The 144,179-nt window shown below is 43.7% G+C and overlaps 4 protein-coding genes across 9 annotated transcripts in view; 2 read left to right on the top strand and 2 right to left on the bottom strand.

Annotated features, from left to right (window-relative positions):
- Nucleotides 1-15,700, bottom strand: part of MAIP1 (matrix AAA peptidase interacting protein 1) — a 22,214-nt gene extending 6,514 nt beyond the window's left edge. Inside the window, exons 1-4 of the mRNA XM_068245248.1 lie at nt 15,405-15,700; nt 7,253-7,324; nt 4,539-4,665; nt 1-102 (exon numbers count right to left, since the gene is read on the bottom strand). The exon at nt 1-102 is cut by the window's left edge and continues 49 nt beyond it. Of these exons, the coding sequence (XP_068101349.1) occupies nt 1-102; nt 4,539-4,665; nt 7,253-7,324; nt 15,405-15,680 (577 nt within the window). The 5' untranslated portion in view covers nt 15,681-15,700. The remainder of the gene's footprint in view (nt 103-4,538; nt 4,666-7,252; nt 7,325-15,404) is intronic.
- Nucleotides 15,375-43,589, top strand: TYW5 (tRNA-yW synthesizing protein 5). 4 transcript variants are annotated; one of them, XM_068245243.1, is made up of 9 exons: nt 15,375-15,889; nt 28,197-28,289; nt 31,093-31,247; nt 31,358-31,427; nt 33,545-33,589; nt 34,790-34,927; nt 36,929-37,016; nt 39,063-39,179; nt 43,316-43,589. In XM_068245243.1, exons 1-9 carry the CDS (start codon nt 15,845-15,847, stop codon nt 43,570-43,572), a joined length of 1,008 nt encoding a protein of 335 aa, XP_068101344.1. In that variant the 5' UTR covers nt 15,375-15,844; the 3' UTR covers nt 43,573-43,589. The 4 variants fall into 4 exon arrangements, with proteins under 4 accessions (XP_068101344.1, XP_068101347.1, XP_068101348.1 ...); XM_068245246.1 differs by having other exon boundaries at nt 15,377-15,852; XM_068245247.1 differs by having other exon boundaries at nt 15,377-15,872.
- Nucleotides 43,590-61,338: 17,749 nt separating this feature from the next.
- On the bottom strand, nt 61,339-118,677 carry LOC137524844 (thioredoxin domain-containing protein 6-like). 2 transcript variants are annotated; one of them, XM_068245239.1, is made up of 17 exons: nt 118,621-118,677; nt 113,195-113,252; nt 108,373-108,476; nt 103,796-103,867; nt 102,157-102,273; nt 88,342-88,417; nt 84,093-84,175; nt 83,891-83,983; nt 81,148-81,299; nt 80,251-80,447; nt 78,467-78,611; nt 77,150-77,257; nt 74,819-74,970; nt 73,564-73,708; nt 66,596-66,828; nt 65,319-65,405; nt 61,339-62,538 (listed from the first exon to the last, which is right to left on the bottom strand). In XM_068245239.1, exons 1-17 carry the CDS (start codon nt 118,660-118,662, stop codon nt 62,504-62,506), a joined length of 1,899 nt encoding a protein of 632 aa, XP_068101340.1. In that variant the 5' UTR covers nt 118,663-118,677; the 3' UTR covers nt 61,339-62,503. The 2 variants fall into 2 exon arrangements, with proteins under 2 accessions (XP_068101340.1, XP_068101341.1); XM_068245240.1 differs by lacking the exon at nt 118,621-118,677 and adding an exon at nt 117,825-117,972.
- LOC137524846 (uncharacterized) lies at nt 117,980-142,396 on the top strand. Of its 2 annotated transcripts, none has more exons than XM_068245241.1 (5): nt 117,980-118,196; nt 122,323-122,822; nt 126,595-126,685; nt 132,580-132,684; nt 141,745-142,396. In XM_068245241.1, exons 1-5 carry the CDS (start codon nt 118,135-118,137, stop codon nt 142,250-142,252), a joined length of 1,266 nt encoding a protein of 421 aa, XP_068101342.1. In that variant the 5' UTR covers nt 117,980-118,134; the 3' UTR covers nt 142,253-142,396. The 2 variants fall into 2 exon arrangements, with proteins under 2 accessions (XP_068101342.1, XP_068101343.1); XM_068245242.1 differs by having other exon boundaries at nt 117,981-118,892.
- The last annotated feature ends 1,783 nt before the right edge of the window (nt 142,397-144,179 follow it).

Below are 144,179 nucleotides of genomic sequence, written 5' to 3'. Positions count from 1 at the left end.
CAACTACCACACGGAATACTTTTGTTCCTTCTGTTTCCTCATTTGGCAGGTCTGTTTGCTTCAAGTACCAAAACCGCATCAGTATACTGACAAACTTCCTTCCTGTGAAGGTGAAATGCACACAAATCATAAACATCTTTAGTTTTAAAACTGTGGCACAACCATTTCAGATTTAGTGCAGGTTCCTGGGAACAGCTAATAAACCATCAGCCTATAGAAAAATAAATAAAGGGTTTCTTTAATTTTTTTTAATTTTTTTTTAAGTTTCACTTACCTGGGGCTTCTACCAGCCCCCTGCAGATGTCCTGTCCCACGCTGTTACCCAAGGACCCTCCGGTCCCCCTGCCACGGCTCACTTATCTTTTTTCATCTAACAAGATGAACACCACTGCGTGTCTGCGCACATTCTTGTTCCCGCTCACGTCGTCGAGAGCGTCCTGCGCAGGCACAGTACGAAGTTTTCTCGTACTGCACCTACGCAGGAAGCTCCCGGCAACGTGAGCAAGGACAGGGCGGTCACGGACGTGCAGTGGCGTAAACGATAAGCGATCCGGTGGACCAGAGGATCCTTAAGGAACTTTGCGTGACAGGACATCTGCAGGGGGCTGGTAGAAGCCCCAGGTAAGTGAAACTTTAAAAAAAATGTTAACCCCTTTAAGGCCCCATTCACACTTGAGCGTTTTGCCGGCGATTTTGGCAAACCACTCAAACGCTAGCGCTTTTGAAAGCGCTAGTGTAATAAAACCCTACGGGCCCGTTTTTACTTGGGCGATTTGCACTAAATCGCAAAACACAAATGTGTAGCCTGCACCATTTTCAGGCGATTTCCCGGCGTTCACATTTCAGTGCTATAGAAGCGCTAAATGCAATCGCAGAGAAATCGCTGCACTGTCCAGTAATTTTTCCGTGTGAAATCGCGGAAAAAAATCACTCCTGCAAAACTCCGGCAAAAATAGTCTGCATTTTGCGCTTCTAAGTGTGAATGGGGCCTAAGTAATAAGGAGGTTTCCAACCCCAACCATGTATTGTTGTTGAACTTAAAAGGTGGTGAAGAAAGTTCCTCACGCTGCTTGTGTAGTGACGCCTTAGGGCCCTTGTAAACTTACTGCATTGGCCTCTCCTACTGCACCTTGTTGCAATGGGCATTAAAACCAATGGAACATGCGATGCAACGGAAGTGCTCTAGCTGACGCAGAAGCTGCATTGCATTGCCGCAAGCAATGAAAGTCAATAGTAACGGGCACATTCTTACTCTTTGGTACTAAATATTTGCACATGCGCAGATATTTAGATTACATCTATTCTGTTCAGCATTATACACGACTGAAGGGTGCAACTTTTTGAAGGCAGGTTACCTCAATTCCCATTCAATGCAGCCTGCCGTTTACACTAAAGTGTGTAATGGTGCGATGCGTTGCTTTTTTTTTTTTTTTTGCTGCACACAAATAGCACTGCACCAATACAAAAGGACCCTCAGTATTGATCAAAATACTGAACACTTGTTCCACAGGAATTATCGAATATCATGGAATCTGTAACTTTCACAGAGGAACACAATTAATTTGTGGACTGGTAAATTAGTCCTTTAATTCTCTTATCAGTTCACTCAATGCCAGGGTTGTAGAGACGGTACAAAAATCATCCAACTCCTCAGTTTATAAAACCTCCAACTCCGACTCCAAGTACCCAAAATGGCTCCGACTCCACAGCCCTGCTCAATGCAGTCACATATCTGTCAAAGGAACTACAATTCTCATGGATTGGCAACTCTTCAGGCCATCCTGGTAGAAAAGAAACAGTGCCGGCCGACAGCAGTTTCTCGTCTGGCTGGACACTTGGTCACGCTGCGTTACACTACGGTAGTGGAACGCAGCGTGACCAAGCATCCAGCCGGACGCGAAACGGCCGTCGCCTGTTCCGATATTAACCGTGGCACTCACATCTTCCACCGCTTATGCTGCACATCAATATCGCGGTACACTCTGATGTTTTCTCAATACTGTATTGTACTTGGCCTTCACCATAATAAACACTGTTGAATACGGGCAGATGGTGCACGGCCCTGTTTCTTTTCTACCAGGATTGCCACATTGTTCTTTCTTCTCATATCCCGGAACACACATCCTTGACCATTTGGTACATACAGGAAATATAAGCGGGAGCGGTGAGTGTAATAGTTTTTGCCTCATAATCACCCTACACCATATACCAATCGGGGAGGGCCACACTTCTTCCCCTTGTGTTACGTAACTCTCTTCAGGCCACCTACTGGTTCAGAGACCATTATTCTTGTCTTTAGAGAAAACAAAAAAACACACTGGTGAGCTCTAAAGCCTGGTACACACATTCAATGTTGACCGGCCAATTTTACTACTTCAATGTAGTATAAGAGCTTACCTACACAATCTGTTCATACTATTCAAAATCTGTTGGCCCTCAAACTACATTGCGGTGATAAAATTAGTCAGTGATTGGCCAATCAAAAATTGAATGTGTGCATGCACCTTAAAGTGTACCTGAAGCAAGAGGGATGTAGTGGCTGACATTTATTTACTTTTAAACAATATAAGTTGCCTGGCAGGTCCGTTGATCTATCTGGCTGCAGTAGTGTCTGAGACACACCTGAAACAAGCATGCAGCTAATCCTGTCAGACTTCAGTCAAAAACACCTGATCTGCATGCTTGTTCAGGGTCTATGTTAAAGGCTAGTAGAAATGGAGGATCAGCAGGACAACCAGGCAATGTGCATTGTTTAAAAGGAAATAAATAGGTCAGCCTCCATATCCCTCTTGCTTCAGGTGTGTCCTCTAAGGGTTCTAGTGTGCTTTTTCCTTTTTAGCAAAGATCTTTCACTCATGTTGTCTCTGTGTCCCGAATTCCCTATGGCACACTGGCCTCAATTCACGGAGCTTTATCAAACGTTTATCAAACACTTTATCAAATGTTTGATAATTTACCTCATGGGTAAAATCTCACTAAGGTGTTATATATTTGTTGAACGTTTTATCGGTAAAACATTTGATAAATATATAACACCTTAGTGAATTCAAAATTAGATTTTACCCATGAGGTAATTTATCAAACGTTTGATAACGTGTTTGATAAAACTCCGTGAATTGAGGCCACTGACCACACTGATGCTCTTGGGCAGAGTTGGGCAAACTTTCCGCTGCTCGGGCCGCACGCTGCACACCAACAGGCTGCATTCCTTAAAGAGACACTGAAGCGAACAAAATTATGATATAATGAATTGGTTGTGTAGTACAGATAATTATTAGAACATTAGTACCAAAGAAAATATTCTCACATTTTTATTTTCAGTTATACAGCTTTTTTTTATAACATTGCATCATTCTCTAATATCTGCAGTTTACCCACTACTCAGCATTCTAAATGTTTTTAACAGAACAGGTAGTGAACTTTTGACCTGTCCTGAACTGTTCTCTGCAAAACAAAAAACAATACAGTTAAGAGGACAGCCTTCAGAACACATAGTCTCTGCGACTTTGAAAGTCGTGGAGCTTAATGGTAATTTGCATAGATAACTGGCGTTTCTTAGCTCTTCCTGTACTGGAAACAATATTAGACTTATGTCTCTGCTTCCAATGCTTTATTTCTTAGCTGTACTACACATACAAATCATATAATTTTTTTGTCGCTTCAGTGTCTCTTTAAATTCCTCCTCCCTCCCCTCACTCACACAGACCATTTATATTGCGCTTTGCTCCTGGCGGACTCAAAGCGCCAGAGCTACAGCCACTAGGACGTGCTCTATAGGCAGTAGCAGTGTTAGGGAGAGTCGCGAGTGGGCGGAAACAGGGGAACTTAAAACTCACCTGATTGCCGAATCCAGCGCCACGTCTTTATGGCAACAGGGTGTCACATGGAATGACGTCGGAATGTGCCAGCATCATGTAATGTGGCGCCCTGTTGCCATGGAGACACAACCCTGGATTTGGCGATCAGGTGAGTTTTAAGTTCCCCTGTTTCTGCCTGCTCCCGACTCTGCAGGGAGGGAGAAGAGGAATCCGGCCGCCTGACGGCAGGGCCAGAATGACAGCGCACTCGAACCGTACATAGTTTGCACGGCGCTGCTCTAGGGTAATCACAGAATAGAGCTAATTATGGAACCAGCAATGGACCAACAAACCACCGGTCTAGCAATTCTATTACCAACACTGTTAGCATTTCAGTGTCTCACGTCTAACAATTTCTTGCTGTCAATTCTCTTGAATCTGTAACAGGCTTCTTATGTTGAAAAAAGCGAAAGGATCACTTTAAAATGTGGATCCAGTTTACACTGGTCAGTCTTTGTGCGCGTGCAGATGTGGGCGCGCACGCTGGCGTTCAGTGGACGGGACCGTACCTGCGGGCGGATGCACTCACTGACGGACATTGTGTACTACATTCTAGGGCCCATTATTAGTTATTACTAAGCATTGAAGAGGCAGAGTTGTTATAGTTTTACAAACAATGCCTGTTGGGAATTCTGGTAATCTGGTCATATACAGGACACAGTAAAAGTAAATACTACTTACCATTATCTTCATAGCTTATACTAACATCTCCAGGAAGTGCATACATTACTTCCTCTGATTCAACTGCCAAAGCTTTCCTATATGCAGCAGACAGTTCAGAGCATTTGTCTTGTACATCCTTTAGGGTCTGCAGTAAATAAAAAAAAAAATTTGCTTTTTTTATCCAAACATAAGGGTTAGAAACTCATAGATTGCCTGGCAAGCTAATGGGGAACCAGGACTCCTAGGAGTGTGTAAAGGGCTGAAAAAAAAAAGCCTCCTTACTAAATTGCTATGCAAAACAGAAGTTTACCTTCTTAAAAACAGAATGTATTGGCGATTATTCAGGTTGGAGTGAGCTCTGAGGTGTCCCACAATGCATCACTGCTGAATATGGAAATCATCTCTTCGTTGTCCATGATAGCTAAACACACCTCCAGAACTGCTGGAATGCAATAATGTGTCAGCTTGTGCATATTACCGAGCCAAACTAATCCAACATGGATACAGTTTTGGATTGGTTGATCCTCAGCAGTACATAGCATGGATTAATATGGCTCTATGAGGACTTGAAACACCCAGAGTTACAGATTGCCCAGCAAGCTCACGGTGAGGCTAGGTCCACACTAGACACAGTTGCAGGACGGACCCTGCAGTCCGGATCAGGGGAAGTACCCACCGTACTGCAAACTGATGAAAGTGCATCAGTTTTGCATCAGTTGCCGTTCAGGTTTTTCCCTGACAGAAAACGTCTCCATCATTAGGAAGGAGTGGGAGGATTTTTTTGGGCCAATCATAAAGCTTAGGCTATCCGTTTTAACATCCGTTTTTTGCCAGTGGAGCTGGAGATGCGTTTTCTCATTGCTTTTTTTTACTACCCCCTGCGTGTATCCGTGGTCCTGATCCGTTGCGTGAAAATGCAGCAGATCTGGACCTTCCGTTCAGGTTTTGAAAACGGATCCCCGCAAACGCAGACGGATCCATTTTTTACTTGGGTGAGGCTGGCTGCTATTTTCAACATTAGTATCCGGGACTCAGTTTTTCATCAGGTTTGAAAAACGCAGCCACGGATACGTTTCCGGACCTAGTGTGGACCACCAGAAGTCCTAGGAGGGTGTAAGGGGCAGAGAGAGACCAACAAGCCTCCTTACTAAAATGCTATGCAAAACAGAAGTCATATCATTCCATGCCATGCACTTATGAGGATCAACCAATCCAAAGCAGTCTGTATGCATGCATGAGCTGTGACCTTCAAAAATTACTTGGTAAAAGATAGTTGCGTCTTCCAGGAACAAGTATGGCTCTTCCAAGTCCTATGCCAGGTACACACCATACAATTTTCTGGCAGATTTACCTGCCAGATCGATTATTTCCAACATGTCCGATCTGAATTTCAATGAATTTTTTGTTCAGTTCTATGAAAATTGATGAAAACAAACAAAAAAAAACAAAAACAAAAAAATTTAAAAAAGATTTAAACTCTTAAAGGAATACTGTAGGGAGGTCGGGGGAAAATGAGTTGAACTTACCCGGGGCTTCTAATGGTCCCCCGCAGACATCCTGTGCCGCGCAGTACGGTCTGTGCCTATGCAGTACGCTCCTGGTGACATCAGCGGGAGCGAAGACACGTCAACGCAGGCGCAGTGGTTTTCAGACTTTAAAGTCTGAAATTCCAGAAGTGAACTGGAGGCTGAGCCAGAGCATCAGTGAGTAGCTGCGCGGGCACAAGATGTCTGCAGGTGTGCTTTAAGGGTCCTCTAAGGGTTCTAGCGTGCTTTTTCCTTTTTAGCAAAGATCTTGCACTCATGATGTCTCTGTCTCCCAAATTACCTACGGCACACTGACCACAGGGGACCATTAGAAGCCCCCGGGAAAGTTCAGCTCATTTTCCCCCGACCCCCTACAGTAGTCCTTTTTAAAAATTATCTGAAAATCGATTGAAATTCAGGATTGCACATGTTGGAAATAATCGATCTAGCAAGTAAATCTGCCAGAAAATTGTATGGTGTGAGGATGCCCTCAGACATCACACATAACTGACTGTGCAGGCACAATGCAACTACATTTAGTTGATAATCATCATTCATACAGTCAATGGATAGTCATCAACAGAACTGCTCAGCTTGGCTGAACAGACATTTGTGTCTATAAAGAGATGAAGATGCCAGTGCTTCTTATCCCAGGAAGAACACTGCAGAGTTCCCAAACCCTCCAGCAGAGAGGGATCACCATAAACCGCTAATTAACAGACATCTGATGCACCCACTTGTAGGCTAGAACAGGGAGAGGTCCAGGGCGACAGACATTTAGGCCTGATTCACACCTAAAAATAAAAACGCGAATGCAAGCATTTTGCATTTTTGTACACTGTTTTTTCCCCCTCCCAGCGCTCCACTGCGCAGTGCATTTTTGGTAAAAGTGCTTTTCCAGAGCGGTTTTGTCATTCACTCTCTGACACAAGTCAGGAAGAAAACTCTTTGACCCGGAAAAGAAAAAAATGCAATGTATTTATTCTAAAAAACCTGAACGCAAACGTGTATAAAGCGGTTTTGTGAGCGTTTAACACTCTTCCTATACCTTCCATTATAGCAAAAACACCCCAAAAATGGTATAGACACCGCTTTGTGGGCGATTTTAAAAATCACCTGCACCTGAAAACACCCCTAGTGTGAACGAGCCCTCAGTGCACAAATATCATATAACAGATCTCATTTCAAGGCTGTAGACACACATACCTCATTGGCTACAAGATTTTCTAAGGCATCAAACTTGCACTGAGACAGCATTGTAGACACATATGAAAAGGCCTGCAAACAAAGCAAACGCAAACTGTATGTTAAACTGTAGTTGAATACAAACCTTTTAATTTAAGTAAAGTGGGGAAACAGCCCCCCCCCCCCCCATATAACTGGGAAAGAGAATCTCCATGGAGACACAAAGGCCTAGTGCACACCAGAGCGGTTCTGCTGCGGTTTGCGATCCGCTTGCGGCTGCGGGTACGCTTGGGTAATGTATTTCAATGGGCTGGTGCACACCAGAGCGGAAGGCGTTTTGCAGAAACGCATACTCCCGGGCTGCTGCAGATTTTGGATTGTGGATGCGTTTCTGCCTCAATGTTAAGTATAGGAAAAACGGCACTTCAGAGCGGTTTGCCAGGCGGTTTTTGTTACAGTAGCTGTTCAGTAACAGCTTTACTGTAAGAATATATGAAATCTACTACACCAAAAACGCTTCACAAAACCGCAAAATGCTAGCTGAAACGCTACAGAAAAAGAAAAAGCCTTTCAAAATCTGCTAGCATTTTGCGGATCTGCTAGCGGTTTTTGATGTGCACCGGGCCAAACAGTAGGAAGTCCAGCTGCTATAATCCAGAGCGATGGTCCTGTGGAATTGACCGCACACTAACTGAACGGGGAGGGTCACAGATAAAAAACTAACAGTTTTTCATCCATGCAGTGTGAACCCGGCCTATTTGTTATTTGTATGCTCGGCACTGTACATAAGCGTCTATCTCTTCATGTCACCTCAGGTACACTTTAAAGTAATGCAGACTATTGTTTAAATGCTGCTCAATAAATCTGTTCCCCAATTGGTAGGCTTCTTGAGGAGGTACAGCATTACCATGGCGACACATTGCTAGGTTACATGTCATCACATAAATTTGGCCCCAAATTGCTTTGTAGTTTGGGGAAGCTGCACACAGACTGAATCAGTAATCCTGTGTAAGGCCTCTTGCTCACTACATGCGAATTTAGATTTTTTTATACGATCTGAATTTTTGATTCCGATTAACCTCTTGCCGATCGGCGTAAACTGGTCGTCTGCGGGTTACCATGGAAACGGCCTTTATGGAGGGTGTCTCCGTGAACAGCCGGAGAGCCGCCGATCGCGGCTCGCCGGCAAAATGTAAACACGCGGGGAAGAAATCCCCGCTGTTTACATCATACGGCGCTGCTGCACAGCAGCGCCGTAGGGCAGATCGGCGATCCCCGGCCTCTGATTGGCCGGGGATCGCCGGCATCTGATAGGCGGAAGCCTATCCTTCAATGCGCATTACGGAGAGAGGGAGGTAAGGAGGCAGAGGGCGGAAATGGCTGCGGAGGGGGGCTTTGAGGAGCCCCCCCGCAAAACGCAGATGGCCGGCGGCGATCAGACCCCCCCGGCAGGACATCCCCCTAGTGGGGAAAAAAAGGGGGGGGGGGGGGGGGGGGAAGTCTGATCGCCCTGGCATAATACTGATCTGTGCTGCGGGCTGGAGAGCCCACGCAGCACAGATCAGGCAAATCACCCCTGGTCGGCAAGTGGTTAAAGTACTGCATGCCGCTTCGTTTTTTTTTTTATCGGAATCAAAAATCGGATTGTATAAAATCGGAATCACGTTGTACAAGAGGCCAAAGAAATGGTTAACCGCTTTGCATTTGGTCGCAGCAAGAGCAGGGCTTAAAGGACAACTGTAGTGAGAGGTATATGTAGGCTGCCATATTTACTTCCTTTTAAGCAATACCAGTTTCCTGGCTGCTCTACGGATCCTCTGCCTTTAATACTTTCAGCCATAGACACGGAACATGCAGCAGATAAGGTGTTTCTGACATTATTGTCAGCTCTGACAAGCTTGTTTCTGGTGTGATTCAGACACTACTGCAGCCAAATAGATCAGCAGGGCTGCCAGGCAACTGGTATTGCTTAAAGAGACACTGAAGCGAACTATTTTTGCTAATTTTACCTTATGATTCGCTTTAGTGCTCTCATAACAAGTAATGCGCCGTGTCCCCGCCGCTAAACAAGGGCTGCAGAGCCCCCAAACCCCTCTGCAAATCTCCACGACCAACTTGATATTCCTCAAAGGCACCACTGACGCCAATATACAGTGTGAAGCCAACCTTATAGTACTTATGCTACCCGATGCGGGGGGTTGGGCTAATTAGGTAGCTGCCATCCTCGCTCTTGGGTCACGACGCAGGAAAGAGAGAAACCTCTCTCAGCGGCACGGGGCGCAGCCAGGGAGAGACAGCTGCCCAATGGCAGCTCTGGAAAGCCCGCAGGAACGCCCCCAATGGGCGTTTTGAGCAGGGAATCCCTCTCCTCCCATTACCCTCCAGAATAGCAACAATTATTGTCGCAAATTTTTTTCGGGGGGGGGGGGGGGGCTAAAGAAAAACATTTCTTTGTTACAACTGATGCAATTCCTTCAATAAATCTGAAATGTTTCTTCTTCCTGCTTTCATGGAAGCAGACATATTGTTAACATTCTTTACCAATTAGCTCTCTGCCGCAGCAGTCAGTTGATCAAATTAAAACTTGTGATTAGACACAGATGAGGGGGAATTAGACACACTAAACTCTAAATATATACAGGGTGCATTTCTCAATGTTTTCTGTCCTATTCAAGAGTTCAGGTCCACTTTAATTGGTTCCGGACCGACGCAGTTGAAATCTATGTCCTGCATGTGGCTGCGTGGATCTGATAGGATATAGATTTCAACACTTGTCGCAGAGCAGTTCCGCCGCTCCCACCGATGTCTCCCCACCGCAGATCACTCGCCCTGCCATCTATATGATGGCAGAGCTGTATGAACCAGTCAGGAGCTAATTTCATTGGCTTCTGACCCTGTCATAACTGTAAGCCAATTCCATTGGCTTACATTGATTGACAGCATCAGCAGCCAATGAAAGCGGCTCCTAAATGGCGGACGGCAGAGAGAGCGGCCTGTGGCGGGGGAACGGCGTGACAACAGATGATTGCGGCAATTTGTCGGTAAGTGACGTTTTACTGTGCCAGCAGTCTCTGGTACGGAAGTAGTTAAGGAAGACAGGAAGAAAACAATTATGGTCTAAAGAGAATATTCTAAAGAGGACTGATTTCTTTTTAGCGTGATAAGTATTGTATGGACATTTGAGCAACACACTCTGAACCTTCTTTTGTATGTATGTTTTGGGTGTGTCACTATTGGTGGTACAGCAAGCCAGAATTACCGTTTGAGGGATAAATAGGAGCTAGGAGAGTGCACCTATAACAAGCAATTTTTTAAAATTATTATTATTGAGATCTCTGGATATGATAGAACAAGTGGCATAGTGCCTTCTTATCCACTTGATCTGTACTAGTGTGCAATCATGCTGGGGATGTGGTGCTAGTCTACTTTAGGAGACTGAGCAGGAATCCACATAGGAAGCAGTTCGTCAATCACAGTACCCTCTTACAGCACAAAGCATTGTGATTGGCCGAATAGCGCAGGCATAGTTTACTACAACTATTGGAAACCTCACAGTTTAGGAGAGTGCTGTCCACCCATTCACATTAGCTGAATTTCCCTATGGGGTTTCCTGCTGGGTCTCCTAAAGTAGACTAGCGCCGAGGATGTCCCTACTAGTCTACAGGCAAGCAGAATAGCCGAGGATGTCCCTACTAGAGATGTCGGCAAACGGTTCCCGAACCGTTCGCCGGCGAACATCTCATCATGTACTACTTTCGGGTCGCTAAAACCCGGAGTAGTACACCTGCACTGGCCCAGCGGTGCGCATCCTAGATCGCGCTCCTGTTGCCGGGCACTTTATGCGCACTGGAGAACTGTTCTGTGACTGGAGAACTGTTCCCTATGAGGTTTCCTGCTGCATCACCTCAAGTAGACTAGCGCCTGGACAACTGCTGAAACCGCAACCAACCGCGTTAGCAGAATTTACATATGAGGATTCCTGCTGTGTTGCCTAAACCAAACTAGCACCCAATTCTCCAATCACAGCACCCGCTACAGCTTAAAGCATTGTAATTTTCCAAATGGTGTGGGTATAGTTACCTATCTGAAACCTAAAAGATGTAGAGGGTGCTGTCAATAGAGAACTGTTGAAACGCCAACTAATAATTTTAGTGAAATTCCCCTACAAGGTTTTCTTCTGAGTCACATCAGACTAGCACCCTATTCTGCTTGCCTGTAGACTAGTAGGGACTAGAGATGGCCCGAACCGTTCGCGGGCGAATCTCTGTGGGGACTGTACTACTTCCGGGTCGCTATGACCCGAAATAGTACGCCTGCGCTGGCCCGGTGGTGCGCATCTTTGATCGTGCGCCTGTTGCCAGGCACTCTCTGCGCATGAGCGTGACGTCACTCATGAGTTAAAGAGAACCAGAGCTAACCTAAAAAAGAGATTCTATACATACCTGGGGCTTCCTCCAGCCCCATACGCACGGATCGCTCCCGCGCCGCCATCCACCGCTGCCCGCATCTAGGAGAACAGGGACCCCGCTCTGCCGCCAGTCTAGCGTAGCAGAGGTGCGCTCTTTGCGTATCTCTGCAGCAGTGTATGGAAAGATACATAGAGGGCGCACTCCTCCTGCGTAGCGCAGCTCCGATGACATCACTAACGGGAGCTGGTTCTCCTAGAAGCGGACAGCGGTGGATGGCGGCGTGGGATCGATCAGCGCGTATGGGGCTCGAGGAAGCCCCAGGTATGTATAGAATCTTTTCTTTAGGTTAGCTCTATTTTACTTATTTGGCCACAAGATGGCCATAGTGAGATTTTTTTTTTTAGTCCTGGAAGCAAAAGCACTAGGAGGATGGGAAACTTTTTTTCAGAAAGACCGCAGCCTCTGATAAGAAGCCATCATTTTTTCTGCCGGGGACTTAGATCAATGAATGGAAACTATATTCCCATTCATTGATCTCCGGGATAAGGGGGGTGGTACGGGAGAGTGCGGGAGCATGCAGAAGCCCAGCAGCTGCCACCTGGACATGACAATCACGTGTCCAGGCGGCAGGAATGGTTAAAGAGCGTGCTGTGATTGGACAACGGTGCTAGTCTACTTATGGGACCCAGCAGGAAATCTCCTAGGGAACAGTTCTCCAATCACAACCCTATCTACAGCACAAAGCATTGTGATTGGCCAAATAGTGTGGGCGTAGTTTATTATTATTATTTATTGTATTTATAAAGCGCCAACATATTACGCAGCGCTGCACAATAGATAAATGGGTTAACATACAGGTAGAACATACGGAAACTCACAACAAAACAAGATCATGCAAATGATTTGATAACAATACAGTGTCATAGGTCAAAATAGAGACTGTTCGAGTCTACAAGAGGGGTGGTTGTGAGTAAGATTGCATAATCAAGCTGGATACATTAGGGAGGAGGGCCCTGCCAGAGGCTTACAATCTAAAGGGTGGGGTGGAGACAATAGGTGCGTCTTATGAGAGGGGGTCTATCAGAACATATTATGGTGCTGGTGTAGGGGGGTATGCGAGCGTGAAGAGGTGAGTCTTGAGAGCTTGTTTGAAGGCATTAAAGGTGGGGGCGAGTCTGACGGCTGGTGGGAGAGAGTTCCAGAGAGTAGGGGCAGCCCTGGTGAAGTCCTGCAATCGTGCGTGTGACTGAGTTATGCGTGGTGCGTAGTTTACTACAACCTATTGGAAACCTAGCAGTTTGAGAGTGTTCAGTCTTCCCAATTACATTAGTGGAAGTTTCCTATGAGGTTTCCTGCTGGGTAGAGCTGCTCAAATCCGATCCGGATAAAATCCGGATAGTTGTGATCCGGATTTCATCCCGTTAAATTCAAGTCTCCTGTGCGGGGGTTTAATCTTACCTATCATGAAGTCTTCTTCGTCCGTCCCTCGGGGCCTCCCCTGATGCGCTCCAATCCGGCGTCACGTGACTATACAGTTCCTCCTTCGACCCGGAAGGAGGAAGTGTTTTTAGTCACGTGACGCCGGATTGGAGCGCATCGTGGGAGGCGCCGAGGGACGGACGAAGAAGACGTCATGATAGGTAAGATTAACCCCCCCCCCCCCCCCCGCACAGGTGACTTGAATTTAACAGGATGAAATCTGGATCACGACTATCCGGATTTCATCTGGATCGGATTTGAGCAGCTCTACTGCTGGGTCACCTAAAGTAGACTAGCACCAGCCTGCGCAGTACAGCCTGGAGGACGTCCGATGACGTCAGCGCGACCGCGTGAGATGCATGTTGGAGTGCACAAGAGCCCGACCTAGAAGCCGGCCTGGCCAGGTCGGGTGAGCCACCGGAGAAGACCGGGAGCCTCCGGAGCGGCGTCGAGGGCACATCCTGCCTGCCATGGGCTGGAGGAAGCCCCAGGTAAGTGGATTAGTATTTTTATTTTTTTAACTAACTCCGTGAACCCTCCCTTTAAGCACACTAGTACCAAGATCAAGACTCAATCCCTTGTGCGACAGTTTGGGGCCACTAAATGTATGCTATACTCTTGGCAGAAGCATGCTTAACAGATATAGTGGCTACCATATTAATTTTCTTTTAAATTATACCCGAGATGGGCAAGAGAAAAAAAGAAAATATACATACCTGGAGTCCGGCCGTGCACATGCCCCCGCTGCGCTCCCGTGGTGGGAGTGTTTTGTGCCTGGCAGTAGTACGCAGGCGCAGAACGCTCTAGGCCACAAGAGCATGATGTGGGAGCATGTTCGGCTGGACTTCGCCAACTGGCCCCGACTGAAGGACTTTCCTGGGTGAATTGCAGAAGATCCAGACAGCGGAGAACGGCAAGGTAGCAATCAGCCTGGACCTTCCTCCAGGCTGATCGCTTCCTCGCCGGTCTCCTCCGCTGTCTGGATCTTCTGCAATTCACCCAGGAAAGTCCTCCAGTTGGGGGCCAGTCGGCAAAGTCCAGCCAAGCATGCTTCCACATCGTGCTCCTGTGGTCTGGAGCGTTCTGCGCCTGCGCACTACTGCACAGGCACAAAACACTCCCACCACAGGAGCACAACGGGGCATGTGCACGTCCGCGCATGCCCCAGAGCGGAGGATTTTCCAGGGGGGAATTGCAAAGATCCGGATGGTGAAGGACGGTGGGAAAGCAATCAGCCACAGGTATGTATATTTTTATTCTCTCCTGCCCATCTCTGGTCCCATTTAGAGGGAATCTTAACTTAAGAGTGATATGGATGTTTCCTTTTAAAGAATACCAGTTTATTGTCCGTCCTGCTGATCTTTGGCTGCAGTAGTGGCTAAATCACACACCTGAAACAAGCATGCAGCTAATCCAGTCTGACTTCAGTCACAGCACCGGATCTACATGCTTATTGAGGGGCTGTGGATAAAAGCATTAGAGACACAGGATCAGCAGGAGAGTCAGGCAACTGGCATTATTTTGAAAGGAAAAGCAAGTGAGGTGTGGTCTGGTGTTAGTCGAGGAGCAGAAACGCAGACATCGAACCAAAAACGTTGATTCCAGTTATACCTGTAAAGTGGTCCAAAACTCTGACATAACATTCAAAAATCCCACTATTGTGCGGTTCTGATCCAGTTCTATATAATGCCTGAGGAAGAAACTTAATGTTTTGAAAGCTTGCAATAAACCATGTACAGTTAGTCATTAAAAGGTATCAACGGAATCAACGTTTGTTGGTTTGTGGTCTGCATTTAAAAGGAAAAGAAAAATCCATATCCTTTTCAGTTTAGGTTCCTTTTAAACAATACCAGTTGCCTGGCAGTTCTGCTGATCTCTGCCTAAATCACACAACTGAAACAAGCATGAGGCTTATCCAGTCAGGCACACCTAATCTACATGCTTGTTCAGGTTCTATGGCTAAAAGTACTAGAAGCAGAGGATCAGCAGGACAGGCAAGAAATCTAAATCTGCATTGTGTGTGTAAATAAAGGTCAGCCTCCGTATCCTTCTTAGTTCAGGTGTACTTTAATTAGGAGCAAATAATTCCAACCTGATGCACGTTTTGTTTTTGCAACGGAGCTCAATATGAAAAGGAGTGCTGCTATTTGTAGTATCATCTTGGGGGTCATTAGCTCCTCCTTGACCCTTCCTAGTGCTGCCAGCGGTCACTGTGTCGGAGTACATGTTGCCTGCCATGTTGGAGACCAGCTAGCCAGAGGCTATGGCGGAAGAACATGCCTCACCTGTTTGGCCCCCACAGTGAACTCCTCGATGGAGAAGTCCCGGTCCAGACTAGCCTGGATGTAGTAGAACGATAATTTGTTCCGCAGCCAGATATACGGATTAGGGATGCCAAAGAAAACGACCCGTCCCTGTGCGGGACCCTGGCTGCTGTACCCCCGGTACACACACTGCGTGGGCGGCAGCTGCCTCGGGGGTATAGGCGGAAGCCGTACATGCTGCTGACATATTGGCAGCTGGCAACCATGCCGTGATAACCGGAGAGCCGCCCGCCACATCCTGTGCACTGACAAAACCAGTCCCCGGAAACTCTGTACCCTGCTGCAGCGTTCCGCTCCCTCAATGGACTGTCGCTTCTCCTGACACAAGCACCGATATTAATAGACTTTTCCATTATTTTGCGTTATATGGGCCAGCCAAGTAAAAACTTTCAATACTGATCATGGAAAGGTACTGTGGAAAACCTATAGGTGCGACAAATATACAGGTACTTATGTAAACGACAGGGAGGGAATTAGCTCCTATCTCCAAAGCAAGAACGTGTGGGAGGGGCTACGGATGAGGTGTGTGAATGGCTGACTAGAAGTAGGGAGGTGAGGTACGAGGATGTGCACTCTCCTCTAGGCAATAGGCATAGGCTTGGCAGTTCAGGGGGGCTGGAGGCTGGGAGATGCGATAGTGTAGGAGGGTCTTTAGGCGTTCTTCTATTTTGCATAGGGTCTGTCTGTAGGCGTGACTGAGAAGAGGAGAGGTATAGGAGGGACAGTGGGCGTGGCCAGAAGGCTGTGAGACGCGATAGTGTGTAGGAGGGTCTGTAGGCATTCTTCTGTTTTGCATAGGGTCTGTCCGTAGTCGGGACTGAGAAGAGGAGGGGGCGTCGGAGGGACAGTGGGCATGACCGAGAAGGAGGGAAGTGGTCGATGTTGAACGTGCTCGGTAATCTGCAGTGTGAAGGTAATTGGTAAATTACTTGATCAGTGGTTGTGGCTGTGTATTGGCTCACCACAGATTAGACCGGAATAATCACATTCGAAAATGAACAGTAAGCTATAGCTGCCTGTAGTCATTATCATTGGATGATTATGTATTGCAGCTATTCAGCATGAGATGACATCTCATGCTGAATAGCTGCAATACATAATCATCCAATGAGATGTCGCAACATGACGTTAAAGAGGAGCTGTTTAGTATAGGGTCTCAGAGAAAAAAACACATATAAATATTGGCTGTACTTACATCACATATGCATTTCACTGTCCACGTTTCGATTTCAGAGAATTTTTATCTAGTATTTGCAGAGATTTATGCTCCTGACAGTTCCTGGCAGGTTCCATCTTTGAGTGTCTTGTCTGAAGCCAATCGTAATTTAATATCCTCCCTTACCCTGGTTCCTGATTTAGTATCCATTATCCCTCCCAGCCCTCAGACACTCCCACCAGTCATCCCAAACATCATAGTGCCCATTGGGACATCACGGCTCTGACAGCGGGCAGGGGGGCTGGGGGTGCTTGCAGACATCGATGGTGTCAGCGGGGGGGGAGGGGGTAGCGGGCGGATATCACGGGTGTCAGTGGGGGTACGGGCTGACATCAGGGGTAGCAGGGGGTGCTGCGGGCGGACATCATGTGTGTTGCCGGGGGGGGGGCGGGGTCTGCTGGCGCACATCACGGGTGTCGGGGGGGGGGGGGGGGATGGTGCGGGCGGACATCACGGGTGGGGTGGGGGTGGCGCGGACGCACATCACGGGTGTCGGGGGGGGGGGGGGGGGATCGTTGGGGTTCGGGCGCACATCATGGGTGTCGGGGGGTGGAGGGGCGCGGGCGGACATCACGGATGTCAGGGGGGGGGGGATGAGATTGGGTTGCGGGCGAACCCAAAAAATTGTTTCATCAGACAAAGGCAATATTGGAAAGGAAGAGACTGGCACTAGATTTGGGCGAAGAAATACTGGGTTCACCGGATTGTGTACTCCATGCTTCAGCGTGCTCTCAGAGACAGTCAATGCAGTTGTGGATAAAGGAGAGAAAGAGGCACTGTTGTTTCAAAAAGAGGTTCCTTTTAATCCACGGTGACACATCAGGGTGTACAGTGGGGGTGAGGGGGGGCCTGACAGCTGTTTCGCTTAAAACAAAAGCTTCTTCACAGGCCAATAGAAGGAACAACTTGACCCAAGTAATGTTTGGCAATAAATAGTTTCACTTACCGCCATTCCGGCAGTGTACAACACCCACACGCGGTGGCCCGACATATAGGCCCCACCCCCCGGAAGTGACGTACACGCTGCTCCAACCAATAGGCGAGCGGCAGGTCTCCCCGTTTCCTGCGTGTCATCATTCTCGGAGTCTGGCGTCACAGCCTGCCCGCCCACTGGCCGCGATTGGTGGCCTGTTGTCATAGTGATCATCAACTGAATGCCAAAACATACAAGGGGACACAACCATCTAGCATATAATAGACAATAGTTGAGTAATATAAACTTATGGACTAGAAAGAGAGACAGCTTAAATACAATAAGGATCAAAGAGGCATAGTGAATACATCAATATTTTGAAAGAAAACAATGGAGCTCATTTATTTCGTTCAGCCCAAGAGGGCCACAAGCTCCAGTTTCAGAAATGAGTCTAGCTTCTTGTTGAAGCAGTATTTGCTCATGATTACCAGGGGCAGAGATTTGCTTTAAGCCCATAAATTGCAAGGAATCTGCACTACCATTGTGGCATTCACGCATGTGCAGAATGAACCTTCCTTCACCCACACCTGTCACAATGGAATTAACGTGTTCCTGGAACCGGGTGCAGATCATGCGGGTGGTCTGTCCTATATAAAAACGATTACATGAGCAGATTATCGCATACACAGTTTTTTTTAGATCGGCAATACAAAAACTGTTTAAAATGGATAGTCTTTGCGCCAAAACGTGCACTTTTCCAGGTTTAAATTGTGCACAATGATTGCAATTTCCGCATCTATAATTCTTAATTGGAATGTGCTTCTGCAACCAATTCTGCGCATGCATCGTCCTGAATTCACTATTAGTGATAGTATCCCCAATAGTTTGTGCACTCCTGAAAGAGATAAGAGGTTTGTTGTTAGCAAAGACCAGTGAACCCACACTAGTCTGAAATTCACACCAATGTTTCTGAACTATGGCCTTGATCCTCTCTGCCATTGGGAAATAGTCAAAAACACATGTGAAAGGTTGTCCACTAGATCTTTGGCCTTGTCTTGCCCTCTTCCTATTAATCATCAACTCTTCTCGAAAAGCCTGATTCAGGTCATTCATGTTATATCCCCTAGAGGACAGTCTGGTTGCCAGCTCCTTACTTTGGAGGATAAAATCCTCACTCTTGAAGTTATTTCGTTTGAGCCTGACAAACTGTCCATAGGGGATAGCTTGGATAGTATGCGGAGGGTGGAAGCTAGACTGGATGAGCACGGAATTGGTGGCAGTGTCTTTTCTATGTCCTCTGCTGAGTACGCGATTGTCCTCAACATACAGTTCAAGGTCAAGAAAAAACAGGCTGGGGTTAGCCAGCACAGCTGTGAACTGCATGTTGAGGTCATTGCAATTGACATAAACGAGGAAATCCTCAAATTCACTTACCGTGCCCCTCCATGTCAGGACCACATCATCCACATAGCGATACCAATGACCAGTTTTCTCTTTGAATGGATCATCGGTCCCAAAAATGTATCTTTTCTCCCAACCCCATAAAAAAGGTTGGAAAACGTGGGTGCTACAGGCTATCCCATCGCTACTCCGGATTTTTGATGGTACCATCTGTCATCAAACAAAAAAACGTTATGTGACCATACAAAATTTAAGTATCGCATCAGATATTCTACCCAGAGTTCATTTTCACCACAATCTAGTAGTAGTTCTCCAATCACCTGGATCCCCTGGTATTGGGGAAAGCGGGTGTACAAATTGACTACATCAATTGATGCCAGAATCTCATTCTTCCCAAGTTCCACACCCCCAATCTGGGATGGCAGTAAGTGAAACTATTTATTGCCAAACATTACTTGGGTCAAGTTGTTCCTTCTATTGGCTTCTGAAGAAGCTTTTGTTTTAAGTGAAACAGCTGTCTCACTGTGGATTAAAAGGTACCTCTTTTTGCAACAACCGTGCCTCTTTCTCTCCTTTATCCACAACAGAATTACGAAGGCATATGACCGTCAATCTGACGATCGTTTCAGGGCCACATAGGGGTCCCCTTTGTCAAGGCAATATGACAGGCAGTAGTGCACCAATATGTGAATAAAACAGCGTATATATACACCTTCAACCATAATACTACACCTCAAAATTAGCATAAGGTACTCCCAGTATAGACTACGCCATTTGAAACAGCAGGTAATTGTTCGTGTCACTCAATAATTCCTACCTGTCGGTTGTCACAAGGTGTCATGGGGGAGGTCCTTAATGTGACTGGCAAACATGTCCAGCAATGAGTGAGTTGCCTGTTTTATTTAGACCGGCTAATATCCTCCTGCTCGTATATTTTGTGTATATGCTGTGTGTATAGCCTTATTCAGTATATATGCGGTGATACAGTATAGTAACCAGTACATATTCTGTATAACCACATAAATATTCAATAAAAAGCATTAGGTATTTATCCTGCAAATGTTAAGTCCTGGGGGGGGCGTGGCCTGCGATGAGCGCGTGAGGACGTCTTTCTCCTCGGCTCCTAGCACCCGCACAAATATCCTGGCCAAATCAGGCAAAAAGCGCCACCGCCGGTCTCACCGTTCAGCCGGGCGGGGAGGGGAGAAGCCAAGGGTCGCAGCCATGCCAAAATACGGGCCGTCCGCCCCCACAGCAGCAGTGGAGAAGCTGGCGAAGTTCGCCTGGGAGGCCCCACAAGATGGCGCCGGTATCGGGGAGGAGAGCGCGCGGCCTTCTCCTCCATCAGAAGCCACACACATGGAGGTCAGCCAGGCATCCAGATCCCCCAGTCCTACGCAGATGCCACAGGTATGCCAGCCATCGCAACCACTAGCATCCAGTCCCCAAGAGGAGGGGGGGAGAGGCACTGGAGGGGACGGGAGAGAGAGGGATGTAAGGCCCCAAAATGGAGTCGCAGCAGACAGTGAAGAGGAGGTGGAACCCACAAGAGCTGAGCTGATGGCAGCTATACAGACCCTCCAGCTCACACTGGCATCCAGGTTGGACACTATCCACACAGAACTGTCATTCTTAAAAGGGGATCTAGGGAAGGTTAAAGACAGAACGGCTGAAACAGAGAGAAGGGTGGGTGAGCTGGAGGACATAGTATACCCCCTGCAGCGTGCTCACAATAACACTGCTAAGACCTCTGAGACACAAGCAGCTAAACTTGATGATCTGGAGAATCGCTCCAGAAGATCAAACCTAAGATTCGTGGGCTTCCCGGAAAAATCGGAAGGCAATCAGCCGGAAATCTTCCTGGAAGATTGGCTAAAAGATAACCTACCTGAAATGTCCCCCTCACGGGCATTTGCAGTGGAAAGGGCCCATCGTATACCGGGGGGTCCCCCCAAACCAGGTACTCCTCCCAGACCACTAATAGCAAAGTTGCTGAACTATAGAGACAAACTGGAAATACTTCGTGCTGCACGCAAAACGCCTGACATTCAGTTTAATGGCTCCAGGATCTCTATATATCAGGACTTCTCCACTGAAATTCAGAAACAAAGAGCTACCTTTTACAACGTTAAGAAATGCTTGCGGGAGCAGCAAATAGCATACAGCATGCTATTCCCAGCAAAACTTCGGATACAACATGAAACTAAAACCCACTTCTTTACCTCTCCAGAAGATGCTATAGCCTGGATGGAGCAAAGGGGTATGAACGTAACCACAGCACGACAATCTGCATCCAGAAAGTGATATTATCAAGGGGATACATAGCTTTTTCTGTATATTACAAATACTCGTTCCCCACAGGCCACCTGGTTTATCTTTCACTAACCTCCCTGACCTTGGGGAAGGTTCACCTCAGGTACTGGACTACCTTGAACGGTTAAAGTTTACTGAACAAATCAGGAAGAAAAATGTGCCTTTTCGGTCTGGAGTGTTATATAAAAAACACCCAGAAGGTGGCAGCAGACACTAAGGAAAGACAAGCAAGCCAAGAAACCACTTATAATGCTTTAACAAAATGCCATAATTGCACTGTTTTCATCCTTTCCATTGCAGGACAGCAAGTTTGAACAATAAGACAGAAATGTCAGGGTCAATAGGAAAGGTATACTGTATGTTTAGCAATGCAATAACCTTTTTCATTCCTTATCTGCATGACTGAACAATAGGACAGAATTGTCCAGGTTAATTTGAAAGTTACTATATGCACTATGCAATTTAACACTTGAACGTTACTGTTTGTGGTAGAGTCAGTTTTGTTTACTGTGGTAGAAGACCAGATGGCCCCAACGATATATTGGTACCAATGCTGGCATGAGGTACAACTGTCGTGATAGAACTGAATCTTGGATATCTTCCGCTCATTTTCCTGTCTCCTGATACCCATGTTCCCTCCCCCCCCCCCCCTCCTCTCCTCCCCGATGTCGCTGATCCTCCCCTCCCCCTCCTATGGCACTATAAGATCTATTAGACCTAGGACTGGCGACTAATAGAATATGGCGGGTGTAGGGTAGCAGGTAATTCACAACCGGCTCCCTCAGTAGTTAGTTCAAAGGTAAGTTAGGGTTAAAGGCTTCCAGGAAAAGGTTACTCTTGGAAGCAGGGTGGGAAAGGGCGTTGGGTTAATGTTTTCAATGTGTGTGTTCTCCTCCAGAAGCTGTCACTCAAAATGTAAATTGTATATGTATGGATATGATAACGATAGAGACGGTTGTCTTCGGAGATATCTCCGACTATATATCTTCCTCAAAGCAATATGGTACAATTGAAAATACTATCGTGGAATGTTAGGGGTATGAATAATAATATAAAAAGAAAGCTGGTATTTGATCAAATACGTAAGCTGGCACCACATATACAGTGGAGGAAATAATTATTTGACCCCTCACTGATTTTGTAAGTTTGTCCAATGACAAAGAAATGAAAAGTCTCAGAACAGTATCATTTCCATGGTAGGATTATTTTAACAGTGGCAGATAGCACATCAAAAGGAAAATCAAAAAAATAACCTTAAATAAAAGATAGCAACTGATTTGCATTTCATTGAGTGAAATAAGTTTTTGAACCCTCTAACAATAAAAGACTTAATACTTAGTGGAAAAACCCTTGTTTGCAAGCACAGAGGTCAAATGTTTCTTGTAATTGATGACCAAGTTTGCACACATTTTAGGAGGAATGTTGGTCCACTCCTCTTTGCAGATCATCTCTAAATCCCTAAGGTTTCAAGGCTGTCTCTGTGCAACTCTGAGCTTGAGCTCCCTCCATAGGTTTTCTATTGGATTAAGGTCCGGAGAGTGACTAGGCCACTCCATGACCTTAATGTGCTTCTTCTTGAGCCACTCCTTTGTTGCCTTTGCTGTATGTTTTGGGTCATTGTCGTGCTGGAACACCCATCCACGACCCATTTTCAGTTTCCTGGCAGAGGGAAGGAGGTTGTCGTTCAGGATTTCACGATACATGGCTCCATCCATTTTCCCGTTAATGCGATTAAGTTGTCCTGTGCCCTTAGCAGAAAAACACCTCCAAAGCAAAATGTTTCCACCCCCATGCTTGACGGTGGGGACGGTGTTTTGGGGGTCATAGGCAGCATTTTTCTTCCTCCAAACACAGCGAGTTGAGTTAATGCCAAAGAGCTCTATTTTGGTCTCATCAGACCACAGCACCTTCTCCCAGTTACTCACAGAATCATTCAGGTGTTCATTGGCAAACTTCAGACGGGCCTGCACATGTGCCTTCTTGAGCAGGGGGACCTTGCGAGCCCTGCAGGATTTTAATCCATTGCGGTGTAATGTGTTTCCAATGGTTTTCTTGGTGACTGTGGTCCCTGCTAATTTGAGATCATTCACTAACTCCTCCCGTGTAGTTCTAGGATGCTTTTTCACCCTTCTCAGAACCATTGACACCCCACGAGGTGAGATCTTGTGTGGAGCCCCAGAGCGATGTCGATTGATGGTCATTTTGTGCTCCTTCCATTTTCGAACAATCGCACCAACAGTTGTCACCTTCTCTCCCAGCTTCTTGCTAATGGTTTTGTAGCCCATTCCAGCCTTGTGCAGGTCTACAATTTTGTCTCTGACATCCTTGGACAGCTCTTTGGTCTTTCCCATGTCGGAGAGTTTGGAGTATGCTTGATTAATTGATTCTGTGGACAGGTGTCTTTTATACAGGTGACTAGTTAAGACAGGTGTCCTTAATGAGGGTGACTAATTGCGTAGAAGTGTCTAACCACTCTGTGGGAGCCAGAACTCTTAATGGTTGGTAGGGGTTCAAAAACTTACTTTACTCAATGAAATGCAAATCAGTTGCTATCTTTTATTTAAGGTTATTTTTTTTCGATTTTCCTTTTGATGTGCTATCTGCTACTGTTAAAATAACCCTACCATTGATATGATACTGTTCTGAGACTTTTCATTTCTTTGTCATTGGTCAAACTTACAAAATCCGTGAGGGGTCAAATAATTATTTCCTCCACTGTAGTCTGCTTGCAGGAAACTCATTTGGTGGGAGCAAAAGCACTCACGCTAAAAAAGCCATGGATCTCAAGTTACTATCTGGCACACTTCTCCACATTCTCCAGGGGCACAGCGATCCTTATTTCTAAAACATTCACCAGCAAGGTACTAAACGCATATACAGATACTCAAGGCAATTATGTCATCATTAAATATAGTCTGGAAGGGAAAATCTTTACACTGGTGTCTATATACATTCCACCACCCTTTAGAGTACAAATTTTACAAAGCATGTCTGCTAGACTACATACATTCCTGGAAGGCCCATTACTACTGATCGGAGATTTCAACGCAATAATAAACCCAGATCTTGATAAACTTAGTAAAAGTAACAGATCATGTCCACCACTGTTGGATTGGATGAACACATATAACTTAACGGATATTTGGAGGTGGAAGCACCCTACACTTAGAGAATTTTCCTGTTTCTCAGACAGCTATAAAACAATGTCACGTATTGACTTAGCACTAGCATCTACGGATCTATTACCCTACGTGATAGAAATTAATCAATTATCACACGGTATATCTGACCATACACCACTATTATGTGTCCTTAACACTCCTGGATCCAACAGCCCAGGCCTCTGGAGAATGGGGCAGGTGTGGTTGGAGGATGAGACAATACTAACTGAATGTAAAAAAGGGATGCGCCACTACTGGGCGGAAAATGAAGGGTCAGTAGAGGCAAATGTATGCTGGGATGCCAGTAAGGCAGTCCTTAGAGACAAATTCAGAGCAGCAATGTCTGTATTGAGGAATAATGATAAGGCGTATCAAGAATTTAAAAAAAGGGAGTCTGAGGACTGCAGGGCACGTCTACTACTCAACCCATCCCCCGAAACGTATACTGCTTGGGAAGTAGCCCGGAAAAAATTAGAACTAGCTTTATTAACAAATATAAAAAGGAAAGATATAATACAATCACAACAACAGTTTGAACATGGTAATAAGTGCGGGAAGCTACTGGCCTACTTCCTTAAAAACCATGTAGATATGACGGCCATTCCCAGAATTGACTTACCAGACGGCCAATCAGTCACTCTATCGGCAGATATTGCTAGCGCCTTTAGAGAATTTTATGAAAAAGTATATTCCTCCCGAGTTAACCCACACACAGACACCACTTCAAAATTTCTAAAAAATCTAAACCTACCAACTCTAGAAACAAGTAATATTGAGCAAATGGACGCACCTATTAGCGCAGATGAGATTAGTTTAGCCATCTCATCAATAAACGTAGGCAAAGCACCAGGCCCAGACGGGATACCAGTAGAATGGTACATCAAAAATAAGGATGATCTGGTCCCTAGACTGACAGCACTTTTTGCAAACATACATAACGAAGGTATATTGACAGATTCAATGCGTGAAGCCCTCATCACAATAATACTAAAACCTGGGAAAAAACCCTTCGAATGCGATTCCTATCGGCCTATATCGCTGATAAATATTGATACAGAAATCCTAGCAAAAGTTCTGGCAATCAGAATTGAAAAAGTTATGCAAAAGTTAATACATCCAGATCAATGTGGCTTCATCACAGGAAGATCAACTAGGCTTAATATAAGAAGACTATTCTCCAACATACAATACCCACATGCATGCGCGGGTTCCAGAGTCATCCTCTCACTCGATGCTAATAAAGCATTTGACTCTGTTGAGTGGGCATACCTGCTACAGGTTCTGGAGAGGTTTGGATTTGGCCCCGGATTTCGTAAATGGATCACAATTCTCTATAATAAACCAATGGCAAAAGTTAAGGTACACCAGACAATATCTCAATCACTGAATATAACGAGGGGAACCAGACAAGGATGCCCCTTATCCCCACTATTGTTTGCGCTGGCAATAGAGCCTCTAGCCCAGGCGGTCCGCCAATCTGAACAAATACATGGCCTCTCTATTAATCATATAGAAGAGAAAATATCCTTATATGCAGATGATATGCTAATTTATCTGGCAGATCCTGGCCCTTCCTTGGCGGAGGTTCTAAAGCTATATGAGCAGTTTGGCCAAATGTCTGGACTCACAATTAATTGGAATAAATCGGTACTGTTCCCTCTAGATAGTATCGATCATTCCAATATATGCCCTGATTCCAAATTGCAAGTCGTAGACAAATTTAAATATCTTGGGATTTGGATACATAAAAATATAAATAGTTATGTAGATAATAACTTGACCCCCCTTATAAAGCACACTGAATTAAAACTTAAAAACTGGATGGCACTCCCCCTGAACTTGATAGGTAGAGTTTCCTCAATTAAAATGATCTTAGCTCCAAGAATACTTTATGTACTCCAAATGGCACCGTGCTGGGTACTACAAAAACATTTTAAGAAACTGGACTCTATGGTTTCCTCTTTCCTCTGGAATGGTAGTTCTCCTAGATTAGCACTTGCAGTCCTCAGACTCCCCACCCTACAGGGAGGTCTTGCACTACCTGACTTTTATGCATACTATTTGGCATCTCAGCTAGTCCCAATTGCTAACTGGTTAAGCCCATGTAGGACAGACTCAGCTATGAATACTGAAGCAGACATTGCATCATCTTATGAAGCACTATGTAATGCAATATATAGAGGATCAGTACCAACTGGGGATAGGGGTACATCCCTCATCAAAAATACGGTAAACATATACCAAAAAACGCAAAAATTATGTGACCCATTGCCAATGGCCATGTCGCCCAGTTCCCCACTATGGTTTAATAACAATCTCCCAGAGCTACTAACAATACCGGATGTATCATTCTGGTGCAGGCATAATATTAAATATGTTAACCAGTTGTACTCTGATGGCCTCTTTAAGGACTTTACAACACTTCGTCAAGAATATAACCTACCTCGACACTCATTATTTAGATATCTTCAATTGAGGCACGCCATTAGAGCACAACTGGGCCTACAACAAATACCCCTTATACCGTCTCTTTTAGAGACACTATTACTAGATAAAGACTCAACAAAGCAAATTTCAAAATACTACAACTTTATTATGACGTATAAATACACGACTAAACGGGGTTCATATCGGGATAAATGGCAACATGCAGATCCTGAACTAACAGAGTCAAACTGGGAGGAACTTCAAACAACATACTTTGGTACAGCTATAGCGGCCAAAGATAAAATTATACAAGTAAAATGGTTACATCAAGCATATTTATCGCCTAGCCGTTTGGCAAAAATGAATCCAGCCCAGAATGGTACATGCTTTAAATGTAGAGCCCCTAACGCAGACTTTTTGCACTCCGTATGGACCTGTCCACAAGTGCAGAAGTACTGGAAATCAGTGACCCACTTTCTATCTGTTAAAATAGGACTACCAGTGGTTTTATCACTTCAAAGCTGTATGCTGGGCATACTGGGTGACATGGCCTGTGGAAAATACAAAAAAATACTGATTAGAATCTTATTATATTATGCGAGGAAAGCTATAACATCACGGTGGAAACAACACAGCCCACCACTACTTAAAGAATGGATAAACTTGGTTAATGATGCGATACCACTGTATAAACTCACGTATCAGGCCAGAGCCCAGTTTAATAAATTCAATAAGGTATGGAGTATATGGGTAGACTCCTTTGAGACAACTACCCCTATCCCTAACTTAGATATCACAGCAACACTACAGGATATCCATTTATAATGTATGTAAATCTGTATCGATACTTAAATGCCAAACACTGTACCCCCTATGAATAAGTACATGATTGGGTGATCTGAAATTCAACTGTCTCTTGAAATCTAACCAGTATATGCATGTATATTGACATAGCTAATGGAGGAAAAATGTTAATGTCTTGTCGTTTGTTTGTTTGAAATCAATAAAAATTCTCTTTAAAAAAAAAAATGTTAAGTCCTGTGTGGAAGTATCACTATTGGATGACTATTGTGTGTGGAAGTATCACTATTGGATGACCATTGTGAGGTTTGATAGCCCTCTCACCTAACTAGGACTCCCCATAATATATTGTCACAACCCTGAGGCCAGCATACTGTTTATTGTACAAAGTTTACTGCTGAGTCCCCTAAAGTAGTCTAGCGCCCACTGGTTTCCACAATCATGCTGTTGTATTTTGCATGGCATCCCAATGTAGCAGTACTAATTAATCAATGCTGATCTGATCTTTTTCTGTCTTTCAGACAGCTGTTATGGATTTTAAACCAGAAAGAATTCCTGTACCTAAGTACACAGATGTGAATAAACAGCGATTTCTACAGGAAATCTACCCTTTGGTAAGTGTAAAAACTACTTTGTAGCGCAATGCTGAATGGGTAAAGCCAAAGAGCTGAACACATAATCTAAACATACTCTGTAACATATTGCACATCCAACCAACATGACCAACCACCCAACAAGTTGTTTACACAAAAAATACGTACACACTTGCCAACCAACTTGTCACAGGAGCCCTAGTGGCTGACCGCACTTAGCCTTCTAAACGGTGCCAGCGCACGGATCGTGCGAACTCTGGTCGCAGTCAATGCGCAGGAACCGTTAAGAATTAGCCGCAGACAACTCAGAAGGGAGCCTGTGAGACACGGGTAATTACAACGTACACACGATTCCACGGTATCTGCCACCACCACTGGTATGGGCCAGTGGACCAGATTTACTGACTGACTAGTCCTGCGAATAAAACGGTTAAACACACGGTATTCTGTCTAGCCAACAACAAACAAACAGTAGCGTATCTTCAGAGACCCGGGATCAGTTCTGTGTGTGCTGATAAGCAGGGTAGCGGACAGTGAATGACTTGGAGAAAGTTGTTTATTCACGCAATATAAATAATTAATATATACAGACAATTCTTAAAATTAACAATTATTAAAACAGTAATAGCCAGTATAAAAAATAAAAGAAGGGAGAAAAATACTTAGTTCCTGGAAAGATGTCCTTTTTGTGGGAAAAATCAGAGTTCTGGGTTTCAATTAAAGTTCAGAGTTCAGACCAGGTGGATGCCAGCATATCCTCAAGCTGGCACCGATGAGTTCAAGATGTTTTCAGGGTGGAGGACACTGTTGGCTCCTCTGCCATTCTTATGCCCCTGATTCAGTAGGAGGGAGTGAGGGCGGGCCCACACACCCCCTTAGAACATGAGATGAGTCCTCCCCTTGTCCTGGGGGACCAGAAATCATGCCTTAACCATATATGGGCTCTATCTCACAGAACCGTACAGGTCAGGGCAGATTTACTAATATTTTCAGGTCTGCCTCGATTTACCCAGCGCCCTGATACCAGACATGAGGGGTGGGACCCCTGTGGTATCATCAGGGCACTTTCAAACTGCCTAACTGGCAGTCTTTACCTCAGAATGTTCTGAAACTTCCTCAGAACCAGCACCGGGACTCATGCTACACTTCCCCCACGTTTGGCGAAGCTGCCATCTCAGGAACCCCAGAAATATGACAGATCTGGGAAGTTATGGATTATGCTATAAGACTCACGGTTATTCAGGATGTGTTCTAGCTGCTAACAGCTGACTTCCCTTTGATCTTTACCAGGGAGCAATTTGTCAAGACCTCCCGGGGATTCGTAGCCTGCCTGGCTGCACCTAGGCATCCTTATCACCCTTTGGTTAATTAACATCTACATGAGACCAGCTAGGTGTCACCTGGTTCCCAGAACAGAAAGGGGAATTGTGCCTTCCACAGGGAAGATGTCCAAGCTAATTAACACCTCCCCCCCAGGCTTCACTCAGCTAAGACAGATCCCCCAGCTGTTCCTAGGCAGAGGGATACTACACATCAAATCTTGGTTCTATTGATCTGAAGCGCAATCGATGCAGGGAATTGAGTGCGATCACTTTTTCTTCACGGGCGGTTCCAGAACGCGCCTGCGGCCCCGCAACCGTCCGTGACACAACAAAACAACCAACTCACTTAAATACTAAGCTAAACGACAAACTGCACAACATAATATGGGTGAAAGAGGCGCCCTGGTATGTCCGCATTAAAAAACAACAAAGTTGTCCAAAAGACTTGTTCACACATTTCAACCTGCATTATAGTTGGTCAGATTGATGCACAGGTTGCTTCTGGCAAACAAGCTGTTATCAGTTGGTGGTCTTGTTGTTTGTCATCCCTGCACACGCCCAACTATGTTCCAACAGACCAAGTCTAGACGATAGCTGGGCAGACTGTTTGGACGTGTGTACCAGCCGAAACTGCCGGCTAATCTTGAAAAAAAAAAAACATGTCAGTGCCAGCTTTGTTTGTACTGTATTGTGTTTATTAAATATCTTGCCCAAATCTATATGAACAAAGTCCACAAAAGTCAATAGGGATGACACTGAGGTGCAAATACGTTTGAGATGGTTGAGTGTTACTGTATGTTAATTATTATGAAAATCGTTTGTAAAATTGACTTATCAAATATTGTAGTGAAAGCATTTGATTAATCCATTTACAATCTGCATAGATTTGCAGTAACATTTGCATAATTGTAAATGAACGCAGAATTATTTGCATATTTTAAGTAAACTATCGAACATACATTAAGCCATCCAGCGGTATTCCCAAAGCATAGAGGCTCCGGGTGAAAAAACCATGCTGCTAGCGTCAATCCCGAGACTGGGTTAGGGTTACCGCCGGGCAGATTATTGCATAGAGCGCAGCAGAGCGGCATTCAATACTCCTCTCTCTGGGATCCAGACGGTCTCTTCCATGCTCTCTGAGGCTCTAAATCGCCGTCTTTCACATGACTCACCATAGAGATAGAGCGTCCCACAGAAGACAGGAGGAAGAAATGCAGTGCTGATCTGGAACCCGTGGAGGTGAGTTTCAGCATCTAAACGTTGCTAGACCCTAAAATCCCGCACTATTCAGAACGCCAAGGGGGTTAAAGGATATGGTGGACTTAGAGGTCCTAGCGCCATATTGGCATTTACCAGAGATAAAGGCATTGTTTGGGCAATCGCCATTTAAGAGAGCCACATTTGACAATGGCTGTTACTAGTTTAATAGCAGAATGAGACTAAAAACTACTTTTATAAAAACGCTTTAGCTGAAACTGAAATGTTTGGTGTTTGATTTCTAGAGGAAGCCAGTTGTGTTACAGGACTTGGATCTGGGAGTGTGTAGAACACAATGGACCCTGGATTATATGAGCAGGAAAGGTGGAGGAAAGGAGGTAAAGATCCATGTCTCCGAGGTACCACAGATGGACTTTATTAAGAAGAATTTCATATACAGGTAAGTTAAAATAAGACTACTTAAGCCCTTTTAAAATACAAGTAATGTTGCTTGCTGGTGGAATAATGGTTCCTCTTTTGTTCCACCTCCCTATTATTATTGAATTTCAGATCGCTGACATTTGATGTTTTTGTACGTAGAGCAGCAGAGGACAAGCACACAGACTTCTTTATTTCTCCGGTAATTCTCTTCTATAAGAGCGAGGTTTGAAGGTTTATTATGCGGATCATCAGCATAAGTAGCTATATACAAGCCTAAACGTTAATGAGGAAAGTTTAGACTTGAACTTTAGACCCCGACTTGTACCATGCATGAACTTATTTTGTAAACACTGAAAACAAAACTGTTTTGGGACATAATGGCACAAAATATTTCAATTGAGGCTTGTATATATGCCCTCTCCAGCCCATAGGTTATACTGTACAGAAGGTAGTGGACAACACCACCAGCATAACTATGGGGATGCAGACTACGTGGGGGGGGGGGGGGGAGGAGAGGCCCAGACTTCTTCTTTCCTCCACCAGGCCCTCCTCCTGCGCTCTCTACTCAGACCTACAGATCAGTGTAGCAGCAGTCACTGAGGTCAGCTTACCTATTCCCCCGGCTAATCTCTCTCTGGCACTGCCGCTGCTGCATCCACTAGATGTCTCTGTCTTTTCTGCCTAATTCTCGGTCTGACACACAATGCATGACGTGCAGAGAAATTCAGGCAAGGTTACATCCCTGGTGGACACCCTAGCCATTCATGGGAGGCCTCATTCCCACCAGTAGATGTGATTGCAGGTAAAGAAATTATGCTGTATTTGCATATTTTTTTTCCTAATCCTTAGTGACTGGAAATCCGTTTTTTGACTGACTTTTGGCCCAGGACATTTCCCTATGAGGCTGTGGAAGAAGCGTTGGATCATTCCAACATCTTCCACAGCTCTCAAGGAACCTAATCAGTCAACAGCACCCTGTACTGCTTAAGCACATCCAGGTCCCCCTTTCCCTAGCAAACTTACTTTAGCCGCAGATGGCTCTGTACAGTGCTCTACGGGAATGCGCACTGAACTATATATTTTCAGTAGTGCCACTTTAATAAATGCATTTAACATTTAAGGTAGGTATAGATCATAGATGGTTGTTGAGCAAGCAGAGAAGGATCAGACAGTGATCTTTAGAGATCAACATCTGAACATAGAGCTTGGCTTTGGTAATTGCGTATTTTTATTTCTATGGGTGGTGGAGGAGGCAAGAAACCACTCACTGCATAGGGCTTCTGTGATGATAGGTCTGGAAAATCCAACCCATTAGATGTCTAATCCCTCAAGTATAGTGGACCCCAGAGGACAGATGAGATTAACCACTTCAGCCTTCAGTCGTTTTTCTCCTTATGCATCCAAGCAATTTGCACCTCCCATTCATTCGCCAATAACTTTATCACTACTTATCACAAAGAATTGATCTATATCTTGTTTTTTCCTCCACCAATTAGGCTTTTTTTGGGTGGCACATTTTGCTAAGAATTATTTTTTTCTAAATGCATTTTTACAGGAATATTAAGAAAAAAAATTCATTATTTCACAGTTTTCGGCCATTATAGTTTTAAAATAATACATGCTACCATAATTAAAACCAACGTATTTTATTTGCCCATTTGTCCCGGTTATTACACCATTTAAATTATGTGCCTATCACAATGTATGGCGCCAATATTTTATTTGGAAATAAAGGTGCATTTTTTTTAGTTTTGCGTCCATCACTATTTACAAGCTTATAATTTAAAAAATATTAGTTTTATACCCTCTTCACATACATATTAAAAAAGTTCAGACCCTTAGGTAACTATTTATTTATGTTTTTTTTTTTAAATTGTAATTTTTTTTTTAATTAAAAATTTTATTTGGGTATTTTTCGGGTGTTACATAGTTACATAGTTATTTGGGTTGAAAAAAGACATATGTCTATCGAGTTCAACTAGAGAACAAAGTACAACACCAGCCTACTCCCTCACATATCTCTGTGACCAAGAGGAAGGCGAGGTGTCCCCTTGCAATCTGCAGTGTGTAATGCGACCATGATTGCATGAAATGCATGATTGTTGAAAATGTCCAGCTACCCTGACAGTCAAATGCACCAACCTTATTGTCATTGTTATTTATTTATTTTTTTAACTATGCCATTTAATTCATATCTCGTAGAAATGTATTTAGTGTCATGTTATGGCAAACATCTTAGAATATGTTGCATTGTCCAGCTGCATTGTCATATTCCTTCTCTGTACAGTAACTGCAAATATTATTGTTTTTCCCTAGGATGAGAAGTACTATCTCCGCTCTCTGGGTGAAGACCCTCGCAAGGTAAAAAGTAAGCACACATAATGGAAAGGGAATTGATCATCCTGTAACAAAAAATGTGGCTGCTTTTTCTATTTCTGTTTATGATACTAACAGTGAAAAAGGTAACCAGCTCCGATATCTGAAAATAGTGCAATACAGATAGCATTAGGTATAGCTGCCACGAAACCAGTATCACCATAGTTCTGCTCTAAACCTGACTATATAATGGGAGATAAGATATAAGTACTGTAATTTTTGTGCTGCTTTGCTGATCTTCCTGTAATTATATTCTGATCAGCTGCACACTTCCATTGCTCGGGCATTTCACATATTTTTGTAGTTGGAGTGAGTTTTCTCCTGGTTGATATTTTCACACCTTGTCAATAAAGTGCCACCAGCAAACCAGAAAACACTCAAAATAATTCTGACAGTACCACCTACTTTTTGGGTACTTTTTTCAATTGTAAAATGCTGGAAAGTTATTTTAAATGGAAGATGAAAAATGATCTTCTTCGTTGCACATGGGCTTCTGTTTCTTGCCAAAGCACACTGGTACATGTGACGTACATCGACCCTTTACTCCTTCACTGTTGTCCATCTCATGACTTTTGTTATATTGCCATCTGGTGCCTTGTTCTGCCAAATAATCTCTTTATGGGTTTTTTACACTTTACTGCTTGTCACATTGTGCTTAGATCTTCTCCATTCCAAATGTTGCATCTTTTGATTTTTATCTTAGCAGCACCTGTGGCAGGAGCGCATTTATTATTATTATTATTTAGTATTTATATAGCGCCAACATATTACACAGCGCTGTACAATGTGTATATATATATATATTGTCTTGTCACTAACTGACCCTTAAAGGAGCTCACAATTTAATCCCTACCATTGCCATATGTCTATATTATGTAGTGTAAGTACTGTAGTCTAGGGCCAATTTTAGGGGGAGCCAATTAACTTATCCATATGTTTTTGGAATGTGGGAGGAAACCGGAGTGCCCGGAGGAAACCCACGCAGACACGGAGAGAACATACAAACTCTTTGCAGATAGTGCCCTGGCTGGGACTCGAACCAGGGACCCAGCGCTGCAAGGCGAGAGAGCTAACCACTACGCCACCATGCTGCCCCTGGACTGTTGGGAACTAGAGAAGTGTGCACCGAGCTGATCTTCCTGATGTTTATTTTATTCTTGTTGTGTTCCTTTTCCCCATGTACAGGATATTGCCGACATAAGGAAGCAGTTTCCAGAGTTAGCAGCAGACATCAAGATCCCTGAATTTTTTGATGAAAATAACTTTTTCTCAAGCGTGTTTCGCATCAGCTCTCCAGGCCTGCAGCTGTGGACACACTATGATGTACGATCTGCCGCTAAAGATATAAGTATATGACATGATCCCAGTTTTAAGGGCACGTATAACAAGTGTTGTAAGGCATAAGTTAAACGTACGCGTCAAGAGAATATTACAGGAGGTACTTAAAGTGTACCTGAGTTGGACAAAAAAAATAAACATACCTGGGGCTTCCTCCAGCCCCTCCAGGCTGATCGCTCCCTCGCTGTTCTCCTCCGCCGTCTGGATCGTCTACAATTTGGCCCCGAAAGTTCTTCAGTCGGGGCCAATTGGTGCATTCTGCGCTTGCACAGTAGTACTGGCGACGAGAGCGCAACGGCGGTGGAGAACAGCGAGGGAGCGATGAGCCTGAAGGGGCCTGGATGAAGTCCCAGGTATGTATATTTTTTTATAAATCCCCCGTCTCAGGTTCTCTTTAAAGAGGAGCTTTACTGAGAATAACGTAAAGAATAAAATTGCTTATGTTTTACATTACTTTATAAATTATTTAATCTGCATTTTGTAAAATCTTTCCTCACCTTGATTTACATTCTTAAAGAGAATCTGTACTATAAAATTATTACAATAAAAAGCATACCATTCTATTCATTATGTTCTCCTGGGCCCCTCTGTGCTGTTTCTGCCACTCCCTGCTGCAATGCTAACTTGTAATTGCCAGTTTTAGGCAGTGTTTACAAACAAAAGACATGGCTGCTAACCAGAGTGTGATAGGATGAGAGGAGAGCTTGGAAAGGGCGTGTAAAGCTTCTGCCTATCACAAGCAGTGCTGCACATTCCACACATTCCAGCCTGAGCCCGACAGAGGAAAGAAGATAAGATTTATTACAGAGACAGTGCAACTAGAAAAGGCTGCAGTATGCCAGAGCACATTAGAACAGGTATAGGAACTTATAGGATAGAAGAAATAAGGCTCAACATTTTGTTACAGAGTCTCTTTATATTTATCATAAGTGGTGACCTCTTCAGTGCTGGCAGGTGCGTCACTGCTGAATGTTTGTTTACCGTGTGTTCCAAAGTTGAAATAACACCTGGGCCCTTATTCAATTCAGTTTTCTCCTAGGAGATAATTTTTTATCTTCTGTTTAAAATAACTTAACACTCTGCAATTAAAAAAGTACTAAAAAGCACGTGGAAAAGTACTGTCAAAATTATTATTGCCTGTTGGTGGCTTGAACGACATTTTATTGATAAGGTATGAAAATATCACCTAGGAGAAAAAGTGAATTGCACATGGCCCTAGGTCTCCCAGAGTGCAGTGGAAGAATTCTGAATAATAAACAGCCTGCTCTGTGACATCGATGGGAGGGCGGAATTACACACCAATATACAGATATAGAAATATTTTGCTGAATCCAAGATAATTAACATAAAAGTGGGTATCAAGAATAATTTACTCCATTCTACTACAGTTCTAAACAGTGGCTTTCATAAAGGGGAACTTGTTGTTTTAATGAAGCATTTTTCTTAGGAATCACTGTAGCCCTACTTGGAGTACAGCATCTTTGATCGCATCTACTAAGAAAAAGCAGAAAAGAAAAATGAAATGTAGTCACACATTGTAGATTTTCCAAAACATAGATGCATTTTTATGTAAAGGTTCATATATTGTAAACTAACAAATTCCAGAGCATTTTATATTTGTGTTTGGGTGGCAGCCCTCTCCCTTCATTAGCATGAGATATTGTGCCACCTACACAACCAGGGCAAAGAGAAAGAAAAGCAAACTGGTTAACTGACTTCTCCTGCAGCCAGGTCCATCACACAGTGGACAAACAGGACACAGGAGAGGAGGCAGAGATTGATTAGCAGACTCTGCGGGGGGGAAGTATGACGTGTATTTGTTTATTTCGACTTTTATTTTTCAGTTCAGGTTTGCTTGTAAAGAGCTGATGTTTTCATTGCCTTTCTATATTTTTATGCTGAAAACACAGAGAGATATTATTACATTCCTTTATGTTTTGTGCTGTTGTATTCTCTTCCATTTCAATCATTTTTTTTCTGTTCCAGGTAATGGATAATTTGCTCATACAGGTAACAGGAAGGAAGAGAGTTGTTTTGTACAGTCCTCGGGATGCACCGTATTTATATTTATCAGGTGAAGATTATAGGTCTTTCAAACTAATATCTTATTGTAGTATTGGCAGAAGTTCTTTACTGTGCATTGACCTATTTGGGGCGGATTTGTAAGTGATGGAGAGAGGTGTGGTGCTCAGTCCAGTACCAATGCATAACTATCACAGACCTGAATGGAGAAACAGGGTTTGACCACAGTTTGCAGCAATACAGACACTGGACCAAGGAATACGGTGCAAATAAGGTTTTATTATGATCAGATAGTGCATACAACTGATAAAGGCAAATATGCAAACCCATGCACAGTACACAATGGCCTCGATTCATAAACAGCAATGCGATAAGAAAAATCTTGTCGGGAAAATACCGCACTCGGTATTTTCCCGGTCTGTGTGCTAATTCATAAAGATTTCCCCAGCTGCCCTTGGAGGTCGGTAAATTACCGCAGCCCATTGAGCGGTAGAGTAGAGCAGTGTCTAGATTCTCTCTTTGCCCTGCAGAAATGCCTCACACAGACGGCTCTCTGGCTCTCTCCACTGATGACTCAGACAGATGAGTCACACAGTCTTTCCCTGCCTGCTCAAATGACTCACACAGACTGCTCTCTGGCTCTCTCCACAGATGACTCAAACAGACTTCGGCTCTCTACACTTTGCATTCATCAGAGCTGTCAGTAACTTGTTAAGACCTCACCAGAGGTGTCGGTAACTACCGCCAGGCTTACCGCTTGTTGCAGGCTTTAGGAATTGACATTTGCTGACAATTTACTGACATGTGTTGGCGGTAATTACAGCCAAGTCGGTAATTCATCTCCCTGGTCGGTAATGTCAGCTTTTCATGCGGTAACAGCCTTTATGAATTGACACATTTCTAAGTGGTCGGGAAAGTGCTGTCTTCAGCATTATCGCATGAGGTAATGCTTTATGAATCGAGGACAATATATACAAACAACACGGGAATATATATAATGCAAATATGATGCAAACCAAATGCACAGCACACTATATACAGACAACCCAGGAAAACAGTAATAAATATATACAATGCAAATATGATGCAACCACATACATACACACCATAACAGAGCAATCACCATACAGAGATAATCAATGTGCAATACAGGTTAATAAAAAAAGTGTTGAATTTGCAATAGATGAGAGCTATGAGGGGGTTTGAATTTTATATTTTGCATATAAAAGTTACTTTTTGAGAGCTGCGACCATTGTCGAACAAAGAAGGCAGAGTAGGGACGGCAATTCTCCACATGCCATTAATAGTGGTTGCCATACAAAGCAGCCTACGCTTACCCTGTGTTTATCCTTTATATTAATAACAACCTACTGCACCAGATAGAGACAATGGAAGCCCAGTGTTTTTTATTTGCTCTACGGCCAGTGCAGGGCTGAGTTCTTTGCAGATGTGTAGTGTCACATTCTGTTGTTATGGAGGGATGACAGCACGGCACAAGACAGAGTAGCATGGAACAGGAACGGTAAGAAACACAATGGCCTTGGCCTTAACTGAGATGAGATGATCCTGCAGACCTGATCTATTGCTGATGTTTCAGGGTCCCTGTACACATGCTACATTCACCTTGGCAGAGGCAGCCCTAACATGGTTGCCTCAGCCGAGAACCATCTTAACTGTATGAAAGGCTTTACTCTGTCAGATGCAATACTAAACCACAGCACCAGTCACCTCACTGGCTGGCTGGATCATTGTTTTAATTTTACCCTGAAATCATTTGCACAGTCAGTCATTTTCTTAGGAAGACACAATCAAAATAAATCCTGTTATCTTTTTAATCAAAATGATTAATTATTGAGTAATCAACTGCAGAGTGCGGACCAATGACCCAATGTAGATGCAGGGGATAACAAGTTCCAGAGGATACCTAATTACCAACATTCTATTCATTAGAGAAAAGTAAAATATTGAGGTTATGTGAGGTCAGATGATCAGAGAAACTGTTATTCAGCTTCTAATACAGTGTGCAATACAGACCTTGGATCCTCACATGTATTATTTATCATTCGAAGTCTGATCTGTTGAAAATGTTTGTCTCCAGGTGACAAATCTGAGGTGTTGGACGTTGATAACCCAGACTTGAGCAAATACCCGCTTTTCTCTCGAGCAAGACGTTATGAATGCATCTTGGAAGCTGGAGACGTTTTGTTTATCCCAGGTACGCCACAGACTTCACAATATTATCCTAAGCTCTTTGTCTTTACATCTTGCTTGTATATATTAATAGGACCTATGGGAGAAAAGCACTTAAAGTGAATGTTTACCGTTTAAAATACTCAGAATTATTAGCATTTTATTAACACCAACAACAAAACATTGTTAAAGCCAATGGGTACCGCTATAAAAATAAAAAAGTCAGATACTCACCTAAAGAGAGGGAAGGCTCGGTCCTAATGAGCCTTCCCTCTCCTCTCCCGGTGCCCGGTCCCGCGCAGGATCCCCCGTGGCAGTATTCGACCAGTTCGGTCAAATACTGCCACTTCCGCACCTGAAGGGATGTTTCGGAAGCCTTCGGGAGCACTCGGGCTCCCGAGGATGGGGCCGCTCCATAGTACGCATGCGCGAGCGCCCTCTATGACGCACTCGTGCGTACGTAGTATGGAGCAGCCCGTCTTCGGAAGCACGAGTGCTCCCGAAGACCTCCGAAGTCCCTGCGGCGGCGGACGCGAACGGGGGAGCCAGCGCAGCACCGAGGGCACCGGGAGAGGAGAGGGAAGGCTCATTAGGACCGAGCCTTCCCTCTCCTTAGGTGAGTATCTGACTTTTTTATTTTTATAGCGGTACCCATTGGCTTTAACAATGTTTTGTTGTTGGTGTTAATAAAATGCTAATAATTCTGAGTTGACAGGTAGTGCCCGGTTAACTAACAAGATAGGGACTGTAGGTACGTTCTTAACCTGAATCCATTCTTAACCACTTGAGGACCAGAGATTTACAACCGCCTAGTGACCAGGCCATTTTTTACAATTCAGCACTTCACAACTTTAACAGTTTGTTGCTTGGTCATACAACTTAGCACCCAAATGAATTTAACCTCCTTTTCTTCTCACAAATAGAGCTTTCATTTAGTGCTATTTGATTGCTGCTGCTATTTTTAGTTATTTTTTTAATTAATAAAAAACCCTACATTTTATTAAAAAATACATACAGATAAGTTAATCGGTTTCCCCCTTAATTGGCCCTTGACTAGGATGCATACACTACACTATACATACATAGGCATATGCCTATAGTAGGAATTAGATTGTGAGCCCCTCCGAGGGACAGTTAGTGACAAGCCTGTACTCAGTAAGATGGCAGCACTATATAAACATTTTTAATCATTTTCCTGAAAAAAACAGCCTGCCAGCGCTAATCAGCCACTGGCAGGCTAATCGCTGGGGTCAGCTGTTTGCAGTGGTGGGAGCTTGCGCTCGTGTGAGCTCTCGTCAAATCTCCCTCCTCGCTAGATGACACCATATGGCGGCGCTGAGGAACAACAGAGCCACTCTGCGACCGCCAATCGCCGTTAAGCAGTCGCAGAGAGGTTAAATCAGAACACTGGAGCAACTTTTACCTATACCTCCTCTGTACCTCCTCTGAGCCACCTCTGCCTCCCTGTTTCCCTCTGTATCACCTATCCCTCCATTGTACCACCTATGCCGCTTTTTGTGCCTCCTTCTGTCCTAGTGATAATTGTAATGTGCTAATTTCGCAGATCTCGAAACTCCCTATAATATTGTGTAACTTACCTAGAAATTAACCAGATTTGCCTCCTGTATTCACTTCAGTGCATTCCACTGCTCATCCATTTTTAGAAGTAGTGAAGTAACCCTCTCTATATATACAGGTAGTTACTGTATATCTAACCACTCGACATACAGGAATTACTAAATTGGGCTAAATTATCATAAACATGATTAAGGTAAATGTTAGTGTCAAATAAAATCACTATTTATTCCAACATAATAGCTGTCTAAAATATTCCCACACAATTGAAAAATCCGGGTCATGTGGAGCAAATGGATATGGTGTTGGTCGCAGAGCTCTGAAAAATGTGTATATATACAGAAGCTGCATCTAGCTGAGCCTATTTATTGTATTCCAGTGTACAGAAAATTGTGTGTCACATTCATCCAGCTTAAAGGACAGGGCCAAGGTTAAAAAAACCAAACAAACAAAAAAAAAACGATCTACTTACCTGGGTCTTCCTCCAGCCCCTGGCAGCCTATCTGTCCCTCGCCGCAAGCTTTGCTCCCAGCCAGTACCTTCTGGTCCGGACCTCGCCAGGTCGGCATCATCTTCGCCTGTGCAGGCACGTAGTCGTAGCGGACGCGCTCACATAGCCTGGAGATACGGGAGTGCGTCCGCGAATGGTGCGGCTGCACACTCGTGCAGGAGCAGAAGACATCTGCAGTGGAGGGGACCCCGAGACAATAGCTGGGAGAGAAGTTGCAGCGAGAGAAAGATAGGCTGCCAGGGGCTTGAGGAAGACCCAGGCAAGTAGATTTTTTAAACCACGCATGTGTCCTTTCATCTGTGAGAGAAAAAAACTGAGATATTTTAGTAGAGAGGAGCCTTTGGATCCTTTAGAGGCCTCTACGATCTTTCTTGAGCCCAAAACCAGTCGCTGTTCATCTTTGCGGCTATGCTCCTGTCCATGTACAAGAGCAGCTGGACTGCGCAGGCACACTGAGAACCCTAATCTTAACCACTTGCCGACCAAGTGATTTCCCATTGATCTGTGCTGGGTGGGCTCTTCAGCCCCCAGCACAGATCGTATTGCAGGCAGGGCGATCAGACTTCCCCCCCTTTTTTCCCCACTAGGGGGATGTCCTGCTGGGGGGGGGATCTGATCGCCGCCGCTCTGCTGTGCCTTGCGGGGGGGTGGCTCCTCAAAGCCCCCCTCTGCAGCGCTTTTCCCCCCCTCCCTCTCCTTCCCTCCCTCTCCCTGGCTCTGTGGGCGGTACAGGACGGCGATACGTTCTGTACCGCCTCTGATAGACTTCAGCCTATCAGACGGTGGCGATCCCCGCCCTTTTAGAGGCCGGGGATCGCCGATCTCCTTTACGGCGCTGCTGCAGCTGCAGCACCGTACAGTGTAAACACCGGGGATTTCTTCCCCGCGTGTTTTCATTTCGCCTGCGAGCCGCGATCGGAGGCTCGCAGGCAGTTCACGGAGACACCCTCCGTGAACTGACATGGAACAGCCATGGAAACCTGCAGACAACCAATTTACACCAATCGGCGTGAGCTTGTCGTCAAGAGGTTAAAAAGACACTGAGGCGCGAAAAAAATTATATAATGATTTGTATGTGTAGTACAGCTAAGAAATAAAACATTAGGAGCAGATACATAAGTCTAATATTGTTTCCAGTACAGGAAGAGTTAAGAAACTCCAGTTGTTCTCTATGCAAAAACGCCATTGCGTTCCACAACTATCAAAGTTGCAGAGAGATCTGTCTTTTGAAGCTTGTTATCTCAACTGTCAGTCACTATATTTTCTTTTTCTTTCCAGAGGACAGGTCAACAGTTCACTGGGCTGCTCTGTAAAATCATTTAGAATGCTGAGTAGTGTGTAAACTGCAAATATTAGAGAATGATGCAATGTTATAAAAAAACACTATTCAACTGAAAATAGATAAATGAGAATATTTTATTTGCTACTAATGTTCTAGTAATTATCCGTACTACACAATTCATTATATCATACTTTTTTTTCGCTTCAGTGTCTCTTTAAGGGGAAAAAAAATGATCATCACTATCAGGTCTCTAAAGGAAACCTGAGACGAGTGCTATGGCAGCATTTATACTTACCTGGGGCTTCCTCCAGCCACATGTCCTCCGTTGCCTCCCTCACTGTTTTCCCTGACCACTCCATTCGTTTACAATGTTCGCTGGTAAAGGGGCTCTGGTCACATCAGTCCAGCTGCAGTGCACATAAACGGCCCCATCGTGTTCTCCTCTCCTGGAGTGTTCTGTGCCTGCGCAGTACTAACCGTGCAGGGGCAGAAAGCTCCTGAATACGGGAGCACAATGGAGGTGCATTGCAACGCGACTGGATCCCTTTTACTGGTGAAAAATTAAAACAACAAGAGCAGCCGGGGGGGACGGCGAGGGAGGACATGGGGCTGAAAGAAGCCATAGGGGTTGTCTTATGTACACTTTAAAGCAGTTTTGATGACGACAAAATATGAGCAATAAACAAAAACTACCAAAACGTTGTCCATCGATGAAAATGTAATTGAATATTAAAGTAGAAGGGATGTGCTGCAGCGTTGTAATAATACCCTCACATGTTTTGTCTTGTTTCAGCTCTATGGTTTCATAACACAGTTGCTGAAGAGTTTGGAGTTGGAGTGAACGTCTTCTGGAAACATTTGCCATCTGAATTCTATGATAAAACGGATACATATGGGAATAAGGACCCCACCGCTGCCTCTAGAGCAGTACAGATCTTGGACCGAGCGCTGAAAACACTGGATGAACTGCCTGAGGAATATAAAGACTTTTATGCTAGGAAAATGGTGTTGCGGATAAAGGCCAAAGCCTACAGCACTAACTTTGAATAAAGTTTGTGTAAAAAGAACATATTTCAGCAAACTGATTTTGGAGGTGGATGCTCACTTCTTAAGGCTTTTCAGCTACTGATCAGCTCAAATCTAGATCTGCACATAGAGCCTGATCAACTCATGCTTGAGATCAGTGAAGCTACGAGATCCAGCAAGACTGGCTTCAATAATAATCAGTTCACACAGGGGCGTAACAATAGCCCCTGCAAGGGGCCCAGGGAGGGCCCGCCCAAGGCAGTTTGTAGCGACAGGAGGGGGAGCACAGTGCAGGAGGGGTGGCAGTGGGCACACAGCGGCGGGTAGGAGGGCCCTACTCCCCTCCTCCCTCACCTCAGGCCCCCCCCCCTTCAGCGCTCCCCCCTCCAGAAATGATAGTAGCGGCTGGGGAACTCTCCTCTCTGGTTCCTGGTAGCGTCGGAGCTCTGCATGCCGCTGTCTTCTATGTTTTCAACGCTGCTAATCAGGAAGTAGAGTCTGCGACAATGGAGACATAGAAGACGAAGGCACACAGAGCTATGTCGCCATCTGGAACCAGGAAGAGGTGAGTTCCCTGCTGCTGCGCTGATTTCTGGAAGGGGGAGCCGGAAACGCTGAAGGGGGGAGGGCCCGAGGTGAGGGAGTGGAGGAGTCTGGCCCCCTCCCTGATGCTGTGTGCTTGCTGCTCCTTCCTTCAGGCTACCTATATTGGGGGCACCTATAGACCTGGCTAACCTATACTGGGGGCACCTATAGACCTGGCTAACCTATGCTGGGGGAATTTATATCTGGTTTACCTATACTGGGGGGCACCTTTACCTGGCTACCTATACTGAGAGCACCTATACCTGACTTCCTATACTGGGGGCACCTATACCTGGCATCCTATTCTGTAAGCATGATTTTTTCTTAACTGGCGCCTGGCTTGCCTTTCCAATTTGTTTGGGGGGGGCATCCAAAGTTTCGCAGGGGGGGGGCTCAGTGGTTTCTAGTTACGCCCCTGAGTTCACAGCGACGCAAAATAGACTCAGCTGCCTGGGAGTCGGCGGCTTTATGGCTACAGTCTTAACCCCGTCTGGGGGTTAACCATACACTAGGGAAGTGAATGGATAGGGGGATTATCAGAATACTCACTGGATGTAAACTTGTTTATTAGCACATCAAAAATCATTACCAACCCAGGGGTTTCGGCTTCAGGGTCTTCGTCAGGGGTATTACATAATACATCTAACTTTATCCTTTAATACATAAAACTCCTCCTCTCAATTAATGGTTGAGTCCACCTCTCTTAAAGCTACATAGGACTAATTTCACACATATAAAGCTGCATTCAATATAAAAAGATACGTTGCATTATAGTGCATAAAAGCATAATATATGGTAAAACAATATATATATGTAAAAAAAAAAACAGTTGAGATCAATTCCCAAATTAAGGCCATTTGATTGCAACACATTTAACTTATTTATCCATTTTGTTTCACATTGGGATAACACTAATAACATTTCCTCCTCTCCATTGCACAGTCACCTTCTCAATGCCAGAAATCTGTATAACACTTAGATCTCCATTATGCACCGTATCAAAATGGTCCGGTGGCTTTTTACTCAATTATTTATGTTGGCCACATATTCGCCTATTTGCCTTTTAATGGTCTGCCTATGCGCCCCATATACTGCAGTCCGCACGGGCAGACCAACATGTACACCACATTCTCAGATTCATACCGTTAACCATCTTTAGCTATAACATGTGTTGTCTTCTTAGGGTAATGTTCACAAATCTTACACCCTTTTTCATGGATAGAATCCCTTTAGACCTGGAAACAAAGTCCTCTGTTTTTTTTATTATCTCCAATACAGCTTTTAACCAAAGTGTTGGCTATACTTTTAGGTTTTCTATATATAAATCGATGCTATTTTGGGAGATATCCCAAAACTGGATCTTTTTTAAGCAATTCTTATATACAATATCACTAAGTTCCTTATAATCTTTAGAAAAGGTGGTAGCAAAACTAAATTCCTCTCCTCCCCTTCTCTTAACTCCATCCCGTTCCTGGACTTTAACCTCATGGGCCTGATTCACAAAGCGGTGCTAACTGTTAGCACGCCTGTGAAAACCCCCTTAGCGCGTCTAAACAAGCTTTTCGCGCATAAAACTTTACGCACGCAAAACTTTATGCGCGTAAAACTTTACGCGCGTACTGCGCAGGGCGCTCCGCGCGAAGTGCCCATTAAAGTCTATGGGACTTAGCGCGCGTAAAACTTTGCGCGTGTAAAACTTTGCGCGCGCAAAGTTAGCGCGCGATCTGATTGAGAAATCTGGTGCTAACCTACTTAGCACTCTGGTTAGCGCGTCTATAAAGACTTTAGAAGTGCTAAGTAGGTTAGCACCGCTTTGTGAATCAAGCCCCATATCTCTACCTTCCTCAAACACTTGAATTCTCGCTTGCTGAACTGAAAACTGGTCATACCCTTTTTCCCCCAACCTGTCAACCTTGTTTCCCAGTAGTTGTCATCACAGCCACAATATCTCCTGATCCTGCAGAACTGTCCCTTTGGGACATTCTGCAGCCAGGGGGAATGATGAGAACTATCCTTGTTAATATAGCAATACCTATCCATCTTGAAAAATGATTTGGTGAATAGCTCCCCTTTCAATCATGGTTGGCAAATCTAGAAAGTAGATCTTTTTTGGGACTATACTGTACATCAAATTGGAAATTCTAGCTATTTGTATTGATGTAATTTATAAACTTATTTAATGACTCCTCAGTTCCACACCAAAAAAGAGGCATTGTGACAATCCAGGCCCGCGATCCTGTCTAAAAGACGTTAAAAGACCGGTTGCTGGATCGTCAGAAGGTAGTAATGTGACAAAGCGTGCCAATCCCATCGAATCTGCTCCCATTACCAATCACGGAATAGTTACCTCTGATGGTTGGAAGTACGGTGAACAGACTGACGCTAAAGATTGGTCGCAACGCTGTCGACAATATGTAATGTGACAATCACTCACCAATACCATATTACTAGGCCACTGTTGCCATGCAGGTCTCATGCACTAAAGACTTCTATAGGCAGATTCACTGTGTGCATAATAAACGGTTAAGATTGGTTGGAGGTGCCCATACATGTACAATCCCGATTGTATGTGCAATCGGTAAACTAAAAATATAGATTTCATGCTGGAAATCGGGTAATTTCACTGCCATCACTCTGTTTGCGGAGGAAAGAGACTCCCGCTAGCTATTCCCAGAAGGAAGGTAACGCTTATTTACAACTTAACTAGCAAAACGACACTTTATAAGAAAATAAATCAATGCGGTAGTATGATTCTCCGGAGGGCAGATTCTTTGTAGCAACAATCAGATGACCAGAACAGGCACAAGACTGAACGATGAAATTGTTAGTTTTATTCTAAAACTACAGTGGGTTGCAAAAGTATTCGGCCCCCTTGAAGTTTTCCACATTTTGTCTCATTACTGCCACAAACATGCATCAATTTTATTGGAATTCAACGTGAAAGACCAATACAAAGTGGTGTACATGTGAGAAGTGGATCGAAAATCATACATCATTCCAAACATTTTTTACAAATAAATAACTGCAAAGTGAGGTGTGCGTAATTATTCGGCTTCCTGAGTCAATACTTTGTTGAACCAACTTTTGCTACAATTACAGCTGCCAGTCTTTTAGGGTATGTCTCTACCAGCTTTGCACATCTATAGACTGAAATCCTTGCCCATTCTTCTTTGCAAAACAGCTCCAGCTCAGTCAGATTAGATGAACAGCGTTTGTGAACAGCAGTTTTCAGATCTTGCCACAGATTCTCGATTGGATTTAGATCTGGACTTTGACTGGGCCATTCTAACACATAGATATGTTTTGTTTTAAACCATTTCATTGTTGCCCTGGCTTTATGTTTAGGGTCAATGTCCTGCTGGAAGGTGAACCTCCGCCCCAGTCTCAAGTCTTTTGCAGTCTCCAAGAGGTTTTCTTCCAAGTTTGCCCTGTATTTGGCTCCATCCATCTTCCCATCAACTCTGACCAGCTTCCCTGTCCCTGCTGAAGAGATGCACCCCCCGAGCATGATGCTGCCACCACCATATTTGACAGTGGGAATGGTGTGTTCAGATTGATGTGCAGTGTTAATTTTCTGCCACACATAGCGTTTTGCATTTTGGCCAAAAAGTTCCATTTTGGTCTCATCTGACCAGAGCACCTTCTTCCACATGGTTGCTGTGTCCCCCACATGGCTTGTGGCAAACTGCAAACGGGACTTCTTATGCTTTCTGTTAACCATGCCTTTCTTCTTGCCACTCTTCCATAAAGGCCAACTTTGTACAGTGCATGACTAATAGCTGTCCTATGGACAGAGTCTCCCACCTGAGCTGTAGATCTCTGCAGCTTGTCCAGAGTCACCATGGGCCTCTTGACTGCATTTCTGATCAGCGCTCTCCTTGTTCGGCCTGTGAGTTTAGGTGGATGGCCCTGTCTTGGTAGGCTTACAGATGTGCCATTCTCCTTCCATTTCTGAATGATCACTTGAACAGTGCTCCGTGGCATGTTCAAGGCTTTGGAAATCTTTTTGTAGCCTAAACCTGCTTTAAATTTCTCAAGAACTTGATCCCTGACCTGTCTTGTGTGTTCTTTGGACTTCACGGTGTTGTTGCGCCCAATATTCTCTTAGACAACCTCTGAGGCCCTCACAGAGCAGTTGTATTTGTACTGACATTAGATTACACACAGGTGCACTCTATTTAGTCATTAGCACTCATCAGGCAATGTCTATAGACAACTGACTGCACTCAGATCAAAGGGGGCCGAATAATTATGCTCACACCACTTTGCAGTTATTTATTTGTAAAAAATGTTTGGAATCATGTATGATTTTCGTTCCACTTCTCATGTGTACACCACTTTGTGTTGGTCTTTCATGTGGAATTCCAATAAAATTGATTTATGTTTGTGGCAGTAATATGAAAAAATGTGGAAAACTTCAAGGGGGCCGAATACTTTTGCAACCCACTGTACATACACACAGTACAATACAATACAATACAATAACATTTGTAAAGCGCTTTTCTCCCATAGGACTCAAAGCGCTGTATCCCACAGATAAATATACCTGTCCGGCAGAACAGATTGGTTTGATAGAAAAAAGGTAGAGGTGAAAAGAAACAGAATGTCTTAATGTACAGTTCAAAAACCATTATTGGTAGTCCATGCTGCAATCGCAAGTCTTTGGAGAAAGTCCAAGATAACCGATTGCCATGCTTTTTTTGGGAAATAATCCAAGTGATTTTGCCAGTGTCCAGCTGGCTGTCGATTTGATGTTACTTCGATGTCAGATTTAGATGATGGACTCTGGACCCCTCTGAGCCCTGTTAAGTTTTAGCCCTTCACTCCAGCAAGGTGGAGTGAGGGTGGGGATCACACACCTCTTGGAACCTGATATGAGCAAGCCCCTACTCATGCAGACAGAAAATATACCTAAATCATGATAGGCATTCTATCTCCAAAACTGTACAGGATTGTTAAATCTAATAACATTTTAAAGTTGTTCAGAATTTACCGAGAACAAGGATATCAAACTTTAGGGGTCAGACCCCTTGGGTATTAAAGGGTTACTTTAAACCCATCTTACTTCAGTTCTGGGAGTCCGATTGATCAGGAAACCTCTCAGAACAAGCGCCATGTGGAATCCCACAACCTGTGCAGATTTGATGGGCATAGACACTTGCTATGCCATGAATTATGAAGAAAATATGAATATTGGGAATTTCTGGGTCACAGTAGGTCAGCTGCTTCCAAAGAGACTTGATAAGATCTGTGCTTTTTGCTGCTCTGGAGGAAGGTGTCAAAAATGCAGACACTATTCTCCCAGAAGCTTGGGCTTTACGATTTTTGTCAGGCAGAAACTAGATTGATGGCATCGTCACCCAGCAGGGGTGTTGGAGCACTACTCTGATCTTCTGCTAAAGAATTTCTAATTACCTTTGCAGCAGAGCCGGCCTTTGGGGGTGGCAAGTGGGGCAATTGCCCCAGGCCCCGCGCCTGAAAAGGCCCCGCACCCTCTGCAGCGGTGGGGAGAGTGGGCATAGTAGTTAAAACTCACGTGTCTTCCTCCGATCCTCACAGCTACCATCTATTTCCTCTCCCAGCATCTGTGAATTGGTAACAGTGCCCCCTATGATGACGTGACCGCATGTCACCACAGGGGGCACTGTTACCAATACACAGATGCTGGGAGAGGAAATAGATGGTAGCTGTGAGGATCGGAGGAAGACACGTGAGTTTTAACTACTATGCCCGCTCTCCCCACCGCTGCAGCCACCTTCATATCTAACCTGTACTGCAGGGCACCTACCTATCTAATCTATACTGCAGGCACCTTCCTATCTAATCTATACTGCAGGCACCTACCTATCTAATCTATACTGCAGGCACCTATCTAATCTATACTGCAGGCACCTATCTAATCTATACTGCAGGTACCTATCTAATCTATACTGCAGGAACCTACCTAATCTATACTGCAGGTACCTATCTAATCTATACTGCAGGCACTTATCTAATCTATACTGCAGGCTGGCACCTATCTAATCTATACTGCAGGCACCTATCTAATCTATACTGCAGCCACCTTCATATCTAACCTGTACTGCAGGGCACCTACCTATCTAATCTATACTGCAGGCTGGCACCTATCTATCTAATTTATACTGCAGGCACCTATCTAATCTATGCTGCAGGCACCTACCTATCTAATCTATACTGCAGGTACCTATCTAATCTATACTGCAGGCACCTATCTAATCTATACTGCAGGGCACCTATCTAATCTATACTGCAGGCACCTTCCTATCTAATCTATACTGCAGGCACCTATCTAATCTATACTGCAGGCACCTATCTAATCTATACTGCAGGCACCTATCTAATCTATACTGCAGGTACCTATCTAATCTATACTGCAGGCACCTACCTAATCTATACTGCAGGCACCTACCTATCTAATCTATACTGCAGACACCTATCTAATCTATACTGCGGGGCACCTATCTAATCTATACTGCAGGCACCTATCTAATTTATACTGCAGGCTGGCACCTATCTAATCTATACTGCAGGGCACCTATCTAATCTATACTGCAGGCACCTATCTCATCTGTACTGCAGGGCACCTACCTATCTAATCTATACTGCAGGCACCTACCTATCTAATCTATACTGCAGGTACCTATCTAATCTATACTGCAGGCACCTATCTATCTAATCTATACTGCAGGCACCTATCTAATCTATACTGCAGGCTGGCACCTATCTAATCTATACTGCAAGCACCTATCTAATCTATATTGCAGGCACCTAACTATCTAATCTATACTGCAGGCACCTTCCTATCTAATCTATACTGCAGGCTGGCACCTACCTATCTAATCTATGTGTGTGTGTATCCACAACATATGTCTCTAGGCCCCGCATATGACACTCGCCCCAGGCCCCGCGTACTCTAAGGCCACCTCTGTTTGCAGGAAGAGGTTCTTTAAAGAGACTCTGTAACAAAAATGTCATCCTTTTTTCTACTATCCTACAAGTTCCTAAACCTATTCTAATATACCTAAATCATGATAGGCATTCTATCTCCAAAACCGTACAGAATTGTTAAATCTAATAACATTTTAAAGTTGTTCAGAATTTACCGAGAAAAAGGATATTAAACTTTAGGGGTCAGACCCCTTGGGTATTAAAGGGTTACTTTAAACCCATCTTACTCCAGTTCTGGGAGTCCGATTGATCAGGAAACCTCTCTGAACAAGCGCCATGTGGAATCCCACAACCTGTGCAGATTTGATGGGCATAGACACTTGCTATGCCATGAATTATGAAGAAAATATGAATATTGGGAATTTCTGGGTCACAGTAGGTCAGCTGCTTCCAAAGAGACTTGATAAGATCTGTGCTTTTTGCTGCTCTGGAGGAAGGTGTCAAAAATGCAGACACTATTCTCCCAGAAGCTTGGGCTTTACGATTTTTGTCAGGCAGAAACTAGATTGATGGCATCGTCACCCAGCAGGGGTGTTGGAGCACTACTCTGATCTTCTGCTAAAGAATTTCTAATTACCTTTGCAGCAGAACCGGCCTTTGGGGGTGGCAAGTAGGGCAATTGCCCCAGGCCCCGTGCCTGAAAAGGCCCCGCACCCTCTGCAGCGGTGGGGAGAGCGGGCATAGTAGTTAAAACTCACATGTCTTCTTCCGATCCTCACAGCTACCATCTATTTCCTCTCCCAGCATCTGTGAATTGGTAACAGTGCCCCCTATGATGACGTGACCGCATGTCACCACAGGGGGCACTGTTACCAATACACAGATGCTGGGAGAGGAAATAGATGGTAGCTGTGAGGATCGGAGGAAGACACGTGAGTTTTAACTACTATGCCCGCTCTCCCCACCGCTGCAGCCACCTTCATATCTAACCTGTACTGCAGGGCACCTACCTATCTAATCTATACTGCAGGCACCTTCCTATCTAATCTATACTGCAGGCACCTACCTATCTAATCTATACTGCAGGCACCTATCTAATCTATACTGCAGGTACCTATCTAATCTATACTGCAGGCACCTACCTAATCTATACTGCAGGTACCTATCTAATCTATACTGCAGGCACCTATCTAATCTATACTGCAGGCTGGCACCTATCTAATCTATACTGCAGGCACCTATCTAATCTATACTGCAGCCACCTTCATATCTAACCTGTACTGCAGGGCACCTACCTATCTAATCTATACTGCAGGCTGGCACCTATCTATCTAATTTATACTGCAGGCACCTATCTAATCTATGCTGCAGGCACCTACCTATCTAATCTATACTGCAGGCACCTATCTAATCTATACTGCAGGGCACCTATCTAATCTATACTGCAGGCACCTTCCTATCTAATCTATACTGCAGGCACCTATCTAATCTATACTGCAGGCACCTATCTAATCTATACTGCAGGCACCTATCTAATCTATACTGCAGGTACCTATCTAATCTATACTGCAGGCACCTACCTAATCTATACTGCAGGCACCTACCTATCTAATCTATACTGCAGACACCTATCTAATCTATACTGCGGGGCACCTATCTAATCTATACTGCAGACACCTATCTAATCTATACTGCGGGGCACCTATCTAATCTATACTGCAGGCACCTATCTAATCTATACTGCAGGCTGGCACCTATCTAATCTATACTGCAGGGCACCTATCTAATCTATACTGCAGGCACCTATCTCATCTGTACTGCAGGGCACCTACCTATCTAATATATACTGCAGGCACCTACCTATCTAATCTATACTGCAGGTACCTATCTATCTAATCTATACTGCAGGCACCTATCTAATCTATACTGCAGGCACCTATCTATCTAATCTATACTGCAGGCACCTATCTAATCTATACTGCAGGCTGGCACCTATCTAATCTATACTGCAAGCACCTATCTAATCTATATTGCAGGCACCTAACTATCTAATCTATACTGCAGGCACCTTCCTATCTAATCTATACTGCAGGCTGGCACCTACCTATCTAATCTATGTGTGTGTGTATCCACAACATATGTCTCTAGGCCCCGCATATGACACTCGCCTCAGGCCCCGCGTACTCTAGGCCACCTCTGTTTGCAGGAAGAGGTTCTTTAAAGAGACTCTGTAACAAAAATGTCATCCTTTTTTCTACTATCCTACAAGTTCCTAAACCTATTCTAATATACCTAAATCATGATAGGCATTCTATCTCCAAAACCGTACAGAATTGTTAAATCTAATAACATTTTAAAGTTGTTCAGAATTTACCGAGAACAAGGATATTAAACTTTAGGGGTCAGACCCCTTGGGTATTAAAGGGTTACTTTAAACCCATCTTACTCCAGTTCTGGGAGTCCGATTGATCAGGAAACCTCTCAGAACAAGCGCCATGTGGAATCCCACAACCTGTGCAGATTTGATGGGCATAGACACTTGCTATGCCATGAATTATGAAGAAAATATGAATATTGGGAATTTCTGGGTCACAGTAGGTCAGCTGCTTCCAAAGAGACTTGATAAGATCTGTGCTTTTTGCTGCTCTGGAGGAAGGTGTCAAAAATGCAGACACTATTCTCCCAGAAGCTTGGGCTTTACGATTTTTGTCAGGCAGAAACTAGATTGATGGCATCGTCACCCAGCAGGGGTGTTGGAGCACTACTCTGATCTTCTGCTAAAGAATTTCTAATTAGCTTTGCAGCAGAGCCGGGCTTTGGGGGTGGCAAGTGGGGCAATTGCCCCAGGCCCCGTGCCTGAAAAGGCCCCGCACCCTCTGCAGCGGTGGGGAGAGCGGGCATAGTAGTTAAAACTCACGTGTCTTCCTCCGATCCTCACAGCTACCATCTATTTCCTCTCCCAGCATCTGTGAATTGGTAACAGTGCCCCCTATGATGACGTGACCGCATGTCACCACAGGGGGCACTGTTACCAATACACAGATGCTGGGAGAGGAAATAGATGGTAGCTGTGAGGATCGGAGGAAGACACGTGAGTTTTAACTACTATGCCCGCTCTCCCCACCGCTGCAGCCACCTTCATATCTAACCTGTACTGCAGGGCACCTACCTATCTAATCTATACTGCAGGCACCTTCCTATCTAATCTATACTGCAGGCACCTATCTAATCTATACTGCAGGCACCTACCTATCTAATCTATACTGCAGGCACCTATCTAATCTATACTGCAGGTACCTACCTAATCTATACTGCAGGTACCTATCTAATCTATACTGCAGGCACCTATCTAATCTATACTGCAGGCTGGCACCTATCTAATCTATACTGCAGCCACCTTCATATCTAACCTGTACTGCAGGGCACCTACCTATCTAATCTATACTGCAGGCTGGCACCTATCTATCTAATTTATACTGCAGGCACCTATCTAATCTATGCTGCAGGCACCTACCTATCTAATCTATACTGCAGGCACCTTCCTATCTAATCTATAGTGCAGGCACCTATCTAATCTATACTGCAGGTACCTATCTAATCTATACTGCAGGCACCTACCTAATCTATACTGCAGGCACCTACCTATCTCATCTATACTGCAGACACCTATCTAATCTATACTGCGGGGCACCTATCTAATCTATACTGCAGGCACCTATCTAATCTATACTGCAGGCTGGCACCTATCTAATCTATACTGCAGGCACCTATCTAATCTATACTGCAGGCACCTATCTCATCTGTACTGCAGGGCACCTACCTATCTAATCTATACTGCAGGCACCTACCTATCTAATCTATACTGCAGGTACCTATCTAATCTATATTGCAGGCACCTATCTATCTAATCTATACTGCAGGCACCTATCTAATCTATACTGCAGGCTGGCACCTATCTAATCTATACTGCAAGCACCTATCTAATTTATATTGCAGGCACCTAACTATCTAATCTATACTGCAGGCACCTTCCTATCTAATCTATACTGCAGGCTGGCACCTACCTATCTAATCTATGTGTGTGTGTATCCACAACATATGTCTCTAGGCCCCGCATATGACACTCGCCCCAGGCCCCGCGTACTCTAAGGCCACCTCTGTTTGCAGGAAGAGGTTCTTTAAAGAGACTCTGTAACAAAAATGTCATCCTTTTTTCTACTATCCTACAAGTTCCTAAACCTATTCTAATGTGCTCTGGCTTACTGCAGCACTTTCTACTATCACCATCTCTGTAATAAATCAACTTATCTCTCTCCTGTCAGATTTGTCGCCCTGTGTCTGGAAGGCTGCTAACTCTTCAGTGTTGTTGATCTGTTATGCACGCCCCCTCCATGTGCACTCCCGTGTGTTATTTAGATTAGGCAGCCTCTCTGCTCTCTTGTCAGTGAGAGAAGAGAGCTGCCTGCCTTTTACAAGCTGGATAAATCGTCCTCTGAGCTGGTTGGGCTGTCACATACTGAGGAATTACAGATGCAGAGCTGTCTGCAGGAAGAAACAATCAGCCTGTCACTCTTCAGTGGATGATAGCTGCAGGGGGAGGAAGGTAAACACACAAATGATCTCTTGAGATTCAAAAGGAAGGCTGTATACAGCCTGCTTGTGTATGGATGTATTTTCTATGTGTGGACATACTGTACATCAACCTACTTCCGGTTTTGGTGGCCATTTTGTTTGTTTATAAACAAACTTTTAAAAACTGTTTTTGACTACATTTAATGCGGCGGGAAGCGGCGAAATTGTGACAGAGGGGAATAGGAGATGTCCCCTAACGCACTGGTATGTTTACTTTTGTGCGATTTTAACCATACAGATTCTCTTTAATGACACCATTTGAAGGAGAGAAAAAAAAGTTGCTATAAAAAATGTAATTTTGGTATTTGCAATGAACTTTGCGTTTGTGACTTAAATGGCGCACACGCGGTTTTCTCAGGAACCGTGTGAGCGTCACATCATATATATATATACATTTTCCAATAGATGAGTGGACCCTTTAAGAATTCTTCCAAACAAATCTTTTCCAAACCAGCCATGTAGATATTTGCAAGGCTGGGGGCATGCTTAGCCCCCATTGCCAATGACATACGTTTCTTCTGTGTGTAATAACACTTTTCAAAACAGAAATAATTCCTGGATGTTGAAAATTCCAGCAGTTTTCCAATAAACAAAATTTCTTTTGTACATAGTATATAACCTGCTGTTCTAAAAGCTGTAATATTACTACATTGGCTTTCTCTTGTGGTATTGCTGTGTATAATGATTTTACTTCTGCAGTGCATATAAATATATCATCAGAGTTACCTTCCCAGCTCACTTCTTTCAAACCAAACTCAAAAGGACAGCCAATGTATCTTCTAAATATGACAAAATACGCTCCATGGGTGGTTTAAGGAACTGTTTTAAATACTCCCCCATCCAGTAGGTAACGGAATGGATGCCCGAAAACATTGGTCTACTGGGTGTGGCCACAGTATCTTTATGTACTTTGGGTAGCACATAGAGTACCAGTATCCTTGGATGCTTTATAATCCAGAGGCACATTCATCCTGATTCAAGGTACCCTTTTTCAATCCATCCATCCATAATTCACTCAGTTCATCCCTGATATGTGGCAGTGGAGTTCTCTTTTAGTTTAAAGTTTCCTCATCTGCTAGTTATTTTCATATCTCCTCTATATAGAATTGTTTTTCCCATATCACTATACTGTATATCGCCCCTTATCTGCTGGTTTCACTACCCAGGAGTCTTCTTTTTCTATTGTCTTTAAGATAGCCACTCCTTTTATAGACATATTAACTACTTAATGATTATGATACAGTATATCTACGCTCCCGAAGACTTCATCTTAGCCTCAGGGGCATAAGTATACGTATCTTGCCGCTGTGCGTGGTCCTGCTTACTCGTGCGCGCGCTTCCGTTCTCTTCGCCACCCTTTAGTAAGATCAGTGAATGTGTTCCCATTCATTGAGCGAAGTGCCTGTGTCAATGAGATGCCTGTGGTCATTGTAAAAAAACAAAGTAACACATAACTGCGTTACATAATAGTAAAGTTACATCTACATACATTTTTTTAAAATAAAAATACATACATATACCATTAAAATTAACCCCTTACCTCCTCCAATCTCTCATAATTACACAAAAAAAGTTTAATTTTTGTTTCTCATATATCTAGTTGGCAATTGAAAATTCATATAACACACTAGCTTGCCCTAAAACAAGCTAAGGGCCCTTTTCCACTAGCTGCGATCTGATCTGAAAATCGGATCACTAGCCGCTTGCAGCTACATCACCGCGATTAACATGTAAACTCTGGTGCCGTTTTTTTTTCCACCAGTGCAATTTGTTTTCTTCCGAGTCAGAATCGCTAGCTCGCTGCACTTTTGTTGCATTTGCACTCATAGGAAAATCCCAAAGCAATCACGCCACTATGTGATTTTTCCTGAGATTCCACAAATTAAACTTCAGTGTTTTTTGTCTCCCGTCGGAAATTGCAAGTTTCTTTAAGTGCCTGAAATCCTGCCCCTTCCCGTTGCAGAACCACCATGGCGATTTTGCCCTAAGCCTTGCTGAAACAGCCCCCAGCTGTGTGGCCACCCCCAGCTGCATTGCCGAAGCCCCCTCCCCCCCCCAACTTGTTTTGTGGTAGGGGGAGGGTTTCAGGCGTTTGGCTTGTTTTAGGACGAGCAGGTGTGTCAAATGAGTTTTTAAAGGGAAGCCGAGGTGAGTGAGTGAGTGATATGGAGGCTACCATATTTATTTCCTTGTAAACTGTGCCGGTTGCCTGGCAGTTCTGTTGATCTTCTTGCATACATTGAGTCAATACCTTGGAACCAGCATATGGCTAATCCAGTAAAACTCGAGTCAGCTAAGTCACTCAGAACCTGATCTGCATATGCTTGTTAAGATCTATAGATAAAAGTATTAAAAAAACAGGATCAGGAGGACTGTCAGGCAACTGGTATTGTTTAAGGAAATAAATATGGCAGCCTCCATATCCCTCTCACCTCAAGTTCCCTTTAATGCCAAATGCTTTATTCAGATTACATCTGGAACACTTACCATTTATTCTTGAGAATGCTGTCTTTATTCTGTAATTAATATCAGAGGACACTAGACTGTATTACAGACCCTACAAAGCCAATGAGGCGATAACTGGAGGAGGGACATCTTTTATTAGACAAAAGACATGAAATAAGCCAATTGCAGTGAGCAACACTGATGCAGGAAATAAATTGGAAATCCCATCACTACTTTTTATACAATAGCATGTAAATGTAATATACCGAAATGGCCACAAGATGGGACTGTGCATTGCAGTGGAACCTTTATTTGGGAGCATAATTAACGTTCCAGAAACATTCTTGTAATTCAAAGCACTCAAAGCGATTTTCCCCATGAGAATTTATGGAAACTCGGATGATTTTATCCACAATCCAAAACCAGTTATTGAAAAATATTTAATACAAAGTACTGTACTGTATAAAATAAAAACGTAAACAAGCCATTCACTATAACACAATCATTGCTATCTGTTGGCCCACCCCAACCTTTTTGTGTGTATTACTTTAAAGCTGACCCAAACCAAACATTTTTTTAAATTAAAAATATTTAGTTGCACCACTCTGACACATACAAAGATAAATAAATACTCATTCAAGCCTATGAGCATTTCAGTGCATGCTTTTTACCCTTCTCTTTTCAGAACTAGGATTATACTGGGGGCAGCCATTAGCAATACCTCCATTGCCAGACACCACCTACTCCACCAGTTTGCCGGATTTTGTCCCGGCAATTTGAAAGGAAGGGAGGGGTTCCTCCAATAAATGTAAAATATTTTATATTTGTCATCATGCAGCTGAAAAACCGCTGCTATTTATTATTATAATTTAGAAAATAGATTTTATTTCTGAAATCTTGTATTTTTACTTTGGGTCCACTTTAGCAAGGAACTTATCCAATGACAGTTGCTTTTACCTTACTTTTTTTGGAAATGAGACTTTGTACAGTCCCTACTCTGCAACATCAAAGGGAGAGAAACCATTGGCTCAGTTGTGTTGACGTGACGCGCACGTACATTTTTTGCTTGTGTATCAAGTCAAAATTTCACAAAAAGCGCTCTCTAACCAAGTTACTCTCAAGCCAAGGTTTTGCTGTATTTTGATGTGCATCACAAATAATAATAATTGTTATTATTGTATTTATATAGCACCAACATCTTTCATAGCATGTTCTGTTTGTTATTCCTTTGGTGAAAGAAATAGGCGGCAGTCCCCTAATTACAAACGACTCGAAATACTATTTTTCATAAAATTGTCTCCATGTAAAAAATATACTTTAACCTTTATGCGTCGTTTGAAGCTGCTTTTGCAGTGGCAGCCTCTGTGGGATTAACTTGTTTGGATGCCTAGTGCAGCCAAACAAGTGCATGGGAGTAAGAAGCTAGTTACCTGCTCCGAACAGCTTCTTCTCTTCCTCCACCAGCGGCTCTGAACGCCTGGCAGGTCTTCTGGGTATCGATCACATGATATGGCAAGTGATCAAGAGACCGTGTCAGCTGTGCAGCGCCACCTGGTGGTGGAAGAGGGGTGATCGGGCAGACTCTTTCATCACCCTTCTTCCACCTCCAGTCTCCTGGAACCCGATCACGTCATACCATGTGATTGGAACGAGGAGACCTGCCTGGTATGGGTCGCCGCCGCGGTAGAGGAAGAAGAAGCTGCTTTGGTATTGGAGCACAGCGTGACCAAGCGTCTAGAAGGATGCAAAATGGTCATCCCTTGCCCGCCACCCACCCCCATTCACACAGCTGCCTCTGATGTTTCCAGCGATGGTCTACATCACACAGCAATCATAAGTGGATAAGTACATGTATGCTGACACTGACGAATGCTGAATAAACCACACATTTGCAGGACAGATGGTGCACAAACTTTTTCTTTACATGGATATTATTATGGAAACATTAATGATAAATGTTACAAGCAAGGTTTCTGCGCAAAACAATATGCACTTTATTTCTGTAGAAAACACTGGTACACCATAAAAACACTTTTTCTTCTCAGTGGGAGACACTGAATTTCTGTAAGCTCAACAGGTTGTTAGTATGCACAGCTGGCTAGATGAAAATGGAACTGATTTACTAACATTCTAATGCACTTGAGATCATTGAACAACAAAACCAATCCATAGCCTGGATTCATTATCCAAAATGTACGTAGCATGTTACCTGAGGAAGTGAGGGATAGTTACTCTTACGAAACACACTGTAAACAATAAATTCTCTACTTGCCTGCATAGCATACTTGTAAATGGATTAATGTTTTGACTACGGTTACTGTTCAAATTTGGCAATACCTGGTTCGGAACCCAAACAAACACAATCAGCAACATTTCAGCACAGAACAGCAGGACCAGAGCCTTTTAGTTAACTCCGATACTTCCTCCTTCTAGCTTGGAAGGAGGAAGTATCAGAGTTAAATGAAACATACCCTGTCCTGTTGCGTGCTGAAATAGTGCTGATTGTGTGTGTTGAGGTTCCGAACCACACATTGCCGAATTTGAACAGCAACACTAACTTGACAATACTGGATAGCACCTATTGTGAAAATATTATATAAGATTGTCACCACACAGGTTCAAAGTAATATTTCCAGTGCCGTCCCACCTATGATGCCAGGTGAGGCATCTTCCTAAGGGGGCGGAGTCTGGGGGCAGCGCCAGGCAGGACCAGGAAGTGTGCTTGGCCTGCTGGCACCCAGTTTACAGCCACCCGCCTTGCCATAGGGGGGCCCACCGTGAGGCAGCCAGGTAGGGGGTCAGCGGGGACAGTGGTTGGGAGGGAGGTTGAACCACCCCCTCCCTCACCTGGGTCCCCCTGGTCCACGCTCCCCCCTCAGCTATTAGTGCTGTGTGCTGTGTATAAGTGTCAGGCAGCGGGTGGGGAAGCAATGACTCACCTCCTTCCGTTCCAGGCGCTGCATTCCACTGATCATCACTTCCTGCAATACCTCCTACTGTACTTGCAGAAGTGCAGTGGGCAGCATTGCAGAAAGGGACGAACTTGTGAAATGCAGCGCCTGGAACATGGAAAGAGGTGAGTCATTGCTTCTCCGCCCGCTGCCTGACACTTATGCATAGCACTAATAGCTGGAGGGGGAGCGCGGACCACAGGGTCCCAGGTTAGGGAGGGGGGTCTGACCCCCCCCCCCCCCCCTACTGCTGTGCCCGCTACCCCCCCCCCCCCCCTTCCTGGCTGCTACCCCCTCAAGGCTACCTATCCTGGGGGCAACTATACTAGCTACCTATATGGGGGCAACTATATTACCTTCACAAGCCTCAGGCAGCAAAGAGTCTAGAACTGGCCCTGAATATTCCCCTATGGCTGGGGGCAGAGGCGGGAGAAAACCTTTATGACTTGTGCCAAGCCAAAGAGTTTCTATACTGGATCGGTGGACTACAGGACAATCCGGAAAGCTCCTGGACCATATAGTGGTGTCCCACTACTGTAGTATGTAACTTTAAAATCTCATGTGTACTTTGAACCTAAAAGAAATACCGAGGTGACATGATGAGGTAGATGTGTGTATGCATAGTGCCAAGCACACAAATAACTAAGCTGTGTTTCTTTTCTCTCTCTCGCTCTCTGCCTGAAACATCACATATGCAATTGACAGTTTCTGCCCAGTCGGTACCTAGTCAGACTATAGTGTAACCCTCACTGACAACGAATTACAGCCATAAAACAGTTTCCTGGTAGAAAATGGCTTCTGAGATCAGGAAAGAGATAAAAAGGATCAACAGTTCACAGATTTTAGCTCTGGCATACTTCAGTGAGTGTGTCATTGAGCAGAGACAAACAGTAAAAACTTAAAATGTAGATTTAAAAGTAAAAGAGAACTATGTGATATCTAAAACAAGTCATTTTTGAGAGACGGAGAGATGTCATTGTTTATCTCACCAGTTTATTTTCACCTCGGTATTCCATTAGCATTTATTAGGTATACTGCATTCTGTGGTTAATTAGACTTAATAATTGCCTTGTTGCGCTGATGGTGTAGTGCAGAAAATCTGGCAAATATACAAATCTTGGCTTTACAGAAAATCAAAGAGATACAGGAAATCAACTATCAATCTATGAACCGGCAGCTGTGTAGATTTAATGGCTGCTGTTTAAATAATTGGCAGTTTGAAGCTTTGATCTACCTGCAGCCAATTCCGTTCCAATTTTTTTGGGGGAAATTTTTTCTGCTCATCTTTAATCATCACTGTTATTATGTCTGTTATTAAATTGTAAGAGTGTATGTGTCAGTTTGTAAAGGCACGAGGTGAGAACTCTAATTTTCTGACATGCCTATAACTCAAAAATTTAACCAAAGCTTCTGTTGTCAAGGAAAAGGCCCATTTAACTTTCTTCTTCTTGAGGGTCCGCTTCATTCTCTGTATGTAAATAGAGCAAATGGAACATTATTATTACTACCAGAAATTTAATCAGCTGGTTTCATAATTTCTTATCTATGTAAAATATGGTGGAAGTCAATACTCCACTTCAAAGGAGAACTCCAGTATGCATTAAATATGTAGACCTGCTAGTTATATTAGTGATTGCAATAGTCGAGAAAGTAGTTGCAGGTTGGCACTACAGTGTTTCTATCACGTATGGCGAGCTGTGCACTGGGGGCATTCCAATGTGGACTACTTTCTCGACTATTGCAGATTAGTAATTGCAGCTTATCTTTGAATTGAAAATACTAGGGCCATCCAGTAAGTAACAGCTGTTTCCAATTCATTAATTAAGGAACATTTTAATTCAGAGACACTATCTTCTGATTAATTATCCACATAATCACCTTCTTTATTAATGTAGGCATCTATCAAATCTTTTAGAAGGTTTTCAATCCCTTTTGTTGTAGTAGCAACACACTCCTCCCCTATGGGTAGGACGATTTGAAGGAGGGTGGTGGGTTTCTTACATGTCTTAAAAGTACGGCGGTACAAGGGGGCGTTCTTAGGGAGGATAACTGCCATTTCCTCCCCGCCCATATTCGATGTTCTAATCACTCCATCAAGATTTTGGCTGACTATAACAGGGACCCCTGGGGGCACTGGACTGAGAAAATGGTGCTGTGACATATCATTTACATAACGGCACCTAGCGCAATTAAACCCCCTCTCAGTACAGGGGTACTTTAAATTACACAAAAAGAATAGCTTGTATGGCAGATAAAAGCAAATGGCTGTTACTTTCTGGGTAGGAGAAACTGGTGGGATTTAATGTTAACGCAGACCTGAACTCAGAACTTCCTCTCTGCTCTAAAAGATACGCAACAGCAGAATATCCTTTAATGAAAAAAATTTCTTTGTTACAGCTAATACAAATCCTGCAATAAATCTGCACTGTTTCTAATTCCTGCTTTCATGGAAGAAGACCTATTGTTAACATCCTGTGCTTTCAAATGAGCTTATCTGCCATGACAGTCAGGTGACACAGGGGAAAGATCAAATTACAACTTGTGATTAGTCACAAATGGGAATTAGGCTAAACTCTCCAAATATATAAAGGGTTAATTTCTTTCGGGTTTTCCTTCTGTCCTGTGCAAGAGTTCAGGTTCACTTTAATAGTGCTGAACAAATAGTTACTGGTGTTCTGCAGTCATGTGACTAGCAGTGCAGGGAGAGACGATATTAACCTGACAGATGCAAGTTAAATTGCACAGAAAGAATACCCTATGTGGCAAATGAAAGCGAACAGCTGTTTCTTTCTGGATGATCTTTGCATTTCCCTCTTCCTTGTAATCGGTTTTAAACGATTGATAAAGTGCATCTTGCTGATCTTGATGCATTAACAATATTGTGTTTTATTTTTCCTGAAAACACAGAGCTATTCTATGGTCTTTACAGTTACGTTTTTTTTAAGTTTGTGCAAACAATCAAGCAGGTTCAGAGCGAGAAAGCAGACTAGAGAGAACACATAAAGCTCTTACAAATGACATGGGACGTAAATAATAAACTAAAAAAGCAAGCAAAAAAAAAAAATATATATATATATTTATTGACCCATGGCTACTAAACTCTTCAGCTCAATCATGAAAGTCAAAAAGAATGAAAGAAAAAGAAGAAGAAGAAGGAGACGACGAAGAAGCGTGTATTCAATGTAACGCGTAGTCGTGAGTCAATGAATATAAGATTACTTTTAATTGACCTTTTGAACTATTGTTGTTTTTTGGAGTTAGCTCACTAACTTCACCTCTTTGAATTTAAACCTTTAGCAGCCATTTTTTTAGAGCCTTGAAAGTACTCCAGGTCAATTTATTTTATTACATTTTTTTACTTCCTATTTGTGACATTTCCTTGTGCTAATTAGTAATGCTGTAATGTGTATTTATGGCCACTTGTCTGTCACTAGGGGGCAGTGCGAGACAATAACAGAGGTCTTCTGCTTTCAGTTTCTGTATTTTCTGTTAACAGGGAGAGATCAAAGCATTCCAAGATATTTACAGAATTTAACACTATTTAAGCTGCTAATGGGTTAATAATTTGTTTAATCCATTTATAATCCTTTGAGGCCTTCTGACAAACCTTATTGTATTGTCCATCTTGGTGGAATGTTTGGGCAACCCCCTCTCCTCCTTTCTCTTTCCTTTTTTGGAGTGGGACAATCCAGGTACGACCGAGACCCCCTAGTGGAGATAGGCCTGTGTTCTCCATCTGCTTTATGGTGTGGTGCCTGTGAGGCGACCTTGCAAGTACCCATTATATACTATATATATTTATTGTATTCACGTAGACATACTAAACCAGAAGTGATCCTTTTTTCTCTCCCTTCCTCTCGTTATTAATCATGTTTACTGCAGCTTTTAAATATCAAGGATAGCTGATTATGCAGCAGGATTTAAATTTGGTGGGCTTGATTCACTAAGACAAATAGCCTGCCTTTTCAAAGTTAGCATGCCTTATCAAAGTTAACACACCTTATCAGAGTAGCAAAGCGAGCGCTAACGAACCCGCAGGGGCTCAGGGCAGGACGAGTGAAGCTCTCATCATTGCCAATTGGCAGGCATAAATTCGCTATGCTACTCTGATAAGGTGTGTGAAGTTTGATAAGGCGTGCTAACTTTGATAAGGCGTGCTATTTGTCTTAGTGAATCAAGCCAGAAGTCTTTTAAAAGTGCAGTTGTCTAGGAATGAATTCAAGTCATGCTTCTATCATTAAATACAACCTGAGAGGGCTGCAATCTCATTGCTCTCCTCACTTGGCTTGACTTCCTCATCAGTTTTGGATTCCGCTTGTGTTTCACCGTGGTCACCTGCAAGATATAAATACAAATAATTCAGAGACATTTAATATTGTTCATTAACTACTTTGGCCTCCTGGACGTACTAGCTATGCCCAGGAGGCCATGTGCACGTCCGCGCCGTGCACGCGCGCTCCCGGCCGCGGATCGTTAGCCCACGAATCAGTGAATCGGGCTATGGTGCCCGATCACTGATTCCTCTCCCTCGCAGAAAAAGCGCCGTTTTCTCTGGCTGTTGCGTCCCTCTAAGCGCATGTTACGCTTAGAGTGACGCCATGTAAACAAACTCATGCCCGCCATCTTGTGGCCAAAAAGTAAAACTACAACTAAAAGTAAAAAAAAAATAAAACTCAACACACATTTATATTATAAAAGTACTGTTTACATCCCACCCTCCCAAAAAATACCCAAATAAAATGTTTAATATAAAAAAAAAAACATTACAATAAAAAAAAAAAAAACGTAAATATTTACCTAAGGGTCTAAACTTTTTAAATATCAATGTAAAGATGAAATATTTCTATTTTTTTTTTTATTCTAAACTTGTAAATAGTAATCGATGCAAAACGGAAAAAATGCACCTTTATTTCCAAATAAAATATTGTCGCCATACATTGTTATAAGGACATAATTTTAACGGTGTAATAACCGGGACATATGGGCAAATACGTGAGTTTTAATTATGGAGGCATGTATTATTTTAAAACTATAATGGCTGAAAACTGAGAAATAATGAATTTTTTCAGTTTTTTTCTTATTCTTCCTGTTAAAATGCATTTACAGTAAAGTGGCTCTTAGCAAAATGTACCACCCAAAGAAAGCCTAATTGGTGGCGGAAAAAACAAGATATAGATCAGTTCATTGTGATAAGTAGTGATAAAGTTATAGGCTAATGAATGGGAGGTGAACATTGCTCGGATGCATAAAGTAAAAAAACGACTGAAGGCTGAAGTGGTTAAACACCCTGTGCATAAAAGCCCTTTTCCTCATTTACTATAGTAAAATCTAGATGATGCCACTCCCAGACCAAACCTACCTCCAGTCCAATGTGCCATCTACAACAATAACTGATGGTAAAGTAAAGAGTTGTTTGAAAAATACAGTGCATACACTATATTGTATGTTCCTGTATATTGTATACTGTATATTCCTGGAAGTAGTCATTTACAGTAATAATTCATTGCTGTATTCAGTGAACTTACCATTGATTTCTCTGTCCATATCAATGTCACCAAATATGAAACTGATTTTCTTCACAGCATGGTGTTCATTGGAGGAGCCGTGTACTGCATTTTGTAGAATGCTCTTTGCAAACAAGCTCCTCAGAGAATCAGGAGCCACAGTCTGTGCTTCAGTGGGGTCTGTGGGGCCCATCAGTGCCCTCCACTCTTGCACTGCATTCTCTTTGCTAAGGATCATCATTAAACATGGACCTCTGTAATCAAATAAAGCACAATCAACCTCATGATTTATATTATGCATTATGGTTTCCTTACCAAGGTTCTCCTAAGCTGGAGAGTATTGGACGGCATACTGTAAGTGATCCAGAAAAATTAGGCTGGGAATAATGCTCTAAAGCTTGGAAAAGCTGTGATATCCAGTGCGTAAATCATCTTTGATTACTCTACCTCAATGAACTCTTCATTCTAGCTCGAATCATTATAATGAGAGAGTTTACTCAATAGCCATTATCTGATGTGCTCACCTGAGCCTCTCATTCCAGTTGCCAAAAAGAAGGAGTTTTCCAAGGTGCTGGGAAGCATGGGGGCTCACTGCTAATCTGTTCCCCCCAAAACAGCAAGCTTACAAATCTCCCCCAGATCAAGTTGTCGATTCTTCATGCCTGTCTGTAATAGGGAAAGTGTGCCCCCTCCCCCCACCACACACACTGTCAATGGTCACATGAGCCCTTGAGGCACCTCATTGCCTGGTAGAGTTCTTGTAATGATAGGGGAGGGTTTTTGGTGTTATCCAGTCAACCTGATCAATGAAGTTATTAAAGGAACACCTCTGTCCTGGAAACTGAGTTCAGGGGACCTACAGCAAACAAACATTTTTAGGTAAGCTCATAGAGACCACACTTGTTAATAGAGGTAGAATGAGCGTGGGATGGTGGTTACTTTTGTTTTTGAGGAAATGGGAGTGGTAGTGGTTATACTTGTAATTGGTAATAAAGGGTGGCAGCAAGGTTTTCACACTAGGTATGTATGTGGTGGAATGATGGCACAGCTCTTGTGATAGCAGAAAATTGGTGGGAGCACTGGATACAGTATGGCAGTAGAACTTGTTGTATACGAGGAGTAGTAGCATAATAAGTGAATGGGGCACATATGTTCTTTTGTGGGAGGGAAGGGTTATGGTTTGCTGCACTTGTTAGATCATGTTTGGTGGAATAGTTCTCAGGCCATGGGGGAGCCAGAAAAATGTGGAAGGAGGAACATAGGGAGGGCAGATCCCCTAAAGTTCCACGGTGGAGTCCATAACTTTGCAGTTTTGCCCCTGTGTCACCAGGGCTGTATTTAGGGTTTGGGCCGCCCTAGGCACCCTAGACCTACGACGCCCCCCCTCCCCCCCCATAAAAGTGCGTTGGCGAGTGCGCCGCGGCAAAAAAATGGGCGTGGTCACAGAATGCAGTGGGCGTGTCCCTAACATACAGTGGGTGTGACCAATTAAAATTTCCTAGTAAGAGTGCAACCCAAAGTCGCTGGGGCCGTGTTTTCTCCCTGGATATGGGTAAAAAGTGACCCTAAAAAAGCACGTAGGAAATGTTCCCACCCAAAAAAAAAAAAAAACACATTAGCCAGTGTTCTCTTGCCCAAAATAGTGGTAGGTATTAGATTGTGAACTCCTCTGAGAAAAGTCAGTTACATGACTATGTTCTATTTAACATGACTATGTTCTCTGCAATGCTGCAGAAGATGCCAGTGCTATATAGACTCACCAAAAGGATTATTAGGAACACCAGTTCAATTTCTCATTAATGCAATTATCTAATCAACCAATCAAATGGCAGTTGCTTCAATGCATATAGGGGTGTGGTCCTGGTCAAGACAATCTCCTGAACTCCAAACTGAATGTCAGAATGGGAAAGAAAGGTGATTTAAGCAATTTTTAGCGTGGCATGGTTGTTGGTGCCAGACAGGCCGGTCTGAGTATTTCACCATCTGCTCAGTTACTGGGATTTTCATGAACAACCATTTCTAGGGTTTTCAAAGAATGGTGTGAAAAGGGAAAAACATCCAGCATGCGGCAGTCCTGTGGTTGAAAATGCCTTGTTGATGTTAGAGGTCAGAGGAGAATGGGCTGACTGATTCAAGCGGATAGAAGAGCAACGTTGACTGAAATAACCACTCATTACAACAGAGGTATGCAGCAAAGCATTTGTGAAGCCACAACACGCACAACCTTGAAGCGGATGGGCTACAACAGCAGAAGAAAATGGTAATGGTAATGACGGTCATGGGCAGGACCAAATAAACTCAGCAGCTGTGCCTCCAGTATAGGTAGTCTGGTATAGATGCCCCCAGTATAGGTAGCCAGGTATAGGTGTCCCCAGTATAGGAGAGACAGCGGAGACGCAGAGAGACAGCGGAGACGCAGGGACACAGCGGAGACGCAGGGACACAGCGGAGACGCAGCGACACAGCGGAGACGCAGCGACACAGCGGAGACACAGCGGAGACGCAGGGAGACAGCGGAGACGCAGGGAGACAGCGGAGACGCAGGGAGACAGCGGAGACGCAGGGAGACAGCGGAGACGCAGGGACACAGCGGAGACGCAGGGACACAGCGGAGACGCAGGGAGACAGCGGAGACGCAGGGAGACAGCGGAGACGCAGGGACACAGCGGAGACGCAGGGACACAGCGGAGACGCAGGGACACAGCGGAGACGCAGGGACACAGCGGAGACGCAGAGAGACAGCGGAGACGCAGGGAGACAGCGGAGACGCAGGGAGACAGCGGAGACGCAGGGACACAGCGGAGACGCAGGGACACAGCGGAGACGCAGGGAGACAGCGGAGACACAGGGAGACAGCGGAGACGTCGGAGACGCAGGGAGACAGCGGAGACGCAGGGAGACAGCGGAGACGCAGGGAGACAGCGGAGACGCAGGGACACAGCGGAGATGCAGGGACACAGCGGAGCCGCAGAGAGACAGCGGAGACGCAGGGAGACAGCGGAGACGCAGGGAGACAGCGGAGACGCAGGGAGACAGCGGCGACGCAGGGAGACAGCGGAGACGCAGGGAGACACCGGAGACGCAGAGAAACAGCGGAGACGCAGAGACACAGCGGAGACGCAGAGACACAGCGGAGACGCAGAGACACAGCTGAGACGCAGAGACACAGCTGAGACGCAGGGACACAGCGGAGACGCAGGGACACAGAGGAGACGCAGGGACACAGAGGAGACGCAGGGACACAGAGGAGACGCAGGGACACAGAGGAGACGCAGGGACACAGCGGAGACGCAGGGAGACAGCGGAGACGCAGGGAGACAGCGGAGACGCAGGGAGACAGGGGAGACGCAGGGAGACAGCGGAGACGCAGAGACACAGCGGAGACACAGAGAGACAGCGGAGACACAGAGAGACAGCGGAGACGCAGAGAGACAGCGGAGATGCAGGGACACAGCGGAGACGCAGGGACACAGCGGAGACGCAGGGACACAGCGGAGACGCAGGGTGTGCGTAGACGCAGGGACACAGCGGAGACGCAGGGACACAGCGGAGACGCAGGGACACAGCGGAGATGCAGGGAGACAGCGGAAACACAGAGAGACAGCGGAGACGCAGGGACACAGCGGAGACGCAGAGAGACAGCGGAGACGCAGGGACATAGCAGAGACGCAGAGAGACAGCGGAGACGCAGAGAGACAGCGGAGACGCAGGGACACAGCGGAGATGCAGGGAGACAGCGGAGACGCAGGGAGACAGCGGAGACGCAGAGAGACAGCGGAGACGCAGAGAGACAGCAAGAAGGCATTGCTGAGAGAGAGAGAGAAAGAGACAGCCAAGAGGCAGGGAGACTTCTGGGGAGAAAGAATGAAAAGAAACAGAAGATCAGGGAGAGAAGAGGCCGGCAAAAAGGAGAGATGGCCAGATCACTGGCTGCTACAGACTTCCTCAGCAAACTATTCATCCTGAACTCGGAACAGAGATCCCCTCCCCCATCCTCTGTGGAGAGTGAGCAGCAATAAGCATCCCAGCTCATGGCACAGACCTGACAGCCGTCCCATGTGATGAGAAATACTTACTGTGTGCAGGGCTGCAGGCAGGTGTCTGGGCAGAGCCTCTCTCCCTCGTGGCAGCAGCAGTGCTCTCCTTGTACAGTACAGAGGTGACAGTGCACTACTTGCTATCTGTGATGTCCCTCTGAGAAGCAGGAGTGTGCTGGAATCTTTCCTGTGCTGATTTCAGAAGCTCCCATCACTGGCTGCAAAACTAGCGCGCTTGGCTAAAACGAGAAGAAGCCTCCTATTGGGCTTCTGATTGGGCTGATGCAGCTGGAGAGGGGCGGAGCAACAAGAGAAAGAGCCTCTTGTCCCAGCACTGATTGGAGCAGGGAAAAGGACTGCTAGGAAGTAGCGAGTTCCCGGCCGGCCGCTGCCACTTTGCTGAATTCTAGAGGGGGAGAGAGTTCCCCTGTGTATGTGCCTGCTCTCGCTGCTCCGAATCCCCTAACACCCCCCCCCCCCCCCCCCCCACAAGCCACACATATAAAAAAAGAAAAAAAATTCTATGAGAGGTTTAAAATAAAATAAAAAAATATATATACTAAAATATAGCCAATAGGTGGCCGCCCATACCCCCCCCCCCCCCAGGGGCCGCCCATGGCACAGGCCTACGGGTGCCTCTTAAGAGATACGGCCCTGTGTGTCACTACTGACTCATTTTTACAAAAATTAAATACAAGCTTGCTGGAACAGTTATGTATGTTCTTCAATGTTTTTCAGATCAAGAGAACCCAGTACAGATTATTCATGAACTTGATAAAATTATAGCATGAAATATGATATCAATCATTTTATTGCCACGTGAGGACCTCTACAACGCAATTCCAAGATAATGATACTCCTCTTCTATGTGTAGACTTGGTCACATCAAATACACAACTTTTTTTTCTTCTATCCACAGAGCTGAACATATCAACTATATTTTATTGATTAGTATTTATATAGTGACAACATCTTCCATAGTGCATCTTTACACAATATCCTGTCCTGTTGCTAGCTGTCCCTCAGAGAAGCTCACAATCTAATTGTAATGATCCGCTCAGCTGCCTGCGCAGGCAGGCAGCTTTTTGACCACTGTTCAGGTCTGCATTCTGCAGGTCTCTGGAAGAGAGACCTTTTGTCAGTTTTGCAGCTTGCAGCTGCTGAGGAATTTGCATACGTTTGTCATGCAAATTGCCTAGCCACATCCTTTGTAGGCTTGTTCTATATATACACCATGTGATTCCACAGTACGTGGCTGGTCATAAGGGTTTGTCCTGTGAAACACTCCTGGAGTGTCAGCCTTGCTTGTTGTTTGAAGATTAGCTTAGAGTAATTCCTGGGACTGCACTAGGCATCCTTGCTAGAGCAGTCAGGAGTGTATTATTTGTATTGCCTGTTCTGTCTGTCGTGCTTGGATCTCACTAGCCTCTAGCAGTAGCGGCTGTGGATCCTTCTGGTCTGCAACTCTCTTGCTATACTTAGATCGCACTTGCTCTGATGGTAAGAACAGTGGATCCTGCTAGCTCTGTTGCCTTACTTGGGTCGCATTTGCTCTGGCGGAAAGAGCAGTGGATTGTATCTCGCACTTATCCCTGTTTTTGTGTACCTGTCTTGTCTGCTACGAACGCTTGCTGGAGGCTCGGTGAGGTAACCGTTAAGCAAGCGCTTGCGTCCTCTGTTTTATGTTTGTCTGTCGGTGGTTAGTTAGGCGTGCTTGTCTCTGTTGTGCTTAACACGCGGAGACCGCGCAGAAAACGCGTTCGCTGTTGCGAATGAGTGCGGTGTTCGCGTTTAGTTAGCGTTTGTTATTTTCCTTATCTTCTCATTGTATGATTTGCTGTGCCTTTGCTACTCTCGTGCTCTGCCTTGCTGTAGCCTTGTGTCACCTCTGGCAATCGCCTCTCTCGCGATTGCGTTCCTACTTCATATCTGCTGTTGTGTGTGCACCGTCGCGGGTTGGCGACTACATTGGGGCACATACATACATACATACATACATTCTATCCCTGTGCTCATTCTCTTTCGCAATCGCTTCTCTTGCGATTGCGTTCTCACTTGGTTTCCTCTGTTGTGTGTCCGCCATCGCAGGTTGGCGGCTAGATTGGTGGACATACATACATTCCTCATCTGTGCTTATTCGGTCTTGTGTCGCTGTTAGTAACCACCATCTCTGGCGATTGCCTTCTCACCTTATCTTCCTGGTTGTGTGTTCATCGTCGCAGGGTGGCGACTAGATTGGTGGACACACATACCCTCTGTCGCTTTGATCTCTCTCTTTCAGGGCTATCTTGCCCTGCGTTTCTTCCCTTTGTGCAATTCCTGTCTGGCGTCTGTGGCAGGGCAGAGGAGCTGTTCCTCTGCACTCCACAGCTCCACCTGCCGACAGGAATTTCCCTCTACAGGTGCATTGCACCTTTTGCTGGGGTCCCTCAAATTATACGCTTGTGGAGGATTTCCGCAGTGTCAGCGCACGTCTTGTGCGCTGATCATGGAGAGAATTCCACAATCGTTACACTAATCCCTATACTCATATGTCCCTATGAATAGATATTTTAGGTAGTCTCTCATATTACATAGAAGTGGTAAAATTGAACAAAAAGATTGTATTGTTGATGGGCACCTTATGGCCAATCTGGGGAAAGCCAGATATTGCTCTGAGGAAACCCATGCAAGCATGAGGAGAACATAAAAACTGAATGCAGATATTGTCCAAGCCCAAATCTGCACCAGGGGTCCAGCCTGGGAAAGCGAGGGAGCTATCCAGTACACCACCATGCCACCCAACACTATGGAAAGGTAATTATCAGTAATGTATCCCACAAGGATCAGTGCTTACTCGTTATTCGTACATTAATGTGCTTACGATTTACCACCATTATAATAAAACAGGTGTGATGGGATTATACAAGGTCTCACAATGTCTAGTAAACGATCACTGTCTCACTAACCAACCTGCACATGTAATCCACAAGCTGTTCAAAAAATGGCTTCCCTTTGTGTTCTTTGTAAAACTCTTCTGCCATCTCACGGCTCAAACTAGTCTCTTTAATTTGAGAAATGGTAAATCCAGCAGTTTGAATTCTTTCCATGATTTCATCTGCAAAAACATCTTGATTAACCATACGTAATATTTAACGAAAAACAAGTAATACATACCCATTTCCTTTTTATGAGGCATAATTTTACGCATTGGGCACTGGGTGAAGCCGCTAGTAGAAGGTCGGTAAAATTACCAGTATTCTACTATTAGGCACTGGCCCTTTCCCCACACTAACCCACCCTCTATCTACTACTAACCACATACACACATACACAATTTGCACCGCAATTTCCACCACTAATGTCTCCCTGCATTGAGTTCTGCTGCTGTTTATATGCTGTGCCTCCGGGAACCAAACTTATATACTGGGTGTCGCTATAGATGTGGCATCCAAATTACCAGGCGCATGGAGTAGCTGCTTTGTTATTTTACTACTTGTAACTAGAAATGTTCAATGAGATGCTAATAATTCTTACATGCAAATTCAATGCAAATTGTGTGCAAAAATCACAAGGGTGACAAATAGTGCATGCAGTAATTTCCTCACTCAATTCAGCATTGACTCATGCAGCCCACAGCATAATCATGGTGCCTTAGCCACTGCAAGTAAGCAGTCTAAAATATAAGACTGGGTTCTAACTAGACGCGACTCAGCCAGCGGAAGTGGACATTGTTGTGTTCGATCCGATGGACAATGGTAGTATGGAACAGATGCGTTTCCACCACAGGCTTCTATGGGAAACACATCTGCTACCTGTGAAATATTGTGCAGGTCCCTATTATGCGTTCTGCTTACAGCAACGATCCTCTGCAGACTGACAAGTATGGATGGACCTATAATTAGCGAGAGTTGAATGTGAGTGAGGAGAGATCGCCCCAAATGTACTGCACACAGCAATAGTTTTGGCAGCGGCTGGACTTAGTTGCTAAAGCCAGGTAAATGGACTACACTTTCAGCTTTCAAAACAATAAATTGTGATTGTTTTGGGTGACAGTCTACACATACAAGCATCCTCTCTATGGGACAGAATACGCTGCTTAGCAGGTAGCCAATCAGCATTCCTGTGACAGTCCTCTTACATATGTACACATGGTTTAATAATGATACTGAGTAGCAGACAGGAACTTTTGGGTGGCAAATTGCTTTACTGTTCTCTTCCTGTTTACCTCTGTGTTCTTCCAGCGCATCAGGTTTAATGGCTGCCAGAGTTTTTTCCAATGGGAAGAAAAAGTTTATTTCCCTTTCTGCCTGCGTCATAGATGAACTGCCATGGAGCTGGTTAATTTCACCTTCGTTAGACGTAAAGCGAGCTCGCAGGCTAAAAAGAGAGGTACACAATGCCAAGTGAATTACAAAACATAATCACACCAAATAATACTTATAACTGGCAATACAAACATAAGCACCAACATGAGATGCTTGCTATGAAATGTTTACTTTGAGACAAATGATGCCATGCAGTTGCAGTATATGTGGTTTTGAGAGACACCTGTACTGCAACATCTCTGAATACTACAGTGCAGTTTCCTGACATGTATGACCCCACATGCCTTCCAGATACAACCTCTGTTTACTCCATCTCACCCTGGGCCTTTCACTTAGTCACACTTCAGTGAAATAAGACATTATGGTATATGCACTTAACGACTTTAAGCAGAATAACGTGTGTAAAGTCTTGCTGTATGATGAGTAGACTTCCATACATTACAGGCACTACATTACTCTCTACTCATTGTGCGTAAGTTTACCCACGTAACTCTGCCTCATTTGGGGCCACTCAAACTAAGGATCCTTTTCCACTGCACAGCTGAATCGCAAATCGCTAGTGATTTTTAAATCACTAGGGTTGCTACTTTATCATAGAAATCATGAGAATTATTTTCTACTATAGTGATTCGATTTGTAAATCGCAATAGCTTTCTGGAGCGATTTTTAAGAGGGAATAATGCAATGCAAATGAAAAATTGTAATCGCAAAACAAAGTTAATGAAAAATCACAATCGCTGGCATTTGTGATTGCTAGTGGAAAAGGGCCCTAAGCCATTGTAACACCATTATATCTAGAGATGGCCCGAACTGTTCGCCGGCGAGCAGTATTCAGCAAACAAACATCGGCTGTTCGCATTCGCTGTGAACATTTGGCGTGTTCGATTTGACCCCTATACATCATCATCGAGCTAAACTTTGACCCCTTACCTCACAGTCAGCAGACATATGGCAGCCAATCAGCTAGCACCCCTTCCTGGACCCCCCATCTCCCTATCAAAAAAGCAGTTGCGGTGGCCATATTGGATTAATTTTCTGCTGGCTGGGCGGCTTCTGTGCATGCTCTCGTAATGGCGCTCCAGACTCTAGGAGCATTTTGCGCCTGTGCAGAACATTCCCAGCAGCAGGAGCATGATCCCGAGAGACACAGACCCAATGGGTCAGCGATCTACTATTAGGCAGAGAGAAATGAGCGTGGCGAGTAGAGATGTTGGCGAACCGTTCGCCAGCGAACCTCTATGGGCCGCTACTACTTCCGGGTCATAGCGACCCGGAAGTAGTACAGGGTGAGGGGTTCGCCGACATCTCTAGTGGTGAGTAGATCTAAATAAATTATTATCACCTCACAACTCCACAAAATAATTTACACTTTAAGAAGGGATAACCAGCTTCTCATGATTGTTGCTATAGCCAGTAATCACTGGCTATGAGTAATGGTCACCATATTTATAGATGTTTGCAAATTATAGTGATCCAAATAGTGTTTGTCTCTTTCATTGCGGCGAACCGCACTGGCTTTAATGGAGCAGAGTGGAGAGCAGTACATTTGCTTTACAGACAGTGTGTTTGCTATTTTTGCAGCAGATTGCCACTAGCGATACGCAGCCACAATAGAAGTCTATAGGCCATGTACCGCTACTTCTAGTGGGAAGTAACGGTTGCAGTTGGTGATCGGATCCTTCATTCAAGTTAATGGAATCCCAGATTGCTAAATTAGGTTAATTGGCTGGATAGAGTACTGGTTAAAGGCTCTGCCTTTGACATGGGAGACCAGGGTTCAAATCCTGGCTAGGTCAAGTACCTATTCAGTAAGGAGTTCAAGGCAAGACTCCCTAACACTGCAAGGGGGCCTCTTGAGCACGTCCCAGTGGCTGCAGCTCTTGAGCGCTTTGAGTCCGACAGGAGAAAAGCGCTATACAAATGTTCGGATTATTATTATTATTACGGTTCTGGCAATCAAGTACAGATCACCAGTGACCAGAATATGGTGTCATAAAAGCGGTGATCTCATTTTTTAAAACAGAGAATGAAAAAGATTTCAATCCACAGTTAGATCAAACAAAAACATGTCAGTCTAAATTCATCAAAGAAAAAGGTGCCAATCTAAGATCAGATCAGGACGTAGTCTTCAAGTACAAGGAAAAAAAAAAAAAAAAAAAAAAAAAGGAGAGAAGAAATAGTGTTAAACCCCAAACATTACATTTGTTGCCAAAATGTCTACTAGCACTAACCTCTCTGGTGCTTCATTTAAGGCATCTGTAATTTTAGCAGGTCCTAACAATGTTCTCCAGTGTTTTACTGCATCTTCCTTCACAAGTGCCAAGGCTAGAACAGGACCACTGTCACATACAAGGTACAATTCATCAACCAACAGCTTTTCACGCAATACTCAATTTATTTACTTTTTTATTTCAAAGTTTTTTTATTAGGCAAGTAGGCAACAAACACATCACACAGATACAGCAGCATCAATTTGTTCAAGGATTATCACATAGGACAAGAAGTATGCAACAAAAGGCACTTAGTTCTCAAGAGAATTTAGAAACGCATCATAGATCCAACAATAGAAACTTCTCAAAATAAGTAAGGAATGTCCATAACCCACCTTCACTTTTGTTTATAATCACCAACACCCCCCCCCCCCCAACCTAACCCTCCTTCTCTTCAAGTGGAACCTTAAAGTGGACCCAAATAAAAAATACAAGATTTCAGAAATAAAATCTATTTTCTAAATTATAATAATAAATAGCAGCCTTTTTTCAGCTGCATGATGACAAATATAAGATATTTTACATTTATTGGAGGAACCCCTCCCTTTCTTTCAAATTGCCGGCATTTTTCCGGCAAACTGGTGGAGTACATGGTGTCCGGCAATGGAGGAATTGCTAATGGCTGCCCCCAGTATAACCCTAGCTATGAAAAGAGAAGGGTGAAAAGCATGCACTGAAATTGATCATAGGTTTGAAGGAGTGTTTATTTTTCTTTGTATGTGTCAGAGTGGTGCAACTAAATATTTTGAATTAAAAAAATGTTTGGTTTGGGTCCGCTTTAACCTGGGTCAACAATAGTACTTGTATTACTAGCATGAAAACCACCAAGCCATGGACAATATAAATAGCCTGGTGCGTCCATTAAAGACAGAGAACGATCTTAGCCTCGTCTGATTCCTCATAGATAGACCACGACATCCATGAATGTGACCGGTCATATGGCCTCCTGTGGGACTCTTGTACCATAGACTCCATGCAGAGAATATTATCAACCTCTCTGCGTTAGTCCTTAGTACAGGGTGAGAAGCGCTTTTCCAGAATCTAGGAATAGTCAACTTAGCTGCAAGAAGCAGATGGCGTACTAAGGATTTTTAAATGTTTTAATAGGCATAGGTAGTATTAACAATAATAAGAGTACCACACTTGGGTCATATCACTGATATCCGAATTTCATCTCTTTTCACTCAAATTGAATGTGAAGTTGGAAAATCTCAACCGCAGCAAAACTCTTTAGTTTGATAACAAGCAAAAAACACACAGTTTGTAGACGTATGTTACCTGGTCATTTGCTGTTTAACAGCCGGGAAGTAATCTTCATTGACGTGTTCACTGTAGAACTCCTCAACCTGTTGCTCACTCAGCATGACTTCCTTTTGCATTGCTATAGAGAACCCAGCATCACGGATACTTTGCAAGACTTCATCTGGAACAAGGCAGGGAAGGTAAAAACTTTCATGGAGTGAAGAACTGATGAAATAGGTAAGTACTACCGAAGCAGGAAAATGGGCACAACATAGATCGCAATGTTAATAGCTATAGCAGTGCCCGATCACTGGCACAGATATCAGCACAGGGGTTTTTAATGGCGATGTGTTGGTGCTGTTGTTGAAGAGTAGGGAAGAAAAAGGCTAATTCTCTGCTGGCTTCACTTGTTCCTAGTCACTGCTTCCATGTACCAAATTATACAGTACTGTAAACTGGAAAACAAGTACTTTGTCAACAATCAATTTTTCATATATATACACAGCTACCACAGTATGAGGTTATATCTCCTACCAGAGCTAAACCTAAGCACTAGTACAGCGACCCCAATCCTCTCCGATGCATCATTAAGAGATTGCAGGATCATCTTAGTCCATTGTTCTCCTCTTTACCCCTCCTACTCCGTGCCTCTCCAATAGCTGCCGCCCCGTCGGCCCTCCTACCCTCTACATAACAACAACAGAAAATAACTCGGTCCCAAACTGTTGCCCAAGGGATTGAGTCCCGATCCTGATGGGTGATGGGAATTGTAAGTATGTACCATAACTTTAGGCATCAAGGAAGCAATGAGAACTGTCATTGTACAGTTGATCAGTTCTCCATATTACAGACGGACTGCTGAGCTTGTCATTGTTGATGTTTTAATTAAAATGTAAAGTTGACGATAAAAAAAACAAAACACCACAACAACATGGGGTCCAGTTAAGTATGCAAAAAGTCTCCCCACCCTAAGCACAGGGCTACAAGAGAGCAGGAAGAAAAAAAGCTTCTTTGAGATGGGAACATACGACAGTATGTAAACGAGCGCAATGAGCACTGTGTAAAGGAGGCCTTCGTAATTGGCAGGGCTTAAAGTTAGGCACAGTGTAAGGCAGGCGTTCTCAACCAGGGTTCCCTGGAACCCCAGGGTTCCTTGAGTACTCTGCAGGGGTTCCTTGGCATTTTCCCCCATTGTGGGGGAAGTATAATAAAGCACACCATAATAGGTGGTACTGTAACAAAAAGCACTAAATTGAGGGCTCAGGAGACACTATAATGAGTGGCAGTGTAATGGGGGTTGTGAAATAAACAGCCACACATACTTTTAAAGACCCTGCCTCCTGCAAAATATATGCACGGGTTCCTCGAGATCAAAAAATTGTTTGCAGGGGTTCCTTGAGATCCAAAAGTTATTTGCAGGGTTCCTTCAGGTTAGAAATGTTGCAAAAGGCTGGTGTAAGGTGTAGCTATGTTGTGGTGGTGGTGGGTGTGTGTGTGGTGTGTGTGTGTAAATACTAATAAACATTTTAAATAATGAATGTATTGGCGGACATGAAGACACACTGTAGTCAAAATGATTATTAAGCATGCAGTGTACATAGCCGGTTTGCCCATGGCTATCATTTTTTATCCAGGTTTAGCTGATACTCCACTTATTAAAACCTCCTTGTTACTGGTAATCTGCTGTTCAGGGAACCCCAGACATGATACGCAGGGGTAAAATGTTTCTAATCCTCATACTCAGAAAGAGAAAAGAAGATACAAATAATTTACTGCCATATATATCAGAAGGCAAATAGACCGTATATGAAATGTTGTACCTTTCCTGTCTCTTAAGAGATCTGGCCTGATCAATGCTAAGGTCCTCTCCGGGTTCTTTGAGGATAAATCATCCATTTGTTGGTGCTGTTGTTGAAAAGTAGGGAAGAAAAAGGCTAATTCTCTGGTGGCTTGTTCCTGGTCACTGCTTCCATGTACCGCATTATACAGGACCTCAGTGCCATACTGGGCTCGTAAACTGGAAAACAATTACTTTGTCAACAATCTATTTTTCATATGTATACAGTTACTACAGTATGATGTAATATCTCCTACCAGAACAAAAACAAAACGCTTAGGACTAGAAGGAAGGAAGATCAGAAAACTCACAGGAAGGAATATGAGACATTTTTTCCATACTGATCATTCATCTAAATCTATAGATGTTTTTAAATCTTAGTTTACACCACCACTACCCACTGTTGTTTCAGCATCACTCTTCACGTGGCCTTCTCTTCACATGGCCCATACCAGGTGGAGAGGGGTCTGTGATAATGATTGATTGGACGCCAACTTGTGTATGTATGAGCAGATATGTATGAAGATATTGTGTGGGACCGGTCTAACCTGATCAGGTAGTTCCATTAGCCTGTTTGGGATTGCATCACAATAAAGGAATGTCTTTTTATACGCATATTTTGTAGCAACAATCTATTCTGATTACAGACTGATCCAATTCTTTTCAATGAGTTCAACATGAGGATCAACACTACACTCTCCTGACGAGCAACTTTCATTCTTGGGGGTCAGGCTGCATTGCATCTGCACTATGGATCCCTATCCACCTGGGAAAAAATTCTCACTTAATGCCAGACTGCTTTCTTGATTTGCCATTATTTCTGCTTCAGTGCATCAAGGCCTTTATTCTGTAGCTTGTCCACATATGTAGGTTGCCTCACCTTTCAGGCTTTTCTTTCTTGGCGATTTCAACATCGGTTGGACCAATAAACTCCCTCCATTCAGGTATCACATCCTCCTCCCCAGATTTAGAGATAATCAGGACATGACATGGACCACTAGACATGAACTGGATCAGCTCCTGAAAATGTTCCTGTTCAATAAAAGAGATTTATTACGCTATTTGTAAACAGCCATTTACCAGAGGTCATACAATCAAATATAAAAAAAGAAAAGTGAATATTTGTATAGCGCTTTTCTCCCGTCGGACTCAAAGCACTTGAGAGCTGCAGCCATTTAGGGCTTGTTCAGTTGGCCACCCTGGAGTATCAGAAAATCTTGCCCGAGATCTCCTTACTGAATGGGTACTGGCTCCAGCCAGGTTGAGCGCTGGTCTCTTATGTCTTTTTACATTCATTAAGATGGTTCAGTCCAATTCATACATACTGGTAAAGCCATTGATTCCTGTGTAATCAATACAAATATCTGCCTTGAGCTTGTACGTTTACTCTTGTTGAGTCAGGTTCCTCCACATGATCTGGGTTGAAACTCCGGCCAAATAATTCATTATAAATCTATACATACATCACTTGATGTGCCACCAGATTGGTCACCAGATAGATCCCTCTATGGTTGAATCTGATTATAGAGGATCTATTGCCTGCCCATACACTGCACAACAGTTTCCAATAAATTTCAGGATGAAATTTACTGGAAATCGTCCCGCTGCTGCCCCTGTTTGCAGTGATGAAAGTTCACCTGTCACACTTGGCATGAATCCTGGCCTCCTCCGGTGTCTGGCGTCTCCGCAAGCACCTGTACCAGGTGACACAAGCACATGTAGTGACATCGCTACATGCACTGTTGTCACATGATACATGTGCTTGCGGTGATGCCAGACACCAGAGGAGGCCAGAATTAGCACTGGTGTGACAGGTAAGCCTTCAGCACTGCATACGGCCAAGCAGAGGACACATATAGGAGGGTCCATCAGTTGTTGGGATATTGAATGACGTTACTGCCACACAGCTGATTGAGCTCTTGCAACCAAGATTTTCCAGCTTTCTGTTGAATCCTTGTGACCGATGTCGGCCAGAAATTCATTGAAAGATTGAATAGTTGGCAATGTTACAGTATCAGTTCTCCTCAGATCCTATATCATTATCGAATCAAAAGGACGATCAGCCCGCAGAATCGAATGATGTATGGGTAGACTTACATTCTGATAGTACAATATACTGATCACAGTATTTCCCAAGTAAACAATCCATCGATGAAGCAGACTACAGGAAAAAAAAAAATCAGTTTTGCAGCTGAAATCCTACTAACAATACTCCATGACTCCATCATACCTTCTGCAGATAAAAAGTAAACTTGTATAGAAAGAGTCTCAGGAGCGGGACAAGAGACTGCAACTTTCAAACTATAGTAATGATAGTAATTAGCTATTAAGTCCACCACAGCAGATGACAAAGCCTGGAACTGGCATTTTCACCCACATTTATGGAGCGTTTTCACAACCATGCCGTTTGGGACAGTTACCGTTGTGACTTTGCTATATGACCCTTTCCAGTTACTTTCATAGTAGGTGAGCCTTCTGTTCCAACTAACTGCACCTCCAATTAGCAAGTGAAGGAAGCAATATGCTGTCAATTCATAACAGGTTTAGGATCATTAAAGAAAAAAACACTATTGAAATGTATATTGGAGATATTGCAGCCTAGGGAGGTCTAAGAAGTGGAAAAATAAACAATTCCAAAAATAACCACAAAACCAGTCATTGCTGTTTGACTTCCAATTATATCATTTATTCATACAATGCAGAATAGATCGGTTACATATAACATTCACTATATATGATCCAACCAAGGATGATCCTATATAATAAAAGCCCTGTCCTTACATCCTCCTGTGTCCCTGCGTCATGCTTGGCAAACATGCACGGCACGCGGCCAGACTTCAGACAGTGAAGGGGGGACGGGCATGTGTGGACTTGCGTGCATTGCAGGGGCAGGGCGGCCGAGGCCTAGCACCTGGTTTTTAATAAACGAGTCTTTTAACTAGTGAATCATAATATAACCTGTAAGGTGCTGCTGACTCTCATTCCTAAATTGTTTCTTTTGAAAGAGGACCTGCATTTACTCTCTGCTCTAAAAGATACGTAACAGCACTTTAACCTTTAAAGAAAAAAACGTTTCTTTGCTACAGCTGGTACAAATCCTGCACAAAAATCTGCAGTGTGTCTACTTCCTACTTTCATGGAAGCAGACATATTGTTAACATCCTGTGTTTACAAATTAGCTGCTCTGCAGTGGTAGAGGAGATTCCTAAGTTGGCACAGCTGAAAGATCAAATTACGGTGATGATTAGTCACAGATGGGGGGGGGGGGGAATCAGACAGGCTAAGCTCTCTAAATACAAACAGGGTGAATTTCTCTTTGTTTTCCTTCTGTCCTGTGCAAGAGGTCAGGTCTACTTTAAATAAATGTGTAATTTGGTTTTCCATTTTTTTAAACCAGCAGGTGAGATAGAGCCAAGCTTCATCAGATACATAACGATATTTTTTGGGCACAGAAACATATAACAGTCTTTCCCCCCACAGTATAACTGAACATCAAAATACCTTCCCCACCCCCCCACCCGCCACTTTAACACTAATAGTTTTGCACAAATACAGTATGCATGCATGATACATTTCTTCTTCCCTACTCTGATTCTCACTGCACCGGGCAGAGCAACACTCACCTCTCCAGCCCTGTGCTGGTAGAAGTCTCTGGCTTCAGACTCTGTCATGGTCTTCTCTTCATTAGCCAGAATCTCAAATCCAGCTTCCTGAATCTGAAATCAGCACAAAACTATTTCATTACCGGTATGCGAAATGATTACATTTGCTACCATAATTAAAACAAAAAAAGGTTTGTAATAGTCACATATGTGTATTTCTCACCTTCATAATTATTTCATCTGCCTTCCCATGTGCGACTGCATCAGGTTTAATAATGGCTACTGTGTATGATTTCCCTGATGGAACTGCAATAGTGTAATAAAGTGTAATATGAGTATGGGGTCATTTTACATCACATCATTACTAAATCGGCAAAGTACAGTTGTTACTTCTGTGGACAACACATTTTTGTATATAATATAGAATGCACATAGTATGTTTAAAAAGGGGCTTTACTCCCAAAAGTGAAATTGCAGTAACTAGTCTTAGTTACATAAAATAACATTTAAAAGTATTCCCAAGTATTCCCGGTGTGCAAAATCGCGTATTTTCACTGCCAAGAGCAGTACACGCTTATGTTTTGTCATCGGCAAATGCCAGAATCTCCCTGTGCATTTTGTCTTCACTCTGCCCCCCCTCCATTTCTGCTAAAGTGACTCGGCAGATGCCAGGGCAATTGTCCATTGAGCAGGGATGAAAGGGGGCGCAAAGTGAAGACACAGGCATGGGGAGATTGTTGTCTTTGCTGATAAAAAGAGAAAAGCAAATGTCTACTAATCTCTGCAGTGAAAATAAACATTCTAACATACAGGGAATACTTGGGAATGCTTTCAAATGTTATTTTATGTAACTAGGAGTAGTTACTGAAATTTCAGTTTTGTGAGTGTAATCCTATTTTAAATAAAATATGTGCATTTTATATTGTATACATAAAAGCAGCTACTGCAATTTCAGTATAAAGTAGAAGTATAATAATCCCACTTTATAGCAATCCAGCAAAAAAGGGTTACAGTCAGCTCACCCATGCTGATTTCAGTGTATATGATCTGATCAGGTGCAATGTCAGCTCCAATATCCCAGACTTCCAGTGACTAGAAGTGAGGAGGTGAAGCAATGCAAATGAGAGAGATGTGAAGCCTCTGCTTCTGAAGAATGCAGTCCAAGAATAGAGACGTGGCATACAATCAGTTCAGCTTTCTTTACATACACTGTAAATGTCTAGCATGCTATGAGCCTTGGGTGGGCGGGAGTGGGGTTAGGAGTCTCCACATGTAACTTTGCCATACAGATCAGTCATGGCACAACAGCAGGGTGCTCTCTATGCATTATGTACAATACTCATTATGCAGTGTCTTCCAAAGAGCAGGAGAGGATGTGCTGAACATTCTGAATGTGGTCCAAAGAACAAGAAAGAAGAGCAGGCACTGGTGCTCGTATCACCTTAAAAGCATTTATTGGCGGCAGATGGTAAAAGCAGAGGAGGCCCCCGATGGAGAGCGCTCCCCCCTACCTGACAGCTGTTTCACAACATCAGTTGTCTCATCAGAGGTTTTGCGGGGGTGCAGAGAGGCCAGCAACTGCGCTCGATCAAAGCCACACTTTATTTCCGGGCCGTGCATCTGACGTCACCAGCCGCTCCTCCCACCGTGCATGATGGCTCTCCTGCTCCCCCAATCAGGCGTACTATACACTCATGACGCGCCATACCATACTGCATCATTGCTAAAGGTGGGCGGGACACGGATGGCCACTCCAAAGCCGCGCATCAGAATGACGCTCGCGGCTGCAGCCAATCAGTGTATGTTACCCATTCACTCCCCCTAAGGGTTGCTATGACGACGCGTATACGTGCATATGCCTGCAAGGGAGAGAGAGCATACCACCATACATTAAAGCCAGATACAGAAGCCAGAGTGTGAGTGAACCAAATAAGCAGCACCAGGATCCACCCAGGAAAATTGTGTGTGGAAGGAGTGGGGAGCATGCAGCATTGCTTAAAGAGACCATATTCCTTATTATAGGTCACCATTATGTGAAAGATTGGGGGGACAGGAAAAGGGGACCCAACAGATGGCCAGAGACAGGTTTAAATACAGTCGTATATATGGACATAATTCATAACATAATTTACAACAAGCATGATTACTTAAACGACACCTATCACTAATAATTCTCCTAGATGACCACCAGACCCAATCGATTAGTAGGGCTCCAGGAAGCAGCTCAACTCATTTTTCTCATTTAGTCCCAGATTTACTGTCGCATTAGTCACAGCAATAATTTTAGCCTCCCTCTGCAGAAGTAACTTAACCCTTTAGGAGGAGAAGGAGAGGGGGCAGGCAAAGGGGGAGGAGGAGAGAAAAGACAGGTGACCTGGAAGGGTTTACCACAATGAGTAATGGCGAAGGAAGTGATTCCATAAAAGAGGAACTGCAGATCGTGAATATAAGTGGTGTACATATACCTGATGAATGTTTACAGACTTTAAAGAAGGGTCTAAATTTTGCAATCGTCCAACAATTTGAATACTTCAAATTTGAAGTTGATTTATATATGGCCGTTAGGAGATTGAGTATTGACAAGTTTTTTGCCATCAAACAATTGAAAGGCGGAGGAGCGGACTCTGACAGAGGTTCCCCTATAGGCAATTTGGGCTTCATCCCTCCAGAATTATCCAGTACTCAGGATCTGCAATGTTTGCAGGTTCTGGAGGATTTGTTGAATGAGAATAAGTGTGAGGAAGAAATCCAGTCCAGCTTTAAACCCTGTAAATCAATGAGACCTTTTCCAGTGACTGCAGGATCTTCTCTAGATATTTTTCAACAAACTGTGCTTAGAGAGATGAAGGCTCTAATATATCCAGAAGAAAAATCCAACTTAACAACTATGGAAGTTAGGGCATTGTCCTGGCTTAGGTCACGGGAGGACTTAATTGTCAAAAAAGCCGATAAAGGCGGTAACATTGTAATTATGAGTGTGGAATATTACAAAAAAGAAGCATATCGTCAGTTAAATGACACTAATTGTTATGTTAAATTGAAATCGAGTCCAACCCTGACTTACCAGAAACAACTTAGATCTTTTTTAAGACTAGGGGTAGAACAACAAGTGATTTCGAGGTCTATCGGTGATCATGCTCCCCCCTCCTTCCACACACAGTTTTCCTGGGTGGATCCTGGTGCTGCTTATTTGGTTCACTCACACTCTGGCTTCTGTATCTGGCTTTAATGTATGGTGGTATGCTCTCTCTCCCTTGCAGGCATATGCACGTATACGCGTCGTCATAGCAACCCTTAGGGGGAGTGAATGGGTAACATACACTGATTGGCTGCAGCCGCGAGCGTCATTCTGATGTGCGACTTTGGAGTGGCCATCCGTGTCCCGCCCACCTTTAGAAATGATGCAGTATGGTATGGCGCGTCATGAGTGTATAGTACGCCTGATTGGGGGAGCGGGAGAGCCATCATGCACGGTGGGAGGAGCGGCTGGTGACGTCAGACGCACGGCCCGGAAATAAAGTGTGGCTTTGATCGAGCGCAGTTACTGGCCTCTCTGCACCCCCGCAAAACCTCTGATGAGACAACTGATGTTGTGAAACAGCTGTCAGGTAGGGGGGAGCGCTCTCCATCGGGGGCCTCCTCTGCTTTTACCATCTGCCGCCAATAAATGCTTTTAAGGTGATACGAGCACCAGTGCCCGCTCTTCTTTCTTGTTCTTTGGATGAATAGTAATGCTTTGGCAGGCTGCACGGTGTATGTTTACCTATGGAATTTGCTGATGACCCGGGACATTTGAAGAATATTGTTGTGCCAGTCACTCTCTCTTTTTGTTGCAAATTCTGAATGTGGTGCCTGGAGTCTCACTTAAAGGATACCTTAAATGACATGTGACATGATGAGATAGACATGGGTATGTACAGTGCCTAGCACGCAAATAACTATGCTGTACTCCTTTTTTTTCTTTCACTGCCTGAAAGAGTTAAATATCAGGTATGCAAGTGGCTGACTCAGTCCTGACTCAGACAGGAAGTGACTACAGTGTGACCCTCACTGATAAGAAATTCCCCTTTTTATCTCTGTCTTGCTCTCAGAAGCCATTTTCTGATAGGAAAATGTTTTATAGTTGGAATTTCTTATCAGTGAGGGTCACTCTGTAGTCACTTCCTGACTGAGTCAGGACTGAGTCAGCCACTTGCATACCTGATATTTAACCCTTTCAGACCGAGAAAGAAAAAAAGTAGTACAGCATAGTTATTTGTGTGCTAGGCACTGTACAGACACAGGTCTATCTCATTATGACACATGCCACTTCGGGTATCCTTTAAAGATTAGCCAAGGGACTTATTTGGTACTCTTTGTACAATATTGTAAAATAAATGTCCACACTATATAAATGCATAGTAAAAACATAAGAGATATTCACACAGTGTAGCTGAAAATTTTTTTGAAAATTGTTAATGTATATCACTTACTAAGTTCATCATCCTCGGTCTGTGGTGGCACGAGGGATGTCTCCTCCTCTTCCTCTAGAAGTGTCTCATCTTTTATCTAAGAAAATAATACAAGTTTTAACAACCAAACTGAACTTTCAGTATCAGCACAGGTTTCTTACCTCTTGTGTACTGTACTCATGGGTACCTTCACATCACAGTGGGATAGAGTGATTTGGGAAACTAAATCACCTACCTGATCATGCACCTCCATTACTGTGCACCCATGCTATGCACTTGAGTGAACCTAACTTGCCTAATCTCCATGCTCCCCTCCAGTGACTGACTAAGCATTACCTTATGCCATACTGTGCTGTGTGATCTGGTTTTCTAGTATTCCTGTATTACCATATTGCTGTATGTCACCCCTAAATATTTTCTGTAACCTAAATTAATGTTCAGCGCTGCGAAATATGTTGGCGCTTTATAAATACAATAAATAATAATAATAATAATAATATAGCAGTTCAAAACTGTAAATCAAGGATTGCACAGAAATCAAATTTTATAATACTTGTGTGATTTTTACTAAGTTGAATTGGCATGCTTCCCTTTCCACACGAGATAATATATCTACTCTGTTAGGCTACGTTGTCTGAATGAACCCTACATTTATGATACTGTACTTCCAAGCCAAGTCAGGCATGTGAGAAATTCACAGGCCTTATCTGTTTGTCATAAATAACTTTTCAAAATTAGGGATTTGCAGACGTTTGACATGTACTTTTTGACATTGAGTTGCATTTAATACAACTCAATGACATTTATAGTATATTGCAAAAAAGGTGTATCCTTCTAATGTTCAAATGCATGTAGGCTGTGCTCAGTACACAAGAATGTAGATTAGGAAGAAGATCGATTGGGTCAAAAACGTATTTAAATGTTTCAGGCTAGGTTAACAGCAGGACGTTATGGTCCTGTTATAAAATCATATAACGATGTAACCACACTGCAATATTAAGGCTATGTAACATTCACAGTGCGACGTTAGCATTAGGGCTGATCAGAACAGCTGAATTCCGATTTTGCCGAAATTCAGTGTACCGCATGCGAAAACTGAATTTCGTGTTCAGAATGTTCGTGTTCCGAGTGCATTCCTATTGAATTAAATAGTGGCAACTTCCGTGGTTAATTGTAAAGTCCTCATAGATGCTATCATCACTAAATTTGCCACGTATATTACAGCCTATTTCCACTACACGCAGATTGGATGCAGAATGGATGCAGAAAAACTGACTCCAATGAAAGCCTATGGGCCTGTTTCCACTAAATGTGTTTTTTTATGATGCAGATTTTCCCATAGGCATTCATTGGAGTCAGTTTTTCTGCATCCATTCTGCATCCAATCTGCGTGTAGTGGAAACAGGCCAGATGAGTAGGAACATGGTAGAAAAAAAAATTGTGAAAAGACCTTATAGTTTTTGAGCAAATCGGTTCCAAAGTTTCATAGGAAAAATGGTTTTTAAACTGTGTAAAATGACACTGCTGCAGTAGAGATGGCCCGAACGGTTCACCAGCCAACTGCTAACTTTTCCGGAAGTTTGATTCGCCCCCATAGTACATCATTAGGGTCAACTTTGACCCTCTACATCACAGTCAGCAGGCACATTGTAGCCAATCAGGCTATACTTCCTCCTGGAGCCCCCCGCCCCCCTTGTAAAATGCAGGCAGCATCAGGCATTTTACTCACTCGTGTGCCTGCAGTAATTAGAGAAGGGAGAGCTGCTGCAGACTCACATAGGAAAAGCTTAGTTAAGCTCTTGTAGGCTTGTTAGCTTGCTCCTTGCTGATTCTTATTGCTAAAAAAGCATCTTGTTCTTGAGATCTATTTTTTTTTTTGTGTGTGGCCCACTTGCATTATATACAGCCCTGTCAGTCAGTCGCAGCTGGCCTTTGGCCCCTTAATTCCCACTGTGCCACTGCCAGGCCCAGCACATTCAGTGACTACCTGTGTGTGTGACAGGCAGCTGCACATTTGTAATCCCAATCACTGCACCTGTTCACTGTTTAGTGCACCTACCTACCTACGTGAGCGCACGCATTGTTAATACCACCAGTCATTGCACCTGTTCACGGTACGCGTGTGTGTGTGTGTGTGTGACAGGTGCACATTTGTAATACCCAGCAGCACTGCATATACCTACCTACCTGTTGTTCAGTGCACCCACCTACCCACGTGAGTACACGCAGTGTGATATTCAATACCACCAGTCACTGTACGTGTGTGTGACAGGTTCAAGTGTGACTGGCTGCCTGCCCCAAGACTAAGTCGCTCCCCACACAGCATCTCTGCCTGCAGGCCGCTTGACTGCCTTCTCCGCCACCACCAGCAGGGTCCACCAGGACTCCAAGTGGATTCCTGAATGTTTAAAGTGAACCTCCGGACTAAAAATCGACTCAGCAGCACTGAAAAGGCTTGGCGTTTCTTTAACAGTTTCACAGCATCAGAACTTTGTTTCTCTTATGCAAGCCTCATTTTTAGCTGCACAGAAGAAAACTGCCCGGGCTTTTTTCCCCTAATGCTGTGCAAAGGATGATGGGATTTCTGATGTTGTTGCTCTCGTTCTGCTGTTTTGGTGTAAATTTTTTTTTTTTACATTTTGAATTTGACATTTGAGGCCTAGCGTGTGCAGCTGGGAGGGGTTATCAGGACACAGGACAGTTGGAACTGTGTTTCCTGCTCCTTGTCACCTCCTTTCAACCAAAAAGATGGCTGCCCCCATGACAAAGATGGCAGCCCCCATGAATCACAAACATTTGCCTGTTCTTTTAAAACAGGGTGGGTAAAAAATTATATTACCTATCTATTCTAATTAACATAACTAATGTAACTTAATGACAGTATGTTTGTTTAGGCTGAAGTTCCCCTTTAACCTCCCTAGCGGTCAATTAAAACCACCAGGGGGCAGCGCAGCACTATTTTTTTTATTTTTAATCATTTAGCTAGCCTAGCGCTAGCTACATGACAGCCGCTGTGCAGTGGCATCCCCCCGCCCTCTTCGATCACCTCCGGCGCTCAAGCCCGTCCAGAAATCCCGTTCTGAACGGGATTTCCATTAGGGCTTCCCCCGTCGCCATGGCAACAGGCGGGATGACGTCACCGACGTCAAAGGGAGTCCCAATCCACCCCTCAGCGCTGCCTGGCACTGATTGGCCGGGCAGCGCATGGGGTCGGGGGGGGGGGGGCGGCACGGCGGATCGGTGGCGATCGGGCAGTACACGCAGCTAGCAAAGTGCTAGCTGTGTGTACAAAAAAAAATTATGCAAATCAGCGCAGCAGGGCCTGAGAAATCCTCCTGCGCGGCATAGCCCGAGCTTACCACCAGGAAGGTTAAGGCCGCTGCTAGCAGCGGCCGCTATACTAATTTTTCTGGTGCGTGTACATGCCTGCCTAATTTTTCTGGCTGCACTGCAGCTGCAACAAAAAACAAAAGGCATGTACATGTGTCAATTCCCCTTCGTGGTCGTTACCTTGCCGCGGTGAAGGGGCTTGTGTATCACAAAGAAGCAATGACCGACGGCTATATGAGTGTCTCGGGGGGGGGGCACACCCAAGCTAATAAGGTTGTTGCTTCATTGTGGACAGACCAAACTCAGATGTTAAACCCCTTGAAACATCTTTTCCATCACTTTTGTGGCCAGCATAAATGTTTCTAGTTTTCAAAGTTCACCATTGAAGTGGGGAGTGCTTGAGGGGATGTCAGCACTGCTCCCCATTTCTTAGCGGCATGAGAGGCCTACACACGGTGCCCATGTTGAGATGCAAAGTATTTTGCATGGGCCAACTCCTGCAGGGCATAGCAGTGAGTTGGTTTTAGACCCTGCATATTCGGGCAAATAGATGCAAATGCTGTGCCATTTTAATAAGTCAATAGACAATAAGGCAGCCAACATATACACACACACACACACACACCTCCCAACTTTTTGAGGTGAGAAAGAGGGACAAATAAGCCACACCTCTACCACACCCCCGATCACACCGTCGCCACGCCCCTAGTCACGCATACCATAAAGATTTCATAAGAAAAATATGTTTTATAATTCAAACCACACTGGTCCTTTATATCCTGGTTCCTTTTCCTTTATAGTAACATTTTAAAATTAGTAATATATCAATTTAAAAAGGGTGGGAATAAATTTTAGAGTCAAACACATTTTTAGCAGAGATATATATATATATATATATATATATATATATATATATATATATATATATATATATATATATATATATATATATAGAGAGAGAGAGAGAGAGAGAGAGAGAGAGAGAGAGAGAGAGAGAGAGAGAGAGAGAGAGAGAGAGAGAGAGAGAGAGAGAGAGAGAGAGAGAGAGAGAGATAGATAGATAGACAAAGTCCTAAAAGAGGGACAAATGAACAGGAAAGAGGGACAGAGGGACAGAGCTCCCAAGTAGGGGATTTTCCCTCCAAAAGAGCAGGGATGCTCATCCGGATTCCGGATATCCGGGTAACCCAGATATCCGAACTTTTTTCAGCTCAAATTGAGGAGGCGCCAAAAGATTAAAAAGAGAATCAGATTTAAAATGTTAAAAATTGTAGGTGGCAATGGTGGACTTGCTCACCTTACCAAAAAAACACCAGCACTGGTTCAGTGTAATAAAATCATATAATTTAATTACTACTCCTTATCAAAAGAACAAAAATTGCAACGCGTTTCACGGATCTCAAGTCCGCTTCATCAGGCAACAAAAATCACACAGGCAGGAGCAACTAAGACACAAAAAAAGAGGAACATGAAACACAGAGTAAATAATAAGTAAGTAAAGAAATAGACAGTAATAAAAAACATGGTAAAAATAGAGCCCTGTATCATAATCCGCATACAGTTGGACTCATCAATGTATACCAATGATCAATATAAAAACACATAAAAACACATTCCATTGTGGGGTCCTTATCAGCATAAAGAAAGATAAACACATATATTCATGAATGCATATCTGTGTGTGGGGTTGTCCCTCTCACACATCTCCACATGTGGGGAGGATCTGTGTAGTGTAATAAAAACATATAAACATATAACTCTCTCTCCTATAGAAACATATAAACATATAACTCTCTCTCCTATGCACTAACATGCACCCTGAGCTTGGGTTATGATTGCTCCCACATGCCGGGAGCGAAAGTACCCCTTGTATATATGGTGTACATTGTATAGTTGATCCCTCATGCTGGGAGCAATAACACCCCTTAAGCATAGGTGTCGGCTATTAATGCCATTGAGGTGTATGTGTCTCAAGACAGGGGGAGGCCTCCCTCCCCAGGGTGTGAGGAATGCGCCATTTATTCCTCCCGGGGTGGGTGATATCCTGCTTCCTAGACCAGACCTGGGGGTGTGGATAGCCAGGTGTTAACACTGGCACGTATGGTGAGAGGAAGGAGAAGAAAGGACTTACCCGTGGTGCTGTGTAACCACGTATGGCGCCTCCGCTGTAGTCTGGCGCCAATCTGTCAGTGGACTATATCCTTCCTGGGATGGGAGGTTACGTCCTATTGAGGGGCGGGGTGTGGCTCGCTACAGCCTATGCTGTATGATCAGCTGATAGGCTGTAAGTGCCAGCGGAAGCGCGTGAGGTGAGGGCAGGAAGCCCGTTCCCTCATTTCTATTATGGGCGGGATGTGTGCGTGTTATGTGCCTAACTAGTAGGCTCCACCATCCGGCGGAAGTGTGTCATGTGTGGGCAAAAAGCCCGAAGCACCATCTAATCTGTGGGCAGGATACCGTTTGTGGGGTGGTAGCGCTGTGGGAAAAAAATGTATACGGAGTGTGGACTGATATATCATGGTGGTGGAGAGGCAGACTACCGCACCTAAGATGTATATAATAGGGTATATATGAATTGTAACTATTAGTTATACATAAAGGCATAATTGAGGGTGATAGAGTTAAGGAACTCTCTACTCCCTCTTGTGGTTAAAGTGCTAAGTGTCATGAATTTAAGCAATTCTTTTTTCTGTCCTACAAAAAAATGATAATGATGATAATAATAATAGAAATAGGTAATAAAAAATATTAACAACAATAAAATAAAAAAGGAACATAATAAATACTTTCCTCCCCATGTATATACATACATACACACATACATGTGTATATGCTCATCTACACACACATGAGGGGGGACTCAGGGTGTACTATCCTGTCAGTGGTGTTTGCCATACAATTATAACACAGATCAACCTGCGGATAGTGGCACCTAACAATATGATCAGGATAAGCATACATAACATATATTATATAATACATCACATCATATAAAACACATACACATATATATATATACATATACACACATATATATATATATATATATATATATATATATACACATATATATATATACATATACACACATTATATATATATATACACATATATATATATATACATATACACATATACACATATATATATATATATATATATATATATATATATATATATATATATATATATATATATATATATATATATATATATATATATATATATATATATATATATATACACACACATATATACATATGAAATCATACATAAACTGAAAGATAAGAATGATAATAAAAATAAAAAATAGGACTGGAAATAGGACTATAAAAATAACCGATATATAATAATAGAACATTATTAAAAAGGAACATTATTAAAAAAGAGCGACTTAGTAAGGTATCTCAGTTCTCAGTTATAGGTTAGTCTAATGGAGTTGGGAGTACTATGGGGAGAGGTGGGAATACTTAGGAGAGAGGGGGGGGAAGGGGGGGGGAACCAGGGGTTTATCAGGGGGGGAGGGGTTTGTCTGGGGGGGAGGGGGGGGAAGAGGGGGGGGGGAAAGGATTACAGTCTAAAATGGGCATTAGTGTGTACGGCAAATTATCGTACATAAACGTAAACTTTTCATTGTTGTTAAAAGGTCTTTTCCAGTTGTTCGTTAAGTCCTAGTGGCGTAAGTGTTTTGAGTGTCTGGATCCAGTACATTTCTCTATTTTTAAGTGTTAGGGTAGCATTGGGAGCCATAGGGTTTATGGATTCCAATGCTATAAATGAGACCTCGGATACCTTTCTATGATGGATCTGATCGAAATGTCTAGATAGACTGTGGGTAGCCAGACCATTCTGGATGTTCCGTCTGTGTTGACCTATTCTGTCTTTCAGTTGTTGGCTGGTACGGCCCACGTATTGGACCAAGCATGGGCAGGTGGCGACGTAAATGACATATCTGGTGTCACAGTTTAAGTGTTTGTGTATGGGATATACTGATTTATTACTGTGGGAGATAACATGATCGGTGGTGGTGATGAAATTGCACGCTAGGCATCGTTTTTTGAGGCATGCGTAGGATACTTCTGGTAGGGTCACCTTATCAGTATGCGACTTGAGTTTACTTGGTGCCAATAAGTTTCGGAGGTTGGGTGCTCTCCGATAGGTCATAATGGGCTTGTTGGGGATTGTTGAACATAGATAAGGGTCCTGCTGTAGTATCTCCCATCTACGGGTAAGTATGTCTCTAATAGCTGTGTGTTGGGCACTATATTTTGTAATGAACCGTAATGGAACGTCAGATTTGGATTCATGTGACAAGTCACGAGTAATGTGTGGTCCTGACTTACATTTAGCTGTATGTTTTGCATTTTGAATGAGTTTTTTTTTGGGTATTTCCTCTCTTTGAATTTATTAACTAGTATTTTTGATTGTGTTTCGTAATCTTGGATATCCGTGCAATTCTTATAGATTCGTTTAAATTGATTATAGGGGGTGTTGGTGGTCCACGGTTTGTGATGAAAGCTTCCGAAATGGATATAGCTATTCGAATCTACCTTTTTGAAGTGAGTTTTCGTTTTTATGGTATTGTTCTCATGAAACAGGACCAGATCTAGAAACTCCAGAGACGTGTTACCGTGTTGAGAGGTGAATGAAAGTTTTGCCCTGTTGGAGTTGAGGTATTGGACGAATAATGGGATGTGGGCTGTGTCCCCCTGCCAGATGAACACTAAATCGTCTATGTAGCGTCTGTACAAAACAATGTGATCTTTGAATGGGTTGTTGTTAAAAATATATATGGTTTTAAGCAGGCCCATAGCTAGGTTAGCATAGCTCGGCGCGAAGCTGCTGCCCATCGCTGTGCCCCCTATTTGTTTGTATGTGGTATCCAAAAAAGTGAAGTAATTGTGCGTGAGTATGAAATCTACGCATTGTAACAGAAAGACTTTTTGTATTTGTGGCATGTCTGGGTCAGATTTCAGATAGAATTCTATGGCTTCCATACCAAATTCATGTGTAATATTAGTATAAAGTGCAGCTACGTCGCATGTCAGCCAGGTATAGTTCGTTTTCCATTCGTAGTCCTTTAGTGTTTCGATAAGGTGTTGGGAGTCCCTCGTATATGAGTCCAGTTTTCGAACATATTTTTGTAAGTGTAGGTCTGTGAATTTGGATAGGTTGCTAGTGATTGAGTTGATGCCAGATATAATAGGTCTGCCGGGGGGATTATGTAGATTTTTGTGTATTTTTGGCAATTGGTAAAAGTATGGGACAGTGGGCTGTTCGATCAATATAAAATTTCTTTCATCCTTGGTGATGATGCCTTTCATCAGGGCATGATTAATAAGGGTTTTTAGTGCCCCATTGTATGCAATAGTGGGGTCTTCTTGAAGGACACAGTAGCTGACAGGGTCCTGTAACAAACGGAGTGACTCCTTGACATAATCCGCCCTATTCAGTATAACTATGCCACCCCCCTTATCTGCTGGTTTGATTACCAGATTCTTATTGTTTTTGAGATGGTTGATGGCTCTCTTCTCGGATGTAGTGAGGTTGGTTTGAGGGATTACAGGTTCTTGACATAATTTTTGCAGATCTTCTAGAGTGAGTGCATAAAAGGTTTCTATGAAGTGTCCTTTAGATGAAGTGGGATAGAATCTGGATCTCACCTTGAGAGATGTCGTTATGCATTTTTCGAGATGTAGTTCCTGATCATTAACAGTTACAATGGGTGTGTTGGTGGTGTCTTGGGTGAGGATTGGTCTGGTGTTACTCCCTACTTTTTTCATTGCAAAATGCCTTTTCAGGGTCAATTTTCGTATAAAGGAATTTAGATCTACAAAGAGTTCGCTTAGCTGCGCCATGTTGGTGGGGCAGAAGGACAATCCCTTACTTAAAGAGAACCCGAGGTGGGAATTACTTTTACTATTGGGGCACAGAGGCTGGTTGTGCGCACTAAGACCAGCCTCTGTTGCCCCATCGTGTGCCTCCATGTCCCCCCTGCTCGCCGCTATACCCCCCGCATTGCTGGCGACACGCAGCGTGTCGCCAGCTCAATGTTTACCTTGCGCTGTCAGTCAGCGCTGCTCCCCTGCCTCCTCCGCATCGGCGCACCCGCCCGTGTCCCTTCCCTCCCGCTGATAGGAGGGAAGTGACGCGGCGGGTGGCGCCGATGCGGAGGAGGCGGGGGAGCGGCGCTGACTGACAGCGCAAGGTAAACATTGAGCTGGCGACACGCTGCGTGTCGCCAGCAATGCGGGGGGTATAGCGGCGAGCAGGGGGGACATGGAGGCACACGATGGGGCAACAGAGGCTGGTCTTAGTGCGCACAACCAGCCTCTGTGCCCCAATAGTAAAAGTAATTCCCACCTCGGGTTCTCTTTAATATTTTTATTTCATGTTCTCTCAGTATGTGATCGGAGAGGTTGAAAATGGATTTGGTTTCGTAATTGGTGGGTGCAGCTATGTTTTGTTTCTTTTTCCCCTTTCCCCTTGATCCTCTTTTCCTGTGTTTTTGAAGGGTCGTTTGCGGATACTTTTCGGTTGTAAGATGGTGTTTGACGCTTTGGGGCTGGGGAGTTGTGTATGTAGTGGGTCCGGTTGGTGGTTCGTGAGGGTCGATGGAAGGTCTAAAAAAGACTCTGACTGTTCATTTGGGCTGTCAGGTACTGGATATGTGGATGTTGATGGACCATTGGTATCTGTGTTCTGGTTTGGACCCTCCAGGGATGCCATGGCAGTCAGGCATTCCTGAGTGTTGTAGACACTATATTGCGAGTAATTCTCATTATCCTCTTTGGTGAGTGAGTTATTTCCTATGGGAGACTTTTGGGGTGTAGACTTGGGGTCTTTGTTTATGATGGTAGTATGTTCATCTGTGGTGTTGGTAGTTGTGTCCCCTGGGGTGATTGGAATGGGGTACACCCCTGTGGTCAAGGTCAGGTCTATGGGTAAGTTTGTGGTGTGTCTGAATAAGGTCGGTGGTGGTGGACCTTTGGAGAAATTGTACTTGGGTGGGTTGTGAGAGTCTATGGGAAATGGTATATTGTTTTGGGACTGCGGGTTGTTGATCACTGGATGGGGGGTTAACTGATGCCCCAAGACTAAGTCGCTCCCCACACAGCATCTCTGCCTGCAGGCCGCTTGACTGCCTTCTCCGCCACCACCAGCAGGGTCCACCAGGACTCCAAGTGGATTCCTGAATGTTTAACCTCCCTAGCGGTCAATTAAAACCACCAGGGGGCAGCGCAGCACTATTTTTTTTATTTATTTTCAATCATTTAGCTAGCCTAGCGCTAGCTACATGACAGCCGCTGTGCAGTGGCATCCCCCCGCCCTCTTCGATCACCTCCGGCGCTCAAGCCCGTCCAGAAATCCCGTTCTGAACGGGATTTCCATTAGGGCTTCCCCCGTCGCCATGGCAACAGGCGGGATGACGTCACCGACGTCAAAGGGAGTCCCAATCCACCCCTCAGCGCTGCCTGGCACTGATTGGCCGGGCAGCGCATGGGGTCGGGGGGGGGGGGGGGGGGCGGCACGGCGGATCGGTGCGGAGCGGCGGCGATCGGGCAGTACACGCAGCTAGCAAAGTGCTAGCTGTGTGTACAAAAAAAAATTATGCAAATCAGCGCAGCAGGGCCTGAGAAATCCTCCTGCGCGGCATAGCCCGAGCTTACCACCAGGAAGGTTAAGGCCGCTGCTAGCAGCGGCCGCTATACTAATTTTTCTGGTGCGTGTACATGCCTGCCTAATTTTTCTGGCTGCACTGCAGCTGCAACAAAAAACAAAAGGCATGTACATGTGTCAATTCCCCTTCGTGGTCGTTACCTTGCCGCGGTGAAGGGGCTTGTGTATCACAAAGAAGCAATGACCGACGGCTATATGAGTGTCTCGGGGGGGGGGGGGGGGGGGGGGCACACCCAAGCTAATAAGGTTGTTGCTTCATTGTGGACAGACCAAACTCAGATGTTAAACCCCTTGAAACATCTTTTCCATCACTTTTGTGGCCAGCATAAATGTTTCTAGTTTTCAAAGTTCACCATTGAAGTGGGGAGTGCTTGAGGGGATGTCAGCACTGCTCCCCATTTCTTAGCGGCATGAGAGGCCTACACACGGTGCCCATGTTGAGATGCAAAGTATTTTGCATGGGCCAACTCCTGCAGGGCATAGCAGTGAGTTGGTTTTAGACCCTGCATATTCGGGCAAATAGATGCAAATGCTGTGCCATTTTAATAAGTCAATAGACAATAAGGCAGCCAACATATACACACACACACACACACACCTCCCAACTTTTTGAGGTGAGAAAGAGGGACAAATAAGCCACACCTCTACCACACCCCCGATCACACCGTCGCCACGCCCCTAGTCACGCATACCATAAAGATTTCATAAGAAAAATATGTTTTATAATTCAAACCACACTGGTCCTTTATATCCTGGTTCCTTTTCCTTCATAGTAACATTTTAAAATTAGTAATATATCAATTTAAAGGGTGGGAATAAATTTTAGAGTCAAACACATTTTTAGCAGAGAAATATATATATATATATATATATATATATATATATATATATATATATAGATAGATAGATAGATAGATAGATAGATAGATAGATAGACAAAGTCCTAAAAGAGGGACAAATGAACAGGAAAGAGGGACAGAGGGACAGGGCTCCCAAATAGGGGATTTTCCCTCCAAAAGAGCAGGGATGCTCATCCGGATTCCGGATATCCGGGTAACCCAGATATCCGAACTTTTTTCAGCTATCCGATTCGGATTCGGATTCCGGATCTTTTTGGGAAATCCGGATAGCTATTTGCGGATATTTGGTTGCATACCCGGATATCCGGATCAGAATACTGTAACTAAGGAGATGACATCTTTGAGCTTCCCAGCAGAAGCCCTAGCAACCAATCACAGAGGGGAACCCTGTCCAACCCCACCTGACCTTATTGAGCCAATCAGAGGGCTCCCAGCCTAAACCCTGGCACCCAATAACAGAAAGGAACACTGGCCAGCCCCCCTGTATAACAAGGAGGGCTGCCATGATGAGACATATCGTCTTAGCTTGCTGAATGCTCACTGAGAGACATGCTCCAGTGCTGGTGGCCTAGCAAGGGCTGTACACAGTTATAAACTTAAAGCTGTTCAGTGATTAACCCCTTCACTACTATCACTACACTACTGTTAAATGGTTAATTAGCTTGATTGATGTCATAGTGTGACAGTCAGAGTGTGTGCTCCAGTGCTGCTGGGCCTAGCAAGGGCTGTACACAGTGATAAGCTGTTCAGTGATTAACCCCTTCACTACACTATTGTTAAATTGATAATTAGCTTGATTGATGTCATTGTATGACAGTCAGACTGTGTGCTCCAGTGCTGCTGGCCTAGCAGTGATAAACCGAAAGCTGTTCAGTGATTAACCCCTTCACTATCACTACACTATTGTTAAATCATTAATTAGCTTGATGTCATTTGTGTGACAGTCAGAGTGTGTGCTGCAGGCAGCTGCTATGTGTATGTGTGTGTGCTGTACACAGACCAGGCCAGCTGCTGCCTGCTGGCCAGCTATTAGCCTTAGGTATAGGTTAGGTTAGGGATTAGGGGATAGGATTACTGTGTTATTGTGCAGTTAGTACTGTAGTACTGCAGTCACTGCTAGTAGTTGTTAGAGTAGTAGTACTACTGTGTTAGCTTTCTACAGAACTGCTGTGCTGTGAGCAATGCCAGCGTGACAGTTAGTGTGCACTAGTGTTTTCTCCTCTGCTGTCTAACTGTCACTCGGCACATGTCACCTGGCACTTGCCACCTGTCACTTGCCATGTGTCACTTGCCACGTGGCAAGTGCCACGTGGAAAGTGCCACTTGGCAAATACCACGTGACACGTGGCAAGTGCCACGTGACAAGTGCCACTTGGTAAGTGCCACGTGACATGTGGCAAGCGACACGTGACAAGTGCCACGTGCCAATTGTCACGTCTGGCATGCTCCTGGCACATGTTACACCTGCTGCTGAATTTCCCTGCTCCTGCTGCCTTGCAGCTCCCACCGGACTTTGGACACAATGTGGGCTGCACGACTGCTGTCTGGAACCGGGGCCTAATGTTAATTGACAGTCATTTTTTTTTGGAAGAGGGGGGGGGATTTTAAGTCCCAAAAACATTAATTAGTGTTCCCCTTTAAAAAATAATGATGCTACATGCCTCATTTACACTAAAAAAAGTTTTTAAAGCAATTTAAAGGGCACTTCCGGTTTTTCTATCCGGATATCCGAATCCACATGAACGCATATATCTGAAAGTTCGGATTCAGATATCCGATCCGGATATCTGGGTATCCGGATTTTGAAAAGGGGTATCCGAGCACCCCTGCAAAAGAGGGACAGTTGGGAGCTATGATATGTTGTATGTCAGGTGACTCCTGGCTAGAATCAGAGCACAGATCTTTTTTCTTCAGTTTGCAGTTCATATTAAATAAGTATGGCAGAACCCAAATCTCTTTTTCTTACCACTTTACGATCTTGACCTTGGTTCAAAACTTTCTTTTCTGCTTCAAGTTGCTCTAAAATAGTCTTCTGCAGTAAGGGGGCATTGGCTCCTCTCACCACGGCAACCAGTTCCCCTCCCTGACAGGATACAGCATAAATTAGTAATGCAAGTTAATTAGCCTAAAGATAATACAATATACAGAACACACAATCAAGCTAAGTTTCAGAGGTGATGTTTCCAGAGTGCCCATTTAAGTTATGGAAAACCAAAACTACCAGGAATTTTGTAGTGGGCCCAAAGGAAATCAAAAGCCCCCAACTGAGAAAGCTTTGCATAGAACAGGTTTGCCTTCTTAAAGCTCTATAGGGTATATTTACTAAACATTGGTTAAAGTTTATGTGAGCAAAGGGAACACATAACGTTTACCTGTGTTTATGTAGCTTGCGTGTGTGCTACAGCGTGACTTATGTTATACATGCAATGCTTACATTGCTTGCATAATGTTCATTAGTAACGGATAATCTACAAGCAATGTAAACAATCCTATGAGCTATTTCACACCAGATAGAATCATTTTTATTAAAATCACAAGAAGCACTGAAATAACATTTTTTAAGCAGCTTCAATTCTGTAACAAGTATAGAAATGCAAATAGCGCTGTGAAAATCACTTCAAAATTGATTGCGAAAAAGTGCTACAAAATCACTCCAAAATTGCTGATCGTCTGACTTTCTGTTAGCAAAAACAAACATGGAAGGGTTGGATATAAAATGGTTTTAGAGTTCACCAGGCCCGTATATATGTATGTCCTGGCACCCACGACTTCTCCCTCCATAATTCTACAAAGCCCTGCTGAACTGCACCGCAAGTGTGATGGCTAGCCTAGCTGTCACTTCTCCAGTACTTCCCTTGCATGTCATAGCTAGATACAGGTGCCCCCTAGTATAAGGTAGCTAGACTCAGTATTAAATAGCTAGAGGGGAGATCTTGTCACTTGTCAGTGGAATGCTGAGAGCAGGGTGAGTAACCTCTCATTTACACAGCAAGAAAAGTGATCCCTCAGCTCTACCACAAAGTAATAGATATACCAGGGAGTCAACCAGTCCACACCTGGATCCTTCTTACGTGTGTAACATTCACAGCAGCAAAGACAAAATGACTGGGTCTCCACCTGGATTTGTGCAAAAATGCTGGTTTATTGTACCATAGTAATAGAAAAAAAACACACGTTTCGGCCAGCGGCCTTTATCAAGTGTTACCTCTCATTTACACTCTGCTTGGGACTCTGCACAGGGAAGGAGGGAGGGAGGGAGGAACTCGGGGAGGGGAGTTAGCAACCATCATCAGACGCCTGTAGGCACGTGCCTACAGTGCCTTATGGTAAATCCGGCCCTGGAGTTCACCCAAAGTGAATGTAATCTCCTGACAGCTGCCTGCTCACTCCCAGTCACTCTGAAACATTCCTCCATTAGTCCCATGGGCATACAAAACAGATAAACCCTATCAAAGTTAACAAGCATCATTTAACAGATGTATCTTCCATATTTGTCTCGCCAAATCACAATTTAAGTATATTAATCAAAGTCTAGTAAACATAAAAAAGAGAGAATTTTTCACAAAGAAAATAAAAATCACATAATAACCCCACAAATAACTCACTGCAAAGAAAAGGAAAGTAGGTTCACATTTTCCTCTGTATTTGTCGAGGGCATCAATACTGTCAGCTTCAGCCTGAAACAGAAAGTATGATGTCAGTAATAACATCATACAAGTAAGAGCTCATCAGATGCTATTTTCAATGCACCCCTGAACTAGCTTTGAATAAAACTGGCAATCCAATGGAATGAACTGGCCAGCCATACAATAAACTGTTATGTTTTAAATGGAGTTAATTTCCCAGATTCACCAGTGTACAGTATACAGACCAATTTGAATTTGAATTATGCTCATTCTCAGAAAAACCTGGCACACACATCCAATTTTGATTGCCCAATGAATAACCACTTTTACCACCTCCATGTAGCATAAGGGCCAACAAATTCTGAATACTAAAAACAGATTAAAGCTATCATACTACATGGAAGCCGCTAAATTGGCTGATCAGTGGCCAATCAAAATTGAAGTTGTGTACCAGGCTTTAGTCACTGACAAGGTCATTCATCTCAGTTATATCTCCAGAAAAGTCCTGTAGACAATGTAGTCTTCATCTTGCAGTAACCACGCCCCAAGTAAATGTGAAAAGGGCCAGGCTGTGTGCTCACAAGTGTTATACTAAGAAATATATTGATTTTTCATGAGCTTTCAGAGCTTGAATTACAAATTTTGGGTTTTTACAAGCATCTAAACTGACCTCTATTATTATTTTGTAATTATCTACATTATAACTTTATTGCACACATGCATATTTTGTACAGGATACTAGCAGGTTTGACAAGGACACTGCGTTTTCTACTAAGAAAACCTATGACTTTACACATGATTTATTAGGCTGGGTACCACATCCAATAGGACGGATGCACTGCCATCGCTGAGCCTGATAAAGTACATTGCAGCAGGGTTAGCTGTCGCTCTAGAGTAGAGGGGTGACATTCATTAAATAAATGGCAATGCAATCCACTTTCTGCTAAAATTAGTTCAGACTTTTCTGCAACAGACTCAAATAGAATGTGTCAATGTGAACTGTCCAATAGAAAATCATTTCAGTCCTCAACCAGTCAGCTCTGAGCCCACTGCCTGGTCCATCAAAATGCAGGGCAGTGGACATCATGTCAACTGGCCCATGCAGTGCAATAAGTTAATGTTACAAGAATTTGTTTTGGAGAGAGCATAGAAGGAATTGGATATCTGTCCATTAGGCGCAGAGAGGACATGGACAATTGAGAAGTGCATTTTAATTCAGATTTCCATTTTTAAATAGTGAAGTTCCAGTTTTGTTTTTCTCTTTTTTTTTTTTTTTTTCCCCGTTGCTTTGCACCAGATTGGATGTTTGAAATGAGCGTGGTGCAAGTTCACTAATACTCATATACACCTCTTTAAAGTGGACCTGAACTCAGAACTTCCGCTCTGCTCTAAAAGATAAGAAACAGCATAATAGCCTTTAAAGAGGAACATTTTAGCTTATATACAGTTCCTACAGATATGCTGTAGTGTAGTTACTTCCTGGTTTGCTGGGAGCACAGAAAGGGTTCATCTCCTGTGTTTATATTTTAGCTCACAACTCAGCAGACAGTTGGCAGCTCAAATTACACTGGCTTATTGCTTGTTGAGGAGAATTAGACATGCTGTTCTCTATAAACACACACAGGATGAATTTCTCTTTGTTTTCCATCTCTCCTGTGCAAGAGTTCAGGTTTGCTTCAAGTAAACAATACCTTATATAGTGCACAGGAGTCCATAACTTCGTTAAGCAAATGCATTTTCAGGCATTAAAATACTGCTATATACCGTACATGGCACTTCAATTTAAAATGCCCTGTCCTTGATGGGCAAATAAAGGAGAGGAATAGGAGCAGTGTTTCTCCACTTGGTGAGATGGACTGGGGTATAATGCAGGCTTCTATTTTTAGTCATGTAAATTGCAGAGTTATGTTAGTGGGCGTACCTTAAAATAAACCCTTGGATGTTTTACTTTAAAGTAAACTAATGAGGCTCTACTGAACTCTGGTGAGGTGCTTTACTCGATTTCCTTGTTTGCAAATCTAGCCACAATCCTCCAGCCCCATATCCCACCTCACCCACAGAAGCCATGGGCTTCCCATGCCAGCCAGATGGTTGTGTGATCATCGGGCATTTGTACCTTAACCAAAACCAGACAGCTGTTACATAGTGGGGTATTGACGTAATAGTCAAGTCCATAGTCAGATTCTCATGAAAATGGTCACCACACCAAAGAAAACACAGAACATTCTCAAAGCTCTGAAGCCATCCTTATTTATACTGTATCCCATCCCTAATGTGTTCAGCCCCTGTCCTCTCAAGCAGCCCCTTGTGGTGTACAGGCAGTCCTACACTCTTACATCTTACTCCCACCACACTGCTCTGCAGTCTTTGAAAGCAGTACAATACAATACAATAATATTTCTTTCTATAGTGCTTTTCTCCCATAGGACTCAAAGCGCTTAGGCTCTCTCAGATTCAGTAATTGGTAGTAGGATGAAGTATTCACACAACAAAAGTTATATTTCTGCAAATGCCAAACTGAACAGGTGGGTTTTCAGTCTGGATTTAAACACGGCCAGGGATGGAGCTGTCCTGATCTGTTGAGGTAGGGAGTTCCAAAACGTAGGGGCAGCATGACAGAAGGCTCTGGAACCAAAAGTTTCCAAGTGGACTCTGGGTATGACTAAATTATTAGAACCTGTGGATCTGAGAATGCGGGGATTGCTACGCAGCTGCAACATATCTTTCATGTATCCAGGGCCCAGATTATTCAGGGATTTAAATGTCAGTAGGCCGATCTTGAATAGGACCCGCCATTCTATAGGTAGCCAGTGAAGGGAGTGCAGCACTGGCGTTATGTGGCAGTGACGGGGTTGGTTGGTTAGCAGTCTGGCAGCAGTATTCTGTATCAGCTGTAGGCGGTACAAGACCTTTTTTGGAAGGCCAGTGTAGAGAGCATTACAGTAGTCCAGTCGGGATGTGATGAAGGCATGGATTAAGGTTGGCAGATCTTCTGGGGGGATGAGGTGCTTGATTTTTGCAATAAGCATACAACCTTCACATCAACCTCTAGTTTTAGGAACATTCCCTGCTGACCCAAGATATCCACACAAATGCTCCAATAACGCTCCAGTCCAGTCATACCTGTGATAACAGTGAGCTGGAGCAGATATCTTCAGGCAGTGGTAATAATAGCAACAGAAGAATAAGAATATGAAGGCAGTATACTGGTGAATATTACAGAGTAGTGGAGACACTGGATAAAGAGGAAGACTACTTAAAGAGATATTTGGGTGCTGTGAACACAGTGAGGGCTGCAATGCTGCATTAGGATATGAGGAGTTTGGATACAGAGTGGGTTTGGATTGACAGGTAAGGATGTACATGTAGATGGTATACACAGGGGTGTAACAATAGCCCCTGTAAACAATAGCCCCCTTCAGGGCCTGCTCCTACTTCCCATCCCCACCCGGATACAGAGTAGCGCAGGGAGCCGTGTAATAGTGTAATACTTGCCTGCTCCAGCATTGTGGGTCTCCTCCATGCACCATAGCTGCAAACTCTCTGCTGCAATTTGCAGAATCCCAATCACATGACCGATATGAGTCACGTAGGATGGCAGAAGAGTGTGCAGCTGTGATGCACAGAGGAGACCCGCAACGTTGGAGAAGATAAATACTACACCACCTCTCTGCACTACTCTGCATGTCCAGAGGATGGTTTGTGTATGGGAGGCTGACTGCTCTTGTGAGGAAGGGGGGGGGGGTGTCTTGTTGAGGAGCCTATGCCATCTTTTTGCAGGGGAATCCATGCATTCTAATAAGCCCTTTGGTATACAGAGAGGGATGCTCAGAGTGGTGTCCTGGAGACTGAGGCCATTGTGTAAGGCAAGAAGGGGAATGGCTGAGTGAAAGGATGCATACAGATTGGAGATTGAAGTATGTGAACATGAAGTAGTAAACGCATGACATCACTCAAGTAATAGGGGTTGCAGGAACACTTTGTCCAGTTTCACACTGCAAGCTGGAGGTGTGGCCTTTGGGAAATGCCGCTTTACTACGCGGTATTCCCCATCTGGCACTGGGCCAAGCAGGAAGTGAAGCATGCCTGCCACTGCTTCCTGCTTCTGGGTATGTGGAAGTGCACAGAAAGCATATTGTAAAAATACACTTCCGCGCATGCACACCTCAACGTCGCGTTGGTTATTTTTTAAATTACCCTGCGTCGCGATAGACTAACATGACTTCTGGGCCGAGGCAGATTGCCGCAACTCGACACAGAAGCCACGCGGTAACATGGTTCTGGCCCTGTGTCGGGAATGCAGTGAAAACGCCACTTCCGTCGCATCATGCCGTAATGTCGCAGTATGCAAGTCTCCATAGACTTTCATTGCCTGGCGGTTGGGTACGGTAAAAATACCGCACCGCACCACCCCGGTGTGGAAGGGCCCTAAATATACAAAAAGAGACGCTGCACTTGGATAAGGGACATCCTTTTAACCCTGCCTTCTCCTGTGACTAATATACACATATTTGCTTGTTTTGATCAGTCCTGTTAATTCTTAATCCAATTCTTACCACAGCAAACAACAGCAGATCGTCCCCTAGTTCATTTTTTATTTTTCGGAACAAACTGACAGCTGTCTTGCATGGACCACACCAGGCCTGATAAACATCCACCACTAAGAATAAAGCAAACCAACCAAGCATTAGTATAACTCAGCACATTTTATTGAGAAAGACGTTTTCTCCTAGGATAAAAGTTTTCATCTTTTTTTCCTTTAAAATTATAAAATAAAATAATTTTTTAACACTCTGCAATTACCAAAAAGTAGGTGAAAATTATTGTCAAAATGATTCTGATTATTTTCTCGCTTGCTGATGACTTAAAAGACATTTTATTGATAAGGTGTGAAAATATCACAGAAAACTCAGGAGAAAAAAGTCAAGGGAATATAAGGGCCATTGACTGCAACAAGTGCATATGCAATTAACGTTTTCACCTGAGCTTTCTCCTAGGAAATAATTTTTACATCTTCTACTTCAAATAACTTCTCAGCATTTTGCAACTGAAACAGTACCAAAAAGTGGGTTGAAAAGTACTATCAAAATTATTATGAGTATTTATTTATTTTTTGCTCGATGGTAGGGGGGGCAGATGGGATACAGAGGCATGTTCTCTGCCTCATGACATGCCTGTGTCCCCCCCACTGCCGCTCTCTGCCCCACCCCCCCGCTGCCGCGCTACAGTCCCCCCCATCGCCACGCTATGAAACCCCCTCCCCGAGATTAGTGACAATATACGTCGCTATCTTGAGGGTACACATGTGGGAGAGGGATTCCCTGTTCAAAATGCTCACTAGGGGTGTTCTTGCAGGGTTTCCACAGCTGTTTCCAAAGGCAGCTTTCTCATCCTGGCCATGCCTCTGCCGCTCCCCCACCTCCCTGCATGCTGGGAGAGAGAATCAATCTCTCCTTGCAGCGTTGTGACCTAGAGGTCACAAAAGTGAAAGTGGGCCTGTGCGGCCCACAGAAGCGGTGGAGAGCGGCGGTTTTGGCGGCTACCTGATCTGCACAGCCCCCAGCTCAGGTAGCCTAATTTTTTTTTTATTTCACAAGCCCACCTCAGGCTCCATTTAACAATTTTGAAAATATCAACTAGGAGAAAACGAAGAAGAAAAACAGTTGCACATTGCCAGGCTGTCCTGCTGATCTACTACCAGTTTCTAGTACTTTTAGCCATAGACCCTGGACAAACACACAGTTCAGATGTTTCTGACAAAAATCTAACGAGATTCTAGATTATCTACATGCTTGTTTCAGGAAAGTGATTCAGACACTAATGACCAGAAGGATCAGCTGGACTGCCAGGTAACTGGTATTGATTCAAAGGAATTAAATATGGCAGTCTCCATATACCTCTCAGATTGGCTTCCTTTAAAATATGGAAGTCATAAATAATCACATTTGTGAAACACCACGCACAAAATGATCACATTGTAGCATGCTCCAGTGAACTGTTCAGGAGATCTGATTTAAAAAAAAAAGTCAGCATAGCTGGAACATTTTCAGCTCATGAAATTTGTTTTTTTTCTTGCTAGTTCCATCCATTTTTACAGGTATGAATGCCATGTGAGTCGTGTGCTTTGCACAATTAGAGCAACTGGGGTTACCTAGGTAACGCGTGAGTTGCTATAGTAATGCATAGAACACTACTTGCGTAAGTAGCGTAATGAGCATTGCCAAAACAACTTGTGTGTTATTACCCAGGTAACACGCGTTATGCTAATTGTGCAATATGAGATACTTCCCTAGCATTGTTACTGGTAAATTTGCAGTGCGCTGCCTGCACATTGCAACTTTACCGATTGTTAGTGCATCAGGCCCTGTGTCCATTCTAGTCAAAACAGATCTTTCCAAGGTAGTTTACCATAGGAAAATTACCACTGCACTGGACATCTGTAAGATGCCCTAAAGATGCTGTTAGCAGTGTGAGCAGAATCAAACAACAACAAAAAACTATCAAATGACAGTTTCGGACTCTGGTTAAGGGAACTGCTGGCATCCAAAACTATACTAAATAAAGCCAGATTTATCCAACTCCTGTACAATCATTTTAAAGTACTTATTTCACAAGTTTGTAAAAGAGTTTTTTTTTTTAATGAGTCTCAAAGGGCAACTGAAGTGATAGGACTATGGAGGCTGCCAAATTTATTTCCTTTTAAACAATACCAGTTGCCTGGCAGCCCCGCTGATCTATTTGGCTGCAGTAGTGTCTGAATCACACCAGAAACAAGCATGCAGGTAATCTTGTCACATCTCACAATGTCAGAAACACCTGATATGTTGCATGCTTGCTCAGGGTCTATGGCTAAAAGTATTAGAGGCAAAGAATCATCAAGATAGCCAGGCAATTTGTATTGCTTAAAAGGAAATACATATGGCAGCCTCCATATCCCTCTCCCTTCAGTTGCCTTTTAACTAGTATTAAGTAAGTAAATAACAATAAATCAATATTTCCCAATTATGGGAATAGTTTCCAATTATGTTTTTGCCTGGGATCATTAAAAGTTCATAGCTTTTATTATATATTTAAAATTAATATAATTAAGATACGCACAAACACAACTTCTATGCAATTTTTGCTGCCCATCAAGATTTAATTCTATCCTGTGGGTGAAATGGCGAGGCTCCAATGCTGTACAGACACATCGCTGGGCAACAGCTCAGAAACCCATTCTGTCTCTATGGAGAATGGGTTTCTGAGGGGCTAGCTACCACCTGTGTACAGCTTTTCTCTCCATGCAGGAGCAGCTCCATGCTACGGTGCAGACGCAAACCCTCCGGCTGCACTCATACATGGAGGGGAGTGGGGCTGCGAAGATGAAGAAGCTCCTGGCCAGCAGCGGAGGGGTGGTAGAGGAATAGGGAAGCCTGGGCAGTGGTAAGTTTGTACCTTTTTTTGTAAACTTCAGGTTTGCTTTAAAAATCTTTTTGGACTTCAGGGGACAGCTGTACGAACTCTAGATCTTTGTCCACCTCGCTGAGAACAGTATAGCATTAGTACCGGCCTTTACTTTTTTGGGATGTTGTTTTCTTACAGTGGGATGAAACTTCCACTATTACACTTCTTGTACCTATTCCTAGGTACAATAACAATCATTTGAAATAGGCCGCAAGAAAAAAAAATAATGTTATAGTATGTAGCTGATCCTGCTCTTAATTTCGGGAAATAGGAAGGTGCCGGGTGAGTGGAAGCTCAATGCCCAGGTGGGCCCAGGTGTTGACGCATTGCCGTTGGCAACGACTGACGCATTACTACTAAACAGCCCATAGGTCTCAATTCACTAAGATCATGCTGGAGATAATAAGGCAAGAGAAAACTTACCTCCACACAGTAAGGCCTAGTGCACACCGGAGCGTTTCCGCTGCTGTTTGCGATCTGCTTGCGGGTGCGGATCCGCTAGGGTAATGTATTTCAATGGGCTGGTGCACACCAGAGCGGGAGGCGTTTTGCAGAAACGCATACTCCCGGGCTGCTGCAGATTTTGGATTGCGGATGCGTTTCTGCCTCAATGTTAAGTATAGGAAAAACGCAAACCGCTCTGAAAAACGGCACTTCAGAGCGGTTTGCCAGGCGTTTTTTGTTACAGTAGCTGTTCAGTAACAGCTTTACTGTAACAATACATGAAATCTACTATACCAAAACCGCTGCACAAAACCGCAAAACGCTAGCTGAAACGCTGCAGAAAAATAAGAAAAAGCGTTTCAAAATCTGCTAGCATTTTGCGGATCTGCTAGCGGGTTTTGGTGTGCACCAGGCCTTAGAGAGTTATCTTATCTCTTCATTCCTTACGTTACCTCTTCTGTAGTTAAGTTACCTCCTCTGTAGTTAAGTTACCTCCTCTGTAGTTATTTTCACATGCAGTTAATGAACAGCCTGCCTTTAACTCTGGAGTTATTTTAAGGATTAAAGAGTTAGCTTAAAGACAGAAGAGTTAACTTTAGGTTTGCCTGAGGTAAAATGTTTCCTGAATACTACATGCCTTATCCCCATGGTAACAACTCTACAAGAGTTATTTAAGACAGGAGATAAGCTTAGTGAATTGAGGCCATTAGTGCAAAATGTTCTGACATTTAAAGGTACAGCACCATGTTTCATTTAACACATTAAGGCTTCTTTCCCAATGGGACGTTGTGTTTGATGCGACGTTAAAGTCACACACCGTGCCCCTAAAGCAGCGCATGTAGGTTATGAAATTGGACGTTATTTTGCACTGCGTTATGTGTCTCTTGGTGCGCCGTTTTCATTGCATACTGATGAAACGAAAACGGTGCATGCGTTACATTTTACAAGGAAAAAAAAAACATTACTGAGCATGTGCAACACACATAACGCAGCAAATTTATTGCTAAATGCACAGCATGCAGCACATTCTAAATATTGCTACACGTTACACAGAACGCAATGTGTGCACTGTGAATGTCGCACAGACTTTGTATTGCTGCGCGTTAGTGTGCGTTATAATTTTTTATAACGTGCGACTTTAACGTCCCACTGTGAAAGAGGCCTAAATCTCATTTAGGTATGATTTGAATGAACACCAGTACCCAGTAGTCCTGTTACCAATATTCTATGACTAGAGATGGTGGCAGTTTGGCAATGGTAGCAGCTCAGTGAGTGAGGCAGGAAGGGGATGGCAAAAATGTATGACTCAGGCCTGAGTTTCCCACCATACACATAATTAAAAAGGACATTTTTGAGGTTATATCGAAGTTAGACATGGGGCAATCATAAGTTGGCAACATACATATATTGTTATCACTAGTTTGCTCTACTTCACATGATTTGGATACAAGAACACATTAGAGGTGATCATGAAGTTTTATTCATTTTTACCTAGAAGTCCTTTGGAAGCTAGACTTTCCTCCCATTGCTCTTGATTATTTATGGCAGCCTGAAAAAGCAAGTGAAAATAAAATTGACATTTTTAACACCAAGTTGGTACTACAATTGTTTTCATATTCAGGATTGGCATTATTGTGTGTCTGTACCCATCGTGCTTGCTTGTCTTTGTAAGCAAAATACATCAAATACATGGAAAACCAACAATCTCATACCTACTAAATGAAAGTCATTTTCCTCCACGGCCACTGCAAGTGGCAGAACGGAAGTGCCATGCAAGACATGCCCCCCTTCACCATGTGGCAGCACTCACTGCCTGATTCCATTCCTCTTACCAACAAGCGCCTGGCTAGTACGCAAAGGCCTCAATTCACGGAGCATTATCAAACGTTTGATAATTTACCTCATGGGTAAAATCTCATTTTGAATTCACTAAGGTGTTATATATTTGTTGAACGTTTTATCGGTAAAACATTCGATAAATATATAACACCTTAGTGAATTTAAAATTGAGATTTTACCCATGAGGTAATTATCAAATGTTTGATAAAGTGTTTGATAAACGTTTGATAATGCTCCGTGACTTGAGGCCAGTGGCAACTAAACTCTGGCTTCCACTATTAGTGGCGGTAGCAGCATTATTTTGTGGCTGTGATATGTTATGGAGAAGGGCTACTATTTAGTTGAGCTTACTTTAGTGACAGTAGCTTGTGCCAGAGTTGTACAGCAGCTGGAGAAAGAGAGAATAGCGGCGATAGCTATGGTTATAGGGGAAGCTTAGTGTTAGGTTTAGTTGGAGTGGTTAGTATTAGGCATAAGTAGAGGGGTGGGGGGTTAATGTTAGGCATAGGTAGGGGACGGGTAATGTGATAGTTAGGTTTCATAATAATAAGATGATTTTAAATAATTATAATAAGGGTAAATGACAGTAGAATATTGGAAAACTTACCGATATTCTACTAATAGTAAAAGGAGATAGTACTCTGAGCAGTGCATACAAATGAAAATCTGCACTTCCTCCAGTCCACCATAGCCTGTGAGGTCCCTCAGTGTCCTCTGGGTCCCGTCTGTGGTCCTTATGGTGGCTCCTTTAAGCTGGCAACTTCAGCTGAAGTTGTAAGCAACTGCGTCTGTGCAACCCCTCCGCGCACCTGACTGTATCACGTGTGCATCAGCGTAAGCCTCCTGTGCATGCGCAGTTCTCAAAAGACTGGACCAAGCATACGCTTGAGGCTAATGGTGACACCCGCATGACTAGTCGGGTGCGCAGACAGGCCACACAGGCGCAGTTGCTCACAAATTCAGTCGAAGGCACCAGCTTAACCTAGCAGCCAGCAAGACCACAGACGGGACCCAGAGTATGTGGATGGACCTCACGGGCTATGGGGAGCTGGAGGAAGACCCAGGTACCTGCAGATTTTCATTTGTATGCACTGCTCAGGGTCCCTTTAAATTTACCAATATTCTACTATCACGTACATCTCGTGACTATTTTAACACGTAGCACTTTTAAATGTACGCACCTCAGGGGCCTGTTTATAAAGCAGCATTAATGATATGCATTTAGGCTTCTTGCACACAGGGACATTACAGGCGCACGTTAGTGCAGCCTGTAACGCTCCCCCCAACGCACAGCAATGTAACACAAGTGGGCTGTTCACACTGCCCATGTTGCGTTACATTGTAACGCAGCAAAGTGCTGCATGCTGTGCGTTCTCGTTAGACTGTTTGCACATGCTCAGTCATGTTGGGGAGGAGGGGAGAGCGGCCGGGCACATGGTTAATTAATATTCACTGCACTCAGTGTTTACTTCCTGGAGCGACCGCTCTGTGCGGCGATTGGCCGGGCGGGACCACGTGATGCCGCATGCGTCCAACAGTACGCATCACGGACGCCAGAGTGAGCTGCACAACGCGGCTCACTCCGACGTCCACACTAGAGAGCACCAGGCGTTGCGTTAGGGGCACGTTATGTGCCCTATAACGTCCCCTAAACGCAACGTCCTGGTGTATAACTAGCCTTAGGCCTGGTTCACATTAGCGTTCCCTGTCCGGATCCGCCTGATCGGATCCGGATCGTATACTGTACAAACGTAACGTACGTTCTGCATAGCAATGCAAAGTCTATGCGGATGTTCACATGCGTACGTTCCGTACAGTACGGAGCCGGATCGGATCCGGACTCCGGACACTTTTCCAACATGCGCTATTTTTCGGGTCCGGATCATCCAGCCCACGCACCTGGACCGGAGCCTGACTGCACCATCCGGAAATAGAAAACTATGGGGAACGGAAAGCACAGAACACACAGGATACAAACACCTGATGTTCTACCCCACTTCCTATGCGTATTCCAGCAGCCATTTTGGATGGGGACACATGGGCAGCAGTGGAGCAGCAGTGACTAACGTGTATGTCGGAGGTGGAGGTGAGGCCTAAACAGCGGAGGACCTGATTCTACAGGTGCACCAAGAGCACCTTCTGCTGACCCCAACAATTTTATTAGTAATTTCGCTGTTTTTACCACACGGATCCGGATGACAGCCTGATACATTCCTGATGCAAACGGACCAGATCCGGATCGGATCCGGATCAGGTCCTGATCCGATCCGTTTGCATGCCAAAACGCAAGTGTAAACGGGCCTAAGTGTTGTTTTAATTCTGCTCTTTACTTTTTGCCACGATTTCAGATTTATCAAGTGTCAGTTAATAACAGAAAGGCGGACACTCTCATCTCTCTCATGTCTTCAGTTTTATTGCTGTAAACCAGGGCTGCCATCTGAATCCACAAAACATTTTGGGGGCATACAAGATACACTACATAGCCCACTGTGAGGCCCCATACAGAGCAATCTCCAGAGCCTCCCCACTCCGTGCCTTAGTGTGCTAGGCACTCTATATGATGGCCTTGTTTTACAGCAGCCTACAGCTATTTATATAGCAGTGATGCATAGTTGCCGGTCAGGACAACTATGCATTGACTTGACTAAACTGAAGGTGGTAATGCCAATGAAAGTCAATTAATGGAAGTGAGTGCTGGCCAGCACATTCTTCCTTCAACTTACCATTGAGCTGTAGCCCAATTTTTGGCTGGGCTTCTTGATGCTGAAAGTCATGTCAAAGGAAGTGTTAGAACCTCTGCTGCATATTTATTACTTAACTATCTAGGTTTGCAGCGAGGAGATTTTCATTCACTTCTTGCTGCTGTCGCAATTGTTAAAGGACAGGAAGGTTCGTACACACATGCAACTATTCTGCCCAACTATCATCTAAACGAGGCATCAGACATCCTCAAGTAATTGCGGTAGTCCTCGGGTGCAGAGGTACGCAACTGTCTTAAAAGACCTTCTTGAGATATAGGATCACGATCCTGAAGCCATTCTTTTGCCCAGAGACAGCGCCGAGAACGTTCATTACCAGCAGACTGACGACTCCTTCTTCTCCTACGACACTCAAGAATTTCCAATTCTTCATCCAACAACAACAGGAGGCAGGCGGCTGCTTGCTGGCGGGATACCATTGTGAAAACAACAGCAAATACTACAATGCAGGTATAGTGAATAAACAGTTGCAATGTGAGTAATGAAGTCGGTGATACAAACACCGGATTGCAATACGTGTGTACAATCGTTGAAAGACACGCAGTAATCATTCCTTGTAGCTAGCGATATGCACATTGATGTGGTTTGCACATCTTTTTTTTCAAAGTCGCTCGTTAAGTCGTGCTGTGTGTATAAAAGTTGTGCGCACATCACAACACATTTTTCCCGCACCTCAAAGTTGTTCAGTTTCATGTAGTTGTTCGTACTGAGATACTTGTGTTGAGTGTGTGTATGGGGCTTGTCTGTTGGATGGTAGTTGGGCGTGTATATGCTGGCAAAAGACAAGACATACAACTGATAACAGGGGGTTTGCCCAAACAGGAGGATCAACCTGCCCAACTATCATGCAGGTTGGCCACGTGTGTACAAGTAGTATGAACAACTTTTATTTTTTGAATGCGGACTTGCAGTATTTAAATGAGTTGGTTGCTTAGTTGATCAGCGCTTGTGTACGTACTTGTCGTGTAAACAACAAGTTGTGCAACTGATTATGTTGTGCATTAAGTTGCACATGTGTATGAGCCTGAAGGGAGAAAAATCTCAATGAGGACACAGACAACAAGACTATGGTAGGAATATTGGACTATGGCTATGGTAAGAACATTAGTTTTGTGAGCTCCTACTAATTACAGAAATTATTTAGTGTGCTAGGTTCTCTACAATTTCATAGTAATCATTCAGTTTGTCCTTTCTTTCATCACATATCTTTATTTACTTTAGTATTTGGAGATAGACAAGGTAATTTTTTAATATAAATTTAGCACAATATAAACACATTTTGGTGGATAAATACATTTATTTATGTAGATCTGTACCTCAGCAAAAGGGACAAAAGAGAAAGAGGTACGGGGATTTACTTCCAAAAGAGGGTCAATTCTACCTGTGTGCTCATAACAATTATTTCCCCTGGTAGGCTGTAAAACAAGCCATACACGTGTAGATTTTTACCAGCAGATTCGATCACTCTGATCGAATCTGCCAGAAAGCTATAGTGCAGAAAACCCCAACGACGTGTTTTATACCTGCAGTGTGATATCTTTCTTCTTACTGCCCATGACGACTGCTGGTGCTCGGCTCTATCCAGGCTCGGGGAAGATGTGTGGATTCGGCGTCTCCTAGCAGAACACACTGGTATCCATGGCTACATGACGCCGGATATTGATATGTGCGCATTGCTGGAGGCTGGGCCGCGATCTAACCAATAGCCATGAACCAAGGGAAGGCGCTCTGCTCTGGGCCTATCATTGGGGGCGTACGGACGGCGAGCCCGTGTGACGAGCATTGTGTGCTGTAGCTGAGGAGGAGTGAGACTGAGAAGCTGAGGTGGCGAAGATGAAGATTAGGACAAGAGTTGGCGGGAGCGCGGGCGAACTACGGAGAAACTCCAAAAAGATGTATGTGGAACGGATATGCCCGCGGGGGGACGTTCTGTGGGCCTACGGTTACCGGTCAGAAGGAAGGAATAGAGCTTTTCCAGGCCGCTTCGGTTTCTGTTAGCAGCAGGTGCTTGACGCTTCCACAGTGAAGCTGCTGTAGCCAGACCGTCCTATAATCTCCCAACTATCGTTTTTCTGGAGGGACAGTCCCTCTTTGCAAACGAAATGCCTCTGTCCCTCTTTCTTTTTAATTTGGCCTACTTTCAGGATACAGAATTACACAAATATATGTATTTTTCTACTGAAAAAATGCGTTGAATTGACTGAACTTTTTTCCCTCATAATTTAAGTTGATCTATTTCATAATTTCAAATGTTAATTTGAAAGAAAAAACTGATGATGACAGGGCCACTGTGGTTTCAATTTTAAATACATTTCTTACCTGTGGCTTCTTCCAGCCCCCCAAAGTCCACCTCTGCTCCATCACTATGATTCGGCACTCTGCTGTTCCTCTGTTGTGTGCCCCCCCCCCCTCCGTAAGGCCGGAAAACTACGCTGGCCGATTTCCAGCGGGCGGGAGTATTCTGCGTGAGCATTGGAGGTGGCATGGGGGCCACCCATCCAGCATTTGGAGGGTGACACCAAGGGAACCAAGCAACCAAGTTGATGGTGAGGAACCAGGAATGACTTCAGGGGGCTGAAAAAAAGCCCCAGGTAAGTAACTGAGCAATTGTTGTTGTTTTTTTCTCAGTTAACGTTTCCTTTAACCTCCTGAGCATTACGCCGCTTAAGAGGTTTTGCAGCCTCATAGGCCCCCAGTATAAATCTAACAGATCGCATGCCTGTAAAAGCTTTATCTAGCACTAGGCTAGATAGTATTGGTGGCCAGCACCCCCCGATTGATTCTGGACCCCCCCAATTCAGCCGCTTATACATTTACCAGCCTCCCTGCACATCTTTGGTCTTATCTGTGGTGAGGATCGTACATGATGTCACCGACGTCATGCGCAGTCACGATCCTCCCCATAGAGAAGACCGGAGCTGTGCTGGGAGGCTGCGTAATGTGTAAGCGGCTGGATGGGGTGGGGTCAGAAATGATCGGGGGGGGGGGGGGGTGGTGCTGGCCACCAATACTAGCGAGCCTAGTCCTAGCTAAAGCTTTTGCAAGCGTGCAATCTGTTAGATTTTTACGGGGGACTTCTAAACCCAGCGAGCGGCATGCCCGACACAGTGTCGGCCATACAGTTAAGGAGGTTAAAATGGACCTGAACTCTTGCACAGGGCAAAGGAAAGCATAGAGAAATTTACCCTGGATGTATTTAGATAGTTTAGCCTGTCTAATTTCCCCCTCATCTGTGACTAAGCACAAGTTGTAATTTGATCGCTCAGCTATGTCAACTGACTGCCATGGCAGAGAGCTAATAGGTGAACAGAGGATGTTAACAATAAGTCTTGCCTCCAAAAGTTGGAAGAGTGTGCTGGGAGGTGGATAAATAGGTGACCCAGTTTACACGGTTTCCCAGTATTAAAATTATTGACCTACCAATAGGAAATATACAAGTTACAGCCTCATTTGGCCACCTGATGCTTGTACTACAGCCGTATTGATTATCATCACATATGTTGTGATTTTTATGAATAGTGGTAATTCTTAATAAACTGTTTCCTTACCTCTATTCACCGAACCAGACAATTTGGGTGTGGGAGGTGGCGGGAAAGTTGGGCTCTGCCATAAGTGCCTATGTAAAAAGTGTAAAATACCGGATACAGATGGAAATTTGGGTGGAAACATTTTTTTTTTGCGCTAATGGTGCCTTCGTAAAAAAACGGCAGTAGGGTTTCACTACATAGTGGGAATGGCAACAGGCATCATATTGTGAGTGGCTATTTAGCTGGTCGCTTGGAGCAGTAGTGCTCTAGAGTTTTCTCAACGCCTGCCAATATGACCTGCATGCGATGTCGGAAACTCCCTGTATTCTTCCCTCATCCACGTCTCCAGCGGCGATCACAGACTTCTGACGCAATCAGCAGAAACCGGCACTAGGGTAGCAGTGCGGGAGAGGAGAAGTCTGTTATAGCCGCTGGAGCCGTGGATGAGGTGAGCTGTGCTTCTGCTTCTCATAGTTATGCACAGGGGCAGAGGAGAACACAATAATTGGGGAGAATATCTACAAGACACACAATGGCCTCAATTCACTAAGCTTTATCAAACACTTTATTGAACGTTTGACAATTTACCTCATGAGTAAAATCTAATTTTGAATTCACTAAGGTGTTATAGATTTATTGAACATTTTATCAATAAAACATTCAACAATTCTATAACACTTTATTGAATTCAAAATTAGATTTTACTCATGAGGTAAATTGTTAAACGTTCGATAAAGTGTTTTGAAAAAGCTTAGTGAATTGAGGCCTAAGTTTAGCATATATTTTTCCCCACTATTTTTGCCCTTTAAACCTAGGTGTGTCTTATAGTCCGGAGCATTTTATATGCTGAAAAATACATTTAGTCATTTCCATTTGTTTCTATTTGTAAAATCGATCGAACCACAGATCGGACATGCTGGAGATAATCAATCGTGCATGTAAATCGTCAGAAAAATTGTATGGTGTGGATCTAGCATATGACAAATAGCATGCCTTATCTGAGTTCCCACCTTATCAGAGATAACATGCCTTATCAGAGTAGCATAGCGAGTACTACAAACTTATGCCTGCTAATTCCCATTCACTTTAAATGCAATGTGTTTCATATATTCTGAAGAGAGCAGCTAGAAGCAACTACTTTTACCAGCTAAAATCTGCAGCTGCCATGTAAATGTAAATCCAATAAACTTCATTTTACTTCTCAAATATCACTGTGTGTGTCTCCTATAAGATATATTTAACTAACATTTTTTTATTGTAACAACCAACGATTTATACAGGGAAATCATGGCAATTAACAAGGTTGCCCAAACTTTTGCATCCCACTGTGTGCGGAATCTCTCTCTCTGCCTGGCAACTGCTGGAAAACACTGAACTAACTACTCTGAATGACTTGCAATAAACGTAAGGATAGAAATAAGGAGGAGTACGGGTCAATAACAGCCTAAGAAACCAAGATATTCTAAAAGTATATACATTTATTGAATATATAAAAAAACAACACTATCTAAAAAAGATCGGATGGCCATCCAGCGCAATCATGGCGCCGCCACAACACACCAGCACATCCATACATATCTGCCTTAGATGATCAATCAGGGTAATTAAATAATCTGCAATGATTAATAACCAAGTTAATAATGTACACAGTTCGTCTATTGACTCAAATATATAGCATTCCAAGAACGCTCATGCTGATACTGATACTTGAAGCAATTCCAATGCAAAAGTATACAAGCAATAAAGTGCATATGCAGTTTAGATGCATCAAAAATTCCTTTATAACTGATGGTATATGCCAGATTCCACTAGAGACACATATACTCTGAATGACTGTTAGCAAACCATGGCTGATTCATAGGTAAATTTACTTAGAATTTTTATTAAAGAGAACCCGAGGTGGGTTTGAAGAATATTATCTGCATACAGAGGCTGGATCTGCCTATACAGCCCAGCCTCTGTTGCTATCCCAAACCCCCCCTAAGGTCCCCCTGCACTCTGCAATCCCTCATAAATCACAGCCACGCTGCTGACAAACAGCTTGTCAGAGCTGGCTGTGTTTATCTCTATAGTGTCAGTTTGCTGCTCTCCCCGCCTCCTGCAGAACTCCAGTCCCCGCCTGCATCCCTTCCCGCCCTGCTGATTGAAGGGAAGGGACGGGGGCAGGGACCGGAGCTATGCAGGAGGCGGGGGAGCAGCTGAGACTGACACTACAGATGTAAACACAGCCTCACAGCACGACTGTGATTTATGAGGGATTGCAGAGTGCAGGGGGACCTTAGTAGGGTTTGGGATAGCAACAGAGGCTGGGCTGTATAGGCAGATCCAGAGCCTCTGTATGCAGATAACATTCTTTAAACACACCTCAGGTTCTCTTTAAAGGCTAAAAAACAGGGCTTGAGGAACCCAGTAAAATCATTGTTCTTTGGTAATAGTACCATACACTTTTTTTTTTCCCTAACTGTTCATTTATGTCATATTTTTCCTTCCACAGATATAAGTCTATTTTACAAGAAAATGTTACAGAATGTTTATATCAAGACAGTCAGATTTCTCCCTCAACAAGGAAGGTTACGGTCAACCAACTTTCTGTCACGTCATATCAGATGGCATCACAGATTAAAGTTTCAAGTTCCATTGGGAACAAGGACTCCAGGAACTCTGAAAATGACCTAAGCGTGATGACTCCGGAAATTACAAAGCACAACCCACTCATTCACTTTAATGAACGTACAGCAGATAAGAAGTCTTCTGTCGTTTCACATCTGAGAACAGCTAGTGCAATTAAAATGCAAAATGGAGATGATACATTCCCACAGCTTGACTTCCAAGATTCTTTCAGTTCACTGTTCAGTGACTCAGAATATGATAGAACTGGTGGCTATGAATCTGGTGTGGCTGAAGACAGGAAGTACTTGTGCAAAGAATGCAAACGTCTGTTTAAGAAAGCTGGAAAAATGAAAAAGTTTACTAAAGAAACTCCCAAAAAGCCAGGTTAGTGTGAGACAAATGCAAGTACTCCTTAACTGAGAATAAACGTATGAAATAAACAATTGTATCCATATTTATATGCATAAATAGGATTTTATAGGCATCCCATGGTCTTACTTTGTGTTTAAAAGTTAAAAACAATACCTTTATCCAAGTTTTTATTGTCTACGCTGAATTACGACTGTTTTTAGATGTTTTACAACCCCCATCTTCTATTCCCTTCACCCAAAATTCTCTCTGCCATGCAAGAGTTCTATAGCCTGTAATTAGTTATGCGAGTTAGGCTACTAAACTCACTCAGACTACTAAAAGTAAAATGTAATTTAGAGCCCTAGAATCTTAACTCTTACAGTGAATGGCGGAAAAAAAAGGAACACAGCCTAGTTCTATGTAAGCTTGGGACTATACAATTATCATGGTACATCAGTTAAGGTACCCAGTGGGGGTGGAGCTGCATAATATATATTTATAATAAATACTCATCTAGAATGTCTATAAGACTACATATAAATATTTTGCTTTTACTATGGTGTCCTAGACTCATCATAAGTTTGCAGTGCAATTCTGTAGTTTCTATAGCTATCAGAATTCTTGCTTGAACTGAAGTGGCATAGATGCCACTGAAACGTATACTTTGAAAAATAAAGTTTAGTACAACTACACCTTCACTATGCAGTACACTTTTGAGTGCCATTACCCCCCCCCCCCCCCCCCAAAAAGCATCTTTCATTTCATTCTCCATAACTGAGACAGCTTTGCCCACCTTGTAGGTTCAAGAAGTAGATTTAGGACTTGTTCACACTAAGGGCCATATGCAATTCACTTTTTCACCTGAGTTTTCACCTAAGTGATATTTTTAAACTTGTCGATAAAATGCCTTTTAAGCCACCAGAGAGCAAGAAAATACTCAATAATTTTGATAGTACTATTTCACCTACTTTTTGGTACTTTTTTAGTTGAAATGTGCTGAAAAGTTATTTTAAATCAAAGATGAAAAATTATCTCCTGGGAGAAAAGTCAGGTGAAAAAATGAATTGCAAATGGGCCCAAGTGTTTTGACCTTTTTTATATATCGCTAGCGTTTTTAAAAGTGCTGTAAAATTGTGTGTGTAATGAAATCCCATGTGACTGTTCTCACACGAGCGATTAGCTCTCTTTCCAATCGCAAACACGGGTCCTGCATTTTCTAAGCATTTGCGCTTTAATGGAAAATCACAAATTGCTTTAAAAGCGTTTGGCACAACGATTTTTGTGAGCGGTTTTTAAAGGGAAGGTTCAGGGACCGTTGAAAAAAAATAAAAATCCGCATCCACTTACCTGGGGCTTCCTCCAGCCCGTGGCAGGCAGGAGGTGCCCTCGGCGCCGCTCCGCAGGCTCCCGGTGGCCGACCCGACCTGGCCAGGCCGGCGGCCAGGTCGGGCTTCTTCTGCGTTCCAAAATGCGCCTCACGGCGGCGCGCTGACGTCATCGGACGTCCTCCGGGCTGTGCTGCGCAGGCTCAGTAGTTCTGAGCCTGCGCAGTACAGCCCGGAGGACGTCCGATGACGTCAGCGCGCCGCCGTGAGGCGCATTTTGGAACGCAGAAGAAGCCCGACCTGGCCGCCGGCCTGACCAGGTCGGGTCGGCCACCGGAAAGACCACCGGGAGCCTGCGGAGCGGCGCCGAGGGCACCTCCTGCCTGCCACGGGCTGGAGGAAGCCCCAGGTAAGTGGATGCGGATTTTTATTTTTTTTCAATGGTCCCTGAACCTTCCCTTTAAGCAGAATTGCTTTAAAAGACATTCAGTTCCAGGTCACAGAGTGCACTTGTTTGCACACAGAAAATTGCAAAACAAAAAGGCTTACAAAATCGCTAGGAAAAACACGGGTAATCGCTTCAAAAAAATCGCTCACAAACTGCTTGCGATTTTGTAGTGTGAACTAGACCTTTAAGTGACTCTATAGTGAGACTAAAGTATTGGGATTGATTGGGATGAAATTCAATACTTACAGTTCCTCTTTAACTGAAAACTGAATTGACTTATGAAACCGTTACAACTTACCTCAGTATTTAGAAGCTTCTGGATCTTTCAGAGGCTTCCCATGTCATCCTACAGCCCATTGTTCCAGCACAGGGTCCTTCTATACCCATAAAACAAAAACTTGTCAACCAGGTTGCTTCTGGCTGCACTCCTGGCAGTAGACTAGTGCATTTAAACTAGGCATGCACCGTGTGTGCCCAGTAGAACAAATCTGTTCATGCACTGCTTTTTTTCCTCTGTGCATGAGAGGCCTCATTCTACTAGGCATGCCCAGACCTTACCCATGTGTGCTCATCTGTAGCAGGAGTGCTGCCAAGAGATGATGAAAGCCCCAGTGAGGACATGGTGGGCTCTGAGATTCAGGGAAGCCCATGGAATCTTATTTGCCCCCCCCCCCCCCCCAGTTAATTTTGCTTTAAAAACTTAAAGAACAACTATCAAAGAAACTGTTCTTCTGAAAACCCTGCATACCTATAGAGATTTTAGCCAGCAACAATAAAAACTTTTCAGAGGTCTCATCACAGCCTGTGTGAAAAAAATAGCCTTGTTTGTAACATTTTGTGTCGTGTCAATGCTAGAAGCTAGAGCCATACTATGTAGCAAGGTTCCACTTCACAGAGGAATGGTTAACTTTGTTTCTGCCCTGTTTGCTTTCTCACAGATCATATGAGAACAGCTGAGGGATTTTTAGACACCGAGAAGGATCTGAAAAGAAGGACCTGTACTTTTTCCTTACTTGGATGCCCCTCCCCTCCCCCAAATCAGAATATCTCCCTGGCTGTAAACTGTTTACTTTAGAGTACGAGAGAGAGAGAGAGACAGGGTCAGGCACAAAGAGCTGCAAACTGTTATTTACACACATTAGAAGCTATATTTCTGCTTCCTGTCATTCTGAACACATTTCACTCACAGGATTACTGCTAATGAAGATTGTTTCTGTATGCTAGATGTGCTGGACACAGTCCTCCATAGTAATGTCCACAGTGAAAACTGTTCTCTGTAAATGTCATATTTTCTTCACATACGACATGAAAAGATGAAAAAAAAGCCTTTGTATTGCTATTTGCTATTAATTACTGGAAATATGTGGCATTTAGAATTTTAGTTAACTTTGGGGTTGATTCACTAAAGATAATAGCGTGAGTGACCTCCTGTTACTTGCGCTATTTCCACAGCGTGCATTAAATGTAATGGGCTGCATGCTACGCACGTTACTTTCCGCGTAGTGTGTATAATCACAGGAGTGCACGCTATGCTGCGGTTAGTGCAGCATAATGAGTAACTTACGCCGCATCCCTGCAAACAAGAAGAGCTCCTCACCTCCCACCCTGAGCCCCCTCGGGTCCAATCACTTCAAAGGATGTCATCCCTGCACTCTAATTGGCCCAATAGGCTGCTTGTCAAGTGACAGGCAGCCTATTGGGCCAATCAGAGTGTGGGGATCACGTCCTTTGAAGTGATTGGATCCGAAGGGGCTCATGGTGGGAGGAGAGGAGCGCTCTTTGTTTGCAGGGAGGCGGCGTAAGTTAGTAGCGTTCGCTATGCTGCAGTACCCACAGCATAGCGTGCACGCCTGTGATTATGCGGACAGTAACGCACGTAGCATGCAGCCCGTTACATTTAAGGCACGCTGTGGAAATTGCTCAAGTAACAGGAAGTTGCGCTATTTTCTTTAGTGAATCAATCCCTTTGATAGCTGTCCTTTAACTGCTCTTGTGTTGTATTGGTTTTCAGACTAACCAATATCTTTTCTAGGCCCAGGCCACTGGTGTAGTAAATTCTGGATGATGGTAAACTGCATTCCTTCACAGTTGGAGAGTAAACGGATGAAGAAGCACCAAATAAGGTAGTGTGAAAAAAAATAACGAAGCTATTTTTAATCAGCCAAAACGTTAAAATTATTGACAGATGAGATGAATAATAGTAATGTACTCTGGTAGAATCTGAATTCCGCACTCCACTGTGACTGATTCACTGTTTGTTCAAAAGTAGCGCTCAAAGACTTTCCAGAGTTCCCCTTAAGTTTGAGGTTTCTTAGAAAGAAAGTATGTCTGTAGAGAGTTTTTCAGGGAAGTGTTTACCCTTTTCCTATGCAGAGTTGTAAAAGTTCCCCTGTATAGAAAGGCAATAAACCCATTACCCCCTCCTGGTAACTACCTTTCAGAAAAATGGTGCCTTAATTGGCAGCCACAGGATTCTGTCCTTTTCTTGTTTTTCTTCCCTTTTCACTACCTATTCACCTTGTTCCCCCCCCCCCCCCCCACCACCACAAAGGTGTGCAGTGTGGTCCGGTGTAGCCTGGGACATTGGCGCGGGTCGTTGGGAGTTTGGGATCTGGAGTTTTTTTTTTGTTTTTTTTTCCCACCTTGCCTCTGCCTGGGTCCGTTGTCTGTGCAGGTACAGCCGTGTGTCCACCTTTAGGGCCCTTTCACACCGAGGCGGTGTGGTATTTTTACTGCACCCCACCGCCGCGCAATGAAAGTCTATGAAGGCTTTCATACTGGGACATTGCGGCGCGACAGAAGTGACATTTTCGTCGCATCCCAGACGCATGTCAAGAACTACGTTAACGTTTTGGCGACGTCGCGGCGCACATGCGCAGAAGTGTATTAAAACAATACATCTCCGCATACCCGAAGCAGGAAGTGAAGGCAAGCACGTGTCACGCGCGTGTCACTTCCTGCTTGGCCAGTGGGCAGACAGGGAGCACCACGCAATAGTGCAGTGTTTCCTGAAGGCCTGTTTATGACAATGCGGTTCGTCGAACGCGATGCATTGCTGACACTGGTTTCTGCTGTGAAACCAGCCTCACTGAATGCTGCCTCCATTCATCCAACCATTCACCCATAGGTTGCTGCTGCTCCAGTGCAGCAACTACACAAGCCCCTCAATGATGCCAGATGCTAAGCTGGAAGTAAGTGCTGCTGCGACTGGTTGCTTCTGTGACAGCCTGATTATCTGGACCTGTCCTGCTGAATGCTGCCCAGGAGTCAGCACCCACACAGAAATAAACACTACTGCACCCTTTGAACTGGAACACCTTGGCCAGCACTGCCAGATGCCAGCAATCAGGATCCTCAGCAGTGTCAGCCATCATTGCCGGCTTCTTTCATGAAGAACTGGGCCATTACTGCTGGACCTTCGACCTCTGTCTGCCCCCCCCCCCTTCATTGATGTCCCCTCAGAAATAACAGATGATTTGTGCTGCAGTATTGCAACCTCAGCTCTTTGCTTTTGGACATTTTCCCCACCTTAGTCTCACCATCCAACCCCTTCCTTCTAGAACCTGTATGAGCCGAAACCATTTCCGGGTACAACTCCCCCCTTTGTACTTGGCAAAATAATTGATTCTGGCTTGCCAGATCTGTATTCCAAGATCCAACAAAGATATTCTGGTATGGCACACCTTACCCACACTTTGGGTGTTTGACCTGGGTGCTAAGCCACGTCCCCATGAAGTCAATAGGCAAAAGTATGATTAGGTCAGCACACCGGTGTCTCATTGCAATTGTGCGTTTATTGCATTAGTCAACACTGACTTGTATTCCAAGATCCGACCATCAGAGAACTGAGATAAGTAAGGAGACCAGAACTCATCATAAAACATTTGCTGTCAAAGAAACATCCCCCAAGTCCTGTCCCCAGGAAGAACAGCTCTCTGTCCTTTAATTCAGCTAGTAATACAGTATGTAATAACCGTTCTCTATCAAAAGTTTATATTTTCATTAATGTTAACCACACAAAAACGAGTGGGACCATCACTGGTTAAAATACAAACATCCCGAATCGACAGTCATAGCGATGGCACCTTCTGCCACAAAGATAGGGTTTCTGTGTTATAAAAGCTGATAACTAATCAGTGTTTGATACCTGCCAACACCAGAGAACCTGATGAATCCATGATTATTTGCACTGCCCGATATATTTCCACAGAGATATATATTTACAGACATTTCATATCTCTTCATTCTCTAAGAGGGGCCGAGATACTGCCCATCTCTCATTACGCTCTCAACCCCAAGAGAGGGGGGGGGGGGTTAAAAGTCTGGATACACAGGCTGTCAATGGTCCTTCAATGCTGATCCATCCATCACAGATATGTTTGCATTAACAGAACTTTTTATCATCTTCTTGGACTTATAATCAAAATATACGGTAATTCCATAGACCGCTCAGACTTTATGCAGTTATTATTTCTCCTTTATTCTTTCTCAATTTCACCAACCAATCCAAAAGGTTACTTTGCCTGCAGTGGTGTCTCCTTTCAGAATACCCTCAGCGTCTGAGGGCTGAATGGTAATCTGTGACAAGGGGAACAGCCACACCCACAAAAAAGGGGTGTATATTTGTACAACATATGCGTGTGTTCTGTCTGCATCTTTCTGCGTGTGACTTACACGCATGGCTTTGCAGCCTGCAAAAGTTGGGCAAGTGGTGAGTAGGGATGATCTCAGATATGCAAATTCTTCCAAGGTGATGCAAATTTATGCACGTTTATGCTAATGTTTGCAGCTTGAAAATGTACCAATTAATTTAAACCTGGGTTTAAATTGATTGGTCCATTTTCAAACGGCAAACATTTGCATAAAAAATTGCATAATTTCAGAAGAATTTGCATCTCATTGATTATCCCTAGTGGTGGGTGCAGACAGCAGGAATGTAAGTGCAAACTTGATGTGCAGCTTCAGCCAGTAGATTGCATTTACACGCAGCCTTAGGCCTGGAACCCACTGCAAAACGCTATCGCTAATCGCAAGCGCTAGCATTTTGTTTGAGCTGTTTGTCAGCGGTTTCATGAGCGTTTTAGGAAGTGATTTTACAAGGTGTATCAATTAGCCAGCGATTGTGTAGCGATTAGCATTTTAAAGTCTGATTGGTCCTTTCAATTAATTTTAATTTTGTTACAGTGTGTGGTAAGGTTAAAACGCTAGGAAAATCGCTCCATGCAGGTTTTAATGAGCGATTAAGCCAGCGTTTATATACTTTACATTGAAGCGCTAACGCTCCCAAAATGCTGCATGTCCTGCGTTTGCGATTTGAGGAATCGCAAACGCTCCAGTGGAAGTTGCCCCATCCATTAACATTAGCTGAGCGTTTTTGCCAGGGCTGTGGAGTCGGAGTCGTGGAGTCGGAGTCGTGGAGTCGGGCAATTTTGGGTGCCTGGAGTCGGTGCATTTTTTCCCGACTCCGACTCCTAATTAATTTGTAACTGTAATTAAAATAGAAAATATGATAAAATGTTCTATTTCTCAGATAATAGTCATTAAAAATAATGTATATATACAGTATATATAAAGTAATAGCTGTGCTTAGTCCACAAAAATGAAATAAACCAATCAAAATTAGTTACTTGTGCTGCTTCAATAAAGCAGTCCCCGTATTTTTAAGGTCAGATATACATATCTGATTGTGACTGTATATATGATGTGTACACAGGAATCTTTTTTATATACTAAATAACATCTATGCTGTAAGAATAAAGCCTGATGTGTAGCTGTGTCACTAATAGAGATGGTCAATGAGATGGAAATAATTCTGCACTGATGCTGATTTATGCAAATGTATGCACTCCCTTTGCTGATGAAATCAAATAATTTGATATGTTGTTACAATTTGGTTTGGTGACTACAAATTAAAGGGTACCTGAGACGGATGAAAAGTAAAGTTTTATACATACCTGGGGCTTCCTCCAGCCCCCTTCAGGCTAATCAGTCCCTCACTGTCCTCCACCACACGGAACTTCTGATATGAGTCCTGGTAATTCAGCCAGTCAGCGCTGTCCAGCCGCATGCCGCTCCCACAGCCAGGAACATTCTGCACCTGCGCAATAGTGCTGCACAGGTGTAGTATGCTCCTGGCGGCGGAGTGTGTGCATGCGCACTACGCCCGACTGGCTCAAGTACCTGGACTCATAGCAGAAGATCCAGGTGGTGGAGGAGGACAACGAGGGACTGATTATCCTGAAGGCGGCTGGAGGAAGCCCCAGGTATGTATAAAATTTTAATTTCATCTGTCTCAGGTTTACTTTGTTGCACAGTAGTACTATACTCTACATATGCACTCCCCACAGAGCTGCAGGGAATCCACTGAGAATGCTGTGCACATTGAACACAGAGGTGTTGTCTGTCACCCATAAACCTTGTTCCTGATTGTGCATGAAGAATGTGTAATAGAGGAAGAATCTCCTCATTCCCCTGCAGAGTACCTGCACATCATTCTTACATGTACCCACACTTACATTGCCTAGGGCCTGATAGATGTTATTTGTTCCGGTTTGTACCTTTTACAAGTACTTTTACCAAGAACTAGTTTTAGTCTAAAGGGAATAAATATAGTAGTCTACATATCCTTCACACTACAGTTGTCTTGTAAAATTCCTAAGCGTTGGCAGTTAAGAGACGAATTTCATGTTACATACTTTTAATCAACAAAATTGTAATATGCAAATTAGAGGAGTCGGAGTCGGTGGAATCCTAAACTGAGGAGTCGGAGTCGGTGGATTTTTGGACCGACTCCACAGCCCTGGTTTTTGCAAAACTCTAGCGTTTTATATCGCTCCAGAATTGCTCACAAAACCGCTCTTATGGGTTCCAGCCCTTAGAGTGATTCACATGACGGGAGGGCTGTGGAAACGGGGCAGGCACATGATTTGTTGTGAGGCAACAGAAGACACACTGCACATTGTCAGGCCGGAGCAGCTAGAGAAAATACTACTGTGTACCCCTGGCTGTGGTCCCACATACTCCCTGGGGTACGCATACCACGTGTTGAGAAACACAGCATTAGACCACATGGCATGTGTAGCTTGCATAACTGGGAAGGCTCCATTTATGATGGATAGTACATCATTTTGGAGCCAAACATGTTGTTTTAGGCTGGTTTCACACCAGGACGTTGCGTTTTAGGGGACGTTATGGTCGCATAACGTGCCCCTAACACAACGCCTGGTGCTCCCTGCTTTGGACGTCAGAGTGAGCCGCGTTGTGCAGCTCACTCTGGCGTCCGTGATGCGCACTCTTGGACGCATGCGGCATCACGTGGTCTCGCCGGCGAATCGCCGAACAGAGCGGCCGTTCCAAGAAGTAAACACTGCACGTCACTGAGTGCAGTGAATATTAATTAGCCATATGCCTGGCCGCTCTCCGCTCCTCCCCAATGTTACTGAGCATGTGCAAGCAGTCTAACGCGGCTCTACCGCTTACAAAGTACTGCATGCAGTACGTTGACTTATGGCGCAGCGTTACTGTGTAACGCAATGTGGGCACTGTGAACAGCCAATTGATTTTTCATTGCTGTGCGGTGGGCTGCGTTACAGGCTGCACTAACGTGCGCCTGTAACGTCCCACTGTGAAACCAGCCTAAGATGGCATCTTTTTAATGGCAAGCCATGCTTATTTAGCAACACAAAGCCTTACTCGGCTAGTATGGTCGCTTAATATTGCTGTTGCAGCACCAAATAAACATTGTATTACAACATCAAGGTAATCTTCCTCTTATTCCAGCTGTTCTGAAACAAGTTGCAGACATCAAATACAAAATAAGTGTTAAAAAAAACAGTAATGCTGCTCCCCCCCACGTTTGTTGATTTCCCTTTGTTCAGTTGATTGTAGGGTTTACGTGATTTGCAAATGACTGCACTTCCCAGTGTTCCAACATTTTAGCAAATGGGGTTGTAAAAAAATAAGCTGCATCTTATATTTCAGGTTGGAATAGTAGATTAACTTTCTTTTCTTTTCTTAGATCTTTGGAGAATGTTATGAAGAAACTTAAAAGCAGGAAACAAAGAGCCAGTCCACAAGCCAGTCCACAAGTGAGGTGTTCCAGGAATCACTCATTTCTGAAACGGTAAGCAGGCAGCATGTGTCATATTCTCTCTGTGCAATCTGTTTTTCATAAAACAAGAATACACTATTAAAGTATACTCCAGTCCTGCTGATTATAAACAGGTCTCACTATTCTATAAAAAAAAAAAAAAAAAAAAAAAAATCTTTTTGTAACAATCTTTATTGTTCTAATCTTTAAAACCACTTCACCACTGAGGGTTTGTTTCCCTTGTGGACCAGAGCAATTTTTACCTGTCAGTGCACCTTTCATTCATTTGCTTATAACTTTATTACTACAAATCACAACAAAATGATCTATATCTTGATTTTCTTCGCCACCAACTAGTCTCTCTGTGCGTGGTATGTTTTGTGTTTTTGATATATAGATATAGATATATAGATATAGATAGATAGATATATATATATATATATATATATATATATATATATATATATATATATATATATATATATATATATATATATATATATATATATATATATATATATATATATATATATATATATATATATATATATATATATATATATATATATATATATATATATATATTTATTTATATATATATTTATTTATATATATATTTATTTATATATATATTTATATTTATATATATATATATATTTATATTTATATATATATATATATATATTTATATTTATATATATATTTATATTTATATATTTATATATATATTTATTTATATATATATTTATATATATATTTATATTTATATATATATATATATATTTATATTTATATATATATATTTATATTTATATATATATATATATTTATATTTATATATATATTTATATTTATATATTTATATATATATTTATTTATATATATATTTATATATATATATTTATATTTATATATATATTTATATTTATATATATATTTATATTTATATATATATATATATATTATTACAGACCAAAAGTTTGCACACACCTTCTCATTCAAAGAGTTTTCTTTATTTTCATGACTATGAACATTGTAGATTCACACTGAAGGCATCCAAACTATGAATTAACACATGTGGAAGTATAGTACATAACCAAAAGAGGTAGTCACCTGAAATGGTCTTCCAACAGTCTTGAAGGAGTTCTCAGGGATGCTTAGCACTTGTTGGCCCTTTTACCTTCACTCTGTGGTCCAGCTCACTCCAAAGTATCTCCATTGGGTTCAGGTCTGGTGACTGTGGAGGCCTGGTCATCTGGCGCAGCACCCCATCACTCTCCTTCCTGGTCAAATAGCCCTTACACAGCCTGGAGGTGTGTTTGAGGTCATTGTTCTGTTGAAAAATAAATGATGGTCCAACTAAACGCAAACCGGATGGAATAGCATGCTGCTGCAAGATGCTGTGGTAGCCATGCTGGTTCAGTATGCCTTCAATTTTGAATAAATCCCCTACAGTATCACTAGCAAAGCACCCCCACACCATCACACCTCCTCCTCCATGCTTCACGGTGGGAACCAGGCATGTAGAGACCATCCGTTCACCTTTTCTGCATCGCACAAAAACACGGTGGTTGGAACCAAAAATCTCAAATTTGGACTCATCAGACCAAAGCACAGATTTTTCCCACAATCCTTCAGGGCAAGGTGAGACGCAGCTCCACCCAACGCAGGAACAAGCAGCACTTCCCCTATAAAACAATCACATGGTTAGTCCACCCTCAGTGCTGTTTGTTCCTGCGTCCAGGCAGGTCAGCATCTCCCCTGGGAGTTGGATCTGTGTGCTGGGCTGCAGGTTAAATTCCTTTAGGGTGGCTGAGACTGTGGAACTGAGGCAGTCTGGCCGTTTACCCCATGCTGGAATCTATGCGGGTAACCTACCTTTCCTTTCCCAGATGGTTGGGAGGCAAGTGTGGAAGGCGCAAGGTCCCCCGGTCTGCCGGATGTCGGAGGTGGCGGGGATAGAAAGGTGAGCGGCAAGCTGAGAGCGTTCTCGGGGCGGTGTTCATGCGACCTCGTGGTCGCATTTCTCTTCCGCATTGCGTAGCTTCCGGCGGGTATGCGGAAGTACGCTCTTTATGCCGATCGTCTCCATGATCCTGGTCCCTGCCCACCGTACACGTCATAGGCAGGAAGTATAAGGGGGAAGCGCGGGCTGTAATGGCGGCTGCAGAAGAGACGGCGTTTTGTATTGCACATAACTATGTCAGCAGCAGACGGACGGACAGCGCCTCAGCCGCCCAGAAGGTGAGATGACTGGGTTAATCTCTTTCTGTGGCATCTTATGCTTTACTACTGTGGTGTATGTGGGAAAGATACAGTTCTTGGTTAAAAGCACATGTTATAATGTTACTTTTAAAAACAGCATGTTCTTTATGTACATAGAATATGTTTGTTTTTATTGCAGGCAAAAACGGGAGAGTCTTCAGACAGACCTAAACCCCCTACATACAAAAGATGCCCTGTTTGTAACATTAAGATCCCTTTACCATATACAAAAACTTTATGTCAATTATGTATGGAAAAGGTGTTAGGCGAACAGCCTAGTGTCTCTATTCAAGACACTTTACAAGCGTTCAGAGAAGAAATCAATGCATCTCTGGCCTCATTTAAATCCTCCCTGTCAGAGGCTGGTCCATCTACTGCAAAAGAGGTTTCTATACCTACTTTGTTAGGGCTTGTTTCCACTGTTGCGACGCGATTTCGGCCGCATTCCGACGCTTGTAAAAACGCATGCGGATGCGTTTCCACATGCGTTTTTACCCGCGATTTCGCATGCGATTTCGCATGGCAGGGTGCCATGCGAAATTAACCATGACACTGCCAGGGCTAAATAAAATTTAAAAAGGTGCGAAATCGCGGGTAAAAACGCATGTAACAAACGCATGCGTTTTTACTATTAAATACATTAGCGGCGATTCGCACGGATTCCCGACGCAGGCGAAATCGTTGGCTCTTTTGTGCGTTTTTTTCACGCTGAAAAAAAACGCACCTCAACAACGCTACAGTGAAAACAGGCCCATCCACTTGTATTACATGTGCGGATCTGCATGCGTTGGACGCATGCAGATTCGCGATAGTGGAAACGAGCCCTTAGAGAAAGACAGTCAAGAGCAGATAGAGGTTCACAATAGTTCAGAGGAATCTGATTCCAGGGAACTAGAATCTGAGATATCTTCAAGGTTTAAATTCCGCATTGAAGATACGGAGACACTAATTGCAGCAATTAATGATACTTTGGAATTAAATAAAGAGGTAGCTTCCACGTTGTCATTACATGATCAGTTATACAAAGGTATGGAAGAAAAGGAAGGCCTAGTTTTTCCGGTTCATAAATCAATTGCTCAATCAATTGTCAAAGAATGGAATGAGCCCGAGAAAAGATTATTGTTATCAAAAGCTGTTAAAAGGAGGTTTCCGTTTGCAGCTAGTGATACGATTCTTTGGGATAAGTGCCCTAAACTGGATACTCCCTTTTCTCAAGTAACTAAACAGGGGGATTTAGCTTTTGAGGATTTAGGGGATTTAAAAGATCCAATCGATAAGAAAATTGATGCTTATTTGAAAAGATCTTGGGAAGCTAGTGCGGCGACGTTTAGGCCAGCAGTTGCATCCACGTGTGTATCCAGAACACTTGAACTCTGGATAAACCAGTTAAAAGCCAGTATTTTAGCGGGAGCTCCTATGGAACAAATGTTAAATTCCATTACTATATTGACGAAGGCTGCTGCTTATTTGGCAGATGCCTCGGCTGAGATTGTTAGATTTACGGCAAGAACTACAGCCCTGGTTAATGTAGGACGCAGGGCGTTATGGTTAAAGACCTGGGACGGAAATCTGACGTCAAAAAATAGGCTTTGTGGGGTTCCGTTTTCAGGCGATCTTTTGTTTGGACCAGAGCTGGACTCAGCACTGGAGAGAACGGCTAACAAAAAGGTTTTTCCAAAAAAAACAGAAAATAACTCCTAAAAAGAGGTTTTTTCGTAGGCCGGGTAATGATCAGAAAGAATCCTTTAAGGATCAAACAAAGGGCAGGAAATGGACGTTTGATAAATCAGCGAAAGGGGGATTTAAGTCTAAAATTCCTGAGACACAGTCCAAGTCACAATGACTCCTTTATGGCGGTAGGAGAAAGATTAAAGTTCTTTGCTCAAAAATGGTCTCTGATATCAAAGAGTCCATTTATCAAGCAACTGATAAGATTCGGTTATCAGATAGAACTTGCGGCTCCTCCTCCGTCAAGATTCATTATAACAAAAAATCCAAGAGACCCATGTCTACTTCCCGAGATTCTCAGGATCCTAGAAAGCATGTTAAGTCAGAAAGTGATTCGAAAGGTTCCAAAAGCGGAACAAAAACAGGGTTTTTATTCAACAGTGTTTGTTGTAAAGAAACCATCGGGCAAGTACAGGCTGATTTTAAATTTAAAGAGTCTAAACCCGTTTATGAAAAAGAAAAAATTCAGAATGGAGTCAATTTTTTCAATAAGGGATCTTTTGTTTCCAGGAGCATTTATGGCGTCTCTAGATCTCAGAGATGCATATTGGCATGTTCCAATCCACTCGCAATCTCAGAGATTTCTAAGGTTTGCGGTAAAAGTAAACGGAATTTTAACACATTACCAATTCGTTTGCCTCCCGTTTGGGATAACATCTGCCCCAAGAATCTTTACAAAGGTTCTGGGAGAGGCATTGATCCCGTTGAGACAAAGAGCAGTGCAAATCATCCCTTATCTGGACGATTTATTAATCTTGGGAAGTTCAGTTCAACAACTGAAGGATCATTTAGAGATCGTCTCAGATCATCTAAAGTCTCTTGGATGGATTATAAATTCAGAAAAATCCATGTTGGTACCAAACCAGGAGGCTTTGTTTTTAGGAATGATCGTAAATTCAATAAAACAAATGATTTTTCTGCCTCCGGAAAAAATAATGAATTTAGGATTGGCGGTCCAGTCCTTAATGAAAAAGCCAGAAGCGTCACTACGAGAGATTTCTCGAGTATTGGGTATAATGTCATCAACAATTGTGGCAGTACCTTGGGCTTTGACACATATAAGACCCCTGCAGAGGTGTTTTTTGGAAAATTGGGACGGTCGTCCACAAACATTGGATTTCATAATTACAGTCCCACAAATGGTTGTATCATCCCTGCCTTGGTGGTTGGAGGAATCCAATCTGAGGAAGGGCAGGCTTTGGAAAGAACCTGTAGAGAAAATCCTAACCACGGATGCAAGTTCGTGGGGATGGGGAGCTCATATAGGTCACAGAGCATTACAGGGAAAGTGGACCAAGTGGGAATCTCAAAAATCGTCAAATCTGAGAGAATTAAGAGCAGTGAAACTAGCTCTAATTCAGATACAAGACGAGATTGCACAGAGTCATGTATTGGTCCAATCGGACAATGTGACAGCTGTTGCGTTTATAAACAAACAGGGGGGTACAAGATCCCAGTTATTACAGGAAGAGGCAGAACAGATTTTTTCATGGGCAGAAAAGAACATATTGTGATTGAAAGCAGTACACCTCAGGGGTACTTTAAATGTGGAAGCAGACAAGCTGAGTCGAAACCAAGTTGTCTCCTCAGAGTGGTCTCTCAACAAGGAGATATTTGCTCAGATAGCAGGGAAGTGGGGGCTTCCGGATGTGGACCTGCTAGCAACAGAAGAGAACGCGCAGGTTCAGAAATTCTTTTCTCTGAATCCAAGGGATTGCTGTCTAGCAGTGAATGCCTTCAATCAAAGCTGGGATTTTCCACTTCTATATGCATTCCCTCCAGTGAAGCTGATACCAGTGGTACTCAGCAAATGGAGAGCTTATCAAAACCGGATAATAGTGATTGCTCCCTTTTGGCCAAGGAGGAGTTGGTTTGCAACATTAAAATCCCTGGCAGTGGAAGATCCGTGGATTCTTCCGAGCAGACCGGATTTATTATGTCAGGGTCAACTCTGGCATCCGAATCTGGATCATTTGAACCTAGCAGTATGGATCCTGAATTGAAGTTGCTAAGAGGTTTGGGAGTATCAGACAAGGTAGCGTCTACTCTGATTAGTAGTCGCAAGGAGGTAACTAGAAAGATATACCTTAAGTATTGGAGAACATTCCATTCTTGGCTGAAGGGTTCAAGTTTTAGAAAGTTGTCGGTCCCAGCTGTCTTAGAGTTTCTTCAAGACGGATGGGATAAGAATATTTCTCTCAGTACATTGAAAGTACAGATTGCAGCGCTATCGGCCTTTTCAGGTTGGCCGTTATCTTCTTCTCCATTGATTATAAGATTTTTCAAGGCCTTGTCCAGAAAATCTCCAATTTTCAAACCTTATGTATCCCCATGGGATTTATCTACAGTTCTTAAAGGGTTATGTAAGGAACCCTTTGAACCTTTAGGGGATTCTTCTCTAAAATTGCTTACTTTGAAAACAGTGCTTTTAGTGGCAATTACGTCTGCTAGAAGAATTAGTGAAATTCAGGCTTTGTCGATGAAAAGTCCATATTTTCAGGATTTCCAAGATAGAATAGTATTACAAACAGATCCTAAATTTTGTCCAAAGGTCATGACGAAATTTCATAGATCTCAAGAAATTGTGCTTCCTACATTTTGTGTTAATCCGGGTTGTGAAAAAGAAAAGATTTTTCACACCTTGGATGTTAGGTGTGTTTTGGAGTATTTGAAAAAGACATCAGAAATTAGGAAGTCTGATTCTTTATTTATATTGTTTTCGGGAAAGACAGCGGGTCAGAGAGCTTCAAAGTCTTCTATTGCTAATTGGATAAAGTTAGCTGTTAGCGAAGCATATAAGGCAATGCAGTAAGATGCGCCAGCCTCATTCAAGGCCCATTCAACCAGAGCAGTGGCATCATCATGGGCAAATAATGCAGGGGCCTCGCCAGAGCAAATCTGCAAAGCGGCAACATGGTCAAGCTTCTCAACTTTTATTCGCCATTACCGAATTGATGCAATTTCGGCTCAGGATCAAGCGTTTGGAAGAAAGATTCTCCAAGCGGTGGTCCCACCCTAAGGTTGTATTACTTGTTAATCGTCTCACCTTGCCCTGAAGGATTGTGGGAAAAAATCAGAGTTAGTACCTGCTAACGCTGTTTTGAACAATCCTTCAGGGCAACGATCCCACCCGGGTGTTATTGTCTATGTCAGATAGTGGCACGTATGTGGGTTAGTGGAGGTTCACCTGTCGGGTACTTGGTATAAAAAGCACTGAGGGTGGACTAACCATGTGATTGTTTTATAGGGGAAGTGCTGCTTGTTCCTGCGTTGGGTGGAGCTGCGTCTCACCTTGCCCTGAAGGATTGTTCAAAACAGCGTTAGCAGGTACTAACTCTGATTTTCCACTGGTTCAATGTCCATACCTTGTGTTCTATAGCCCAAACAAGTCTCTTCTGCTTGTTGCCTGTCCTTAGCAGTGGTTTCCTAGCAGATTTTCTACCATGAAGGCCTGATTCACACAGTCTCCTCTTAACAGTTCTAAAGATGTGTCTGCTGCTAGATCTCTGAGTGGCATGGACCTGGTCTCTAATCTGAGCTGCTGTTAACCTGCGATTTCTGAGGCTGGTGACTCGGATGAACTTATTCTCCACAGCAGAGGTGACTCTTGGTCTTCCTTTCCTGGGGCGGTCCGCATGTGAGCCAGTTTCTTTGTAGTGTTTGATGGTTTTTGAGACTTCACTTGGGGACACTTTCAAAGTTTTCCCAATTTTTCGGACTGACTGACCTTAATTTCTTAAAGTCTATTCAGTAGGACTATCAGCTGTGTATCCACCTGACTTCTGCACAATGCAACTGATGATCCCAACCCCATTTATAAGGCAAGAAATCCCACTTATTAAACCTGACAGGGCACACCTGTGAAGTGAAAACTATTTCAGGTGACTACCTCTTGAAGCTCATCAAGAAAAAAAATGCTGGAAAAAAATGTTTCTATTCCAGGGTCGTAGATATTAGCCTGTTGATTCTAATAGATGGCATGCATGGAACACACCCCCCTCTCCCAATATTGCGGTGAAAATGCACGCACACACACCCACCCCTACTGATTTAACATTGGCATTTGTTCTCCTCTTAGCTTGGGCATCGGCTCAACTTTTTATACCTATAAGTAACTAGTACAATAGTGTTAGGCCACCTGCCATTTGTGAATTGGTGCTAAACTCTCCAGAAATAGAATGATGTATGGTCTTAGGTGAGGGGAAGGGACAGATGCATGACAGCAAGGAGGCCACACATACCACTACAGAGACTGGTAAGGAAAAGTAAGAGGTACAGGGCAGTACTAAATTAGTTAGCTTTAGCCACTATGTACAGGGAGTGGTATTTGGAAGGTGAAAGTTGCAAGGCAGTACTAGACTAGTCAGCACTAGCAATTCTGTTAGTTTTCGCATGTAGTAGAATACTTTTTACCATTTCTCGGGCCAAGCTAGATTAAATATATGCCCAGTTTATGTCCATTTACCCTGCCAGGGCGTAGATTTCAACTTCAGTGTATGCTTACACTCGCCACTCCCGTCATTCGTGCCAATACTGCAATGCTGCAACCTGCTCGTTCTGCTGTCACACTGTTAGCAGAGCTCCATATCTCGGTCAGCAGCTAATTTCATTGCCTCCTGACCCTGTGATCACTGTGAGCAAATCACACTGGTCACTGCTCGTTTTGTGCAACAAAAAAAAAAGTGTGGTCCTTCAGAGGCTGCATAATTAGGGTCCAACTCTTAGGCCTCGTTCACATCATTTAGCGCAGATGGCTGTGCGATCGGAACGCAACGCGTCCAATCGCACGCCATCTGCGCTCCTATGCGCTGCCCTGCAGATCCCATTCATTACAATGAATGGGATCTGCGCTGCGTTTCCCAAAAATGCGCGCAGTACGCGATAGCGCAATCGCGCTGCCACGCAGCGCATATGATGGGAACGGTAGAAGGGCTGTCTATGCCCTTCTACCGTTCTTGCGTGTCGCACACTATACGCGCTGCCAAAATGCGCACGGCAGCGCGTATAGTCTGAACGAGGCCTTAGTCTGCCTACACATTAGTTGACTTTTGCGAACCTTTGAGTTTTTTTTCATAAATGTGCATATTGTTTTCTGTTTAGAAATTTTCAAGCATGTACCAAGAAAAAGAAATTACTCTGCAATCTTAAAAGCCCTCAGAAGCGGGAGAAGCCAGGTTCTACGTGCAAGAAGAGAAAGGATTGCCGCCTCTTCTCCCAAAGGAAGAAACAGGGCTATGTGTTCGCATTGGATTCCAGTGATGAAGAGGATGCCCAGCTTAATGTGAAAAGGTATAAGGTAACCGGTGAGGGCATGGAAAAAGAAAGGTTACAGAGATACGGAGACATCAGCATGGCATCTGACAATACAACGAAGCACCACAATAGTCCTGATTCTCCAAGTATGCTACATTCATCAGCCATGCAGGACAAAGAACATGCCACACGGTTGCCGACGTTTCATTCCAACCCTCAGCACAGCAATAGAAGATTCCGTGAAGAGTTATCCAACTCTGCTGCTCATGTGCACTATCCAAGTTTTAGGGAGACCCTGGAAAGAATCAACTTCGAATACCTAAGAAGTGGTATTGTTAATGAGAACCGATTGTAAATTGGACATATTTCTCAAATTGCAAGTAAAATATTTTCCCCCCAAACATTCATATTTGCATTGTAGCTCAGGTCAGTGAAAACAGAACATTTAAAGGGGCACTACAGCGAAAAACTGTAAAATGTAAAATATGTGCAAACATATACAAATAAAAACAAAAATAAAAACAAAAATTTGCTTTCCTAAAACAGAAAGAATTTGCGATAATTCAGGTTGGAGTGAGCTCGAGATGTCTCCCAGGCACCACTGCTGAATATATGCAAATTAACCATTGTACCCTTAGAAGCTAAACACACCTCCAGAACCGCTGGAATGCAATGATGTGTCAGCTTGTTAAATTGTACAGAGCCATAATAATCCAACATGCATACAGACTGTTTCGGATTGTTTGATCCTCATCAGTGCATGGCATGGATTATTATGGCTCTGTACAATTTAACAAGCTGACACATCATTGCATTCCAGCGGTTCTGGAGGTGTGTTTAGCTTCTAAGGGTACAATGGTTAATTTGCATATATTCAGCAGTGGTGCCTGGGAGACATCTCGAGCTCACTCCAACCTGAATTATCGCAAATTCTTTCTGTTTTAGGCCCCGTTCACACTTGCGGTTGTTTGCCAAACGGACCGGATGACCTGACCGGATCCGGATCGGAACCGTACGGTTCTGATCCGGATCCGGTCAGGTTGCATCAGGTGTCCATCAGGATGCGATCCGGATCCGTTTGGCAAAAGTAACGTTAAAAACAAAAAAAAATGTTGGGGTCTGGGAGGTCAGCAGAAGGGGGACCTGTGGAATCAGGCCCTCTGCTGTTTACCACTCACCTCCACCTGCGACATGCTGCCAACATATCCGGATCCAGCTGTGCTGCTCCACTCCAAAATGCTTGCCCATGTGTCCCCATCCAATATCGCCGCAACAATCCCCATAGGAAGTGGGGTAGAACATCCGGATTTCTCAGCCAGTGTGTTGTGCGCTCTCCGGTTCCCATTGGTTTGTATTGGCCGGATGGTGCAGTCCGGCTCCGCCCCGGATACGGCTGCCGGAGGAGCCGGATGAAAAAATAGCGCATGTTGGAACGGAGGCCGGAGTCCGGATCCGGTCCGGCTCCGGTTCGGCAGAACGGACGCATGTGAACGGACGCATAGGCTTTCATTGCTATGCCGTGCGTCCGTTCTGCAAGCGGTGCGGCTCCGGCACGGCGATTCTGGAGGGCCACCGCAAGTGTGAACCGGGCCTTAGGGAAAGCAAATTTTTGTTTTTCTTAACATCTTAGTAAGGGGGCTTTTAGGACCATTGTAGTCCCTTACACACTCCAATGAGTTCTGGGTCACCATGAGCTTGCTGGTTAGTCTGTACCTCTCGGTTTACAAGCCCTACTCCATAGAGCCAAATTAATCCATGCCATGCACTGATGAGGATCAAACAATCCGAAACAGTCTGTATGCATGTTGGATTATTATGGCTCTGAACAATTTAACAAGCTGACACATCATTGCATTCCAGCGGTTCTGGAGGTGTGTTTAGCTTCTAAGGGTACAATGGTTAATTTGCATATATTCAGCAGTGGTGCCTGGGAGACATCTCGAGCTCACTCCAACCTGAATTATCGCAAATTCTTTCTGTTTTAGGAAAGCAAATTTTTGTTTTTCTTAACATCTTAGTAAGGGGGCTTTTAGGACCATTGTAGTCCCTTACACACTCCAATGAGTTCTGGGTCACCATGATCTTGCTGGTTAGTATATACAAATAAGAAGTACATTTTTTTCAGAGTAAAATGAGCCATAAATTACCTTTCTCCTATGTTGCTGTCACTTACAGTAGGTAGTAGAAATCTGCCAGAAGTGACAGGTTTTGGACTAGTCCATCTCTTTTTAAGGGATTCTCAGGGATATATTTATTTTCTAAAGCACTTAGTGAATGGCAGT

Source organism: Hyperolius riggenbachi, chromosome 7, assembly GCF_040937935.1.
Source record: "Hyperolius riggenbachi isolate aHypRig1 chromosome 7, aHypRig1.pri, whole genome shotgun sequence".
Classification (NCBI taxonomy): Eukaryota; Metazoa; Chordata; class Amphibia; order Anura; family Hyperoliidae; genus Hyperolius; species Hyperolius riggenbachi.
Note: the sequence above shows the minus strand (reverse complement) of the source record. Positions and strands in the feature narration are given on the sequence as shown.

What these genes read in the sequence shown, in the direction of transcription:
- LOC137524844 (XM_068245239.1), bottom strand. Translation starts at nt 118,662, where the DNA reads ATGGAGCAGAGGTGGACTTTGGGGGGCTGGAAGAAGCCACAG. An exon ending in TTAAATGAAGCACCAGAGAG is followed by an intron (nt 74,971 to 77,149) that starts GTTAGTGCTAGT and finishes CTCTCTTTTTAG; the next exon opens with CCTGCGAGCTCGCTTTACGT. An exon ending in CTTGTGGATTACATGTGCAG is followed by an intron (nt 66,829 to 73,563) that starts GTTGGTTAGTGA and finishes ATTTGATTACAG; the next exon opens with AGGTCCATGTTTAATGATGA.
- LOC137524846 (XM_068245241.1), top strand. Translation starts at nt 118,135, where the DNA reads ATGAAGATTAGGACAAGAGTTGGCGGGAGCGCGGGCGAACTACGGAGA. An exon ending in AGAAACTCCCAAAAAGCCAG is followed by an intron (nt 122,823 to 126,594) that starts GTTAGTGTGAGA and finishes TATCTTTTCTAG; the next exon opens with GCCCAGGCCACTGGTGTAGT. An exon ending in ATGAAGAAGCACCAAATAAG is followed by an intron (nt 126,686 to 132,579) that starts GTAGTGTGAAAA and finishes TTCTTTTCTTAG; the next exon opens with ATCTTTGGAGAATGTTATGA.
- TYW5 (XM_068245243.1), top strand. Translation starts at nt 15,845, where the DNA reads ATGGAAAGGTACTGTGGAAAACCTATAGGTGCGACAAATATACAG. An exon ending in TACAGGAAATCTACCCTTTG is followed by an intron (nt 28,290 to 31,092) that starts GTAAGTGTAAAA and finishes TTTGATTTCTAG; the next exon opens with AGGAAGCCAGTTGTGTTACA. An exon ending in AGACGTTTTGTTTATCCCAG is followed by an intron (nt 39,180 to 43,315) that starts GTACGCCACAGA and finishes GTCTTGTTTCAG; the next exon opens with CTCTATGGTTTCATAACACA.